The sequence below is a fragment of the Crotalus tigris genome, unplaced genomic scaffold, assembly GCF_016545835.1.
Source record: "Crotalus tigris isolate CLP2741 ecotype Arizona unplaced genomic scaffold, ASM1654583v1 scf7180000024337.5909745, whole genome shotgun sequence".
NCBI lineage: Eukaryota > Metazoa > Chordata > Lepidosauria > Squamata > Viperidae > Crotalus > Crotalus tigris.
In genome coordinates, this window is record NW_024100507.1 from 5,409,828 (window position 1) to 5,530,995 (window position 121,168).

Sequence of the window (121,168 nt, forward strand, 5' to 3'; positions counted from 1 at the left end):
CCCCTCCCCCATTGTTGTTACCATCATGATCATCTCATCTTTGTGGCCAGAGGGCAAATCAAGTAAGAATGCAAGGTTCTTAATGTAATAGTAAGAATGCAGTAAGAAGCATGGGGTGATCCAGATAGCTAAGATGGCAGATAAAGAGTTGTGATCCAGGCCTGCCCCTTTTGTTTTCAATTTGTTGCATGAATCTACCAAGAGTCCGATTGTCACATTGTGCATTTTTTTCTTCCCTTTGAAAATTCGTATTCCAAACTCTTTGTCTATATATCTGTTTACTATGATCTAACGCAGAAAAAAAATCTCAAGATGACTGTGTGTGAACTTGCAAGACAATTGAGACATTGGATGATTCAAAATTGGCACCAGTGTCTTCTGTCATAATCTTGGGAACCCAGATGTGGAAAGACCAAGGTCACAACTAGATCAAGGGCAATATTGCACTCAAAGGTACAGTACATGTAGGTGAAAACCAGTGTTGTAAACTTATCATGACACCCTCTGCCAAAAAAAAAAAAACATGTTGCAAAATCTTACAGTACTGTATTAGTTATGCTGAACAAGCAAAAGGTTTTCTCCAAAACTTTTTGTCTTCTTCCTGTGCCAGTGCAGTGTCAGAATAACAACTGTCTCTCTGAAACAGTTATGTACAGTTGTTGTTGTTATTGTTGTTAATTGCGAAGTCGTGTCCGACCCATCGCGACCCCATGGACAATGTTACTCCAGGTCTTCCTGTCCTCTACCATCTTCTGGAGTCCATTTAAGTTCACACCTACTGCTTCAGTGACTCCATCCAGCCATCTCATTCTCTGTCATCCCTTCTTCTATTGCCCTCAATCTTTCCCAGCATTAGGCCCTTCACCAGTGAGTCCTTCCTTCTCATTAGGTGGCCAAAGTATTTGAGTTTCAACTTCAGGATCTGGCCTTCTAAAGAGCAGTCGGGGTTGATCTCTTCTAGGACTGACCGGTTTGAACGCCTTGCAGTCCCAGGGACTCGCAGGAGTCTTCTCCAGCACCATAGTTCAAAGGCCTCAATTCTTTTGCGCTCAGCCTTTCTTATGGTCCAACTTTCACAGCCATACATTGCAACTGGGAAAACCATGGCCTGGACTATACGCACTTTTGTTGGCAGGGTGATGTCTCTGCTTTTTAGTATGCTGTCTAGATTATGTACAGTATCTTCATTTAAAGAGAAATCCCCATCAGCACCAGACTTTCTTTAAAATGTCATGGTAATTCTGGAGGCATATCTGTATGTGTTAAAACAGTGGCAGAAAAAGAAAAATCAAATGCTCCCTTCCCTAGCCTCATACTCTCAGCACTGCTCAGGGGTCCCCAGAGTTATTGTTTATACAGGTAGTCCTCAACCTACAACAGTTCATTTAGCGACAGTTTGAAGTTACAACAGCACTGACGATAGCAACATCCCCGTGGTCACGTGATCAAATTTTAGAAGCTTGGCAGCTGACTCATTTTTAGGACAGTTGCAGTGTCCTGGAGTCATGTGATCATCTTTTGCGACCTGACAAAGTCAATGGGGAAGCTGGATACCCTTAACAACTGTTTTACTAATTTAACAATTGCAGGGATTCACTTAACAACTGAGGCGAGAAAAGTTGTAAAGTGGGGCAAAACTCACTTAACAAATGTCTCAGTAACAGAAATTTTGGGTTCAGTTGTGGTCATAAGTGAAGGACTATCTGTATAATAACAAGAATTTGAATTTTGTGAAATTCAAATCCATACAAATCTGCCTTCTCAGTAATATTAGAATCAAGCTTGCATTAATTTGAAAATAGGATACTTTGCAATGTGTGACTTACTCCTTTATTTGTATCATCTGGAGCTATTTTCCCTAATGGATGTAAATATGTGCATTGTATTCTAAATTTTGCTTCAGTCTTTGATGACTGAATTCGCCATCCATACTTTTAAATAAATAATGCTAGAAATAGCATGTAATATTATGCTTCATCTGCATATAGTAATCTAAGCATCCATATGGAAATTCTCCCCCTCTCACACATTGCAGTTTTGTTTTGTTCTTTTAAGGTTTTTAGCAAAATGGAGAAAATCAGGATTTCCTCAGACAGCTAGGAGCTAGAGAATTGGATTGGCCCAAATGCATCTCTAGAAAACACACACCCACACTCTAAAAGGTTTGAAATAAAAGTTGCAATATGTGGATACTTTTCACCTTCTTAACACAGACAAAACCTTAGCCAAACAACAACGGATCTGTGGGTATGCTTTAAAACGGGATTCTCCAAATTTGGTAACTTTAAGGCTTGTGGACTTCAACTCCCAGAATTCCCCAGCCAGCATATACTGGGCTGGGAAATTCTGTGAGTTAAACTCCACAAGTCTTAAAGTTGTCAAGTTTCGAGATCCTTGCTTTTAAAAAAAAAAAGTCTCTTCGCAGCAATTAATATACTCAGGCCTTTTAAAGACCTCTTTATGATACAGCCCATTATAAGCCGCTAAGCAGCCAATTAGGTTGTTAGCTGACAAATTATGTCATTAACCGCAAAGCACGGCACGCGCCCTCTGGTGGCCTGGGGAGGGACTTGCTCCTGCATTTGAAACGGGCAAAGCTTAAAGGGGGGAGGTTAGTGGGGAGGCGGGGCTCGCTACGTCCTGAGGCCGCCTTCCTATTGAGTCAGAGGCGCGTTGCGAGCTGCCTGAAAGCGATTGTAACAACCAGAAGCCCGGAGAGCCGAGCTAGGCGGGCGTTGAGATTAACGCGCCGGGGGAAAGTAAAAGAATCTTGGGAGGCTGAACGTTCCAAAGAAGTTACATTCCAGGGTCGAGGCAGCCCTTTACAAACGGCTGCCCGAGTGGCAGTTTCTCACGGAGGCGGTGGATCTTGCAGCCCTTCTTGAGGGGGGCGAAGAGGAGGAGAAAGACGGGGGGTTTTTTAGCGGGGGCAAAGAAAATGAATCGGAGTTTTAATAAATCGCAGAGTCTGCGGTATTTCGGTTATAGTGCGGTGGAAGTAAAAAGCAAGGTAAGAACCACACACTTGCTTCTCGTCTGAATAAAACTCTCCTGTTTCTTCTCTCCGGCACCTTTTCCCCACCTTCCTTCCTCCCTCCTCCCCCCCCCCTTTTTTTTTAAATGAATGAAGAGTCTCCTGCCTTCTCTTGTTTTGACTTTTCCCCCTTAACTCTCCGCTTGAAAGAAGAAAAACTTATTCGGGCAGCAAATTTTTTTTTTTTAAGTCTCTGCTTTCGATTTAAGAAAGGGATATCAAATTTCGCCCCCCTCGCCCCCGCCTACTTAGGATGATATCGATTTCTCCCTTTTTTTTCCATCCATAACGATAAAAAAAAAATGCCCCTGGCAACTTCTTCCGTGATCTTCGGGCCATTTGTGGGGTTTTTTTGGGGGGGGGGTTCTGTTTTGAATATTGAGTCTCGATTCTGGAGGCCGGTGTACCCAGGCTCTGGCTTGGGGTTGCCTGTTTGAGCAGAGCCTGGCGGTGACCGTGGCACGTTTCTGGCTGGTGGGCTGTTCATAACAAAAGGGAGCGCGCGAGCTGGACTCCGAGAGGAGAAGGCGAGGCGATCGGCCAGGCACGTTAGGCTCGCTCGCTCGCTCGTCTTTGGCATTATTTAACCGAAAGGGGCCATCAGAAGGCCGGACTAGACGGGATGCTGTGGCGATCCCCCCCCCGCCCCTCCGCGTCGCTACCCCCAGCCCCTTCCAAAAAAATCACCCCTCACGTAGAAGTGGGAGAAATGTTCCTCCTTTGGCCACGATCTCTCATTGTTTCTCCCAACTTCAAAAAGCGCTTTGTTTTCTTTTTTTAAGATAAGTGTTTGTAGACGCAGGGAGCGATGGCTGGAAGACAGAAAGGAAAAATAGTATTCTTTTCTTCAGTTCCCACCCCCCCCCCGTCCCGACCGCCCACTTTTCTCTCCCTTCGCCCCTTCGCGTCTTCTTTTCGCCAGTGGCGGCGGTTAAATTCAATTCTTTTTACCAACGTCGGTTCAGCCTGCAATTAAATCCCGTTTTTGGCCCTCCCGATGTTTCAAGGAAACCTTCGCCTGGCATTTTTACTGCCGCCTTGCCTGTCTTCAGCGCCGCGGACTCGTTCACTAATCGTGTTTAAACTTGTTTGGGAAAGTTGCATCCTCGTCTTTGTTGCATCCTCGTCTTTCTCTCCCCCCACCCCCCGGAGCTGCCTGATTATCTAGTGAAACTTTCTCCCTTCTCCTTTATTGGAAGGTGGGGGGGGGGAGAGAGAGAAAAGGGAATCGTTTCTCCGAACTTGCGGTGGTCTGGAAAGATGAGAAGAGGCTGGCTTAGATGGCATCCCGATCTTTTTACAGTTGTGTGTGTGTGTGTCGTGTCTCTGTGTACTTTCCCCCAAAAGCTTTATAAGTTGAGCACTTTGGGGAATCCTGAAATGAAGCCGAGCCTGCTTTTGCTGCCTCTTGATCCAGGCCTGCCCAGTGGCAATGGGTGTATAACCAACCATAAATCACCTATATCTGAAACATGTGTTTGGTGAAAGGCAGCCCTTCTTTCTTGGAGCTAATGGATTTTCTCCCAAGAGCAAAAAGGAGGCCTGTAATCTAACAGCTGTGTTTCAAAGTTTAATTTAGTTTAGTGGAGACCCACCCCACAGACACCCCCCCCATCCCAACATAATCATGTTTTTGATTCTGGCAGGATTGGAAGCTCGCCACTCAAAATGGCTCATCCATGTTTGGGAACAACACATTTCTCAATGACTAGGTATCAGGCTACTGTGACTCTTATAGGTAATTCTCTGTTGTGGTGGTGGTGATGGTCCCCACAACCCGTGTTCCCTGTGTTGTGTAAAAGACTGTATCCTGTCGGCTTTTCGGAAGGCGTTTGCCAAATAATATTCCGTGTCATGTTTTCAAAAAGAGGGAAAATTGGTCTTGTATCTTTCTCGTTTACAGGTAGTTCTCGACTTACCAGCCCAAAGGGTCTGTTGCCATGCAAGACACTTGTTAAGAGAAACATTTTGACCCATTTTACAACCTCGCTTGCCGCGCCAGTTGTTAAGTTAATAGTATGTTTGCTAAGTGAACCTGGCTTCCCCGTTGATTTTGCTTGTCAGATGTTCCCAAAAGGTGGTGATCACATGACCCCGGGACACTGCAGCCGGTTGCCAATTTTTGATCACGTGATCATGGGGGCGGCCGCAAAGGGTGGTGAGGGTGAAAAATGGTCACAGGTCGCTTTTTTTTCAACGTTGTGACTTTAAACAGTCACCAAACGAACGGTTTGTAAGTCGAGGACTACCTGTATGTATTACACGGGGCTTCTTTTGTCTTCTCTGGCCTCTCCGCCTTTTCCGAGATGAAAAAACGTGCTGAACTGTGCAGCATTTCGTTCCCAGGAAGAGCTTTAAAGCCCTCTGTCATCCTTTCCCGACTCGATGCCTTCTGGATGTAGAAACCTACAGTCTCCCGAAATCCAGGCAAACTGGTTTGAAATTATGGGCGTTGAAGCGGGAGGGAAGGCAGGGCTTGAAAAAGGTCTCTGTCGTCTAGGCTCTTTGGGGATGAAAACCCTTTTTTCTGTCCACACTCGGCCTACGTGGTAGAGTTTCATTTGACACCCTAGAGCAGGGGTAGGCAACCGCGGCTCTGTTATAGCTGACTCAGGAATTCTGGGAGTTGAAGTCCACGAGTCATAACAGAGCCGCGGTTGCCTACCCCTGCCCTGGAGAACTTGAGGGGACATACTCTTTTCGAGACAGAACCAGCTATCGTGGCATGAGGAGACCTGCTTGGCGCCCGGCTGTTGCCATAGTGAGAATGTCTTCCATTGTGTCACTCCAAATAATTTGCCTCCGAAGCCTGTGTGATCTAGCAAGTTTTACTCATACAGCACCTTAAACTCGGCAGGAGCTATTTAGGCTAAGGAGGCTAATTCCCTGGTTCCTTGCAGGACTCTTAAATTGCACACGACTAAGAAAGGTGATCCTACCGGTTCTTCGGGTGACTGGTGCCGGTACCAAACATTTTTTCTTAGTACAGGTAGTCCTCGACTTATGACGGCAATCGAGCTGAGGGTTTCTGTCGATAAGTGAGAGAGTTGTTAAGTGAACCGTCGCAGTGAAATTAATATGGTGGTTAAGTGAATTGTTGACTTTGTTTGCCAAGAGGTTGCAAAAGGTGACCGCCTGACCCCGGGACGTTGCAGCTGTCATGAATACATTCCAGTTGCCAAGCATCCAAATTTTGATCACGTGACCGTAGGGATGCTGCAATGGTGGTAAGTGTGAAAAACGTTCGTTCGTAAGTCATTTTTTTCCAAGTGCTTTTGTAACTTCAAAGAGTTATTAAAGGAGTAGTTGTAAGTCAACAACTATCTGTAATAGAAAGTTTTCTTTCCTCCACTGCCCAGATTTGGTCAGACTGTGCCTTCTTGTAACTTAAAACATATTACAGGTAGTCCTCGACTTACAACAGTTCATTTAATGACCGTGTTCAAAGTTACAACGACACTGAAAAAAGTGACTCAGGACCGTTTGTCACCTTTACGACCATTCCAGCATCCCCATAGTCCTGCGATCAAAATTCAGATGCTGGGCAACTGGCTCATGACAATTGCAATCTGCCGGGGTCATGTGATCCCATTTAGTGACTTTCTGACAAGCAAAGTCAATGGGGAAGCCAGATTCACTTAACAACCGTTAGTAACTTAACAGCCGCGGTGATTCACTTAGCTACTGTGGCAAGAAAGGTTACTTTCTTGCTGAGCAACATAAATTTAGGGCTCAGTTGTGGTCGTAAGCCGAGTGTATTGTAGAATCTAGATCAGTGATGGTGAACTTTTTAGAGATCGAGTGCCCCAAACCCGGACCTGCCCCAGCCTGCTCCGCCCGCCCGCAGGGCCACCCACCGCCTCCACGGCCTGCTGCAGATCGCCCAAGTGGCGCAGCAGGCCATGGCAGCCACGCCCTCTGCCCGCGCCCCGCAGCATCCCGCTGCCGGGCTACCATGTCCTTGGCTGCGCTGCTCTGCACGGGCCACACTCGGTGGCGACTCTCCAGGGGGTCTGCTGGTGAGGAGGAGGCCGTGGGGGGAGGCGGGGCTGGCGCACGTGCCCACAGAGAGGGCTCTGAGTGCCACCTCTGGCATGCGTGCCATAGGTTCACCACCACTGTTCTAGGTACTACATTTTGTAAAGAGAGGGAACAGGCCTGTACGATACCCCCTCAGGGAATTAAAAGAGTGTTATCATATGTTCTCAAGGCTAAACATAGCTGGTTAATTTCTCTTTATTGGACTTATTTTGTAGTCCCCTCTGCCCTCTTCCTTGCCCTTCTCTGAATCTGGTCTGGTTTCTCTGAGTCCTTAAGAAGAGGTGCCCAGAATTAGCTACAGTCCTCAAGGCAATCCTCAACGTGGGAACTGATCAAAGCAGAATAAAGTGGAATAATGTCTTTCTTGAGATGTGGATATTTCAATGAACCATTTATTTAGTGCGCTGATTGGGAGAGGGGAACGTCCTTTACTCCTGATAGCCACAGTATGCCCTTCATAACAATTTGGGTCATTTGTTATGGTGGGAGTCATTTGTGTAATGATGTCATTGGCGTCCACGCACGTATTTCACATAGTTGTCATTTGGTTGTCATTTGCGTCCAAAGTTGATTGAATTATGGGAGTGGTTAAATGAAATGTTTAGTTCAGTGGTTCTCAACCTGTGGGTCGGGACCCCATTTGGGGTCGAACGACCATTTCACGGGGTCGCCAAACAACACAGTCCGCCATTTCCCCCCCCCCCTTTTCCTTAGCTGTGCTACTCCCTTTTATTTTATTGGCTTTTGAAAGCCAATAGAATAGACTCTCTTGAATAGAGTCTAATTCTATTGGCTTTCAAAAGCCAATAGGAATTGTCCAGGCTGTCTCTGCCCTGCTGAGCCCGCCAAAAGTCCCTTTCTGCAAACGGTGCTGCACCAGTTGAGTAGTCCTCGACTTACGACCGGTTGAGTAGTCCTCGACTTACGACCGGTTGGGGGTCGCAGCATTAAAAAGGTTGAGAACCACTGGTTTAGTTGATTCAGCCTAACATTGCATTTGTCTAACCCAGGCTGGCTCAGGAATTCTGGGAGTTGAAGTCCACGAGTCATAAAAGAGCCAAGGTTGCCTACCCCTGGTCTAACCTAAAGGTGTCCGACGTTGGCAACTTTAAGACTGGTGGACTTCAACTGAGGTGGCGCAGCAGTTAGAGTGCAGTACTGCAGGCCACTTTAGCTGACTGTGTTCAGCAGGTCAGCGGTTCAAATCTCACCGGCTCAAGGTTGACTCAGCCTTCCATCCTTCCGAGGTAGGTAAAATGAGGACCCAGATTGTTGGGGGCAATGTAAATATATATATATACATTGTTTACTGGTGTACACCGCTTAGAGAGTGCTTGCATTTAAAGCGGTATATAAGTGTCATAAATAAATAAATAAACTCCCAGAATTCCTCAGTCAGCCAGGCAAACTGATATGATTGCCATTGATGACCTCTTGCCAGTTTTTCCATTCACTTCCATTGCCAGAAGCAGGTGATGAAGATCATAAATGGCAATCACATGACTGTGGGGGTGCTATGACCCTTATAATTGAAAGCTGGTTGCCAAGCGCCCAAATTCCAATTGTGTGCAGGCTGTGATGGCCCCAACTTTGAGATCCCATTGTAAGTTTCCTTGTTCAATGCCATCCTAACTTCAAATGGTTGCTTAATGAAGGATCATTGCCAAGGACTATAGGTAGTCCTTGATTTATGACCACAGTTGAGCTCAAAATTTCTTTTGCTAAGCAACACAGTGGTTAAGTGAGTTTTGCCCCGTTTTACGACTTTGCTTGCCACAGTTGTCAGAAAGTGGCAAATGATCACGTGATCCCAGGACACTGCAATCCTCATAAATATGAATCAGTTGCCATGGAGATGTTGCAACCTTCTCATGAAAAAGAGTCGTAAGACACCGTGCTGTTGTACCTTCGAATGGTCACTAAATGAATGCTTGTTAAGTCGAGGACTACCTGGTCCTGGTGACTACCTACCTACCCAAACTGGCTCGCTACATTTAGTTTTAGTGTTTGTAAAATAAGAATTTCTGCCTTACGGGGACACTTTTCCCTAATATTCTTGATTTTCACAACAGTGCATTTCCTGTCCGTCAAGAGCAGGCAAAGTATGGGTGATGCTGTTAATGCCTTTGTCTGCCCTCTCAAGGATATAGCGGTCAACAAGAACCTCAAGAAAGGTCATTTCAGTTTGTCTTCCAAACTCTGGGAGATGTTATCATGCTCAGGTGTTTGGGTCGTTTTAAATTATATTGTCCTTGGCCTGTCTGCATTCCCTTGACTAACTTACCTTCTACTTACTCTCTGCAGCCATCTGATCATCTCTGGTGTGTTTTCAACTTTTTTTGTCCTTGTAAAGTCCACATCAAGTCCTTGGACTACAACAACTTTGTGTACCGGATTAAAACGTTAGGATTAAAATTCTTCTATGGACGAGATAAATTTAGATGGCAAAGTTCTGAAGTTTAGTATTTGTTTTGCTACTAACAGAGCAAAGTCTTGCCTTCCCTCCCTTCGAAGTTTGTGGATTAGAATAAATAAATATACATAGGCCATTAACATACTAGCCTGTCATACTCTACAGTGCAACGCCCATTACCCCTGACTGAAGACAGTACTGACCAAGGGCTGAAAGAAGTTATCATGTGAAACATTTTGAAAGAATTTTATTGAGAAGAGCTGAAAACAGACATAGATCCCTGAATCTATGTCTTATATCAGTGGTGGAGAACCTATGGCACGCGTACCAGAGGCGGCACTCATAGCCCTCTCTGTGGACATGCGTGCCGGAGATGGCAACCGTCCCTCTTCAACCAACTGCCCGCTAACTCGCCGAGATCCCACATGGCTGGATGCATCCCAGCACCCATGCGCACTCTGGCCTCTGTGTGCAGGGGCCAATGGTGTCAGGCAGCAGCTGCCTCAGCCCCTACCTCACCTTGCCCTGTGACAATGGCACCCCCGCCCTGCCTTGCCTTGCCTCGCCTCACCCCACAGGATGAGCCTCCTGCCCACCGCCCCACCTGCTAGAGACCCCCTGGATCTCCCCCATCCCTGCCCGGCCCCCACAAGCATCCCACCCCACGAGCAACATTGAGGTGATCATGCCCACCTTGGCCACACCCACCCAATCTGCCATGACCACCACAGCCATGTCCATCCAGTGGGCCACGCCCACCTGGCGCCCAGCAATAAATAAGTGGGTTTTGGGTTGCAGTTTGGGCACTTGGTCTCTAAAAGGTTCGCCATCACTGTCTTATATGCTGTACTAAATCTTTCCTCTGTGGTTAAAAATCCTTTGTTATGTTAAAAAGATGGGACTACTAGCTGACTTTTCCTTCTCACTGGAAAAAACTTTGACTTCTTACTTCAGTTGTTGGTTGCTAAGTGATGCAGTTAAACAAATTTTCATGTGACTGGACCCAATTTTAGTCATGTAAGCGAATTACTGCAGTCATTAAGCGAATCACATGGTCATTAAGTGAACTACCTGATAATTAAGCAAATCTGAGTTCCCCGATTGACTTGGCTGGTCAGGAGCCTGATGGGGAGTTTGCAAATCTCAATCATGTGACTGCAAGATGTTGCAAAAGTCGTCAAAGCGAGCTGGTTGCCACCTGTCCAAAGTGCAATCTCTTGACTGCGGGGATGGTGTGACACTCACAGCTTTGAGGACGGGTCATAAGTCACTTTTTCCAAGGCTGTGTTTTTTGTTTGTTGTTAAACAGCCTTAAGTTAAAAACTATCTGCAGGATCCAATCTGGGGTCGTCACTAGGACCAAAGTTTTCCAAGCTTTAAAGAACTTGTGCTGGAGCATATCCCCAGAGTACTTTTCTCTAGCAGTGTGTGTGTTTTGGGGCTATTCTGTATGTGGTATTTATACGGTGCCTGTTGTGTGATTGGGCTCTTGATGGCTGGCTTTTAAGTCATTAGCTGTTGTTTGCTGGTGCTGCCCAGTCTTTGTCTTCTAAGTACTTGATAGGCTGGTAGTAAATCAGCACTCCTGTTGACTAACGAGGGGCCTGTCTCCCAGTTTTTAGTCACTTCCCTGGCTGTTTTTGTGGCGACTCATCCAACAATCTTAATAGCTGCAAAATTGAATGTATGTCCTTGCTCATTACAGTGTGAGGCTACAAATGAGTTCAGGTCTCCTCACCTGACCGCTTGCTTGTGTTCTTGCGATCTGGTGGTTAGCTTCCTCCCTGTCTGTCCTACATAGTCACCTGGGCAATCCATGCAGGGGATCCGGTAGATTACATTGGAAGTATGTGCCATCTCTAAGCAATCTTTACAATCCATAATTTGTCCCTTCATATGGTAGCCTCTGGGTGGTGTGTGCGATGCCCACTTGCAGATCTCAAAAACTACTTGTACAATATTTTAATTCCATAATCTTAATACATTTAGAATGCTGATCAGTGGCTTTTGAAAATGGCCCATGAGCTCAGAAATGTGAGCTTTGCATCATATCATTCAAATAACTGAACTCTTCAGGAAAATACTGGATGTTTATCAATGCTAATGCTGAATGTATCCTTCATACTAGTTGCTTTAATTAAAATATTCTTTATTAAAAAAAAAACCTCTTTTTTTGCTTGTTTGTGGCAACCTTCATCTGAAGTTCAACTTAAGTGTATTAGCCTGGACTTACTTCTTTTACTCTTCCTGATGAATTGACATTAGCTGTTGATGTGCTTTTAGATAGTTTAGCTACTATGATATGAGAAGTACAGGTAGTCCTCAACTTAACAATCATTTGTTTAGTGACCGTTTGAATTTACAGAGACACTGAAAAAAAAGTGACCTCTGACTGTTTTTCACATTTACGAATGCTGCATCCCCTGGTCACGTGATCAAAATTCAGACTCTTGGCAACTGGCATGTACTTATGACGGTTGCAGTGTCCTGGGGTCATGTGATCACCTTTTGTGACCTCCTGACAAACAAAGTCAAAGGGAAACTAGATTTACTTAACAAGCTTGTTTCTAATTTAACAGTTAGGTGAATAGTGATTCACTTAACTTGGCTAGAAAGGTTGCAAAATGGAGCAAAACTTGCTTAACAACTGTTTCACTTTACAACAGAAATTTTGGGCACCATTGTGGCCATAAGTCAAGGACTACCTGTTTCTAGATTTTACCAGGGGGCATGGGAAGAGCAAATACTCTATTTCTGCGAAAGTTCTGTCACCCAAAATGACAACGTTTTCTAAGGATTGTTTCTGGCTGTTTCAGTGAACCCAACGCAGTATATCAAAGGCAACACTTTATTAATTGTGGCTCTCGATGGAATCTTTACTTTCCTATTAAAAATGACTACAAAAAGGAATGGAAAAAATGTGCTTTAAAAATAAATCAATGGTGTGAGATTGTGGTACTAGCTTGGTGTGACTTGCCTAGAAGCCAGGACAGAGGTTGTTTAGGAAAAAAAAATATTGTTTTGACTAAAAGCTAACATAGTTCTGTCTGATTAAGTTCACTCAACTGCATTCCTAGTAAACCAGTTCTGATGATAGAGATTAGTTTGTCATGTTTTTAGCCTTCTCTCCAGGCAGTGATGGTATTCCTTGCTTTTGTCTTGGAAAAAAAAAAAGAACATCCAGGGAAAACATATGTATGAGAATGGATTTTTATCTCTGTTTTAATTGGAGAATCTGCTTCTTAAACCATTTATTGTCATCCTTTTGGAAAGGGCTCTTCTTTGTTCTCAATGAGCATTCCGTCAACTTCTGTTAGTAGTTCAAGTATATCATTTGACTTCTCTTGAATTAAATCTCTTCGGGTTAAAAAGAAATGTAGTTACATTAGGTCTCATACAGACAAAAAGGTAGTTTCTTACTTTCGTGGTGCTTTAACCTGAGGAAATTTGCTGATGCTCAGTCCTGCAGTGAGAGATTCATGAGAGAAAATGGACACAGAGCAGGCTTAAGTTTGGAAATCACCTCCACAATATCATAATTAGTCCAGTTTTATACGGTGATTAAATAAATATGTAGATTTTAAGTGCAGCTGCTGGTGATGACTGCCGTATCATATCTTCAGGATTAAAATTGGTAAGCTTATTGTTGGGGAAACATACGTAGGAAGTTGTGATTGCCTTCCTGTGCTGCTTATCAGGCATCTGATTAGCCATGGGTAGAACAACATAGTGTTGGGTCAAGTAGCCTTAGTCTTATCCTACCAGGCTTTTTTTCATTTTTGAAGAGCATCAATATTGTTTTAATTAGCACAGACTTCTATAAAACAGGATAGTTTGAGGATATCTGAGCTTGCTTACCATAGCAGGTAATAATGCTTCCCCTTCATAACGTTCTGCTTGTTCACCAGCCACGTTTGCGTTGACCTACAGCATATTAATCTTTCAGAAAGATTTGAGTCATTGATATATGGAGGTAATTTTTATTAGTGCCTAATGTTCAGCAGCAAATAAATTTGTAAATGGGCCTCCTAAAATGTATAGTAGTACCAGCCAAAACACAGATATAGTAAGTCAGGCAGTAAATGCACCTGATTGATTGAGACCTGTGTCTTCTCTAGTCTATTGGTGATTGGAATGAATGAATAGGCCTTGTCTTGGGAAAATATGCCTTTTAAGTTGAACGTTATTATAATATACAAAGCTTAAATTTGTGTAAGAAAGTATATCACTATAAGCCTTCAGCAGTGTTCCCTCCTGAGTTTTAAATTGGTAGAACTGGTTACCTAATATGTTGTCTAGACAACAACAGCCTTAGCAGGAGCAGTGCAAAGGATGCGAAAGCATTAAAACCTCAAAATGGTATCATTGGTTAAACTATTTTAGATCAGATATGGGTCAAAATGCCACCTAGCAGGTGATTCTTCTTCCTGGCAGATGTTCATGATGTCATTCTTTAAAAATTAAATGGAGGTTAGATCAACTCTAAACTGTAAGCACTAAAGCTTGTTAAAACCTGTCCTGGGAACTAGAAAGTTCAGAATGAGAACTTAACCTTTCTTCCTTGCCCTCTAATGCTTTAGGTGTTTTTTTTTTTTTTAAGGTGTGAGTGGGTGCCTTTTACAGCCTTCTTGGGCTTTCAAATGTAATAGGATTGCAAATCCTTATGTTCCTCTTATGTTTTCAAAGCAAAAGAATTATAGAGCTATAGTAAGTCAGTTCAATAATATACAAAGTAACTGAATCTGGACCTTTCTGTAAGGAACTGAAAAAATGATGTCTTTGAGACAACAAGAAATTTTTTTTTTAAAAGGAAACACAGAAGGGCTATTGGGGGCGTCATTTGACTGCCAGGTGAATGGGCATCAGTGGCTCAGTAAAAAGATGGTGTGGAGACAGTCTAAAAACCTGTTTATTAGTTTTCAATATAAATTGTATAAGAAACTTTTTCAGCATGAGGAACAATCCTGAGAATGGGATTGAAACAATTGCAATTATATTGTAACCCAGGGCTTTTCAACCTTTTCACCCATTGTACCACTTTTAGGATATGGCAACATCCAAGTATCACCAGTCGCCTAGCAAGGTGTCAAAAACTTGATGACCAAAAAAAAAAAAAAAAGGAAAAAAGTGATAAAGTACAGGTAGTCCTCGACTTACAACAGTTCACTTAGTGACTGTTCGAAGTTATAGTGGCACTGAAAAAAGTGCCCCCCAAGCCACAGCCGAGCAAGACACCTGCCTGCCCACCTGGCAGCACTCTTCTTCCTGTCCAAGGTTTTCATTGTTCTAAGCAATTCTGTTGAGGATTGGCAGTGGGGGTGGGGTGGGGAGTGTTTGGTTTTTATTCCCCCCCCCCCCCGTCTGCTGGGTGGTTGCAGCAGGTTTTGATCACTTCACATGACCCTGGGACACTATGACCGTCATAAATATGAATCAGTTGCCAAGCATCTGAATGTAAATCACAAGATCCTGGAGATGCAGCAACATTCCAGCTGATTGGCACATCTTCTGGGCTCAGAAGCACTAGGATCAGTGCTGCTTTCCAGCTGATTGGTGCTTCTTCAGGGCTTAGCACAGTGATGGCGAAGCTTTTAGAGACCGAGTGCCCAAACTGTAACCCAAAACCCACTTATGCATTGTCGTGTGCCGGGTGGGTGTGGCCCATTGGGTGGGCATGGCTGCGGTGGTAACAGCAGACTGGGTGGGACTAAAAAGTTCAATCAATCAATTCCAACTTTGCAAGATCTTTTTTTTCCCGCAAGAAGTTGAAATTGACTGATTGATTGAACCTTTTTTTTTGTCCACAGTGATGGAGGCCTAAAGTGAAAATGTTTTATAAAACCCAGCTGAAGGCCTAGGATTGGGGCGACGGTGCACGTGCCCACAGAGAGGGCTCTGAGTGCCGCCTCTGGCACCTGTGCCATAGGTTCTCCACCACTGGCTTAGCAGAAGCACTAGGATCAGCGCCAAGCTCCAGCTGGAGCCTGGTACTGATCTTGGGCTTTCACTGAGTCCTGACAGCCCTGCAGCTCCAGCCATCTCTCGCTCAGGCTTGTGCGGTGCTGCTACCAGTTCAGCTCATTCCCCTCCCCCGCTACCACTTTTCTAGGATGGTTGCGTACCACCTGCCAGGTGCCAATGTACCACAAGTGGTACCCATACCACTGGTTAAGAAGTCCTGTTGTAACCAGTTGTTGTGGTCCTACCATTTTGAATGAAAAAATCACGTTCCTTTTCAAAACAGAAGAATTCTTTGGAAGACCCCCTTCCCTATGTAGACCTGGAATCCACTTGTCCCAATTTCTTCTTCCTCTCTCCAATGGCTACATTTCCCACAAAATGTGAATTTGGATCTAAATTGATTGAGACACTGGTTTTCCTAATAAGAAAACTGAGAAATTTGCTAGATTGAAAAATGTTTGTATTGTAGGCTCTAAATTGAGACCTCTCTTGGAAGGGACCTTAGAGGTCTTCTAGTCCAACCCTCTGCTCAGGCAGGAAGGCCTGTATCCATTTGCTTGCTGAATCTTTTTGCTTAGCCTCTTTGGAAAGATCTTAAAAATAGACAAAATCACTGGTTATTGTTTTTTTTAAAAAGCCACATGTAACTTCTTCTCCTTTAATTGCAACTTATCTTTCAACTTTAATCATCTTTAGGTGTAGCAGTCTATTGACACATCCTTGCATATTTTGCTATTGTGGTTTTATTTGCAACAAAATATTTGAAGCTAATCCTGTCTTTAAAGATACCATATTTTAATTCTTGGGGCTTTTTCAATTAAAAACTGTCTTGAGTTGATGTCATTTTTTATGTGTCCATTCAAAAGCCTGTTTCATCCACTTTATGAATCCCTGTAGATCCTCTAAAAGAAAAAGATTAAACTGATGAATTTAATTTTAGGAGGGTTTTTTTTTTTAATTGAGCTGGGAGCTGTGCTAGAGCACCAAGACTACTAAAGCAGCAAGGCTTGGATGACACATCAGTTGTTATCTGCATGTTAATTTGTGAGGGAAAGGTAACGCATACCAGAATTTTTGAAATATCATTTTTTTTCAACCATCCTTAATTGTTTGTTCCTGGAGTATCATTGTTGTATATCCTAAGAGTTGGAATGCCAGAGTTGTAAAGGTGACCCATAATGAATCTTGTCAATGTGATCAAAGGGTGTCCATTTTCGTGATGTTTACATTGTTTTGGATTAAGTGAAATGTTGCTGGTTCTCTCTCAGTTTTAGTTTTTGATGCATTCTGGAGTCAAACTAGTTGACCAGCAATCCTGCCCTAATGAGATAGAGCAGCATCAAAGCCATGTCTGGTGTGCCTTGCTTGATAACACATTTTTTTCTAACGCTACTAATACTAATACGCTACTAATATAGTCTGCTAATTTAAGTCTTAATTCTGCTACATGCAGTGCTTTTTTTGTAAGAAAAAAGGTGCTGGAACTCACATCTTGTTAATCTTTTATTTTAAAAATTATATATTCAGTTCTTAGCAGGACCAGTGATTGAGAAGTCATTAGTAATTTTTTTTTTCATTTTTAAAATTGGGGTCACCCTTTTGCACTAAAAATTTAGAAAAGATTTTCAATTCACCAACGATTTTTAAAATAAATAAATTATTTAGCTTTCACACATAGTCAATCACTGTACACACACCCACACATGTCAGTTGTGTAATGAAACATAATGGTTTCTGCCTGCAGTAAGTACTCAACACGCAACCACATGACCAATCACAAGCCAAGCAGTGCCATAAACCAAGCAGACAAAGTACGCATGCATCAGACTCGACACACAAGCAGCCCGCATGCACTGTTTAATGATTTTGCCGTTGACTTGCTACTCTTGACAGGGCGATTCAAATCCATGTGGACCAAACATCAAATTTTCAAAAGTTACTTTTAAAAGTTGGAAAATCTATTGAAAAAAGGTGGCGGAACTCCATTCCAGTGCATTCTATGATAAAAAAAGCGCAGGCTACATGTAACCGTGTCACGTCGGTTCTAATTTTTGTAAGTACATGGTTTCTTGAACCATATAAATTATTAGAAAGCTCTTGCTGGTTTTTAAATAAAATAAAGCATATTTTTAACCATTTAGCAAGTCTTCGATCTCTGCTCAGAAATCAAGGAGCTAACCATTTTGTTGGACATCCTCTTTATTAAGAATATGCTATGTGAAAAACATTCTATTTAAAAATTGAGAGGCTTCTCTTGTTCTTTTGAGTAGTCAGTACTATATGATAATGTATGGGGTCTGAAATATGAAACCTCTACCTTTTAGTGCAGGTTAAAACAGAACTGTCTTACCTTAGAATTCTTCTCGATCAGGGGTGTCAAACTTGCAATGTCACGTGACATGTTGCGACCTATTGCTCTGCAGGTTCTGAGGTTTTGCTTGATAAAAAATAGAGGAAACCAGAAGTTGCCTTCACACTTTACGTTTTTATTCAGCTGAACAAAGATGGGCTTCTCTAAAAGAGAGAAAAAACCCCAAATATCAGAAAAGCCTTATTTTTATACCTTCTTTGATTACATAAGCAATTCACCCAGCAAAGCTGACACACATAAGATAAAGACTTTGCCCTTTGAGGCTGGCACACTGTAGATAAGAAGGAAGAAAGCAGAAGTAGCTAAAAAATGTTCCGTTTTGTGTGTTCCCCCAAGACACCATATGTTACCTTTTGGGTGGCTTAGGTATTCTCGGGTGGGTTAGGATATTGGGTGTTTCCTTTGCTGTCCTTTTATGACCTTGCATTCATGGTTCTGCAAGTGGCCACAGATAGCGGGACCATCTGCCCGTATTCACAATTGATACTGTCCCCTAAGTCCGGGTCAACAGTATTGTGACTTTTTTCTATTGCTGGCAATGGGCTGGGTGCGGTTTCGGCATGACGCATCCAGCCCATGGGCCGACAGTTTGACACTCCTGTTCTAGATCATGATAACTGTTATTTTAGGGAACTGGTGAAAGTCCTAGAAGACAAAATTGATCCCTGAACCTGATGCCCTCTGGAAGCAAGTTCTCATCGGTTCCAGTGGATTTGCTGGAAGGGGTTTGATTGGAAGGCATGAGGTTGCAGGAACAAGCTTGTTATTAACTTAACAACTGCAGTGATTCACTTAACAATTGCCGCAAGAAAGGTTGTAAAATGGGGCACTTAACAGCTGCTTTATTTAGCAACTGAAATTTGGGGCTCAGTTGTGTTTGTTACACCAGGGGTGGGTGACTAGGGCAACTTTACAACCTGTGGAGTTCAACTCCCAGAATTCCTGAGCTTTGCCCTAGTTGCCACCCTGGTCTACACAGTTGTATCGATACTTGGATTATTATTATTATTTTTTTGGAGCTTTGTTTCTGAATGATCATATTCCTGTGTCTCCCTCTGGGAATTTTGAATTCATTTTACTGTTTAAACCAGGGCTTTTCAACCAGTGGTACGGGTACCATCTATGGTATATTGGCACCTGGCAGGTGGTACGGGACCATCCTAGAAAAGTGGTAGCGGGGGAGGGGAATGAGCTGAACCGGTGGCAGCACCGCACAAGCCTGAGCGAGAGATGGCTGGAGCTGCAGGGCTGTCAGGGCTCAGTGGAAGCGCCAGGATCAGTGACGCTTTCCAGCTGATTGGTGCTTTTTTGGGACTGTCAGGGCTCAGTGGAAGCGCCAGGATCAGCGCCAGGCTCCAGCTGGAGCTCAGCGCTGATCCTGGTGCTTCTGCTGAGCCCTGAAGAAGCACCAATCAGCTGGAAAGCAACATTGATCCTGGTGCTTCTGCTGAGCCCAGAAGTGCCGATCAGGGTCTTGTGATTACATTCAGATGTTTGGCAACCGATTCATATTTATGACGGTCACAGTGTCCCAGGGTCATGTAAAGTGACCAAAACCTGCTGTAACCACCCAGCAGACGGGGGAATAAAAACCAAACACCCTCCCACCCCATCCCCACTGCCAATCCCCAAGAGAAATGCTCACAACAATGAAAACCTTGGACAGGAGGAAGAGCGCCACTGGGTGGGCAGGCAGGTGTCTTGCTCGGCTGTGGCTGGGGAGGGGCACTTTTTTCAGTGCCATTTTTTTTTGTCATCAAGTTTTTGACACCTTGCTAGGCGACTGATGGTACTCGGATATTGCCATATCCTAAAAGTGGTACAATGGGTGAAAAGGTTGAAAAGCCCTGGTTTAAACCATAGCAAGAAGTTGGAGAAGACTTAATTTCACTGAACTTTGGTAGAAGCAAGCATTGCTTGGTAATACCTAGAGGGGCAACTTCCTTTATTGCGGCTTCTTTCAGATCTCAGATCTTTTCAGAACTCAGCAGACTGGAGAAGGTCTTTTATTATTTCACCCTTTAAAAAATGGCAGAGGAGAGGGATCCGTTGTGTCACAGCACAGTAATCCCGCTGAGCACCATCAGTGGTCCATCAGGCATTTCCATGGAAAATTAGTTGAGTGGGGTTGTGCAAAGTATTCTTTTGATGGAGGAGTAAGCCAGATTTAGAGAAGGGTGATGAACACTCAATCAATGATTATCTTCTAGAGAAATGCATCTTTTCAGGGTAAAATTTATGTTGCTTTTATTTTATTTTTTTATTATACAATTTATTGATTTCAAAAGATAAGATACAATACAAAATACAAATAAAAAGACATGAACAAAGAACAACGACTACAAAGAAGTGAGGAAAAAAATTAACAACATAGGGTAAAAAAGAAAAAAAGTATATAGAACAGATATACAATCAACACTAAATATAGCTAGTCCTTGACTTACAATAATTCATTTAGTGACCGTTCAAAGTTACAATGGTACTGAAAAAAGTGATTTATGACCAATGTCTACGGAGATTCTCAGTCATCCTGGTCATAAGTCATTCCAAGGGTGCTTTTTCAGGAGGGTGTTTTACATCCATAAATGGCTTCCAATCTCTTACAAATTTGTCAAATTTATGTTGCTTCTATTGATAAAAGACAGGCTGTGGCTTGAACCACAGAAACAAGCTCTAGGTGTAAAATTGACTGCCTCCTCCGTTAACCAGTCTTGTCTTCCGATATTCTTTAATCTGTTCTTTTACTAGATAAAAATGATTGAGTGTGAATCTGCTGGAACCCATCAGGACACTTCTGTCTTCTTCAATGCCTCTCCAAAAAATGGAATAAAACAAAGTTGCATGTTGATGCCCATCCCTTTTTTAGTTCCATATTACCGCCTTGTTGCACACAGCACACACTGTCGAAATCTGATTTTCACCCCGTCCCTATGCTGCCCAATAGACCTGTCTCATTCTATTGTATGTGGATAATGCAGCTATCCTCTCTAAGCCCAAGTGGGCTTTCCTGTAAAGAGTAAAGTCTAGTCATCAATCACAACAGAACAAAAGTAGCTGTATTTTCAAAAAAAAGACCTGCTGGTTGCATCGTGCTTGGCAAATTCAGCCCCAGGTGTTAAAATATCTAAGTGTCTCTTTTCAAACCTCAGCTATGTGGAACAAACAATTAAGGGCTGCTTCCATATGGGCCCATTAGTCTCATGAATGCCGTTCTGTGCCAGGCAAACTGTATAATGCAGTGGGTTAAAGACTTATACAGCCCAGATAATGAATTCCTTGGCTTATGTTACTTAGACCTGTAATTATAACTTGGGATTTTAAAGAGCTGTTTAGTCTAAATGTTTAAGAGTTTTGCTGCAAGTTCCTCGCTGCATTTGCAATTCTTTGTTGAGGCTGGAATCTGACTTAATTTCTCTTAGAGGCTCACATGTAAGCTTTGTTCATTAAGATCTTGTCTTAATCCTCTTTGAATCCTCTGACCTCCTTTCCCCCTCACTTTCAAGACAATTTCTTCTGATTATGGATATCAGGGTATATTTGGATCTAGGAACATTGACAACATTCTGCAGAAAGATATAAGCTCTGTTTAGGTCAGGCTTGTTTGAAATATCTGTTTCCACATGCAAATTATTTTGCTAATACTTTATGGGTAAGATCATAGGAGAGCCTTTATTCTTGCAAGATCTGATGTTGTGCTATTATCACTGCTGGAAAAGAGATTCAACAGCACACCAGTGCAAGCATATTTTTGCCTCTTGACAATGGGGAAGTTGATCAGTCTCTTGTGTGTTGTTTCACAGTTCTTCCTATGCAATTTGTCAAGAAAGCTTAAGAAGCTAAAGAAGAGAAGCTACTCTCTTTTTCTTAATGGGCAGGCCATTTCCAGAACAATAGCAAAATCTGGATCAATTTCTATTGCTACAAGTATATTTTATATCGCTTAGTTAGTATATGTTGTGTGCAGAAGCCGTGTTGATGATTATATCGTGGTCATTATCAGTAAGTAATGATAATAAAATAAATAGTATTTCACCACTGCTTCACCTTATCTTTATGTTGATCAGGGAGACTGGAACAACTGTATAACTGGGTTATGCAGTTTGGGTTAACTTGGTTCAAAATGTCCATTTTCCCCTCACATTAAATATTGAAATGTGAATGAAACAGGGAAGGTTATTGAGCAGGTGGCTGGGCTGCAGTTGCAAAGAACTTGGAAGAAGTGGATTATCTAGACCTGTTTCAGTCAGGTTTCAGTATAGAGAGAGCCATGATTATTGCTGGTGATCTGTAGCAATTGCAAGATGGAGGTGATGCATCCATCCTTGTACTTGTTCATCTGTTAGCAGCTTTGGATACTACTAACTACATCAAACTTGGCCCTTTTATGATTTGTGGACTTCAACTCCCAGAATTCCTTAGCCAGCATGCCTGGCTGAGGAATTCTGGGAGGTGAAATCCACAAGTCATAAAAGGACCAAGTTTGAAGACCCCTAGACTACACTATCATTGTGGATCAGTGCTAGGGATCACGAATGTGGGGGGGGAGGGCACAGTGTTACGGTAGTTATCTTCTTTAAGGCCAGTTCTAGTGGAATTTGGTGAAGGAGAATCACTCTGTAAGCCTTTCCTTGTGGGATACATCTGGGCTTGATGTTCTTTCCCCTCTTGTTCAACATCTATACAAAAGATATTAAGATCATGTGCCAGTTGGAGAGCTGGTATTATCAGTAGAGGAGGAGACATAAATTTAGGAGGTAGCTTTCAGAAGGAAGAACATAGGGGAAAATTGAAATCTCTCCTTGCCATGCATGCTGGTTGGGACTTCCACATGCTTGCTTGGGAATAAAGTTCTCAGAGCCGGAGTATTCTGTAGTGAGTTTCCCATCCACACTAGGGGAAAGTCTGGAAAAAAGTTGCCATGTTCCTTCAGAAAAGATGCCATGTACCCTCTCTCATGTTCCTCGAGAGAAGACAGTTTCTTTTCCACCACTGGCTCTGCTTTGTTCTGAAGAACACATGAGTCCACTGGCTCTGCCAGGTATTCAGGCAACCCGACTTACCTTTTGATGGGAACGTGTTGCCAAAAGAAGTTCCTAGCAAGAAATATGGACCTTCCAAATGTAAGGTCCATATGGATACAGCTCTAGTATATCTTAACATGCTGTAGGAATTACTGTCAACATTCAACCAGAGAGATATCTCCTTTATGTCTAAGTTTTCTCAAGTGTCTCTTCTTCATGCCACTATCTTTTTGCTCGGAACTGAAAATCCTGCATGGCTTTTGCCAGGAAGAATTTTCAGCTCCTGAATGGAGAGGCAGTTCAATAAGGAATGGAGCATGGGGTGCTTTTGCGGATTGGGGGAGGCCTTGGGAGGTTGCCAGTGAGTGTCTTTCATCTCAGGGGCTGAAAGTCCTGCCTGGATTTCAGCAGGGAGGATTTTCAGCTCTGAGTGGAGCCTCCCAGTGTCCCCCTCTCTCCAAGGCACCCCAATGCTCCTTACCTGGGACTCCACCCACTTAATGACCCACAAAATCGCTTAATGACTACAACCGAGAGGGGTTGAAATGTAGTTGTAGCAGTCACGTGGGTGTCTTTGCTCTGGTTCCAATTGAGTTCAGGACTATCTGTATTTGATTAAAACCAGTCTTGATTCAGTTAAGGTTTGTGCATTGCATTAACTTTTATAGTGAATTTATTTTTGTATAAGCTGTTTGACTCTCTTTATTATTGCTTGCAGTCAAGTAGTATAGAAATAGACAAGGATTCCTTTTGGGCTATGATGGGTTGGTGAGTTCTTTTGCTTCTAACTGCAAAATCAACCAGACAGTGACAAATGCTTAGGAGATTCCGATGAGGACAGCCCATTGTTTGGGAAGTAAGTATATATGAATCTACTTTCTTAGTCACCATTTGTAGCACTGTTAACCTAAATTACTTTCATCTTACTTTTGTCTTTCCTCTTCTTTCTCTCTTTAGCTTTGTAGTTGTAGCTGAGTTGTTTGCACTAGGTAAGCAGGTCAAAGTAGATTACTGTACTCCATTGTTTAAAAATTGCCCTAATAAGCAGATTAAGTTCCTGTAATGAAGGATTGTCCTGGCTGGTGTCTTAGTGTTGTCTGTGTGGTAGGCAAACATTAGAACTTTCTAAATCTACTTAGCATTTGAGTGATAGGAAAGTTCAAATCAACAGAGAATATAGTTCAGGAAGTAGAGACAAACACCAGCTATGAGATATTCTGTTTGGCACTACAGTGAGTAGAGATATATCATTGCTGCTCACTAGCCTCTAATTATGGAGAAAAGGATGGAAATAACTTTTTTTTCATAGAATAAACAGCGGGGAGCAGTTAAATCAAAAGTATTTGGCCTTAGTCTAAGAATGGTTAACTTATAATTCACAAAGTATTTTGGCATGTAGGGTCTGTGGATATGTTTCAAGTTGAATATATGCTTTCTACAAAGTCTTTTAATTTATAGATGCTTAAGAGTTGTTTTTCTCCCACATATTTGAGACTTGCATTATCTTTTAATTGTTACACTCACTTTTCATTACATGTCTTAGCTTACAAGCTTTGGACTTCACAGAATTTTTTTTTTATTGCTTTCCGGTCTGAGAAATACTCAAAGAAAGCTTGCAAACAATTAAACTTCCATGTTTTGTATGATTGCAGTTTAAAGTATGTAATAAAACTTATATTCACTCTTTGTGAATTTTTTTTGAGGGTACTTAGGTATATTTAATCTCTGATCGCAAATAGGCCTGCTCTGTTTCTGTTATTTTAACGTTATGTTTTGGTTTTGTTTATGCAGATCACTCATGTGTTGATATATAGAATTATGGCTCATATAGTAATATAGTATACCAGTTACTTTTTCAATAGTAATTCTGTTTGAATTTTAAGTATTTTCCTCTTTATTTAAGAAATAGCTTATTCCCAGTGTGTAAGATTGCAATATGCCCACCACATTCCTGTTTTTGCTATTGTGTCAGTCAGTGTCAGCCTCTGTGTGTGTGAGAGAGACAGAGGGGGGGAGGGAGGGAGGAGAGGGGGGGGAGGGAGAGAGAGAGATGACAATGTATCTCTGTGGATGGATGATTTTATTGGACAGAGCATACTTCTTTCGTAGTAAGTGCTTATTATTTTCTTATCTCTAGGGTTGGTTCATCCTTATCCTATATTCTCCTAGAGCATTCAGTATATTTCATGCAACCATTCTGTTGATGTTGAAACTCCTTAAAGTACCACTTAACAAGTGAAATTACTTATGTACATCTCCAGTTTAGCCTCAATGCTTGTATAGTAACTTGCTTTCTCATACTTGCTACCTTTTAACATCTCTGAACAAACTCAAGAGTGCTGTAAGTTGAGGATCCTTATTGGCTTCTATTAAGTCTTTCAAGTATTGTGATCAAAGCAAAGACTATAGTAACTTTCTTGTGGACGTTCTTCTTGGTTGTCCTTAAGTTACTCTGATCTTTAAAGCTAGAACGAGCTTTTTCTTAACCATACAGTCATTCTTTTTTATATTTTTCTTAATTAATTTTCACTAATATCCTCCATTAAGAGCCTGTAACACTAGTTGAGGAAACCTATATTCAGTGGGAATGTTGTAAACGTTGCCCATGCATTGTAGTAGAAAAGTAATGCGTGCTTTGTTATTAGATTGATTCTCTTTAAGGCAAACTAAGAAATAACCTCATCTTTGGGCAGAAGCATCTGGGGATAATAAAAGGTGATTAATGATACTGGCATTTATAGCATAGGACTGTGCATGCTTTGAAACGATATGGAACAAAAGCTTTGAATTTGAGTAAACACAGCATTTCTCTGCCTACTCATGAAAGCACCGTCTTTTTGCAGGTTTCCGCGTGAACATAAAAAAGGATGTGATTGCTTTAGTAAGATGAGTCACTAAAGTTGAGCTTTTTACAATTTGGGGAAAGATGGCAATGAAATGGAATTTATAAAATCAAACCAGGCTGGCATTGCAAGAACAGATATTTGACATAGGAAGCAGAATACCTGGGGGAAAGTAAAAGTATTGCAATAAGAGGAAGAAAGTGTGTTGGATATGTTCACCTGTCTTATTATTTCAAAAAATAACAAAGATGGCATACAAAGAAATGCTTTATAAAAGACATAAAATCATTCCAACAACATTGATCCTGCTTCTGGGATTAGAGGAGTAAAGTCAGAAATTTAAAAAAAAAAAGATTAAAAAAGAGAAACTTTTAGGTCAGCGGCCTCTAATCTTTTGGACATCAGGGACCAGTTCCACGGAGGAAGGTTTTTCCGTGTACTGGAGGGGGCGTGGTTTTGTGTGCTGCCTGCATCCCGCGAATGGGGATTCGCTTGTTTGTGTGGCCCGGTTGCTGGCATGCGGCAGGGACTGGGGGTTGGGGACCCTTGTTCTAAATTATAGTTCATTGTTGGATCTTTGAGGATTCAGTTACAGTTATGCAAAACAATTTAACACTGAATTAATTTCCACATGTTTAGCTGTTCTTTTAAAATCATAAATGTTAATGTAATTGTTGTTGTTAGTTGCAAAGTTGTGTCCGACCCATCACAACCCCATGGACAATGTTCCTCCAGGCCTTCCTGTCCTCTACCATCTTTTGGAGTCCATTTAAGCTCACGACTACTGCTTCAGTGACTCCATCTAGCCACCTCATTCTCTGTCGTCCCCTTCTTCTTAATATAGGTAGTCCTCAGTTAACAACTGTCTTGTTTAGCAACCATTCAAATTACAGTGGTGCTGAAAAAGTAACTTTATGACCACTGCTAAAACTTATGACCATCACAGTGTCATACGTCATATGATCGCTATTGCAGCTGTCCCACATTTACAAATTTACAGCATTCCCGTTGTCATGTAATTACTATAGGTGAGCTTCACAGCTGGCTTCCAGCAATCAACATGAGTAGAGAAGCTGGCAATAAAGTCAGGTTATGTTCACAAGTCTCACTTAATGACCATGGGCAACTTGCCTAATGACTGCAGCAGAACTGACACTGTAAGTCTGGTATGGTCATGTGATGCTTTACCTAATTGCATCGTTTAACAACTTCATTTGTGGTCATTGAAGACTTCTTCTAATTCAAAAATCTGCAAAAATGTGTATCCTACTTAAAGATTAAAAAAGGTAAACTGAGAACTAAATTTGCAGTCCTAAAAATCCTGATATATGGCCATTTATCCTTTTTTTCCCTTGATCGTAGTTTGGAGCAGAATTTCGAAGATTTTCTCTGGATCGTTACAAGCCAGGAAAATTCGAAGATTTCTACAAACTTCTCCTTCACATCCACCATATTTCCAACATGGCGGTAATGATAGGCTACGCTGACATCCATGGGGATCTTCTTCCCATTAATAATGATGACAATTTCTACAAAGCAGTTTCAAGTGCAAACCCATTGCTTAGGATTTTTATCCAAAAACAAGGTAAGTTAAAATGTTGAAAACTTAAATGACTTGATTTTTTTTCTTCAGCTGAAAATAGAATCAGAGGCAGCTACTGTGTGTGTGTGTGTGTGTGTGTGTGTGTGTGTGGAAGATGTCAAGATGGTAGCTGTAACTATGATCATCATCTATACATTTTTACCCTCTCTGCCGCCCTCAGGGTGGTACCCCTGAATAGAGTGCTGTGTTTGATGACTTCCCAGCTAAGAAACTTTAAATAGGGCAAATAAACTGTAGTTTAGGCAAATGTCAAAAATACATCCGACAAAAGACAGTAGCACATTAACATTTGTTCATAGCATGCCCTTGGAATAATTAGCATATTTTCTTCATTAATATGGCAAGTGCCATCCTCTTGCTGGTAACTAGCAAGAACTGAGTATCCTTCAGAAATTGTTCTTTTGTACAGTATATTTAGAAAGGTGCTTAACACTGAAACAGCCACTAAAGTTTGCAGACTGCTACTTGCATAAATAAATAACACTGGAAATTACAAAGCTTTGCATTGTATGAAAAACAGGGATACATTTCCCTAACATTGTATAATAATCTGAAAGAATTTTTATTAAATGATAATACCTCTGTTATATGACAACAGAAAATTATCTAGAATTGTGTAAAGGTACTTCATGTTAATGTTGGAAATGTGAAGGGTCATTTTATTATGTTTGGTGGACATGTAAAAAAGCTAAAAATTGTTGGGCTCAAATGTGAGTCAGAGGATTTTAAAGACTGATATTCAGTTGAAACCAGAATCTTTAGTCCTGGGATTGAACCATGAAACACTGTTTTTATGTCTAAAAACTGCAGTGAGATTACTGTACGCGGAAAGAAAGAAAGATTTGGCAATCAAAAAAATGGAGGAATGGTTGGTGAAGATGACAGAACTTGCCAAAATTGCTAAAGTGACTTGTTTGATTAGAGAAAAGACAAAATGACATTTATGGATGGCTGGAAACCCTTATGGACATTTTGCATAAAAATGAACTTATGATTTATGGTTTTGATTATTAAACTAGATCACGGGTGTCAAACTTGCGATGTGTCATGATGTATCATAACTTTTTTCCCATTGCCAGCAATGGGGTGACGTGTTTTTGGCGTGACGCATCCGGCCCATGGGCCAGCAGTTTAACACCCCTGGACTAGATCAGAAGTAGGCAACCTTGGCTCTTTTCTGACTCATGGACTTCAACTCCCAGAATTCCTGAGCCAGCCATGCTGACTCAGGAATTCTGGGAGCTAAAGTCCACGAGTCATAAAAGAGCCAAGGTTGCCTACCCCTGGACTAGATTACAGAAAGGAGAGAAACATTAGGTAATTTTAGAGAGTGGTTAAATTATAATTTTAATTATAACTGCTGTGAACAAAATCAGAAGCAACTTCTTTATACAGATAGTCCTCGACTTACAACAGTTCATTTAGTGACTGTTCAAAGTTATAACAGCACTTAAAAATGACTTATGACCATTTTTCACACTTATGACTGTTGCAGCATCCTCAGGGTCACGTGATCAAAATTCAGAGGCTTGGCACCTGACTCATATATATGACCATTGCAGTGTCCCGGGGCCATGGGATCCTCTTTTGCGACCTTCTAACAAGCAAAGTTAGTGGGGAAGCCAGATTCACTTAACAACCGGGTTGCTAACTTATCAAACTTTGGGAAGAAAGATCGTAAAAAGGGAGAAAACTCACTTAACAAATGTCTCACTTAGCAACAGAAATTTTGGGCTCAATTGTGGTCGTAAGTCAAGGGACTACCTGTATCTTTTTCTCCCTTCTATTTTTTTTTTTTTGCACTTTTAGCTTTTTCTTTTCTCACTTTCTCTTTTTTCTTCTATTTTAGCTTGTAGTAGTTCTTACTATTGTTGTTAAAACTTTCAGTAACCACCATATATAAAAAAGAAATAGGGATAGGATTCTGTCTGCTGTGATTGATTTGTCTCTCTATAGCAGATATGTCAAACACAAAGCCCGGGGGCCGGATGCGGCCTGCGAAGTGGTTTCATGTGGCCCGCGAAGCCATCCTGGAAACAGTGAGGGAACGGCCCCCACTGCCTTGGCCCTGGCCCAGGCCGGCCGGGAGCCAATGTACAATTTTGTGATGGCCATCTATGCTGAAACACATTCAGTCTTAGCTCCACAAGGCTGTCTAGAAACAGCAAGGAACCAACCCCTGCCGCATCGGTCCCGCCCCCCTGGGTGCATGCTGGGGAAGTGTCACCCTTTGTGAGGAATGAAGAAATGGACCATGCCTTGGTACTTGCCCCAGTCCCACCCCCTTCTGCCAGAGACCCTCAGATCTGTCCCACTCCTGCCCAGGCCCCCACAGGCACCCTTGACGTGAACGATGTAGAGCTGGCCATGCCCACCCAGTAGGCCACACCCATTCCATCCACACCCACCCAGTAGGCTGCACCCACCCTGGCCACACCCACCCGGTCCCCGAGGGCAACTGCAATGCTGATGCGGCCCTCAATGAAATTGAGCTTGACACCTCTGCTCTATAGCAATGAAATAGAGATTTTATTTATTGTTTTGTTTTTATAATACATGCTACCATTCTGAGAAATTTTGTTTCACATATTCTTTGCATTAGAGATCCATGGCGTTCCTGATTTGCTTGTCTAATAATAGATTTGTTTTTATATTCCTGGGTTAATGTTAAACATATCAATAACACAAAACCGAATCATGCACCCATTCTCAAACTGCCATATTCCACAAACATTTACGGAACATTGATTTTCTTCCCCTTTGTCTCTGTTTGGTTCCACCTTCAAGGTCACAAATTTACCATAACACAAAGTAGATATTGGTGGTGGGAGGGGAAGGCTTTACAAAAAAAAGGGGGGGGGACACCAGGTATTGTGGTGATGCCACTGGAAAGGGAGAGGCAGAATTTTGAGACATGTCGCATTTGTAGGGAACGAATCAATGGAGACGGGGTCTCTAAACCAAGCAACTTTAAGACTTGTGTAATTCCCAGAATTCTCCAGCCAGACATAGCTGCCTGAGGAATTCTCAGAGTTGAGGTCAACAAGTCTTAAAGTTGCCAAGTTTGAAGACCTTTGGACTGGGAGATCCAGGTTCTAATCCTTCCATAGAAAAAGAAGCTGGCTGGCTGGCTGACTCAAGTTTAGTTACTCTCGACTCCAAAAGAGCATCAAACTTCGCAACAAGCCAGCGGAAGTGCAAGTCCTCCATGGCATCATGCGCTGATCAATGGTTTTGCCCTGTGTCCCAAGTGAACATAGTGCAGACAATCGCACTCTGCAACCAAATGGCACAAAACACTACAGTTTAAAAAAATAATCGTACCTTCCCAAATTAATCTAAAAATGTATTCTACTAGAGATCTATTTTAGGGCTCTCCCCCCCCTGAAATAATTTATTTTGATTCATAGAGATAAAACCTTCATTTTATTTTATTTTTTTGCTAAACCACTACGTTGTTTATTTCGGCTTGCCTACGATGCCGGAAACTGTAGGGCCTGATGGTTTTGTGTGAAGTTGTTGAAATATTTTTTTATAATGTGTCAAGAATAAGGAGGCTTGGGTAGGTGATAGGTTGACTAGCCAATGTGAACACACTCACCTTTGATCATCATAGTTTGAAAGAAGTAGAATATATACAGGTAGTCCTCAACTTACAGTTCATTTAGTGACCGTTCGAAGTTACGGCACTGAAAAAAAGCGATTTACAACCATTTTTCACACTTATGACCATTGCAGCATCTCCATGGTCACGTGATTTACATTCAGATGCTTGATAAATGGTTCGTATTTATGACGGCTGCAGTGTCCCGGGGTCATGTGATCATGTTTTGTGACGTTCTGACAAGCAAAGAGAACGGGGAAGCCAGAGTCAACCAGGTTACTGATTTAACATCTGCAATGATTCACTTGATAAGCCGCCTGGGAAAGCCACGGGAAATCATCAAAACAATTAAAAAACGAAAGTTAGAATTTTTCGGACATGTGATGCGACACCCAGAAAAATACGGCATACTCCATTTAATCTTCCAGGGAAACGGGTAGGCAACCTTGGCTCTTTTATGACTCGTGGACTTCAACTCCCAGAATTCCTGAGCCAGCATGGCTGGCTCAGGAATTCTGGAAGTTGAAGTCCACGAGTCATAAAAGAGCCAAGGTTGCCTATCCTTGTTCCAGGGAAAGATTGAGGGCAAATGAGGTCCAGGCAGAAGAAGAACATCATGGCTTCAAAACCTAAGGGATTGGTTTGGACAAAACTCAGCAGCACTTTTTCGTGCAGCTGCTGATAAAAACGGGATCGCCAACATGATCGCCAACGGATATGACACAAGAAGGAGAAGAAGAATTATTCACTTAACGAAAAGTGAATGGCAAGAAAAGTTGTAAAATGGGACCAAAAAATCCATTTAACAAATTTCTCCCTTAGCAACGTAAATTCTGGGCTCAGTTGTAGTCTTTAGTCAAGAACTAAGGCAGTGATGGCAAACCTTTTAGAGACCGAGTGCCCGAACTGCAACCCAAAACCCACTTATGCATCGTCGTGTGCCGGGCGGGTGTGGCCAGTTGGGTGGGTGTAGCCCATTAGGTGGGCATGGCTACGGTGGTAACTGCAGACTGGGTGGGGCTAAAAAGTTCAATCAATTCCAACTTTGCAAGGTCTTTTTTTTTCCTGCAAGAAGTTGAAATTGACTGATTGAATCTTTTTTTTTTTTGCACATGGCGGCAGAGGCCTAAAGCAAAAAGGTTTTATAAAACCCAGCTGAAGGCCTAGGACTGGGGCAACGGCGCGCGTGCCCACAGAGAGGGCTCTGAGTGCCGCCTCTGGCACCCGTGCCATAGGTTTGCCACCATTGCTATAAGGCCTGTATAAAATTGGAAGATCTGGAAAATGTAATTATGTTTCTCTTTCACATTCCCTTACCAGCCATTCTAATAGTACAGCTGTCATCTTCAGTTTTACTTACTTTCAGTGTAAAACCGGTGATGTATGTTAGAGTAGTAGTTATTTGCAAAAGGCTTGCCAAGGCTTAACTTTGGACTCAAATGTGTTCCCAAGAAAATAAAAAGGCTTTGCTTTCCTCTTGATACCAAATCAAAACATCCCTCTTTCCTCCAAGAATCTGAACATTTATTTTTCTTTTAAGTGATTTGTTGGCTTGAATTTTTTTTTATTATCTTGGTATTGTACTGTAAGATAAATAACACAAGAAGCCAATGCCCTATCCTGCGATCTTTGATGGAGAAATAGTTCTTATTACACTTAAAGCTGGCTGCACTTAAGTGATTAGTTACTTTTTTTGTGAATTTTAAGATCAAAGGCTTTAAAGAACTCCAAAGCTCTCAATGGGTGTTTCTTTGCCAATACACTTATTCTGTCTGTTGTTGCTTGGTACACCAGCAAAGCAGATTGTGGGCGGATTACTATATTGGAGCAATATTCTTCTCTTATTTCAGAGTCTAGGGAATACACAGATGTCCTGCTTTAGGGCCTCTCTTTCCTTCCCCCCAGCCCCCACCTGCTCTGCAAGCTGAGGCCACTGATGCTCTTAATTGCAATTGAAATAGATACCTTTCCGCAGGTGGAGAAGTTGATAGACGCAACATGCAACATGAGTTTAGATCCTGGCAACATGCAACATGAGTTTAGATCCTGGCTGAGTTTCATTGGACAACCTTGGGGCCCATTCTTTACATTTAGCCTTTGTCCTCTGTCTGTATAAAAGGGACAATGTCTTGTTTCATTATGATGATAAGGAAGGAAAATGCTATTTTGCATGAGTCTGAAAGATTTGAGGAGGAGGAGGAGAAGGAGATGTATCTAAATACAACTTCCTTACCGGTAATTAGTGAAGTAACACTGGCTGGATCTTTAAAGAAAGGATTCATTGTTTTTCACAGGCCTTTCCCCCCCCCAGGAACAATTCAGCAGAATGGGATGCAGTGTCTTCCTCTCTAATTAAATTAGTAGGCAGATTTTTCTGCTTATTGTCCATAGTGTGAAAGGCCCAGATAGCCTAAATTCTCATCTAGATGTCCATTCAATTGATTTTTTTGAAGCCATGTGTTTTGCAGATGAGGAAATGATCATGTACCATAAGAAGCAGGTGCTTAAAACACTCAAAGCAACCCTTCATGTTCAAAATTGTTTGAAGCATTTTGCGTATATCTACCACTTAGGAATACAAGTTGTACTTAGTGTCATTTAAATGGCGGCTGATACATCACTTGAGGCATTGAGTATCTGTTAAATCTTTCAATGGCATCCTTGCTTTAATGTGCCAATGTTCACTGGAGATATATGAAATGAAGGCTATTTGGCAGACTTTTGATAAGCTATGTGAAATGAGGCAGCAAGATCCTGGTTTTGCATGCATGAGCTGATACGAAACTAGCACATGAGTGAAATTCTTTGCATTTTTCTTATATGGTACCGTCCATATGGATTGGTTATTAGCTCCCATGAACATTAGTCGACTACAATATTAAGGATATTTTCTTTTGTTTGTTTGCTTGTTTTTGTGAGTATGCTTAGTCCTGCGTGACAAAATGCTGTTAGAAGGGTTAGTTTATAAGAAGGAGCAAGAGTGCTGGCCTTCCAACAGATAACTACCAATCTTGGACCTTCTCATCCATTTGAAGCTGACCTAACCTCTCTTTGTTCTCAGAGGTGGCAGTCCTGATGGTCAGCAAGATTATTTTGCATCAGAATGAGATTTGCCAGAAGTGATCTGGCAGTTTTAGGACAGTCTCCCCGCTTGTTTTGGGCAACTGACTAAAGATAGATAGTAATTAAGACACTGGAGATAATTTAATGGACTACTTCTTTGGGGCTGGTTGATTTATTGGCAAGAAGAAAAAACGTTTGCTTCTCTCACCAGCTTAAGGGAGTATATTTCTGAATAAAGAGTGGTTTATCCCGTGCCTGTTAAAAAAGACCCACAGTTTACATTTATTTTAATGTGGCTTGCTTCTGTGTGTAAATTAGAAAAAGAATTTACTGGCAGCCAATCAACATAATGACTTTTAAAGAGGAAAGTGTTCATTATTGAACTTTAAATTACATGACTGGCTTTCCAATTAGAGGTAAGGAGTTATTGGTCCTCCTGGTACTGCTCAACTATAACTCCTAGCTTCTCCAGCCAGGATGGCAGTGATAATTCCTGGGATTCTAATTTACTGGTATCTGTTGAACCACCATCCATGCTCAGAACTTCTAGACCAGGGGTATCCAACTCGCAACGTCATATGATGTGTTGTGACATATCGCAACTTCTTTTCCATTGCCAGCAATGGGGTGGGCGCGGTTTCAGCATGGGCCGGCAGTTTGACACCCCTGTTCTAGACAATTTAGGAATTCACTTAATATTTCAGCAGACAATTTGTTTATCAATCTAGAAAAGCATGAAGATAGGCATTTGTCATATGGGATACTAGCAAATCTGCCTTGCATAACTGCAGAAGGTAAGACATTAAGCAGAAGACCACGGAAAGGCATGTTGGAGCCTTGATGAAAGGTCATGAAAAAGGTAACAGATGTGTCAAAATATAGTTAGATTTCTGATTACAGGATGCTTCTGTAATGCTTCATCCAAGCAAGATGCAATATGGAAGTGATTAATGCTCCTTCATGTAGATACCAAATATTTTTGGAGGAAATCTAAAGAAATTATTTTTGACCCCTTTGGGGGATGGCTGATGATTGTTAAATCTGTGGAGCTGTATTTTGGAAAAATGTCTATGGAGATTCTTAATAGACATTAAGAAATTTGGAATTGTTGCTTTAATAAAGTACTGGAAAAGAAGTTGACCATTCAATTATCCAGACTTTTTAGTACCAATAAAGGAGAATTTTAGGATTTTATTTACTTCAGTTTGCTCTGAATACTGAAGAGCTGGGAAGCAGTTACATCTATTGCTTGATCAAGTAGGTTTGGACTTGTTAGTTTTATTTTTCTTGGTAGATGTGAATCATCTGGAGCTGAGGTCAACTTGAAGACAACTTTATTTTGCTTGATAAAGGCTGTTCCAAGTATATCAAGCCCAGCTGAATAAAGCTGCTCAAAAGAGGGTGACATTAGTTGATTCAGTTATTTCTAGTTAAACTAATGTCCACATTTTAAATAAGAGGAGACACATCCCAACAGGTACAATTCAAGTATTTACTTTAGGCTGGTCATCAAAGTACTGAAGTATACTAACCTGTCTGAGAACTGTGATATAAAGGAGAGTTTTGTCTTAGGAAATTTTAATATAAGACTTTATCTGGATTATTTAAATAACACTACTCTTCTACAGTGTCCTAGCAGTTGGAGCATTTCTACTTTGGAGTTCATTTAATTGGGTCTCATTCTTTTACAGCTAAAACTATAGGAGTCCCTTAATTGTTCTAATAAAGACATGAATGGGCCTGTTAAAATGTTCCTCTTTCCACAGCCTCTCTCAAAGCTGATTCAAAAGTATAAACAATGGTGGAATGCAGGAGATCTCTTGAGTTTCAACTGCACAAATTGTAGACCATCAATTTTTTTTCTGCCTCTGAATAGCTAAGATGATTATTCAGGAATTCTGTTTTTTTTCCAGGCTTCAGAAACACAGCCCACTCCTTGACTGAGAATCAAACAAAAAGTATTTACTTGGGGATTTTCTGTGTGCCTCCATTTTATTTTTGGCTTCCTTTAGAAAGTTAAGTTACAAAAATGCATTTGCCATTCAATCCGGTAACAGGTTTTTGTTGGGGGGACGGAGGGGGAGGTCTCTTTGTGTCAGCCTACAAAGCTGTCTTAGAGAATCAAGACATTTCTAGTCAGTAACAAAAATAATTTAGCAACACTAAAGGTATGTGTAGAGAAGGGGGAAGAAGTAATGATTGCAGACATTGGGACATAAAGGTTTGAATTGTCACAGATTTGGTATGCGGTAAGAAAAGTGAAGGTTATCTAGATTCTTTCCCAAATTACATTTTCTTCTACCTCCCCCCTCCCAATCCTTCTCCCAATTGGTTCTTGGTCTCCAACCTTATCCTAGAGGTAACTTCTGCTGAGAAAAGTAGCGGGAGAGGTGAGCAAAAAGAAAGGGCTCTTGTGTTTGAAATCTACCTTATTAGGGCTGTGCCACATTCTGTTTTAATCATTGGCTCTGCCTGAGATTTAATTAGCCTTTAGGGTTGTTTTCTCAACTTGGATAAGGTTGGCAACAGAAGTGACAGTTGATCTGTAGTGTAACTGTAGGCTAGAAGAGTGGGAGGTGATCTGTTTTTCTCAATTGTGCTTGAGCTCAATGGAACATTAGGAGATTGATCAGAAACATCTTTGTTTATTTGCAGATTTTTTGATTCAGCTGAGAAGATATTTTTTAAAAAAAAATTCTGACTGCTAGTTTGTAATTTAGTTCCTAAACAATAAGCAGTTCTTGATCAGACATTTAGACAAGTCTTAGAAAAGGGGTTTTCAGTAACTGGCTAAATAAAGGACAACTTTGCCTTTTTAGGATGGTGGATAAAATAGTCCAGACTTAGATGTGCTTATGATCGCTACTGATTTGTGAAGGTGTTGTAAAGTTCCTCCTGATAGCTTTTAATAAGAGAACCTTCTAAAAAACAAGGAGGGATACTAAGTGCAACAAATGAACACTGGAAAATCATCATAGTTTATGGGCTGATAACCTTGATCGACAAGTTTAGTTATGCAGCACAGAATACTCACCAGAAGCTTTTATGATGGCAGTAGTTTTTCAACTATTGTCAGGGGGATGTTGTGTAGAGCTCACTCCTTTTTTTTGATTAACAGCTTCTGTGGGATATCTTTCACATGAGAAGAAATGAGTCACTGAATAGATAAAATGTGTTATCATTTATTATTTAGAATGGTTGATACAAATTCAGCTCCACTTAATAGTCAATCTAAGCAGCTAGATTTTTATCTATAGACTGTTGCCAAACACAGCCTGAGTCTGTGGGATGCTGGCATTAAAGAAATGGTTTTCCCCGATTCTGCTATTTGCCTATCTTAAGATTGCAAGCAGATAAAACTTCATAGCAATTCCTCCATTCTCAGGCAATAGTCTCTTTGATCCCTCTCTGTGTGTGTGTGTGTCTGTGTGTCTGTGTCTGTGTCTGCACACAAGCACTATTCATCTTGACACATTAGGATACACAAACGCACCAGACAATTTTCTCCCCAATTTAGTTTATGAAAATGTTTTAGCTGAAGCCTCCTGTGTTCGCAGCCTCCTGTGTCTCCCAAAGAAGAAAAAGAATAATTACTGCCTGGCTTAAGCCAGCATTTCATAACTGGGCAGGCTGTTATTCCTGTCAGGCTGCTGAGTCAGGCTCACTGAATTATTTATTTATTTGTTTTGTTTTGTTTTGTTTGGGGTGAGGAGAAGAGGGTGGGGTGTTTGTAAAGGGCTTGAGAAATACATTCTGTTACCCACTGGGTTAGGTTGAATTGGCTATAACCCCTTCGCTTCAGATCTTGTAATCTGCTTTTCTGGGATGTCTGGCAATGCCTCTTTTGTGATGGGGGGGGGGGGGAGAAAAGCAACCGTTTCTTTGGTGTGTTGGCAAAAACATCTCTGGAATTATGGCCATGAGAACTGTTGAAAGAAGCCTAAGCTGAATAACTAGTGTCATTTTGCCAATGGGTTATTTTCAGTGGCTTCAATTACATTCTTGCTTCTCCCTCCCCCTCAACCGCATGGGTGCTGTGTAAATGTAGGCTGAGTTGCAGTTGCAAAGCCGCTAAATGAATAAACCCTCTTTGGAGTGAAAGAACGCTGTCCTTCTCCCCTCCCCTCTTTTCTCCCTCTCGTTTCCCCCCCCCCCAGCCCCATCCATTTTCTTTTAAAGATCCTGCTTGCTTTCCTCATAATATAAATATCCTTGGTCTGGGATATTTTGCCTTGAGAATAGCCACAGGAAGTTTCCCTTGGAAAACGCTGCCTAAGGAGTTGGGAGAGAGGTTGGCTTTTTCAGTGTGGCTTCAGAGGAAAATATGAATTTGTTTAATGGTGGATTTGCACTGTACTTTTCACAGGCTCAAAGGGATGCTTCTAGCAGTGTTTAACTCTAGCATTTATGTGCACCAGGGAAGTGGGAAGGAAGAAAGATGGTGCATCCTTAAAATAGTTCGCAATTCAAAAAACAAACAAACAAACCAAAACCTCTACTCCCCTCCCCCTCTGACCCAGACATATTTTAAACCAGTCAGACTAAAGGTTTATATATACACTTTTTGTGAATGGCAAAGATTTTCAGTGTCTGACTTTTGTTTGAGAAGTAGCCAGCAATGACTAACATCCCTTAATCCAATTTATAAAGGATTTCCTCTCTTAAAAAAGCAGCACATTGTTTCTGTATTCTATGTTTATCTCTTCTCAGCAAATAGAGAAGGGGAGAGAGCTACAAAAACAAATAATTCCATCCATCCATCCATCCATGTATATTGTACTAGTACTAGGTTTCTTGTTTGCCATCATCACTATCTTGTTGTAAATGAGATATAGCCCAAATGGGAAATTTCAGCAAATTCTCTGCTCCTTCTATCTTCTGTTTCTTTCAACTATTTTCAAAATGATCTCCATAGGATTAGGTATAGACACAAAAGCATGCAACCTTTCCTTCCCTTATTATGTTTCTGCGGTCCGATTTTAAAAAATAAGATTGCTGTCTATATAAATAAAAAACATCTTTCTGGCAGACGCTCAAAACAAAAGTTCCTCGTCTATGATACCTTCAGACTTCTGGACACCCAAAGACCTCCCAACTCCCCAGTAATTGTGGGCTAATTGAATTATTTGTCCATTCATGGCTGGGTACTTATACAGTTCTCCACAACCATTTCTGTGCAGCCAGCATGATGTTTTTTTAAAGGCAATTCCCACATCATCCCAAAACTTTACCAGTGAAGGAGACAGACAGACAGAGACAGACAGGGCATGTCAGAAGTTGATCTCTGTTTCTCATAAACATACCCATTGCCTGAGAATCATGGGATTTGCAGTTTGACACACATGGAGGGCACCAAGTTGAAGAAGCTGGAATAAGATCCCTGCCTAAACCAGTGTTTCTCAACCTTATGAATTTTAAAGTTGTTCATAATTCAATTCCCAGAATTCCCCAGCCCACGCATCTTAAAGTTCATTAGGTTGAGAAACATGCCTTAGAAAGACCTACTCCAATAAATATGAATCTGCTTTAGTCACTGAGATATTTAGATGAAGTATGAAAGTGATCGTGCTCAGTCAGGTAATATTTTGGATGAGGATCAATAAGAGGTCATTTTAGACAGTAAGACAGTATTGGGGGTATATGATGGTTCTTCTGTTATAGATCAGAATATGTTTTCTCTAAAAGAACAAATATGTAAACATTCCTAGTGGTTCTGGAAGAATAAATGGCTTTTGAGGAATAACCTGAGGTACTGCGTTTCCCCCAGAATAAGACTGGGTCTTATACAGTGGTGGGATTCAGCCAGTTCGCACCACTTTGGCAGAAGCGGTAGCTAATTTTTTGTTACCCAGGCCCAGAATGGACTTCCAGAAGTGGAATCCACACAGAGAACTGGTTGTTCACATATTTGAATCCCACCACTGATTTCATTAGGGCTTATTTGGGGGGGATGTCTGACTTTGCAGTCATCTGCCTTCTCCCTCCCACCATCTGCTTGCCCGTGCCACATCAGCTTACAGGGCAAGACCAACGCAGACAAGAAGGGAAAGCTGAAGGACTGGGCGGCACAAGCCTCCCCTGCTGCCTCCCTCTGCCTGCCACACTTTTTCCTTTTCCAAGCAGACTAAGCTTCCAGTCTCGGTCAGTTCTCTGTCCGGGCAAAAAGTGTTTGGGTGCCTATGGGGTCCTTGGAAATGGAGCGAATTGAATCAATGTGGTGTGTGGCCATCAGCTTGTGGGGGCACCGGCAGCAGGCAGAGGCACAGGGGGAGGTCAATCCACCACCCACTCCGTCCCATTGTCTCTTGGCTTGCCTGTAGCCATGCTGGGGCAGGTGGCTATGCAGCACCTCAGGAGTGCCTGCCCCATGCCTCTGCCTCTCCCTGCTGCCAGTGCCGACACACAAGCCTCCCATGATCCAGGCGGCCACACAGCACATCTGGATCGCCTGCCTCCCCCTGCCTTTGCCTCCATGCTCGGACTTATCTGTGCTGTGCCAAGGGGCTTGTGGGCTGCTGCTACTGCCAGACACTGTCGGTTCCTGCGCGTTTGCCACCCCTGGGCTTATTTTTGGGGTAGGGCTTACATTAGGGCCACCCCCAAAAACAGGCTAGGGCTTATTTTCTAGATGGGTCTTATTTTTAGGGAAACACGGTAGCTAGAGATAACCTGCCTTTTGCTGTTCTGTCCATATTGATTCGTGCAAAATGCAAGGCTCCCTTTGAAAAATTGGTGTAAAATATTCAAATTAGAAAAAGTGTTTTTTCCCTTTAGGGTTAAAAAAAATTGAAATAATATAGAGGATTCCCTTAATATGAATTATGATAAAGATTAAGGAGTCAACAGAAGTATATATTATTCCCCATGACTAAGAGAAGCAGAGATGGTCAACTTGATTCTTTTATCCGAAGAAGAGAATATATCTAACGTTGTTTCTATTTTGAAATTGCTTCTGGATTTTGTGCTTGCAGTGGAGAAAAAAAATAAAACTTTGAGTTTGTTTTTGCTATTTAGATATATTTATTGTTATAGAAATGGCTTGTACATACTGTTGTGTAAAAGTCAAAAGTTGCGGTTGTAATGTTGCTATCTTCTTCTGTGCTAAAGAGAGTCGGAAGTTGGTGCCTTTTTCTTTTCTTTTCCCCTTCTCCTAGTTTTTATTACTTTTTAAAATTTCTCTATTTTATATTTTGATAAACCAATAAAACCATTATTTTAAAAAAAAGAAAAAAAGAAAAATTGGTGTGAAATCAATATTATTTAAAACAAATTACGCAGGCTGTTTTTGCAGTTAAATCTCAGGATGATTCACAATAAACCTAACATAGATGATGAGTAATAAATAATGAAACAAACAAAACCTGTACAATAATTTATTGCACCTTAGCAGATTTGCATAATTATTTTATTATCAGATTTTTGCATATAATCAGTGGTTCTCAACCTTTTTAATGCCGCGACCCCCAACCGGTCGTAAGTCGAGGACTACTCATCCGGTCGTAAGCCGAGGACTACTCAACTGGTGCAGTACCGTTTGCAGAATGGGACTTTTGGTGGGCTCAGCAGGGCAGAGACAGCCCGGACAATTCCTATTGGCTTTTGAAAGCCAATAGAATTAGACTCTATTCAAGAGAGTCTATTCTATTGGCTTTCAAAAGCCAATAGAATAAAAGGGAGTAGCACAGCTAAGGAAAAGGGGAAAAAAATGGCGGATTGCGTTGTTTGGCAACCTCCGTGAAATGGTCGTTCGACCCCAAATGGGGTCCTGACCCACAGGTTGAGAACCACTGATATAAATGATGAAGATAGTTTCACCAAAAGTTTTTCTCATTAGCTATTAAGTTGTCCCAAGAAGATTTGTAGATAGTATACTGTGCTAAATTTTATTTATTTGTTTAAAAGACTTATTTATCCACCCATCTTTTGTACCATAATTATGGGCGGCTCTCAAAACAACAATAAACACATATAAACTATAAAAAAATATAACAAAAACTTGTGACACTCTGGAGGAAACAGACACACCCTCCACATCCACATGCAACTGTGCTGACCTCTATCCTCGCTCTACCCCAAAGCTTGTGGGAATAATGTACATATTAATACATTATTTGGGCATACACAAAGGATTTGACCAAGTCTCTTAGCAAGGGCTCCTTAGCTAAGATAATAAAATTCTGCAGGATTAAAAATTGGAAGCAGATGGTAGACTAGTACGCTTGTCAATGTGAAGCAGGGGTGTCACAGTTGCAACGTCACATGACGTATCTCGACATAATCGGGACTTTTTTTGCCATTGCCGGCAATGGGGTGGGTGCAGTTTTGCTATAATGCATCCGGGTTGCAGACCGGCAGTTTGACACCCTTGATAAAGGAACACAGGCATACTTACATGTGTGAGTTTATAAATAGAATATATAGAAACCATGGGTGATCTCAAGTCTAACACTTGAGTGATTACTTTTGCAAATTGGATAAAGCCACAGCACCAAAAATGAACTTAAATAGCTAAAATATTACTTACTTTTAAAGATGATAACCTCCATTCTCATTGATAAAATAATCCCAAGTAGTACATGACAACATCTTCCTATTGAGGACCATACCTTATTAATGATGCTCTGTTTAGAGACAGAAGCTGGCACTGAATGAACAGGAATCAAAACTTGTCAGGGCCACTGATTTTTCATCTCTCTGTCCCCTAAATACACAGAAACTACATTGTGTTAGATTGGAGATTATAAATTGCCTGTTCAAGTGCTAAAACGATGCTCAGTAAAATAATAATCTGAAGTAAATGTATTTTGGTTGGGAATATGTATATTTAATTATTCTTCGCCTTCCTCTATATCTTACTTATTATTTTGTCCCTTTTGTTATTTTTTACTAGATCTTTTAATCCTATTGTGCAAGCTGCCTAGAGTCACTTCATGAATGAGGTGACATTAAAGTTGATAAATAAGTATGCAGACCATACATATTTGGGTAGGATTTGAACAGTGATTATACCAGAAAATACCTAGGAATTGTGACCCCAGTAACTTCTCAGTTTAGGCACTATGCCAAGCATGGATATGTATGGCTTTCAGATGTTTGTGAACGCTATATCTTATCAGACTTAGACCACTTCACAAGGTGAAGGATGATAGGAATTGCATTTCAAAAATCCCTGAAAAGTTACGTGCATTCTTCTATATTCTGCCTATGAACAACAGATGATTTGGTGTGGCGAAAATGGAATGTATTGGTATTGTGGTCTGCTTATATGCTTTATGCAAGCATCTGTCCAGTTAGGATTAGAACATAGAATTGTTCAGTCCCATCTGAGTTTATAATGGATCTGTAATAAGACCTTAAATATTTTTTCCTGGTTTGGTCTGCAAACTTTCCTACCATTTCTTCCATCCTAAATATAGGAAATTTCAACATCTTATATCTCAGCCTTTCCCAAACTTAAAGGCTGCTAGGAATTACATGCATTGACTCAACAAACAGTTCTCCCCTTAGGAGCAGTCCTTTAACCACCATTCATAGTTACAGTGGCCTCAGAAAGGATCTTTTGCGGCCCATAAAACGCTTCTGGTTGTCAAAAAATGTAGTTGTACCGCTGCCCCAAGTTCAAATGAACACATTTCAGATGCTTGGCAACCTGTTTGCATTTACAGGTTTCATTATCTAGCAACTACTTACACTATCTTTCCTTTCCTTTCCTTCCTGCCTACTGTATGTACCAGCTCTTAATTGTAAAATCAATTACTTTCCATGGATTGGAATATACCCATCTCTCTCATAGGTGTATATTAAAAGAATGGTCAATCCAGTTTTACCAGTATGAAGGCATCATGCCATCAGTATGCCTACTTTCCTAGTTATCTTACCCATATAAGAGCAAATCTAGCTGGTTTGGAGAATTCTTGAGAGGCAAAGCTCCACGAAGCTAATTCATTAGTTAGCTATGATGAAACAGCTTCCTATTTAGGCATATTCCTTTTATAAAGACATTGTTGGTCCTAAGGCCATTGCCAATATTCAGAAATAGAGTTGTTTTAATAATATTATATTGGTTTATAAACAGAGTTCATCACGTACTTTTTGTGTTTTTTATGAAATGACAATTATAGCCATCAATTAAGTATGAATTCACTTATGCTCAGCCTGCAAGTTTAATAATAACTATTCCAAACACTGGCTTGTTGTCTTGATGGGATATAGACTGTCATGGCTATGAATGACAATGATGATTATAGAGGTAGGTTGCAGTAAATAATCAGAAGGGGCTTGCATTTTCTTGTAGTTTTTGCAAGCAGCAACAGATAATGGATCAGCAACTAAATAGTTCTCACTTTGCTTGCAGAAGAGCTTATACCAGGGTTCTCTGTCAAAATAATTTTATATCCTTTGTGCTTATCATTCTGCTTTCTAGCAACTTAATGCCTGCATTTTAATATTCTCTGTTAAGAGCATCTGCTTTCACGATTTGGTGTATATATATATATATATATATATATATATATATATATATATATATATATATATATATATATATATATATTGAATGTGTTGCCTTTTCTTTAGCCTGGTCGCTTTACGCTTTGGTGAATTTAACCAATGCTATTAAATCCAGTTCTCATTTAGGGGCTTTTGTAATTGACAGATAGGAAAGTTGAATTTTAGAAATGTGCTGATGATCACTGTTCTGGGAAGAAACACAAAAGTTTGCATTGCTCCACAGCAAAAAGAGAGTTGCACTTAGTATGATCCAGGTGTTGATTTGAATGTGGAAGCAAGGTTCCAATTTTAATCTGGCAAGGGGATCACAATCATGCCACTACCTTCCCTCTTGGCTGCTTTGTATGTTGCTTATAGAGATAAAGAGAACAAAGCACTCTGCATTCTAATTTGTCTCAGCAAATGGCAGCGCCTGTCTCATCAAGTCTTACCTGCAAATAAAATATGGCAGTGGAGCCCTTTCTAATCCCACCCCCATCACGGGGGGGGGAGTTAAACAAGACCATATCCTGTATTCTATCCCACTGCTATTTTAATTGCATTGCTCAGACTGTAAAATACTGCAATCCATTTCACACACATATACACACACACACACAAAGACACAGACTGGCAGAGCTACACAGTATTGCCCTGTGCTGCTGCCTACTTGCCTACCTGTCTGTCTCAGATAGATTTGAAGGAGCCTGCAAACACTGGCTGGTTTTTACACTGGGTAAAGTAGTTGAAAAGAAAGATAGTTTTGTTCTCTAGAAGACATTCTAGATGCTGGCAGAAATTAATTACTCACAAATAAAAACAAAACCAAGTATTTTAAGTACTTAAGTATCACCTTTCATTTATCTTTCACATGTAAGCAACAAATTGGTGGATTTTCATCTTCCGCACAGTGGGCCTCAAATGTGATAATTAGAATCTTACTCATAAATGCAACAAATCTGTCTCTGTGGCAGTGAAGCTAAGATGATCTCACTTTTACTCAGTGCTGTACAAATCTGACCTTTATAAAGATCTAACATCCCCCAAAAGCTTACAGTTTACAGATAGTCCTTACTTATGACCACTTGTTCAGTGACCATTTGAAGTTACGATGGCACTGCATGACGAGAACTAAAATGTGGTCCACAAAATTGCAGCCATCACAGCATCCCCACAATCATGGGGCTATGATTTGGACCCTTGGCAACCAGATTGCAGTTATGATGGTTTTTGCATCACACAGTCATGTGATCACCATTTGCAACTTTTCCTGCCAGCTGTTCACAAACAAAGTGAAGGAGGAAGCAGGCAGGAGATCTCAAATCACTCCTGGAGGTTGTTCCTGCTTCTGTTGCTTTTCTCCTGAGGAGCCTCCAGATGGTATGGGGATCTTGTACTCTGTAGCATCTACCCCAGACTTGCCCATAGTCCATAGGATCTACCCACAGGACCTCCTCATAACTCTCAGACTGCTTGCCTGGCACATGGTTTCAATGGCATAAGCAAGCTCTTCTGGATTCCTGTCTCATCTCATGTCGCCATCATATGGGGTCCTTGCTTAGTAACTCGCTTAGTCCTTACTTAATTATGGCAACTGGGACTGCTGGGACTGTATCACTAAGCAGTGCAGTCACTAAGCAAAGTCACTAAGCAAGTGTGTCACTTTATGATACATTGCTTATCAATGGAAATGCCACTTCCAGTTGCTGCCATAACTCAAGAACTACCTGCAATTTAAGATAACAGTTCTTTATCTGGCCACCTAAATTATCCCCAGTGGTTTATTGAGATTTAAGTAAGGATCTCCTTCAGTGTGACTCACATGCAAATTTGCTATCTGAGATATTGGTTGAAAATTAAACTTTGGAAACAATTGTTTATTCCAACTTGTCAACAAATCTTAACTCTTCCAGGGAGAAAACTGCAACTTAATGATGTTTCTTGTTGTGTCCTCTCAGCTTAAGTATTAATAGCAGTGGATCTGGAGAAAACTATTTTAATTTACTAATTTCCAGATCCAAAATCCCAAATTATATTTAGGGAATTTTTATCTTAACCCTTTTGCTACTCATAAAGGTGCTTTCCCTCTTTTACAGAGAAGCAAGGTTTAATGCTCTGCCATCAAGGCTCCAGCTTGCTATTACCGTAGATATTTTCAGAAATAGCCACTGAATCAATTCTAAGTTAATTTTCTAGCACTTCCCATTTGATCACATTTGTAATCTGCACTGATATACTCTTTTCTTGCTGAGCATATGGGCTGGGGTTGGGTCCAAAATTATATATTTCTTTGCAGATGTTTCCACTGAAATCTCTAAGGTAGTTGCTAAATTTTGCAGCAGTGCATTTGCCATCAGAAGCCACTGGCTTGAAGCTTGTTAAGGCTTGAATTGCTTCCTTGTTTTGAGGATTATAAAGGTAGCTGTCTAGTGCTATTTGCTGTCTCAAAGCTCTTCTGCTAATACGTAGATCAGTTTCTCCTGTCCTAAATCTTAGTAGTTACAGTATATATCTTATAATAGCCAAGAGGCCCCAAGAATGTATAGCAGATTATCCATTAAATAGCTTAAGCTCTAGGTTGTTTAAATAAGTTTAGGAACAAAACTGTTGGATCTCTTGAGTCCTGGGTCCAGTCAGATTTTGTGTTGGAGTTGAATTCTTGCAAATCTCTGCCTCATTCTCCTTTATTTGCTTTTGTCTCTTTTCAAAGAAACCCATCGTAGTTGTGATAAACTGTAGCTTCTTTTCAAGTGCAGCATGCCACCCAATTTGAAATAAATATTTCAATTGATATCCCACCTGCTACACTAATTTTAAAGCAGATAAATGTTTTGGCCAGCTATGTAAAAGAGTTAGTAAAACTGGCTGTTAGCCACAGGCTCTCCCACTGTTTTAATCATCTTGGGACTATGACAGTGATGGCGAACCTTTTAGAGACCAAGTGCTCAAAAACTGGCCCCGCCTGCTCCATCCACTGCCCTGTTCCCACTCTGCCCCCCCATTCCCCACCTCACCTGCCCGCAGGGCCACTCACTGCCTCCAGGGCCCGCCGCAGATCGCCCAGGCAGCCCAGCAGCGCTATGGTGGTCACGCCCTTTGCCCACGCCCTGCAGCATCAACTGTGCACAATGGGGTGTGAGGGTAGAGTCTTGTCCTTGCTGCCTGGCTGCCATGTCCTGGGCTGTGCTGCTCTGCGTGGGTCATGTTCAGAGGCGACTCTCCTTCAGGGGGGCTGCTGGAAAGGAGGGGGTCACAGGGGGAGGGGAGGCTGAGGCAACAGCACATGTGCCCACAGAGAGGGCTCCGAGTGCCGCCTCTGGCACCCGTGCCATAGGTTCGCACCACTGGACTATGATATAAAAGGGAGAGTGTGTATTGGAAAACAGTGCACTTTTTCAACCCAATCACAAGGATATTTACTTAACATTGCATTTCATGTTCAAAAATTATAATGTGTGATAATCCTAATCTTTTGGTGCTGAGATGAAAAATGGAAATATGTAGAAAATGGATCAATGCAGCTATTATCAAAGTTAATCCAAATGTATTATGATATTTTTTTATTAAAACCAATTGAACACTTGTATACCACAATCAGCCATTTGGTTAGTCCTGAGACAGGCATTATCCAACAATTTTCTATTGAAATTGAAATAAGAGTGCATTTTATAATTTGGGGATCCATAACATTTTTAGGTGGTAGTGTAGTACTGCATAAAATAATGAGCATCTTGCACTCTCAAATACATATACACAATACACTTAGGACTCCAGACACAAGTGTTTTTACCTAGAATGTTGCAAATTCTCATAAAAACACAGAATTGTGAATCTGACAAACTTGTGAGATTTAAGCCATTTTTAATCTTTTACAATGATTTGTTGCAATAGAAGGGAATATATAGCTCAAGGTTTAACTATGAAGCACTTGGTGGTCTTTGAGCTTGGTTGTTTGCTTTAAGACATACTTCCTGTTTGCTCACTGCTCTAGCAGCTAAAATCCAGATAACCAGGAATTAACATCAGACAAACAAGCAAGAAGAAAACAATATCTTAAGTAAGAAACTACCAAAGAGAAAATCATATCTCCAGCAATACTGGCAAGGTTAGCTATTGTATATAAACAGAAAGCAAACCCTACACTCACTAGTACTGATGATGTTTCCTAGTCAAGTAATGAAATGTCTGCAAGCAAACAATCAAGCTCAGAGACCACTAAGAGATTTGTTACATTTAATAGGTATCACCTGGAGCAGACATGTCAAACACAAGGCCTGGGGGCTGGATGCGGCCCGCGAAGTGGTTTCATGTGGCCCGCGAAGCCATCCTGGAAACAGTGAGGGAACGGCCCCCGCTGCCTTGGCCCTGGCCCAGGCAGCCGGGAGCCAATGTACAATTTTGTGGTGGCCATCTTGGCACTTGCCCCGGTGGACCATGCCTTGGCACTTTCCCTGGTCCCACCCTCTTCTGCCAGAGACCCTCAGATCTGTCCCACTCCTGCCCAGGCCCCCATAGGCACCCTTGATGAGAAATGATGTAGAACTGGCCACACCCACCCAATAGGCCACACCCACTCCATCCATGCCCACCCATTAGGCTGCACCCACTCTGGCCACACTGACCTGGCCCCCCCAGGGCAACCACAATGCTGATGCGACCCTCAGTGAAATTGAGTTTGATACCCCTGACCTAGAGCAGGGGTCATCAACCTCCAATCCGTGGACCGGTACCAAGACGTGGCATGCCAGCAACCAGTCCGCAGAAACAAGCAAAGCCCCATCTGTGGGATGCAGGCAGCACACAAAACCACGCACCCTCCAGTTTCTCCATGGAACTGGTTGGGGACCTCTGACCTAGAGGCACGATATTGAAGGCCATTCTTTATATTAATATTTACAGTGGTTATTTTCATTCTTTCAGTGTACTGAAATGTATAAAGGAACCGCGTATCCTTCGGAAAACTTACTTGTTTTTTTGCAAGACTTCAATAAACATTTTGACTAAAATGTAGAACCCTATTAACTTTCAGTTTGGTCAGTTTTGGCTTACTTTTGAATTTGGCTGGGGGGGAAAAGTTTTCGTGAAAGCGTGAGTTTTTATGTGTGTTTTTATACAGCATTTTTATAGTTATTATATTATAGGGCAAAGAAGGACTGTATTTAGATTTGGGGAGCAGAAAGAATGTGTGTGGTTATTTCTATACAGGTCTTAAGACAAACCAAATGAGAGAAGTAGGGTGTGGCTTTGCTCAGATTGCCTGTAATTGTGAACATGATCTGAGTAGAGTGCAGACTTCATGAATCTTTAATTGTGACCAAATCTCACCCAATTGACTTTATTTTCTACCCTGGGGCAGAGAGCATTGCTCGAAATGTTGAACTGAAATGGGAGATATCTATTTCAACTTCATTTGAAGTCATTCATACATATGCTACAGTAAAATCCAGGACTCTTGGCATAAGCCACTAGACTGCTAATTTTGCTCTGATCTCTATCATTTGGGATAAAGGAGGAAAAAATATTTTTAAAACTAAATGCTGGCTATTTTTCAGCATATCATTAGCAATGCCTCCCCCCCCCTTTTTTTTTTTTTTAGCTCTGTAGAATGTAGAACCAGAATCATACTTTCCAGCAATGCGAACTCCTCACCCTAGATATGAGTGGGGAAAAAAAGTTATTAGCTTTGCAGGAACCATTGTGGAGCTCATTAGGCCCTTCCGAGACACAAAGGAGCACCATCATTTTGGGATCGTTTTGCTGAATTTAGTCTGAAATGTAGGGCAGTTTTCTGTCAGTACTTGACCCCAAAGCAAAGACTACGGTTGAAAAACACCTCATATTCGTGTACACTTAGCTGAAATCTGTTGGGAGGATGTCCTGATGAAGTTTATAAAAGGTCTCTGTGAATTAATGAAAATGTTTTCTGAAACCTCCCTGTATAGGGCTATAATTTAAAAATGGAATATCTAAACTCAAACAAGCAGGGGAGGAACACGTAGCAAACTTTATTAAACCAAACTAAACTTTGCCTCCTCCAATTCATGGGATTAGTTTCCAACCCACAAGGCCAAAGGCTGCTCCAGCTTAATGGGAATTAACAGTGAGAGGATCCTACTTTTAATTTGAAAGGATATTTTGGGCTCTAAAAGTACTCTCACTCCCTTGGTTTCTTCCCACATATTTAAGAAATACTTATCTGTAGATGGTTCATTTCTGCTTGATTTACTGTGCCTTTCCGTGACTGGGTCTAGTTGGCCAGAACCATCTGTAGCAAGATATGCTATAAACCCACATCTCCCTGTGCAGTTTATCTGGCTGTTACCAGGAGTTGCTTTTTGGGGATGGTGCTGAAATTTCCTTTTAAAGTTTGTCATCAAGCTATGTGGGGAAACAGGTTTGCTGGAGCTGGATGTAACATCAAACAGGCAAAACAGATGAATGTTCAGAGATACAGTATATGCACAAATGGTTTTCCATGGTGTCCCAAATATTACTTTGGTCTGGGTAATTTGTAGAAATAAGCAGTCTGGCCATTTTAAATTTCATTAGTTGTGATGATTTAGGACTAGGTAGCCAGGGATTTCCAGACATCATCCGATGGGATTTCGGAGAGCTATTTTTCTGACTTCTCACTTCTGTAGCGGTTAGACAAAGGTCCCCATTCTCTGAAGACACCCACTTCTGATACACTTTTTTTATGTTTGCTTATTGCCTTTTCTGCACAGTTTTAGGAACTAGGTTAAAAGGGGCATGATTTATTTTGATAAATCTATATCCATGAAGAGATGGCAATCTGTGTTGGTGGTTTTTTTCATACAATGTGTATGTCCCTCAAATTCACATCTGTCTACCATCTTATTGATTTCAAATCTGACTCCACATAGCCCCTTAAGAGAGCTGATTATCCCAGGGTTTCACGTACAGCATTTTTCTAACAAAGGCAGGGAATGTTGTCTCAACGTGTTCAGTAAAGATATTACACAGCATATTATTTTGGATGTTGGTTTAGCCAGAATATATTCACCTATTTAATAGGATCTTTTATTTGCCTACAGTCTTAATGAGCAATCAATCAACCTCATTTTTGTTGCTTTTGTCTCTCTGCTGTGTATTGTGCTAGCAATTTTATTTTGTCTAATATACATGCACAGTAATCTACAATGGTGAAAAACAAGGTTTGTAAATCCTTTGAAACTATCTGTAATCCTGCAGTACTGTGACTTATTGTGCTCTTTAGCAGGTCACTGTGAAATATACATGTGTGATAAAAGAAATGTATATCTGTTGACTTAGAGTAGTGTATGTTTGTAGTATGGAATTTACAATCACGGGATGGGAGCAAAGTATGTGTGCTAGTGAACAGAATACCTACTCAGTGGTTCAACATTGAGCAGGGAGGAAGACAGGGATGTGTGTGGTGTCCTTTACTTACACAAATATATATAAAGAATTCTTAAAGTGTTATTAGAAGCTTGTTAGTTGAAGATGTGAACTTACATACATATTTATATGCAAAAGGTGTTTTTTATTAGCTGAGAACTTGAATGCTTTGCAGTTATTGCATGATGTAATAAGGAGTATGGATCTGAAAAGTAATATAATGAAGACAAAGTAGTTGTGTTTGGAAGTGGAAATGGATGATAGAACAAAACTAGAGCAAGAAGATGAATGTATACAACTTGGAAAATGTTTACAAAAGTTGGGAAAAAGAATGGAGGAATCGTAACATGCGCGAAGGGTAGTCACTAGTATGTTGTTGGTTAGGAAGAATGAAGTCTTCTTTTTTGCTTTCTCTTCTACACTTCGGTGTTGAGAAATGAAGTAAATGAAGCAAAATGGCCCTGAATAAGAATATGCTTCTGGCCAACTTGTTATATAAAAGTGAGACTTAGTAGCCAGGAGAAATATAAAGGTAAATTGAATTACCTTTGAGATACTTATGAAGTGTGTGGTAAACAAGAAGAAACAATCATTAATGAATGATTGTTGAATGAACATGAATTGAATACATAAATGAGCAACAAGTCCTAAAGAGGTCATGTAGAGACAATGAATGAAGACTGAATCATAAAACAAAAATATGGAGGAAGAATGACTGGGCTATGACAAATGAAAAGACTGAGAAAGTCGTGATTAAATGAAGCTGATGAAATCCTTCAGAAGAAAGACGTGAGACATTTAGAGACAAAAGGCAATGTAGGAATCAATCAATCAATCAATCAGAAATAAGGATAGTTTGTATTTGCAAGAATAGAAATCCATGGAGAGCTAGAGTGAATAGCATTGGTATGAACTAGATTTACCTGTATTTTTTTTTCTTATCATGCTTCTTTAATTGGGGGAGGGGGAGGTTTACTATTTCTCATTCTATTTCTGTATGTTGCAAATGTTGCTCACCCTGAAAGGGAATAGTGAATTGGCTATGTGTGTCTCTAGCAACCTTGGGATAATGTAGATTATTTGGTACAACTAGGACTAGTTGAGAACCGGGATTGAGGGAGATATTTTTTTTAAAAAGGAAAAGCTAAGTTGGAATCAAAGGGATTATGAAACTACATATCTAGAAGATATATAGTTTAATCTATTAACTGTTTGTGGATTTTAGCTGATATGTTAAATTTTGCAGTTCCCATGATTCAGAGAATTCCAGACGCAGGCTTAATATACTATATTGGCTTAATATATATTTAAAAAAAAAAGGGTGGGGAGAATTTCATGTTAGTAGAATACACATTTTCAATACAATGTTAGATATCCCATTCATTAGTCTATATATTCTGGGTATTTGCAATTATAAATATAAATATTCTTTCTATAATCTGCATGTCTTCTGGTGGAAGAGAAGAATCCTAAATAGCTTGCTCCAGAACATTCAGAATAGCCTAATGAATGCATCTTTTGCTGGTGGGAGATGAATGTTATCTAGTAATAAAGCAGACACAGGCAACCTTTTATAGATGGACCTGCCTTTGTTTTGTTTTTTGTTTTTTTTAAAAAAACTATATTCTTGGCATTGGAGTACTGTGGCGGACTTGACAGTAATGTGACAGGGGTACCAGAAAGTTTGAGAAAGAAAAACTTCAATGTTGAATCCTTTTTCTTTTTGCACTTGAGGTTTGTGGATTTTAAATAATATCAAAGCATGAAACCGATTAAGGGGCTTATTTCACTATTTGCTTTGATTCTTTTTCATGCAGTAATTTTATTAAAGATTTTAACTACAACTGTAAAACCAATACAAACTGAAAAAATAGAATAAAAAAAATAAAATATGCAGATGAGAAGGAAAAAGGGGGAAATCAGAAATAGAAAAGAAAAAAGAATAAAAAAGGAAAAGAAATATATAAAGAAATGACTTCCCAACTTCACCACAAGTATAAACAATTTAAGTAACTTATCTCTTTATCTTAAAGTACAACAATTATCTCTTCTTCTCATATTCCATTTCTGAAGTATAAATAAATTGTTAAAGCTTTGTCATTTCAGTGGTGGTCAATATAAATCCACTAAGGGTTACCAGAGATCACAACCTGCCTTAATCAGATAAATCAATTCACGTTCTTTCCTTTCACTTCTAACAAACTTTAGTTCTTTCCTTGATTCCTTTTCACTTTTTTTTTGTTATCCTTTTTCACAAAATTCTTCAAAACTGTAACAAACCTGTTTTACATACTGGGGCACAACGGCTCAGCCGTTAAAGACTGACAGCCCAGGTCCTAGACCTGGGTGCCATGCAATGGGGTGAGCTCTTGTTACTTGCCTCAGCTCTTGTAAATCTAGTAGTTCGAAAGCATGCAGATATGAGTAGATAAATTGGTACCACTTCAGTGGGAAGGTAACAGCATTCTGTGCCCCTCGGCATTTGGTCATACTGGCCACATAGCCATGAAAATGTCTTTGGACAATGCTGGCTCCCTCGGCCAAAAAATGGAGATGATCACTGCCCCCTAGAACAGGGGTGTCAAACTCAATTTCACTGAGGGCCGCATCAGCATTGCAGTTGCCCTGGGGGGGGGGCAGGTGGGTGTGGCCAGAGTGGGTGCAACCTACTGGGTGGGCATGGATGGAGTAGTGTGGCCTATTGGGTGGGCATGGCCAGTTCTACATCATTTCTCGTCAAGGGTGCCTATGGGGGCCTGGGCAGGAGTGGGACAGATCTGAGGGTCTCTGGCAGAAGGGGGTAGGACCGGGGAAGGTGCCAAGGCATGGTCCACCAGGGCAAGTGCCAAGATAGCCACCACAAAATTGTACATTGGCTCCTGGCTGGCCTGGGCCAGGGCCAAGGCAGCGGGGGCCGTTCCCTCACTGTTTCCAGGATGGCTTCACGGGCCACATGAAACCACTTTGTGGGCCGTATCCAGCCCCCGGGCCTTGTGTTTGACATGTCTGCCCTAGAGTCAAACATGACTGGACAGAGAAAATTTTCACCTTTACCTTTACTTTCCTGAAAGTTAGAAAATTAATCAGTAGACCAACCTGCATCCAGAAGTTGTGAATATGAAGAGAGTGGACAACCATTTGTCTGAAAAGGTATAGGGGTTTCCTGCCTGAGCAGGGGGTTGGATTAGAAGACTCCAAGGTCCCTTCCAACTCGTATTATTATTGTTATTGTTGTTGTTGTTGTTGCTGTTGTTGTTATTATCTTCCTCATAAAATTCTTCAGAACTTTAAAAAACCTGTTTTACAAATCAAATATATCAAAATTATCCAGATCACTGTCTTGATTTTGTTATTTGTATACCCTTTTTAATTATTAAGATATTAAGGATTGACAGAAGCTCATCCTTTGTTGTAAAACATGTCAGTCCAAAGGTTTCTAATAGCTGAAAATCACTTAACAAGCAATTTCTAAAAGTGATTAGAAAAGGAAGTGTGCAAACTTAGTGTATTTTCAAATGTGTCAACATGTTTTGAGAAAGATGGTTATTTCCTCATCTCCCAGAGATCTAAACACACCAAAGTCTGCTAACTTGTGATCTCCTTGCAAGGAGCAGCTGCCTGGAACACTTGTGGGTAATCTCAAGTCCTTTCTTTATCCAGAGAGAAATTAACAAATAGTGGGTCTACTCATCAGCTCCTCATTCCGCTGTCATCAACCTGGCTTTTCATGGAGCCATCTTCAGTCTGTCATTTGTTCCTTGGAAGTGATTCCTCTGTTTTAAAATGTTGTTTTAAAATGAAAGAATGTGCCTCCTAATTTAACTTTAGGATCTGCCAAGCTGGATGGGTGACCATAGATTGCCCACTATTGCATCAAAGTACGTATGTATTTCTTTAGATACATCCCCACTCAGCTTACCAAGAGTCATGCCAAAACCATGCTGTTTAGTGGTCCATTCCTTCACTGATGGGATTCAATGAGTCCAGCAAATGGTGGTCACAGACTTCTGAACTGGTATATCTGCCCACTTTTAATCTCCCACAATGAACAGGATCCTAGGAAGAAGAAGAAGGCAAATTGATTGATTGGTCTCAACTGCTTAATGTCTTGGGCTGGGAAGAGGATGAAAAGTAATGGAGATTGGCCTTCTGGAGTCCCAAAGATGATGATGTGCTGCCTGAATCTTGCAGGAAATGTCTTTTTAATTCCTTATTCTTGTGTTCAAAACACAACTGTAGCAACACGTTTGGTATTCTCTGCTCACTATTCTCTTAGATTATATCTATTCTTTGAAAGATGTGGATTCAGATCCCAATAGTTTTGATGCATAATAGGTGGGTCTGCTAATTTTAAAGGCATTGGAGAAATTCGCCTAAAAAGAGAAACTTTGGTTGATTCATCATCCACATATTTTTTGGTGGTCTCTGAGACCAAGGACGCAATCTGCCATTTCAGGATTGGTCAGTTCACAAATGAAAGACAACAAGATCAGGCAACAAGAAAAATGGAGACTTGGCTTTAGGCTACTGTGTGATCCAGGTGGTCCTCACCAACTATCCGTTCAGTGACTGTTCAGATTTGCAGTGGTGCTGAACAAGTATTCATGACTGATCCTCAAAGTTCTGGTCATCACAGCATCCCTGCAGTCACGTGATTACCATTTGCTACCTTCTTCACCAGTTTCTTACACACAAAGTCAATGGGGAAGCCAACAGGAGGTTGCAAATGGCAATCACATGAGGTCCTTGCTTAATGATCCGTGATGATTCACTTAACATTGTCAAGCAGAAGTGCTGGAATTTTCCATTGCTAAGTGGTGTGGTCACATGACATCATGTTTTACAATCATAATGGAAATTCCAGTTGTAATTGCTTTCATTAACCAAGTTCTATCTGTAGTGGATTGCTACTTTCCAACAACTTATTTCAACCTCAGTGTCTGGGGGAGCAAGGAGGAAATAGATCAATTTTATGTATACATCTATTCGTAATGGCTCTTTCAATTCTTAAGTCATTGTTTTTTGAGGGGGGATTGTTGTGAAGAATAGCTGTGATATTTTGTAATATGAAATTTTGCAATTCCAATTTATAGAAAGATCATCTACTCCACAATTTCCACTTAGGTAATCAGAAATTGAATAGTTCGACTTTGATTAATTCTCCTGGTCCAAAATTATCCAAAATTATTTTTCTTCTTCCTAGCCTTTTTCACAGGGAGATTTCAATTAAAAGCTGAAAAAGGAATATTCCTTTCAGCTTCTTAAAAAAACTCAGATGCAAAGAGATTTATTCAGATTTTACTTGTCTTGCAGTAGAGGGATATAGTAATTTTTTGATCAGAAAATTAAACTTTTATCCTGCTTTGCATGTCAAGAATAAATGCAAATGCACGGGCTATGAAACGAGTTATTGCCTTTTATTTTCCTTAAAAAATGAAAGACATCGTGTTGCTTCACATGTGTGTTGATAAAATTAGCACCTTTGAAGTAGCCTTGATACATTTCTGCAAACACCTGTCAATGATACTGAATGGCCAATAAAGCAAAATTATTAAGTTATTTAGAATTGATCTAAATCAAGCAGATAACTCCCATCCACCCAAGAAAGCCTGGTTAAAGAATAGGAATTATAGAAATTAAATTAGATTTTTATAGAGAGTGTGGAGATTTATAGAGATTAAATTTTATAAAAATATATCAATTTATGTGCCTAGATTATAGGTTTAATATATTTTCCCATTTCAAAAGGGTAAGGAATCACGGTGCATGGGACGAGGGGGGATACAGTTTTGATTGGAAAAGGATTAAAGACTTGCCAAAAAAAAAAAAAATTCAGATTGCTCTCCTCTTTACCATAGGATAGCTTGACAGAGGAGTTGGGTTGTGGTTTAGCTGCTATATATAGTCATGCTTACTTTTTCTTGAGTAATCATTAACCTTTTGTAACTAAACATGAAGTCTTTAATCATTTGCAGAATAATGACTCTTCAGCCTCTGGCTACAAGACTGGTGGATTGGGGTAAATCAGCCAGCTGGCACCCATCTGTCTATTAATGAAATAAACTCAAGTTTTTAAAAGTAGGCTATGTCTAAGTGTCTTGACTTGAAGAGACATGTTTTTATTGAGGGAGTGTAGATACATTTTTGCTGTTCTAAAGAGTGCCATAAGAGCTCTGTTGCTTTAGCTATCTTTTAAACAGGTTGGAAGATGTTTAAAACTGCAGCCCAGTCTGAAAATGAAAGTGTTATGCCGTCAATACCCGGCAAGTGATATGATTTATAGGACAAGGCATTGTTGCAGATTGCAACTCTGGTTGATCTTAATGTGCAGAATAAACTTGGCAGATGTTGCTTGGTCTCAGAAAAATTATTTTGTTCGGCTCCCTAAAAGCTATATGGCTTTGATACAGAAAGGCCATTGAAGAATTGAAGTGAAAAAGAGGCCAAATTGTTGGAGTCTCTTGGGTGTGGCTTCAAAACATTCTTTTTATTCCTTCAATTCTAGAAATATTTCTATCTCAGTAGGTACTTCCATGTGTTTCTACTTATATAGGGAACAGCCAGGTTAATAGATCAAAGATAAATATAATGCAATACAGACAATTATGGAAGAATTGAGCATGCTGAGACTGGAAAAATAGGCTTTTAATATTCTAAAGTTTAACATCTGGAATAAATGTTGGCTGGAACAGGTGAAATACTGAAGATATCAGAAAGAATTGTGTTACAATAGTATGTTGTGATCACCAAGAACCATCTCAGATATTAAAGGTAAAGGTTTCTTCTGCCCAGTTGTGTCCAACTTTAGGGGTGGTGCTCATCTCGGTTTCTTAACTGAGGGAGCCAGTATTGTCCAAAGACATTTTCCCAGCATGACTATATGCTGAGGCACATGGACATGGAACACTGTCACCTTCCCACCAAAGTGGAACCTATTTATCTACTTGCATTTGCATGCTTTCGAACAACTAGGTGGAAAGGAGCTGGGACAAGAAGGAAAGCTCACCCCATTGCATGGTGCTTGAGTCTCAAAACCGAGCTCTCAGCTTTCTATCCATATCACATCACATTAATTAATCACATCAGCCATTAGGAAACTGCATTTCCACGTGTGCCAATAATACTTCTATTTGCGCTTCCGGTTTTGTGCAGTAGTGCAGCAGCTGAGGGATTGCGGGGCTCCGCACCCTATGGCTGATTTTTTTCTATTTGGGGACCCTAAATGGGTCTAAACTTGCCCTGGAGAGGCGAAAAAGGAGGAGGAGTGCCCCACCGACCTTGGAGAGATGGCGGTCAGTCCAGTCGTCTGGGGAAAGCCCTCCAGAAACCAACAGAAGAAAGGCTAGCTTCACTCCAGAGTCTAGTCCAAGCTACATGCAGCCAAAGCCAAAAAGCACTAATCTAAGCTTCATCGTAAACAACGTGTTTGGAACTGGGTAAGAATACCGATTCTCTCTCTTCTACTTGATAATTGATTTCCTGGGGGAAAAAAATCCAAGAAGCAAAAATCCTCCAAAAGTGAGAAGGAGGGGGACTCTTGCTCCATCCTCCCACAGATGAAAGCGGTGAATTAATGGGGGACAGAAATACATTGAAATGAAATGAATATAAGACTTAAATCTGGATAAATTTGAAATTGGTGGAATTAGATTTTCTTTTTCAAAAGATTATTGATGAAAACAGAAGAAAGTAATTGCCTGTTTTGAAAACTGAAAAATGAACTGGTGCTGACATCTAGTAGTGGATGAAAATATACAATTGTAGTTGCTCTGATACAGGAATTGGCAGAAAGCCCAGAAAAAGATAACCTATTTTTTGTGACCTTCAATGTTTTAACTAAACAGAGAACAGCTGCAACAAAGAAAAAAAAACATTTTGGGCTATCTACAAAGCGAGAACCATAAACCTTAGAAAAAAATTAATCCTCCTGGATTATAAATACTTATTGAACTGTGACTCTAAAGCTGTTTGCAGAGAAAAGATAACTTTGATTTTTGGGTATCATGGGACCTCAGAAAGAACATATCAAGAAAAAACAAATACTTTCCAGGAGGAAATGTGTGCTATGTTGCAACTAATAAAATTGCAATGAATTCAAACCACGAGGAAAATAAAAACAATTTTGAAAATATAAATGAACACATCTTCAATTTAACCTCACAACAAAATACTTTCAGAAAACAAAAAAAGAGAGCGATCAAATAAAGCAGACAACTGAACATAAACTAGAAGAAAGAAATTTAAAGATGGAACCGAACAATGGAAGGAATTATGACTTAACCCAGGCGGAGAAAAACTTGCAAGAAATATCGGACATGGAAAAGATAACCTACACTTCAAGATTGCAAAATAAGTCTGAGGACAAGAAAAAAGATTTGTCAAAAAGGATTATAAAGCTGTCAGGAGAACTATGAGAACTTGAGAGACAAAAAAATGATAAGATAAATTAAGAGAGAGAGAAAGAAAAAGATTTTCAATGAATACGAAGGGGCGAAACATTCCTACAAAAACATATTACTTGACTTGTCTCTTGTACCTACAATAACATCTACAAGACTATGGGAAGACCTTCTGATCCAGTGGACCATACTGATTAGGAAAGAGGTTTGGTCAAAAAAAAAAAAGGCTAAAGTTAGAATTAGCTTTAGATGATGGGATCTATCAGATGGAATATTTAAAATTTAAACACCTGTTTGAATATGGTTAAAGATAAAGATATAAATGATATAGTATTTTTTATGGTATGAGAAATATAAAAAAATGTTGGGGTGGTTTATATAAGGGAAATTTTTAGATACTTAAGTGTAATTTATTTTGAGAAAATTTCAATTGATAAGAATGTTTTGAATAGATTTAAAAGATTGATGATTGGACTTATTAGATGGAATATTTAAAGATGAAACAATTGTTTGAACATGGTTAAAAAGAATAGAAAAATTCTGGATATAAATGTATTTTAGCTTAAGAGGAAATGTTTCTCAAGTAGTATACTATTTTCTTCTTTTTTTCTTTTCTCTTTTTTGTTTTTGTTTTAAGATATGAGAAATGTAAAATTGCTGGGATGGTTTGTACGAGGAAAAAGATTTAAATACTTAAGTGTAATTAACTCTGAAAAAATCTTAACTGGTAAGAATGTTTTGAACATTGTGGGAAAAACAAATCTAAATAAGAACTTTGAAAACAGGATTTATGACAAGGTAATTAAGATGATTAATTAGAAAAGAAGCTTTATATTGATGTGGTTGTTATTTGTAGAAATACTAGAAAAATGTTTATATTCAATTGTTATCTATCAAAATACTAAGAAATGTACTAATTCAAGGTTGATAAAAGAGAATATTATTGGAAGAAGAGAAAATCAAGGGAAGCTATTATATGGATTATGAAATTATAGAAATTAATTGTTGATTGTTTTTAAATATAAACCCAGACAACATGCTGTTTACCAAATATTAAGGTGATTATGTTAAAAAAATTAATAAAATATATCAAAAAATACTTCCATTTGCTTTCTCTTGTCCCATTCTGTTCTAAAAGAATTCCTAGTCATTTGGTACAGTGTTCAAGAGATCCCATAGGGTGTGAAAACACCTTTCTGCCAAAATAGCGATATGATGAGGTGTAATCCCCAATAGAAAAACAGTGTGTTTCTTTCTTTCTTGATAGAATTGTCCTAATCTAAAAGAACAATAGAAAAATAAGACCAGTGCTAGCAGAAAAATCTACAACCCTCTGATTCCCGTCACAACTATTTTTAGCATTCCTGCTTGTTAATCTGAATGTGATTGTTTTTTTCTGAACTGAAATCAATGGTAAACACAATCTGTGCTGTTAGCAGCAACATTTAAAAATAAAATACAGTCTTTGGGGTAATTTTGTAAATTACTGCAGTCAATTTGGGCATGTCTACGGTTAGCAATAATCGTGTTGTAAACAAACAAACTGGGAATGAATATTTAAACTGAGACAGCGTCTTTACACTGATGAAAATAAACGATAGAAGCCAAACTGCTCCCCATCTAGGTCTAGGTACGTGGAAGAGATATAAAAAAACAGCCTTTTTTTGTGGTTGTTGCCCCTGCCACCTGTCTCTAGAAGGGAGTGGAAGGTTAGTGCAGAGGTCCACAACCTTTTGGGTACCAGGGACTGGTTCCATGGAGAGAGATTTTTCCATGGACCGGAGGGGGCATTGTTTTGTGTGCTGCCTGCATCTCATGGATGGGGCTTTGCTTGTTTGTGCAGACCAGTTGCTAGCATGCTGCAGCCCGGTATTGGTCATGGACCAGGGGTTGGGGACCCCTGGGTTAGTAGACTAATGCAGGTGTCTCCAAACATGGCAACTTTAAGACTTGTGGCTGCGCAATTCTGGGAATTGAAGTCCATAAGTCTTAAAAGTTGCCACGTTTGGAGATCCCTGGACTAGTGGAACTGCTGAGTGTCTCAAATGTTTGGGAACTTCTGCAAGTTGTCAATCCCTGACCTTAGACCTTCCAGAAGCCATTCCAAGAGGGAAGTTTCTTGTAATCTTGTGAGGCCTGGGGAAGTAAAAATTGTTGAGGAACGACCACTGGCATTTATATGTCTGTTACTGCTTTGCTTATTAACCCAACTTACCCTTTATCCTTATTCAAGGACTGAACCAATTTTTTGATAATTAATACATGCCTTTCATATGCTTTTTGAAAGGTCCACTGATTCTTCCATTTTAATTTTTGCCTATCTACGGAAGAGATCTAAACCTACTTCAAGTATTATGAAGATTAGTAAAACCAAACATGAGCCGAAGTGGCGCAGCAGTTAGAGTGCAGTACTGTAGGCCACTTTAGCTGACTGTGTTCAGCAGGTCAGCGGTTCAAATCTCACCGGCTCAAGGTTGACTCAGCCTTCCATCCTTCCGAGGTAGGTAAAATGAGGACCCAGATTGTTGGGGGCAATGTAAAATATATATATACATTGCTTGCTGGTGTACACCGCTTAGAGAGTGCTTGCACTTAAAGCGGTATATAAGTCTCATAAATAAATAAATGTGGGCAAGAGTGAGCAGCCTACCTACCGCCTTACATGTCAATGAAAAGCAGGTTTCCACCTATGCAGCATGGATGTCTGTACTTTGGCAGTTTTCACAGGCACATTGTTGACTTTCATGCAATCCCACATTCTGTATTATTGGTGTGCTCATGCTGAAACCAATTTAAATGCAATATGACTGATGGTTTCCATAGTCCAGACATAGGTGATCCATATGTGAACCTTGCCCTAAGCAGTGGTTCTCAACCTTTTTAATGCCGTGACGCCCAACCGGTCGTAAGTCGAGGACTACTCAACTGGTGCAGCACCATTTGCAGAATGGGACTTTTAGCGGGCTCAGCAGGGCAGAGACAGCCTGGACAATTCCTATTGGCTTTTGAAAGCCAATAGAATTAGACTCTATTCAAGAGAGTCTATTCTATTGGCTTTCAAAAGCCAATAGAATAAAAGGGAGTAGCACAGCTAAGGAAAAGGGGAAAAAAATGGCGGACTGCGTTGTTTGGCGACCTCCGTGAAATGGTCGTTTGACCCCAAATAGGGTCCCGACCCACAGGTTGAGAACCACTGCCCTAAGCTATGTTAGAGGTATGATCTGTAAAAATTGTTTTCACTAGTTTTTAATTAACACCTGAATAGGAATCTAGTCTCGTTGATAATTTGGAGAGCAAGGAGGCATATTTTAATTTTTTGAACAGTACTATGGTTTCACTGAACATAAAAGTTTACATTTTTCAAAATAACTAGTATAAATGTGTCTTGGAAATTTTCTTAGTATCTTAGGGAAACAGTCCACATGCATATGCCACAAAGCATGTATATCTAAAGAGATCGTGTTTTGGCAAATGTATAGCATATATTCCGACTTTTTTGTAAAGTCTTATTTTAACTTCTCAAAGATGAATACTGATTTCCAGAGCAAGATATGGAGCTGAATTCCTTGGCATTTACTTTCAGGGACTTCACTTTCAAGGACAGTTAATGGAAGGGAAGTTCTTACAATTCATTCCTTTATTTGTCATTTTAATTAATGTTTCAGTTCTGTAAGCTAAATTTTAAATTTTTTAATAGGAAGTTGGAAAACAATCACTTTTTCTTATTTCTACTTAGGGTTGTTTGGGACATTCTCCTAGTATCTAGGATGCCTTTAAAAGTGAGAGAAAGCCATAATGTTATAACTGAAATTTATATTACAGCTGGACCGAATGGCAGTTCAGGGTGATTTTTGGACTGTGAAAGATGAAATTGCTTAAGTTATCAGTCAGCAATTCCTGTGTGTTTGGTAAAGATGTGGCACTGAGGATGATCCTCAGCTGGACTCACTGGAACTAGATAATCCCCAGACTTTTGCAACTTGAGTTTTTTACCAAAATACTAAGACTGCCTTTCCACCCCAGCTTTTGGCACCGAAAAGTTCAATTTCCTTAACTTGAACCTTTCATCTTTCCTAAGCCTGTAACTTTAGCTTGCAAACCACAATGACAGTCTTGCATGCTTTGGTATTCACTTTACATAAGGTTGAGCTGAAAGCTGATCCACGGGAGAGGCGAATGGATTTTAATTGTACTAACATATGTTCTATTTTTCTCTTATGGTTTATGTGGCCTAGCAGGATGCAGCTTCGTTCAGGGATTCAATCTGTGCCTTGCCTGCAGCTGTTTGGGGGAACTATATAAGCCATTGAATGAGTTTGCTCCAGTGAGATGCCATGGCTACAGTAGTCGTGTTATGCTGAATTCAGCTGCAAAATAGATGAAAATAAGACACCTGCAACTCTATCCTCATAAAACCTGCCAAGGCATTAAAATTAATTACAGAGATTTTATTTAGATACAGGCAGTCCTCAACTTACAACCACAAACCGGGTCCAAAATTTGTGCTGCTAAGTGAGATAGTTAAGTGAGTTTTGCCCCATTTTACAATCTTTCTTGACACAGTTGTTAAATGAATCACTGGGGTTGTTAAATTAGTAACATGGTAGTTAAATGAATCCAGCTTCCCCATTGACTTTGCTTGTCAGAAGGTGACAAATGGTCACATGATCCCAGGACACTGCAACCATCATAAATATGAGGCAGTTGCAAGTGTCTAAATTTTGATCACATGACCATGGGGATGCTGCAGTGGTCAAAAGTGTGAAAAACAGTCATACACTCCTATTTTCAGTGCCGTTGTATCTTCAAACAGCCACTAAACAAATGGTTGTAAGACAAGGACTACCTGTAGAGTAAGGCACTCGTGGCCCCATATTTATGGAACTTTCTTCTTGGGTGTGTTTTGTATCTTTCCTTTTCTTGGGGGGAGGAGGTAATCATTAGATAAGTTTTCTATTTTAAAAAAGCTATTTAAATAAAGACGGTAGATAGGATTTTAAACTTGAATAGTTTTCAAGCCAGCAGTCTTAACAAATTTTTAAGCATTTTCTACGCTGCTCTTTTTTGCAGTCATAATTCTCAATGCTGATGCAGTATGACTGTGTTATTATAGCAACTATACATTGCCTCTGAGAAGCTTTTGTTTTGAAAGGCGGCATTGAATTCTTGAAATTAATTAATAATGATTGGAGAGGGAACAGCCATCCAGTGCAGAATGCAGCTTTTGTACTTGCTCTATTGTTCCGCTTTTTTCCCAGAGAAAGAATGGTTGCATGGGAATTTCGACTTAGCAATACGTACTCCAAATTTCTTCTTTTTTACCTCTAGTTTTGTGGTGCATTTTCATGCTGCTTTTGCATTCTGGGCAGTGATCTTGTTCCAGAATAGCAGGGTCTGCTTTGGGGAACCTAGTAATTGAGCCCAAAATTTCAGTTGCTAAGCAAGGCAATTGTTAAGTGAATTTTGCCCCATTTTGCATCCTTCCCCCCCCCCCACAGTTGTTAAGCAAATTCTTTTATTGTTAATTGAAACAATAAAATAAAAATAAAATAAAAGTCAATGGCTTCCCCCATTGACTTTGCTTATTGGAAGCCAGCTGGAAAGGTTACAAAGGGTGATCACATTATCCCAGGGACAGTGCAACTATCATAAATACATGCCACTTGCCAAGTGCCCAAATTTTGATCACGTGACCATTATTATTTAGCATATGATGAGAACATGATAGAAGAAAAGTAAACATATACACACAATCCACGTAATTATATACAAAACGTCTATGACAGTGGCTCCATAACTGTAACCATGAGGATGCTGCAATGGTCGTTAAGAGTGAAAAGTCACTTTTTATAGTGTTGTTGTAACTTTGAACGGTCACTAAACAAGTGGTTGTAAGTCAAGGACTACCTGTAATCAAAGTCCTGATGTTGGAACCATCATTCACAGCACAGCCAGGGTTTATTCCTTTGGAGAATGTTAGTTGTTGTGTTCCCAATATCTCTGGTAGGAACAGATATGTTGATGTCCCACGATTATATGTTTATGTTGCTAGTAGGCTTTGCTAAGTTAATTTTGTTGCATGTTCTCCTAGACAACTACTAATCTGATTCTCTCTCTCTCTAATAAAATAGGCCTTGGTAAACTATTTTATGAAAAGTTACCTTTTGAGCCTCAACAACTCCCATGGTGCTTCATTGCATAATTATGTACTTGTCTGTAGTATCTTGTGTGCTGCAAGAATTAGTAATTTATTTATTTAATTTTATTTATATGCCGCCCAATCCCAAAGGACTCAGGGCGGCGTACAAAATTAAAACAATCATCTAACAATAATACAATAAAATAATACAATCATGCCACATGTAGTAATATCCGGGTTTAGCCCTAGTTTGATTTATTCAGATTATCCCACTGGAAAAAAATCATTATAGGTAGGTTCATACCTGCTTTCTTTCAGAATATTGATTGCTTGTAAAAAAAGACAACTATTTTGGTGTCTTTACACCTGCTAAATAAATGTCTAATATTTTTTGGGCTCAACTGGAGCTTTTTGCATCCTTGAATGGTTTTGTGGCAACAGTGACTTTTTCTTCTTTGCATATGTCATATTTTTCTCTGAGATCCACTGCCATAGGACAGGATTGTTAGTGGGAAACATTAAAAAAAATGTTTTTGGCACAATGTGAGGGTTATAAAAAGTTTAAAACAAAAGACCCATTTGTGAATTTGGAGTTTTTCCTCATAGAAGGAAGCAGAAAATCCCTACATTAAGCAAATGAAAACAAATCACACTCAAGCAAGATCATTGTTCCCAAAGCTTTTTTTTCTGGAAACTAGAAAAGCATCTTAAAAATGTTTTATGTGAAAAGGACATAAATTATTTAAAAGCTGTTTTTAGGCAAATAGTTTTATTGAATAGTTCTGTTTACATGTGAGCCATGTTAGGATCCAAGATGTCCTTTGAAACTATTCTGCCAATCTTCCCTGTACCTTTTTAGAACAAAACTTCTTAAATGTTGTAGCTGCAAAACACTTTATTCTGAAATTTATGTATGGTACATGCAGATACTCTCACCCAATTTTGGCTGAGGATTAATTGTAATGGTATGGGTAACTTTGAAGGTTTTATTTTGCTCTAATTTGAAAAAGAATATGGGGCATAGATTGGAGAATTTTTAAAATATTGAAGATCTATGCAGCTCTTAATCATCGTGCACGTTATTTGTATTAAGCCATATTTTTTGCTGCAAAGGTTTTTTTTTAAAATGTCTTTTTAATATAAAGCCAATAAATTATCTCAGTCATTATTATTTAAAACAATGTTTCTTCAAACATGGCAACTTTACGGATGTGTGGACTCCCAGAATTCCCCAGTCAGACACTCCTACATTTTAAAGTTGCCAAGTTTGAAAAACTGTGATTTAAAGCAAGGTTAAATCACTCTTCTCTATAGACCTTGCCAATTTTTTTTTATCAATTCAGCATGCTTAATATTCTCAGCTCTTACTCAGAGCTTTTTTTTTTTTTTTTTGTATTGATATTTCTGCTTGCATTTAGCCTCTCCAACAACTTTATTCAGACAAACCTTTTAGGTATTCTGCTTCCTGAAGCCTGCCCAGATACTCATATGGCATCTTTGGCAGAAGAGTCCTGTTCTTGTGCTCACCTGGAGTGGCAAATGTATGGGCATGCTCAATGTTCAGTATTTCGATTGCCAGTGGCTCTTCTTTTCTCGATAGAGAACACACTATACATTTTTTTCTCTCTGGGGGGGAAAAATTCTTCTACTTTGCTTGATAAAGAGGGGGAGATAGAGTTATATCTGAGAGTGCGTGTATGTGTGTGTGTGTGTGTGTATCTGTCTGTATCTCTCTGTGCCTGTGTATGTATGTGATTTTCCTCCATTCTTTGAATAGCCAGGGCAGTGTAGTAGATGATTAAATGGTTATAAAAGTACTATCATCTAGAAAACTAGAAGCTGGAATAATTTTTACATATTACTTTACTTTGCCTACCAGGGTTGGCTAAAGAAAGGGTGGCTAGGGCATGCCAGGGCATGGCTGATTGCATTGTCTCAGCTTGGAGTGTCTGTTGCTCACATAAAGAGCTAGATGAAATATTCAGTGTTAGCAAAATGAGCTATAGATTGGCTTGCATCCTCCATTCCTACCATGGAGCAATAGTGCCTCCCAAAGTATGTAACTAAGATGTTTCATGGGCATTTTCTTTCATCTGTTTAGACCTCTTTGAGTGAGGGAGGGAAGGTAGCCCAGGCATCACTGCAGCAATCAAAGAGATGCGAAAATTCATTCCAATTTCTTCTTCATTTTTGAAGAAGAAATAGCTTGAGTCTTTTGTTGTTGTTCTTTGACGGTTTGTCTTCATTTTCTATGTTTCCTACTGCATTTGGCATCCTTTCTCCCAGTTACTTGACCAGTCCAGAACAGCTATTAAATTTTTTGTTTTTCTCCCACCTATTCATCTAGCGCATGGGGGTCAAACTCACCACGTCACGTGACATGTCGAGATATATCGCAACTTTTTTTCCCCTTGCCAGAGCTGGGGTGGACGCAGCTTCCGCGTGATGCATCTGGCCTGCGGGCTGGCAGTTTGACACCCCTGACCTAGAGAATCAGCCAAACACCCAGGTGAAAAGATAGTGGTTCAAATTTCTATTTGGCTATGAAATTCATTTGACTGTCCTGAGTTTGGTCATAATTTTTCTAATGTAATCAACCTCACAGGATTGTTGGGAGATAGTAATGTCAGAAATATATATGCTTCTGTGAATTATTTCAAAGAAGGACGAGGCATTCCGCTTGAGAAATCATTTTTCAGGCTAATATCTTGTTATGCTAAATGGTTACCAAACAGGATTTAGGCAAAACATCATCAGCCTTGTGAAATACAGGTTCAAGGAGACATGTACAAAGTCAGCACAACATATATCATTTGTTTAGAAGTTTTGAAAACCATTTACAGATGTTCTTTTTAAGAGTTTTGCTTGGATGGAATCTGATACTTTCTATTCATAGAAAGTGCTTTGATCTAGCAGATTTTCATGGATGGAAGGGGGCCCTCCAGCAAATACGCTTTCTCCTGAGGCCTAAGCCATCAACTGTTCCACAGCATGCTTTGGAGGCTAGGTTTTTTTTTTAAAAACATATAGAGGTTTTCAAATGGAAGGTGAAATTGGGAAACTTTAAAAATAAACTTTCAGTGAATACTGTAGAACAGGGGTGTCAAACTGCCGGCCCATGGGCCGGATGCATCATAGCAAAACCGCGCCCGCCCTATTGCCGGCAATGGCAAAAAAAGTCACGATACGGTGCAAAACGTCACATGACATTGCGAGTTTGACACCCCTGCTGTAGAAGATAATCTCTGCTTTACGATAAGCTTGAGCGCTGGTGTCTTCATGGACAAATTTATATAGTTTTGCTGGCAAGAAAAAGAAAATTGTTTGCCATTACCGTCTTTCAAGGTCCAATCCTATTTATCCAAGTAGAAGGTAGTCTTCGATTTACAACAATTTGTTTACTGACCATTCAAAGTTAGAATGGCACTGCCAAAAATGGCTTATAACTGTTTTTCACACGCCTGTTGTAGCATCCCCATGCTCACATGATCAAAATTCAGACTCTTGACAATTGGTTCCTATTTATGACGGTTGCAGTGTCCCAGGATCATATGATTACCTTTTGCCACCTTCTGACAGGCAAAATCAATGGCCAAGCCAGATTCACTTAACAACCATGTTGCCAACTTCACAACCGTGGGGTATCATTTAACTAGGGTAGCATAAAATGGGGCAGAACTCACTTAACAGCTGTCTCACTTAGCAGCAGAAACTTGGGGCTCAGTTGTGGTGGTACGTGGAGGACTATCTGAAGTCTGTTCACTCAAATGCATCACAGATATTATATAAATTGCAGTAGAATCATTTAAGCTTAGCAGAATGAAACAGGCTTGAAAATAGGGCAGTTTGGCAGGCAATGCAGTTGCTATAGGAGCCTCAGCAGCAGTTCTGGGCCTGGAACATGATTATAGGCGGTGCTTGTAAATTTGTAGAAAGTTGCCAGGCGATCTCAGAAACGCATTTATGATAAACTGGCAAGCGGGATGCGTTGGGACCAGTTATCTGGGATGAAACTTGAGCTAGGCTGTTCTTCACTGGATTTTTGGCTTTTCCGTGCTTTGAGGGGCGTGATTGGCCAAGAGAGTCTTGAGTTGTTTCCATGGTTATTCTCTTCTCCATTTCTTTTCATTGAAATGACTTGGATAAATATGCTATTGCCCAAGTATCTGATTTAGATTTCAGTTGAGCTCCCTCCGCAATACATTTTGCCCTTGTTTAACCTGGTTGAGAATCCCTGCCTGGAAAGACTCTGCATTTCAGTTTTAAAAAATCATTTAAAAGCTATGATTTTCCAGGTATTAGCCACTAACGATTGGAATGCCTTCATTTGCGAGACCAGAAGGGTAGTTTCCACTGTAAAAATTCCTACTGACAAAATTACATTCCTTTTCTAAAACCAGTTCCAGCTGACTCATATTTCCTCCTATGCTAAACTTCTGTCTACCTTGGGTAATAATCTCTAACAGTTGGCCATTGCATTTTCATTAGTTGTTAGCAGCATTCCATAATTACACTTAATGTTATGAGACAGATATCTTCAATGTTGTTTATCCAGTTATTTAATTCGTTCAATTCTCTGATGACCTGCTAGTTATATTAGGAAATCTCTAACCAGGTGCATTTTCAACAGTAATAACAAATATAAATGTTTTCTTTCTCTCCATTATCAGCATAACAATTTAATCAGGGAGTTTCTCCAGCATGGCTGTGACTAGACCAGATGTGACTATGTAATAAGACTGCAGCACTTCAGATTTGATCTTTAAAAGGTGCTTCAGAGCACCCAGAAGTGTGAAGGTAATCTCTTGGCAGTATTGTCAAACACCAACGCCTTTTCTTAGGATCTGAGAAAAAAACTTTCAAATTGCAAGCAGTTGCAAACAGATGCCAGCTCCCTGCTCCAAAGAATCTCTGGGAAATTCAAACTGAAGCTTTGCTCAGCTGTGCTATATTCATTTTATCATTTTTAGCGGCATTATTATTCAAGGCTTTAATTTCTGTATCTAAGTAGGTGGTAATGTTGGCAGTAATGAAAATCACTAGGGCGCCTGGTATATAGGAGGTGTGAAAAAGAGAGTTCGCTTTTACCTGATAAATATCTTGCAGAACCCCCTTTGTACTCATTTAATAAAAGTCAGACAGCCAAATGCTATAATCACATGGCTATGTTTATCTTGTCCAAAGTTGTTATTAGTAGCGATGTGTCAGTGCAGCTTCCTGTTTAGAAATAGAATATGCCTCTCTATTCCATACGTTGAAAAGGAATCTGACTTTCCAGAGACTGACCTATGAAATAGTACTGTTGGTTCTTGGATCTCATTCACATTTTAATTACGTGGGGGGAAGGCTTGATCTGTATTGCAAGAGACCTCCACAATTGTGAAGCCACCAGTTGATAGGAACTTCTGTGTAACGTCTTATAAGTGCCAGATTGGATTGTCTATATTATTAAGCAGCAATATAGGAGGAACCTTGTTTTAGTCCTTGGACCTCTGTTATTTTTCTTACCTTATTTAGACAATGTACAGATGAGCATGCACATACAGGTTGTCTCCACTTATGACCACAATTGAGTCCTAAATTTCTGTTGCTAAGTGAGACATTTGTTAAATGAGTTTTTGCCCCATTTTATGATTTTTCTTGCCACAGTTTTTAAGAGAATCCCTGCAATTGTTAAGTTAGTAACACAGTTATTAACTAAGTCAGTGTTTCCCAAACTTGACAATTTTAAGGCATGAGGACTTCAACTCCCAGAATTCCACAGCCAGCAACGCTGGCTGTGGAATTCTGGGAGTTGAAGTCCACATGCCTTAAAATAGTCAAGTTTGGGAAACACTGAACTAAGTGAATCTGGCTTCCCCATTGACTTTGCTTGTCAGAAGATCTAAAAAAAAAAATGATCACACGACCCTGAGACACGGCAAGCTTCATCAGTTCATGAGTTTCAGTTGCCAAAGTCTGAATTTTGATCTGACTGTGGGATGCTGCAATGGTTGTAAGTTTGAAAAACAGACATAAGTCACTTTTTTAAGTGCCATTGTAACTTCAGTCATTAAAGGAACTGTTGTAAGTCAAGGACTACCTGTACTGCCGCAACAGGAGTGTGGGATCCTCTGATAGCACAAGTAAAAGGAAATAGAGTAATCATGGGGCCAGCTGTCTTTATTTAGATTCCAAAAGGTTTGCCTTCAGCTGATCTACTATGCTTTGCCTTTAAATGAAACTTTCTGAACCTCTCCGTCTCCTCAAAGCCATGGGACCTCTTTGGGATATAGGCAGTGGTGGGATTCAAATATATGAACAACCGGTTCTCAGGATGCCACGTCGGAAGTCCATTCTGGGCCTGGGCAACAAAAAATTAGCTACCGTTTCTGCTGAACTGGTGTGAACTGGCTGAATCCTTCCACTGGATATAGGTGTGTAACCTATGCCCCAAGACTCCATTGGAGCTACTAATGTTGAGTAATGTCATGAAACTCATCCAAAGTTGTCACTTCCATATAATTTTATATATATCAGAAGGGGCAATCAGATTTATATTTGATTATTGAAAAACTTAATTGTGATTGAATTGCTATTAAGCTTATCCGCCTATCCAGTTTAGGGAGTGCAGTCCCACCCAGCTACATGTAAGTTTGATATAACCTTTACCCCATTCCTCCCAAAAACATAGTTGCCCACAGTCTTGTCATGAAAGTGGAAGGCTTCACTTGAGCCAAAGTTGCAGAAAAGACTGCAGGATCTGCTCTGTTTACAGACCATTGCTTCTGGCAAAGTAATGGCTGTCTTTGCACAATGCAATGAATCTGCACTCTTTTCCACTTTCTCAGTTTGAAAATACGTTGGTTTTTTTTTTTTTTTTTTTTGCATTTGGACAGCACTGAATAAAAATGTTAGAACCTACTGATTAAAAGAGTTGTCAAGGAGTCTCCCTACCTCTTCTTAGCATGTTTTTACAGTAATAAGCATAATCAGAGGGAACAATAGTAAAAAATAGTTGTATGCCATCATTTGGGGAATATAGTTAAATAGGAAATCTGGCATATTTGTACTTTATTGGCTATAGAAGCATAAAAGTAAACATAATTTAAAACTGCATTCCTGTACACCCAATATTCCTTTGGAAAAAATCCATTTTGGGATTGGTGCAACCCAAAAAATACTGTACTGATATGCATCAATTTTCCAGGTTACTATTTTACATTATATCAAAGCAGTTCCATTACTGTTAAGTTTATTTTAAATAACTCTTATATTCATATAGAACCGGGAGAAGTTAACTAAAGAGTTCAAGTTGATGTCACCTAGATCAAGTTTAGGTTGTAAAGAAATAGTTACAAGCTTCAAAACCTAAACATTTCATTACAGTTATATTCCATTTAGGAACAGACATAAAATGTAATGACAGTCTTAATTATTTTCTCTATTAAACTTCAGGATTGGAAAAGTGCAGGGAACAAGTTGTACAGTTGTTGTTTTTTTTAATTCACTCTTTTGAGAGCCCAAAAAGACTTTTTGGAAAAGCTATACCTGTACTATATATATATCCTCCTGCAGCACCTTAGTCTTTGTGTCACTTATTTTGAGCTTCTAATCAACGGTTATAGCAACTAACTGGCCCCAGCCCTCTGGTAAATGTTTGATTGAGGAATAGGAGCAACTAACATGTATCATGGTTTCTTTGGAAACTTTTATCAACATTTAGAAAGTCCTTGGTTTGGGGCGGGGAGATGTAGCATCTTCTCTTTCTTCCCAAATAGTCCTCATGAAAATATGTTTATTTTCCTTCTTGTTGTATTTTCCAAAGAAAGGTCTTTCTCATAGTGTTTAAGTTCAATCTGTTTTTCTACTACCAAAGCTTTTATTTGGGAGCAAGCTGAGGATCATTATTAACAATAGCTTGGTCCAAAGATGTGGAATGTAGAAGAATGAATGTTGACTGTTCAGTCCATCTAAAATGGTAAGCTACAATGTTATTGAGGATTTTTTGGGGGTAATATTCATGTTAATATTACGGAGAACCAGCAGAGACTGTAATTATCTCCCTTGATAGCCACCAGGCTTACTATTCCATCTAGATCAGGGGTGTCAAACTGCCGGCCTACGGGCAGGATGCTTCATTCAGAAACCGCACCCACCCCATTGCTGGTGATGCAAAACAGTCCCAATACGTCGCGTGACGTCACACAAACAAGCAAAGCCCCATCTGTGGGATGCAGGCAGCACACAAAACCATGCCCCCCTCCGGTCTACAGAAAAACTTCTCACCATGTAACCGGTCCCTGGTGCTCAAAAGGTTGGGGACCTCTGATGTAGACATCAGGCCAGTGATGCTGGTGCAATCAAGCTGATGTTTAGCTTGCTAAGACTTGCTAAGGGTGTTTCCGTTAGATATGAATAAAAGCATATGACTAAAAAAAATCCCGAAAGGCTGCTATAAATCTAAGCAATCAAGCTACAGAGGGAGATTTTTTTTCTGTAGAGAAGGTACCACGGGAAGCAATGTGTGCCCAAAAAGAACCTAGAATACATTCTTTGGAAGATATGGCACTTGATACTTTCTCTTTCTTTCATTCAACTGCCAATATTGATATCCCTCTTTGGATTCTCACCCGGGGCACCCACCGCCCTTCATTTCCTTGTTCTTGATTTCTTGCATTCTCAGGCCTCAACTTGGCCTGGCTGAAAGGTGCTCAAGAGTGCCAGTTTTTATCCTCACATGGGATGATGAACTGCCTGCCTCCCAAGTGGAGCTCCTGTTACCGTCCTTGGAGTCTGGCTGCAGGACTGCCCTAGAGTCATGCCTTGCTGTATGCTTTCTCCAAAGCAGCTCTTTTGGGCGGAGTGCCTGGGAACTAAGTCGGATGCAGCGGCGATGCTGATGAACTGCAGTGCCTGATTCCATCAGGACGCAGATGACGAACCAAGGGACCCAGCCCTCTTGGGGGTGAAATGGCTGTTTTTCTTCCCAACATGCAGGTGGATGCGTTGGCTTGCCAGTCTGGAAAAAAATGCTTGGCATCCTGGAGAGCAACTGTGTAAAACTGATTAAAACGAAGGCACAGCTGCGTCCTGATGCATTTGATCTCCTGACTTGCTAAGTTTGATACTGAGCATTGCTCAGGCACCTCCCTAAAGTCATAAAAATGCTAGATTTTTTAGGTTGTTTTGTTTTTTTTAAGTACTGTATTCTTTCATTGGATAAAGCAACAGTTTCCCCAGCAAGCCATGAACTTGCTGGCTATGTTCCCAAGAGCTAGGAATGGTTCCTGCATAGCACTCAAAAGTAAACCCATAATTTCATAACAGCTGAGCTCCATGGTATTCCTATATCGTGACACCCTCTCCATGTATTACTACAATAATCATCTTCCCCAGCCAGCATGTACAGTGACTTCCTGGATGTCTTATATGGAAATGGATCCACACACTTGGAGGATATTAGCTAGAAGGAGGCTGGCTAGACATAACAGCACACTTCTGAAGGATAACACTAAATTATTTTTCCCACACACACATTTCAATTCAAGGTCAAACCGAGATGTTTGACAAGCCACATGTTACAGTTGTTGGTAATTGCTTGTATCAAGGCAAGAGATATTTGATTATTATTTATTTAGGCTAGGTAAAATGTAACTGTTACACAATAAAATAAAAACTATTTTGAGGATAATGTTGTGGTATTTTATATCTTTTTCTCCAGAAGCTAAAATCTGTTTGCATGATGGACTCTTCATTTTATTCCTGCAACTATCCTGTGAGATAGATTGGATTGAAAGTGGTTTGTTCAGAGACCCAGTGACTTTCAATAGTGAAAGTGAATCTGAACCCAGGGTATTTATTTATTTGATTTTTACTCCACCTTGTTATTTTGTTTAAATAACTAAAGATGGCCAATATACATAATAGTCCTTCCACCTCATGCTTTTATCCACAAAAATAGCCCTGTGAGGTAGGTTGGGCTCAGAGAGAGTGACTGGCCCAAGGTCATCCAGCTGGCGTCCATTCCAAGGGCAGGACTAGAACTCACAGTCTCCTGATCCAATTTCTTACCTGCTATACCCACAGGATGTGCTCCATTAATTGTTTTAAGGGATGATATGGTGGTAGCCCTTTTAATCACAGTGCAAACATATGTTCAAAAAGTTCCTAATATATGAATTTTTAGCTCCATTTAAGAATGTGTAGGATTGTTTTGTTTCTTAGCTAATTCATTTTGTTATTGGAAACATTTGTTTATTATCCCCTTAACAGAGGTTAACAGAGGAGTACAAGGATGCATTGCGAAAGATTTCAATCATCTTTAGATAATGAAGTAAAGGGGATGTTTGGAAGTTTTCTGATGTCAGTTCAGTTCCGTAAACTTTAGTTTGCTTTCCTCACCCTTTGAACAGAGTTGTGGATTTCCCTTGCTGTATCATGCTTATTTTGGCTGTACTTCCACTATAAAGATAATGAGAAATCTGTCAGAAAAGGAAGTATGATGGTTACTTTCAAACTTTGTGTTCAGCTGATAGGAAAAGGAAATAGTCATGAATGTAATTTTTCCCTGGGAGACTCACTAGCTTTGCCATTGGCTGACCTGATTAAAAATGTCTGTGGCTGTTTTGCAGTGGTCAAGATAATGAAGAGAAAAAGTGATGTTGAACACCTTCCCTTGAACAAAGGAAAGACTACCTTCTTTAATTGCTTTGTAGCATTTTAGATAGTTTTCTTTTGATGGGTTGTGGAGGTAGGAAATATCAAAGCAGAGGCAGAGCTAGGGGGCACACAGTAAAAAATATACACAGCTTGTGCAGGTACAGATAGTCCTCGACTTACAACAGTAGGTTTAGTGACCATTCAAAATTATAATGGCACTGAAACAGGTGACTTATGACCATTTTTCACACTTACAATCTTGTTTAGAGCGTTTGTACTGATTTGGTAATATAATAATTCTGCATTTGTATGAGTTATAAAATGCAGATGTTGCTTTAAAAGGTAGACTCAACAGTTAAAACCAGTGCTCCTTGGGATAGAAATTCATGTGTTAATCTTTTTGGAAAATCTCTTTGAAAGATGAATCTTTGCCATTTCAGCTTCAAAATGCCCTTCTTGACAAGTTACCTTTAAATAATTCTTTAAGAGGCAGCAAGCAATGAACAAAGGTTAAAGTACAGGAGGTCTTGGAGTCTGTAAGGATAGATTCAAGGGTAGGGATAAAATAAAACACAGAGAAGGCCAAGGAAGGGCAAATTTGAGTTAGTGCAAGGAGTAACCCCAAAGACAACATAAAAGCTTAATAATTAGTCCAAGGTGAACGACCTGAGTTTATGGAGCCATGTTTGCTCCCAAAATCTTAATTGCCATTTGCAAAGCCCCTTGATAATTAGTTGATAATATAGTAAAATGTTTAATGTGAGAAATGGAGAAAATTAAAGACATGTGGAATTATCATCTTAACATTTTTAATTTTAGTTTTAATTAAAATAAACTAACATACAGCTTTTGCCCTGCCTTTGGGGGAAAGCCGTTCATGGCATTGCACTCAAAGGACTAATCTGGCTTTCAGCTCCAAATAATAAGATGTTATTGATTGACATTAGTCTTGTAATAACCAAGTGTGGAATGATAATTGCTAGAATCCCATAGCTAACATGGACAATAAACTTGAGCATAGATTAAATCATTTGAGAGTGACATGCTAGGAAATAGTGAGAGGATAAAGAAACGATAAGAGAACAAAAGAGAAGAGTCTAGAAAGAGATGGCTAGACAATTTGGATCAGAAGGGAGGTGTGATTGGCCAACGGGGTGGAGCAGAAGGATTTTATATTTATAATATTGTTATAGAAGAGGTAATAAAACTTGAGAGCAGGTTGGCTATTGAAGATCCAGGGTTATATGAGCATGGGAGATCTAGGAAGAGGAGTTGGATGTCATCGTATATACATCACTCAACATTTAATACGTGGGAAGGAATACAGGGCCCACAAACAGATCCCATGGAGACTCCAAGGACAAGTAGTGACCAGTAGAGAAAGCTTCCTCTTATGGAAAGTATCAGAAGTGATTACAGAAATATACAGAATCAATCTGGACAGAGATAGAAGGCAGCAGACAGTCAAGGAAATTGAAGTCACAGCTGAAACCTTAGGCTTTAGCAGAGAAAGATTTCTGATGAGATTTAAGTGAAGGTGTTGTCAGTGAGATACCAAAGAGAAGAAAATAATCAAGACTGTACAAATAGGGAGGAAGCACACTCCAGCTTGGGGAGGGGGAAGGGGGGTGAGGATAAATGGGAAACCATAAGCAATGAAGATGTGCCCAGAGAAGAAAATGCTTATGATTAAGTGTAATAGTGAGTGAACCAGCAATTGCAAAGTTGGATGTTTGCTGCTGCTGATTGTCAAATCAGTTTTTTAATTTGTTTAGGATTTGTTGATGATTTCAGTGGGACCTAGGTATAAGATTGAACTCTGAGAGATTTGATCATGTGTTTTCTCCCTCTCCCCCCCCCCCAAACTTTTTTTGTCATCTTTCCTTTTCTAGGTTGGGATTTCTGAAGAATTCAAAGACTACATTTTTCGTTTGTTTCCAGTATGGGCCAAGATGGTTCTCTTTTTTCTTTTGCTAAAACTGTTCATTTAGAAGTTCTTGGTAAACTTGGTCAGCATAAATAGGCTTGGATGGATGCTACTTTGTGTTCCTTTCTTGCTTACATCTCTGCTGGCCAAAGGAAGCTGCCTAAAGTCAAAGTTCACTATATATCTGTTTCCTTTAAACATTTCTGTATCTCTGACTTTCCCATCATTTTATGACAAATGATGGAACAGCTCCCCAGCCAAATGTTATCATTGTATAAAAACATTGTGTTGATCTCTATGGAACCATGAGACTGATCAAAATGAGAGGTGTTGCTATTTATTTTGATCTTTGCATTCAGGAAATGACAATATGGTGTGGAGGGCACCCTATAGTCCTTAAAGACTTGTTTCATTCTTAAAGCTGTATGAAATAAGCTAGTCCCCTTGTGGTAGTACTTTTGCTTCTGATATAGTTTCCAATCTATCAACTGACATTGCAGCATTATCAGAGGAAATAATCTACCAGGAGTGTGCCTGGACTGCAAACACCAGGTCCAAAACAAATTCTTCCTATATGAGCCTAGCAGTCTGATTTCTCTGTGGAATCTTGCTTGTTTACCTATTCTTATCTGGCCAAGCTTTGGTATTTTGTCTGGCAGGCAATTCCTGTGAAAAGCAGCTGTCCAAGCAAGAGGAGCAGTGCTTCTGGTATTAAAGATCTTTCTGTCTCTGTGTGGGTGTGCATGTATGTCATGTTTTTTTTAAAAGTCAGCTCTTCTGGAAATATTTTCTTTTCTCCTCCCCTCCTCTTTTAAGATCAGGCCTTAAATGTTTACGTTCATCTCGCAGATTTCAGTATTTACATGTAGGCCACACGTAAAATGAAAATGGTACTTAAAGCCATTTTCCTCACATTGGGTTGGAGACGTGGTATATCAACAGCCTCAGACTAGGGAAAGTGAAACATATGGAACATTCAGGAACCACAACAAACCTTTAAGTTTTTAAAGATAAACTTGCACAACTGTTTTCCAGACCTTATTAGAGTAAGAAGAAGAACAAAACATATTTTGTGGGATAATCAGCATGTAAGATAAAAAATGGGAATCAAAAGAAATCCTAGTGATGAAAATGTTCCGTATTACTTTTACTTATTACTCATAACTTTCTGGGGACATAAAGTCAGAAACATACAGTGAATCCCCAGTCTCTGATCAGCAGTAAACCCCTCTGGTCCTGGAATGAGCTTAGAAACCTTGTTCAATGCAAAGAGTTTCGGGGAAGTAAAGATCGTATTTATGTTACACCTATCCCTCCACCTTTGAAAAATCTTGGGATATAAACAGTTCACCTAGGTCAGGGGTAGGCAACCCAAAACACTCAAAGAGCCACTTGGACCCATTTCTCACCAAAAACAAAATACCGGGAGCCGCAAAACCCTTTTGATATCTAAAATGAAGATAACACTGCATATATCCTTTTTTACCTTTATTATAGGTGTGTGTGTGTGTGTGTGTGTGTGTATGTATGTATATATGTGTGTGTGTGTGTATGTACACACACACACACACACACACACAGGTAAAAAAAGGATATATGCAGTGTTATCTTCATTTTAGATGTCAAAAGGGTCTCTCTCTCTCTCTCTCCCTGTCTCTCTCTCTCCCTCCTTCTCTATGTGCCCTTGGTCTGCCACTCCTCTTCCCCCACTCTCTTTCTCTCTCTCTCTTTCCTCTCTCTCTCTCCCTCCCTCCCTCCCTCTCTCTCTTTCTCTCCCCCCCTCTCCTATCTGCTGCTCACCTGGCAAGCTTCAAGCTGTTGTCCAACAAGCTCAGGGGTAGGTAACCTCGTCTCTTTTGTGACTCATGGACTTCAATTCCCAGAATTCCTGAGTCAGCCTAGCTGGGCTAGCTAGCTCTCTCCTGCCCTTCCTGCTTCCTGCTTCCTGCTTCCTGCAGAGACGCAGCAAAGGGAGGAGCTCTGCCCAGTAAGCTTTTCAGCTCCTCGGAGAACACTGTGAGTGCACTCTTGTACCCATTCATATACACACACACAAAAAAAAAAAAAAAAACACAAACACAGACAGAGAGAGAGAGAGAGAGAAGCAGGGAAGCGCAATTGCCTCTCTCTGTCTCTCTCTGCAAAGGCAGAGGAGGTTGGGAGCCACAGGGGAAGACTCAAAGAGCCGCATGCTGCTCCGGAGCCACAGGTTGCCGACCTGTGACCTAGGTCAGTGTTTCTCAACCTTGACACTTTTAAGGCATGTGGACTTCAACTCCCAGAATTCCACAGCCAGCAATGCTGGCTGTGGAATTCTGGGAGTTGAAGTCCACATGCCTTAAAAGTGTCAAGGTTGAGAAACACTGACCTAGGTCTTAGTCCATATCTTTAACTTATACAAATACTCAAGATTATTTTAATTTGAAAGTTTCTTGTCCTCTTCATGTTTAAAAGAATATCTCAGAGATCGGCAAAATCTAATTCAGGATGCTCAGATGATAAAATAAGTAGTATTTCTGTTCCAAAAAAGAAGCATCCTTCACTGGACATTATGAGCAATGCAGGAGGCAAATGGATGCGCCCTAACCTCACAGTTGCTTAACTGGATCTCAGACTCTCAGCAGTTTAGCAAGTAGCAATTCATCGGCCCCACCTTCAGAGCAAGTTGCTTTAACTTGTCCTGGTATTCATCTTGGCTTTGGCCTCAAGGAAGCGAAGGCGCAGCAACAGGAAGCCTCTGCCATACTTGCCAGGCATCTGCATAATTCTGATGTCAGATTCCTGGGAGGCTGGGAGGGGACCCACTTTCTCAGCTTTGTTCTTGTCAGGAGAGAGGGATGTGTTGGGCTATTTTCTGCATATGTATTTTCAGCCTCTTGCACCTTACAGTTGAATATGCAGGTTACTATCTCATAGCGTAGATCAGAAAACCAGAATGGCTGGCTGAAGAATTCTGGGAGTTGAAGTCCAGAAGTCTTAAAGTTGCCTAGTTTGGAAACCCCTGGCCTAGACCAGTTGTTGGCTAATTTCCTTCATTTTTCATGTGTGTATGCGTGTGTGTGTGTATGTGTGTGTGTGTGTTTGAAAGAGACTGCAACTGATAATGAGCACCTCTTTCCTTTTTAATGTGCAAAACTTGAAGTTGAGAGCCAAATTTAATCTTTGAGTGAACTATTTAGGGCTGCATTTAAAAAAATGGCGCTGCCACCAACACAAATTTTAATTAAACATTGTTAAATATTAAATACTGTACAGTTGATACGGTTATATGTCATGCAATTAATACATTTTCCCAGTCTGACATACTAAAAATTACAACTATATAGGACTTTTTGCACATGCTAAGGAAAACAATCTCAATAATAGGGGGCTGCCTATAAGTTTTGCACCTTTAATTTGGTTAAAGGTGGCTTACTTGACATCTTCTCATTTGCACAAATCCTCTCTGTCTCTTGGTGGTCTTTTCAAACAATTTATGTAAAGCTGCATTAACTGTAGTTAGTGTTTCTGGCCCTGGCAGCTTGCTTGTGGCGTGCAAGAGCATGAGTTATATATTTGGGTCTCTCAAGTAATCGTGCATATTGATTTTCTGTCTGAGATTAATAAAGTGGCTACAAAAAATCCCACCTGTGTCTCCTGACACTGGTTCTTCATTCCATTGTCTCCCACAATCTTGCTTCTAAACATGAGGAAATTTAAATATTTTCTTCCAGGAGGCCAAAATTGCCTCTCGTTATCGTTGGAGAAAATGTTTGCAAAAGGAAGCCCTCCCCCATTGAGGTTCAGTTTTGTATCATAAAGTTTGCAAGGGATGGAATTAACATTGTTTTGTTGAGATTGTGGTATTAGGGTGAAATGTCAGGCCCAACCATTGCTTTATCCATCTTCAGTTTGAAGCGTTGATCTGTTTGAGGCCTTTTTTGAAAGTTCTTGGTGACTTACTCATCTGCAACTGCAGGGTGAGCTGGTGTGGAAAATAAATGGGATATTTTTGTCTTGAATAAAGGTTTACTTAGACAATAGAATAAGGGATGCTTCCCACATTCGACAGGAGCAGTTACACATCTTTCCCATATTTACAAGCATCAGGTTGCCGGGACTCCTTTAAAATATGCTTTTGTCTGTCTACACATTGCATATTTTATATCTTAGAAGACCACAACAATTTTAACATAGGCCCTTACAAAAATGCTTATATATTTTAAGTTACACAGTGTTCATTAGAATAATCTATAACTAACAAAGCCATTAGGAACTACATATGGCTTTGAAATATGGCTTTGTGCTCTTAAGAGATGAACTACTAGTACCTTAAAAGCAATAGTGCTCTGGTGAAATTTGCAAATTCATATATTATTGATTAATCAATGATGACAGGCAGCCAATCAGTCTAGTCCTGCTAATCGGTTACTTGCCTACAGTCTTTTAAAAGATAATCTTGTTGTCTTAGCCAGTTGCTTCATATATGACTTTGAAGGAGTGGTAAACTGCCAGACATACATGTGTTGCTGTTATTCCTAGCTTTCTCTTCATAGTGGCCACAAATTGCATTTCATTTTGGGGGTTTTCCTTTAGCAAGCAAACATTATGTTTGTCACCAAATAGTTTGGGTCTGTTGCTTCATGTTCATCCTAACAACAGCCTGCCATTTTTTTCTTTGTCCAATCTAGAGTCTAGACATTTCTTCCAATATTTCAAAATATATGTTTATTAGTAACACAGTCTTTAATTTACAGTCTCCCTCACAGCAATGTTTCAACCATATTTAAATGTTGGCATATTATGAAAGCTGGAGATAAGGCTCTTTTTGTTGCATAAGATGGTCTACAGAGGATCTAGTCTGAGGTCTTAATTTTTTCCCTCTCTTTTTACAGATGAAGCAGATTATGGAAATTTTGGTTCAAACACCTTAACGAGGAAAAAGAAAGCTCTGGTGACTCTCCGGAATGACAACCTTCGCCGGCGTCCTCATGTTAATATTAGCATGCCTCAGGACTTCAGACCAGTGTCTTCCATCATTGATGTGGATATTCTGCCTGAAACTCATAGAAGAGTACGACTGTATCGTCACGGGTGTGAGAAACCACTTGGATTTTACATTCGCGATGGGACCAGTGTAAGAGTGACTCCCCATGGGTTGGAAAAAGTTCCTGGCATTTTCATCTCACGGATGGTTCCTGGGGGGTTAGCCGAGAGTACAGGCTTGCTTGCTGTCAATGATGAGGTACTGGAAGTAAATGGGATAGAAGTGGCAGGAAAAACCCTTGATCAGGTGACGGACATGATGATTGCCAATAGCCATAATCTTATCATCACAGTCAAGCCAGCAAACCAAAGGAACAATATTATCAGAAGCAGTCGGATGTCTGGGAGCTCTGGCCAGTCTACGGACAGCACTGCCAGCCATCACAGTTTGCCTTCTTCTCACGTCCTGCAGAACTTCCACCCTGATGAAATGGAGAGTGACGAGGATACTGACATAGTAATTGAAGGCTGCCTGGAACCACAGCCCATTCCAAAATCTCACAGTCTTCCTTCCGGTAGCCTTTCCCGAATCAATGGCAACAGTCTTAGCCACAGACTACAGAGAGACCTAGTATTCAACAGCTTTGGACGAGAAAGCAATGGCAATATTCACAAAATCCTTAGTTCCTTAAAAACTGATCCTCGACATAGTTTAGTTATTCCCAAAGGAGGCATTGAAGAGGATGGAACTGTGATAACACTTTAGTGGATGCTTTGAATTGTATTTCTTTCTGGAAGTGCCTCCTGGAATAATTCAATCTTACATGCAGAAGAGCGAGAACAATCATTCTCATAAATGTTCTGACGTGTGAGATATATTACTTTCCAGGAAGGACAATTTTTGTGATTAGACATAAAAGTATTGTTTGGTATAACTCATGAAAATTGTAAATATGATTTCTGCTTCATCAATTAATCTCAGAGGATAACAATTATGTTATCTTCCAAAAACCTATTTTCTACCACTAGGTAATTGTTTCCTAGCTTTTTTCACACAGAGAATTGACTGTATTGCACCTAAATCTGGAAAGGTAGCCTTTAAAGAATGGCTTTCTATATTGACCATAGTTGAGGACATGCTGTATTTACTCCCTTCCCCTGCCCCTTTTGGGAATGAAATGTTGACCAAATGATTTTGTGTTTGTATGTGTCTGTACTGTATGTATAAAACCTTACATGGGTGAAGAACTGCTATTGCTGGAATAATTTCATTTTAAATCAGCACCCCCTGCTGGTCATTGATAGATCTGTCTGTATAAACTTAAGTTTTCTGTTTATTTGAAAAAGTTGCAGCATGAATGCTAGTTTAGTAATGCACCACAATAACATGGGATGTGCATTATATTTTTTATTATTAAAATATTTATTAGACAAATGCTCCCATTTTTGTGACCATTGATTTCACTTTCTAATTTGCTGACAGTATTGAATAACTAGAACTTAGAATCCTATGTTCTAAGCTAACATAAACAATTCCACTAAGTTTCTCTAATGATTTAGAATTTAAATGAATTCACTGAGTCTTTAATAATTAAAATATTAATTTGGGGGGGAGGCAACCTATATTATTTGTTTTCTAAACCTTGTGGAGCTACCCATCCTCAGAAATCTAAAATACCAGCAGCGTTGTAAGACAGTAACAGACAAGCCTAAACGAGTCCTGCTCTCAGCTCTGCTTTTCTATTCTGAAATGCCACAAGTTGTTAAAACAGTTTATAGAGAAAATATGAATATATTCCTGAGATGCCTAGAAAGAAAATATAATTGTTTTATGGTGTATTTTTCTACTTTTAGCTTTTTTTGTTATTTACTGTATACAATTGTATATTAAAGTGTTTCCAAAGGAATGAGCTTGTTTTATTTAATTTAGAGTCTAGCTTTTGTTTACCTTACAGGTAACTTTTAGACCTGAAGTTTTAATAGGAAATAATTTATTATCATACTTTGAATAAAATTCACTAGTTCTCATTGCTGAACTGAATACAATTGCCATCTGTTGCATTTCAGAATTCCAGTCTCATAGCTGCAGTTAAGAAATTCCAGAAATATGGAGCTGAACTTTGAAATTCTTAATGACTCACCTGAACTGGAGTGGGGGCTTCAGTGATAATAGTTCTAGCAGCAATGCCTGACTAATTGTGCAACTAAGATCACTTACTATAAATTGCTGTGTTTATGTCCATGGAACATTCATGATTATTTGAGATGAAGGCTGTATTGTTTTGACATAGTTGTCAGGAATTAAATATAACTTGAGTACTTATTTATTTTTTGTTGGGGGGAATCTTTGCTTTTTAAAATTGTTATTTGGGAGGGGGTTACAATATAGGTGGATTTTTTGCAAAAAAAGATTTCAACATGTATTAAAAGAAAAATGAAAAATATTTGTTTGTATCCAATAGGCCAGCATGTATCCTTTCTCCTCTTTTTCCTTGATCCTCATGTAAATCTGTTCAGAAGTTAGCAACCTGAGAAAATCAGGGCATTCACAGAGGAACAGGAGAATGAACAGGGAATTCATCTTCTGTTTCACACACCCTGTTAATTCGAACCAGACGGGCTGGTCTGTAAGAGAAATAGAATTGTCAGATATTGCAAAGCCAATCAGTGAGATGGTTTAAGCTTGATGATGCTCTCCAATTGTATCTGATTTTCAGCAATACTATGGGCCGGCATTTGCCCTGTTTTTATTCTAATTTATTTTTGTTGCTTTTAAAATAATCACAAAAAAAAGGAAAAAAGGGAACAAAATGCAAACATTCATACATTATCAAAAAATACATAACAAGTGCTTAAAAATAAGTGAAAAAAATACAACTAAAAAAATTAAAATATAGAATATAATGTTATTACAACAGTAACTAGTTGTAATTCTCATGTCTCAGAAGCTGAAAATGCTGCTGTCCAAACAGTGTTGTTAACAGGTGTTATAGCTGAAAATATTGCACTGTTGTGTCTCTTATCATACCGTATATTAGAAGTTCATTCTCATCATCTATCAGTTGGTCCAAAGTCAATATCCCTGCTTTCATCCAATTTTTCCAAATTACCATCTTTTTCCCAATATTTAATTTTGGGGTTTCTCCATAAAGTCATGGGAAAAAGGATTGCATTTTTATTAGATATTCCATTCTGTAGCTTTCTAACATATTTATTTAGCATATGGCATATGGACTAGCAATATAAATTAACGTTTCAACTTGATTAGTAGAACCCAATAAAATATAAATGTTAAAAAGATCTATGTTCAAATAACAATATCTAGGCCATCTAACCACTGAAGTGCAGCATTGTTTGTATTAAAAAAAAAATCAGATACTGGACTGATATGTGCCCTCGGTTTACAGCTGGTCATGAAGTGATCTATAGTTCGACATCAGACCCTGCAGTCACATTGAGAGGAGGATACTATGCCCCCTTTACACAGAGAATCCCGGCAGATGCCGTGTGAGGCGTCTGAGATAACTGATATAATTGTTCTATTGAAAAGTTCTATTTAGAGCCTAATGATCCTCATCTAACCAAACATGCTATAAATAGGTACAGGTAATCCCCGAGTTACAAGCGTTCACTTAACATTTGTTTGAAATTACAAGATAAGTGCCCCATAGTGATTTTGGTGTAATTGCATATAAACCTAATGCCTCCGATAATGTTCCCTTATCAGGTATCTTCATCATACAATTGACAAAAGTTTTGACATCAGAAGATCTATACATGTTTTATGCCACTCAATAGAGCCCAAATTACTCCTGGTGTTTTACCACCTGCCATTTTTAAAATTCTTTGTTTAATCTCAGATAGTGGGACAAGGTTGTTTTTGTGTATCATCTAAGTCTGATAGGTTTATATTATTAAGAAAAGCCTCTATATCCTCAACCAATATATCTTATCTGGTTTGCTATATTGTACATCCTGAATAGAATTTTAAAAATTGACAATGTATATCCTTTGAAGTTTTACATATTTCATCTTTTATCTCTAATAATTGGAATAATTGCCCTATCTTTCTTTCACTTTAAAAGATTAACCAAAATCTTAAGCCTTTCACCATCTTCCCAATATTTCTGTCATAATCATGTTACCCTGACTCTTCTCTGATATTGTAAACTTTAGTTCCTATTTCTTCTGTATTTCTCTGTACAAAGTAGTAAATGGGCATCTAACCATCTGTGCCCATAGATATTTCATCTTTCATTTTCCCATTTATTTTTAATCTTATTTTTGTATGATGTATAAGCAGTCATTTGACCTCAGATGCAAGATTTATATGCTTCCTACCCATTCAAAAACTCGGGTACTTGAAGTTTCTGATTCAAATGAAAGTATTGCAAAGTCTCTATCCACATTGGTTTTTATTCTGATTAAATTGTAAACAGCATGAGCTGTAACAGAGGATCCAAGTATATTTTCACAGCTACAGTTTAGAATGAGCTATAAAAATCACAGGTATCTACTTTATTACATTTTCACCCAGAGGGATTAAAGAAGCTGCACTTCCTCCAAGCTCACATAGTTGTTTTGGAATTTGCTGCCAATTGTTTTCACATCCATCAGTGCATACATAGCCATTTCATTAGCAAAAGTAAAGCAATTGTGCATGCCTGGGAAAAATAACTGCTTATATGATTGAAAACAGATACTTCATAGCATTCTTGCGCATGTCAAAACATCACTTTTAAAGGATTTGCAGTCCTATAAGTCACTTATATTAAGGTGACCAACCGTCCTCCTTTAGGGAGGACAGTCCTCCTTTTGTGAGTTCTGTCCTCCCTTGAAAAGTGTCCTCCTACATGTCCTCCTTTTCGATACTGAAGACTAATCTGCAGCGCTTTTTTTCTCATAGAATGCTCAGAACAGCATTCCGGCACCTTTTTTTGATGTTTTTTTTTTCAACTTTTGCATGAACTGTGCTACTCCCCCCTATTGGCTTTTGAAAGCCAATAGGAATTGCTGCTGAGCGCGCCAAAACACCCGGCCAGCAAACTTTGCACATATAAGTTGTCTGCAGCGAAGACGAATTGGCAGGAACTTTGCACCCCTCCCTGCTACCCAACTACACCATCTCCTACCTGGTGGAGACTGGAGCGGCGATGCCACAGTAACTTTCTCTTGATCTTCAGCCCTGCAAGGGCAATAATGGCTGCAGGCACAAGAGGCAGGGGCGGCGGGGCTGCTGCGGGTGGGGTGTTAGGGATGGCGGTGGCCAGCTGCCCCCGTGCTGTGGGAGCCACGGGGCCTGCTCTACACGGGGCTATGCAGGGTGGACGGTGGTGCTGGCGGGGTGACTGCAGGCGGGGTGTGTTGATGGCGGGCTGTCCCCTGGGGCCAGAGCCAGTGCAGCTGGTGCTTTGGGAGCCGCGGGGCCCGCTCTACATGGGGGGGCAGCAGTGCTGGCGGGGCGGCTATGGGCAGGGGTGTGGCATGTAAGCATAATTACAATATAAAATGTTATTGTTATAAATGTTTTTTATTATGCATTTATCATATTATAGTGTATTCTGTATTATTGTTGCAATGAATAAAATGTTTCTTTTATTTATGATATTTTTTTCTTCAATTCATTTGTGTCCTCCTTTTCATTGTAAAAAAGTTGGTCACCTTATTTATATATGCACAAACATTACTTTGAAAGCATTTTTTTCAGTTACGTGTCTTCAAAATATAGTTCAGAGAATTCAAAGCAATGAATATTTTAAAAGTCAGTTAACACAGAACTTTTTTATAATAGATCATTTGTTTATTCTATTTATTTATGTGTCATCAAGTTTGTGTCAACTCTTAGTAATCATATAGATTTTCTTCATGACAATCTGTCCCCTACCTAGGCTTTCAGGCCTTCCATGGGTACATTCATTGCCACTGTACCTGAATCCATCTCTTCTGTTGGTCATTCTTTTCTTTCAATCTTTCCCAGCATTAGAGCCTTTGTGTGTATGTGTGTGTGCTTTCACAAAGAGAATGTCTTTGTGTTTCTCATGAAATCAGTATCTTTCTAGAATTGGTTTTTGGATATTGGAATATAAATTGACTTCTTCCAATCAGTTGGCAATTATGCTGGCATATCTTATTTACGGTAGGACTTTTACTAATTCTTACTCTGTTCTTTTGTCATATTTCATTGGGTCTTCCATCAGTTCTTTAGCCTTCTGACTTTGTAATGATCAGAGTGTTGATCTAACTCCATGTTTTAATACTAGAGATTTTGGTAAGTAGGGAATATCTTCTGAAGTGTTTTCGATATGGCATCTCTATGACACAGTATTTTGGTATACTATTGTTGAAAGAAAAATCTTCATCAGGGTCCAGTTCAAGGTTGGAATAAACAAAACGGACTGCTTTAAGAAGGTTGTAATTTATTGAAGAGCAGAGCCAGACAGAAATGAGGCTTTGGGAAAGCTGACCACATGTTGCTGGGAGTGGTGGGTTTTTATACCTTCTTGAGTTTTTGTGTTTGGAGTTGTTCCTATGGCATGAACTTTGACCTGAGGTTCAGTGTGCCTTTCTGGTATTCTAATGGTGTTGGGTTAATCCTATTTTGTCCCAAAGGTCATATCCTGCTTCCCTGGGGCTGTGACTGATGACTATGCCCTGTGTTGGATTTTTTGGTATGAGGATCAACCTTAAGTTTCCTGGCTCCAATCTTTCTGACAGGATTATCAAATCTGCATTTCTACAGACCTGGTCTCTACTTGGGGCAGAGAGACTTGGGGGGTCCTGCCTAAGATTTTCCATTATTCCTTTGGGGAAATATAATATTCTGCCTTTTTAATATTCCCCAAAATATTTTTCTCTGAGGGGACTGACTTCCCACACTATATTTGAACAATTCATTTTTATTGCCTTAAATTCATCACGTTTCCATAAGTTTTGATTGATTTTATTATACTGTCAAGCTATTTTGGATAATTTCTGATAGTTTTGATTTCGTTGAAAGTGTTAGCTATCCAACCTAGTTTTGTACCTAATAAGCATTCTATCTTCCCAAGTAATTAATAAAAAACGAGAGATTTTAAAAACCGGTAACTGCAATCTACTGACTTCTCTTGAGACTTTAAAAATTTCCCCATGTAGCCTATAGTTTGGGGGGAGTTTTTTCCAAATTCTGAGCAAGCCATCTCTACATCAGCCTAGTCCTGCTGCCTTCTGCAGAAACAAAACAACAGGTTATAAAATACTGGGGTGGAGCAAGCTTAAATAACTGTGGTCATCTCTCAACAGATTCGTACAACGCTGGGAAGTCAAGACAGGAAAAAAAGATGAAAAATATCCTTTATTTTCCTGTACAACAGTGTTTACTCAAATAGCAATCATTACCCTTACAGCCAACAGAGAAATCTGGGACTTGAATTCCACACATCTTCAAGTTGCCGAGATTGTAGAACACGGCCCTGTAGTATAAACTGAATAGGGAATCCCAGGTTTGGAGTAGAGCAGGCCGGGATATTCCTCCCCCCCCCCCCAATCCCACTCCCAGGAGCACCGCCTGAGGCAGGATCTCTCCCACGTGACCTAAGCACGCGCTTCACCTCAAAACACTCGCTTTCGCTCCACCCTCTAAAGTAGAACGTAAACGCAGCGAGAGCGAGTAACCCCAGTGGCTCGCATTGTCCTTGCTGGGCTTCCGTATGGGAGGGGAGGGGGGGCAACAATTAAGCTGTCATTTCGAGGGCCTCCAATTTAAAACGCTCCGAGTCAGGTGACAGACGGGCGATTCTGGGCTGGGCGCGGTCCGGAAGACGGACGGGAGATGGCGCAAGCGGCCGGAGCCCCTTCTCCCAGCGTCCCGGAGGAGCCACCGCCGCCGCTGCCTCATCCCCCCTCCTCCTCCTCTTCGTCTTCCTCGTCCTCGAGCGGTGATAGCGGCCACGTCTCGCAGAGTCACAGCAGCGCCTCCGGCATCGGCGACGAGCACTCGGCGCAAAGCGATGCCTTGGGCGGGGAGTTTCTACTGGCCGCGGCGGCGGCGGCTGACTACGCCTCCTACCTGCTCCCCTCGCCGCTTGAGAACGTCGCCTCAGCCGGGCAGGCGAGTGAATGGTCGGGAGGCGCCTTCTTTGCTGGGCGGGCCCGCTTTGAACGCCAGCCCGCTTTGAAGCCTCTCGCGCGTCGTCCCGCGGCCTCTTCGTCCCCCTCCCCGCAATAGCCTCGCCCTTCAGACGACAGTCGTGAGTGAACTCCCCGGGTCATTCTATGAGGCATTCTAATGCTGCGGTCTGTAGTGGCCGTAACAGTTTCACCGGAGGTGGTTCGACTTCGTAGCAAATGGGCTTTAAATCCCAAGCGAGCCAAGGTAAGGCCAGCGGGAAGTGGCGGCCGCCGGCGGAGCTTTACGCAGCCGGTGGCTTTCCGCGGCTTGCTACTGCCTGTTTTCCTTCCCCCCGGTTGATTGCACTGAGTTTATCCGGAGGTATGGACTCTCCCCCCACCCGCGCTTGCGCTTGCCATTTTGCTTCGTCTTTGAATGCTTTATTTCGTCTTGTTTTTGCAGATCGGAACTTTGGACAAGAGTCTCGAAGATTTATTGATCAGGGTAGATGAGTTTGTGGGAATGCTGGACATGGTAGGTAATGCTACTTAAAAACGCGTGAGTTGTGTTGAAAGTCTCTGTTACGGTATGTAGGCTGTCACAAGCTGTTGGTGTTGAAAGCAACCTGTGATTGAAATTAAAGGACTGCAGAAATTATACAGATAAAGTTATACAGATAACTTTAAAATTTTAAACATTGTTTGACGCTATCTTTTTAGTGTCATAACAACAAAAGATACTGGTGTTCAGTTCTGATTTGTATGCAGTCTTGTAACCTGTTTTCCATATCTGCAGCGTATAATAAACTGTTGAAATCTATATTTAGCAAATCTAGCAGCATTTATAGATCTTTTCTGAACAAAGCCTGGCATTAATAACAGAGTTGGAAAGGACTTTGGAGGTCTTCTAGTCCAGTGGTTCTTAACTTTTTTGAACGAATCACCCCCTTGAGCTAGTGAGGAAGTTGTCATCACCCCCCTCCCCCAACATAACCTCTCAATCACAACATAGGAAATAATTCTTCAATTTATGCAAACACTTTTTTTGTTTTCTTTAAAACTGTCATCAGGACATATCAATGCAAATAATTTATTTCCAGTCTTTTTCCCATATCGCAACTGTTTGAAAAATTTTGGTGCCACCCGTCACTTTATTCCCAAACTTCATGATACATGTATTTCATTATTATATTATTTATTCAAGACACTTAAACATAATGACTACTGAAAACAAAATTCAATTGCAAGAAAGTGAAATGCCCGAAAAGAAAAACAGTAACATTTAATGATTGAATTACAAGTGAAATTTAAGACGCAAAAAGAAATATAAAAAGGGTAGAGGCTGCTGCGCAACACGCATGAAGATAAGCAATGCGTATTCACATATGTACGGCTTTCTGTACTGAAGCTAGCTGGAGGAACATTTGAAAACAATTCAATCCACTAATAGCGAGTGATCTGATGTTTTTCTACGACAGAGATGCAGCGATTCACTGTACGAAATAGTCTCAAAAGTGTCCCCAAAAGTCTCACTCCATTGCCCCCATATTGTCCCCTTTTCGTTCCTTCGCCCCCACATCGCCCCTTTTTTTTCCATCGCCCCCCCTGAAAAATGAAATCGCCCCCTGGGGGACAATATCGCCCAGGTTAAGAACCACTGGTCTAGTCCAATCTCCTGCTAAAGCAGAAGACCCTATGCCATTCTGGAGAAATGGCTGTCCAATCTCTTCTCACAAACCTCCAGTGATGGAGCACCAACAACTGTTAAATCAACTTGTATGGGTTGTATACATTCATTTGGAAGATGTACCATTTTAAATGCATTGGTTAGATTTTATCAAAGCTTAGTCTCCCAGGTTGGTTACAGTAAAATGTGTTTTTTTTTTCTTAGATTAGAAATGATTCTTCTCAAGTAATTAATGAAAGTGTGCCACATATTCACGCAAAGGCAATGGAAATGAAGAAGCTCTATAGAAAGATTGACAAACTAGAGGTATTGTATTTCAAATGTCAATATTTTATTTTTCTTTACAAGGCTAATAGAAATTACTTTCAATTTTACTTTTATTTTGGAGGTTAGATCTTATAATATTGTCAGCATAGCAAGAGATAATTCAGTGTATTGATTCTTTGCAGATCCTTAATCATAATCTATATTTTAAAAAAATCTTTCCAGCAAGAAATTGTGAAGGACAAGTATGTTTCTATTCATATTGCTTTCCCAATATGTTTTAATAAACACATGTATCTTTGATACTTGTTAAAGATAAGTGAGATGCCATTTCACTTAGTTATTGAGATTCAGATCACATACAAGTCTCAATGAAGGAGAATATTTGTAGCTCAGGATTGAAATGAGGGATCCTTGGGGCTCTGAGTTTGCTTGTTTTCTTGCAGATGTTTCATTACCCTAACTGGGTAACATCATCAGTACTAGTCCCTAACACTGATGATGTTACCTAGTTAGGCTAATGAGACATTAGGCAAGCTCAGAGAGCACCAAGGACCCTTCACATACAAGTCTAATCATATTACTATTGCCCAGTAAGTTCCTGTCATAGAAATGCATTTTTGAATTTCAAATCTAGTTAATCTCTACATGTAGTCCTTGATTTACAATCACAGTTTGCTAAGTGAATTTTGTCCCATTTTATGACCCATTTTGTCCCATTTTATGCCAGAGTTGTTAAGCAAATCACTGCAATTAATTTAATATGGTTGTTAAGTAAGTCTAGCTTCCCCATTGACTTTGCTTGTGAAAAGGTCACAAAAAGGGTTCACATGACCCCAGGACACTGCAACTGTCATAAATAGGAGTCATGCATTTGAATTTTGATCATATGACCATGGAGATGCTGTAACAGTCGTAAGTGTGAAAAACCATCATACGTCCCTTTTTTAATGCCATTGTAACTTTGAACAGTCACTAAATAAAGTGTCGTATGTCGAGAACTATCTGTACTTGATTCTACCTGTACTCTTTACTGAATCTTCTGATTTTAGATTAGTTCAAAATACAATGAATCTTGTGGTTCTCAGGTTCCCTTTTGTTTTATGTTGTATTATGCTTTCATATTTCTAAACTAAATTGAACTTCCAAAGATCCAGTTCTTGACTAAACCATGTTTGCTGCTTTCTCATCCAGTTACTTAACAACCCATTTAATTTTGCAAAGTAAATTGTAGGTCTTGAAATTTATTACTCAAGATTATCTGTTTTTCTCTTCCTTTTTTATTCTTACAGTTCTGTAAAGTAGACTAGGATGAGTAAATTTGACCTACTCAATTGATTTTTTTTGCCGAGTAAGAAAGTTTGATTCTTTCCAGATTTATTCAGTATTCTAATTCAAAACTAGGAAATTGAACCACTCTTTGTTAATATTCTGTTAGAATGGTGTTGCTATTTTTTTTCTCCTTTTCTCCTTTTCTTTTAAACCAGGCTTTTGTAAAAATGATTGGTAGTAATGTGGCTGGAATGGAGGAACAGATCATAAAGGCAGAATCTGACCTTGGAAATTTTCCGAATACATTAAAAAAATTATTGTACACAATCAACGTGCCATCTTTTTTAAATGTAAGTTTTCTTTATTAAGGCTGAAAAGATGTGAGATACAAATTGAAATTAGTTTATGGAGTAGATTATAGAAACCTTAAATTTAGACTTCTTGAATCTCTATAGCAGGAACAAATTGATGCAAATCTAGATGTGTAACTCCCATAAGCTCAAAGTGGATGATCAATTATTAGGAATTCATAAGTTTATGATACATTTACCCCAAATAATTTCCAAAATAACTTTCAGTGAGATAATTTTAGATTTTCAAAGAATGTGAGAATGGGGGACAAATGATTATTGTAATATTTATTTAAAGGATATTTTTTCAAGGTCTTCCTTTGATAAATACAAAGGAATTTGGAGGACAACAGATTATCTGCTTCTGTTGTCCTCCAGAGGAGGGGCTTGGATGAGCATGCTCATTTCATCCATCATGCTCCTTATTCAGTGTATATAAGATAATTTAGATAGTCCTTAACTTAGAATGTTCCTTGAGAGACTGTTCTAAATTACTATGGTACTGAACAAAGGGAATAACAACCTGTACCCAAAGTTACAGCCGCTGCAATGCCCCTATGGCCACATGAACAAAATTTGGGCACTTGGCAAGTCGCCAACCCTTATGATTGATTGCAAGGATGCTGCAGCCCCCACCTGCTTTTCTTCCTTCCCATTTCACCCTACTGGGTCCCTTGGGCCTACTTCCTAGCTGAGTTACCACAGGGCTTGGGCCTGCTTCCTGCCCCATGGGTCCCACATCCTTGATCCTCTTCCCCACATCACACCTCCACTTTTTCCAATGATTACCTTTGTGAAGGAGAAGTCTACTGCATGGCCTTCCCTCAGTTATATAAAGCTGTATGGTACTGCCCTGAAAGTAAGTGCCATTTGGAAACAGCCACAATTATAACAGATAGTCCTTGACAGACTGCCTTTGTCTTTCTAACTTTCTATAAGTTGGACCTCAAACATCAAAAATTATACATCTCAGGTCCTCTATAGAGATCTTTGGCTTAGTCAGTAACCTCATCACGTGGAAGAGGATGCAGTGGAATGAGCCATCTTGCTCAACTTCTCTGTTTCCTTTCTGTGGCTTACATGTGTTTAGAAAAGCTGTGTAAAGATACTTGTCTGAAATAAATACTTTGAAGGACAAAAATCCATTCACTGATTTGGGAGTTAACCAAATAAAGGGAATAAAGATAGAAAGGTTCCCCATCTTGAAGTATTAGAACCTCTTGCAGATAGTGGCTTACCTATACCTGTTTGTTCAGTATGTTTTCCTTTGACCTTAACTTAAAATATTTTTATTAGACAACTGCAGCATTGAAATCATCTGTATATATTGAGCATGTTTGCATGGCAGACTGACCTGATTATCTATCAAAAGATTAGGGTAGCTCCAATTAAATCAGGAATAATGAGACTTATAACCAATAATGAAGTGGGAGGGGGGAGTGTAACATTCTCCTATGGCAGGAGTGTCAAACTGCCGGCCCATGGGCCGGTTGCATCATGTGGAGACAACCCCAGCTCCGGCAATGCAAAAAAAGTCGTGATACATCACGTGATGCAGCAAGTTTGACGCTCATGCCCTACTGTTTCAAAGCAATTACTGCTATCATTTACTATGAAGGCAGCAGCCAACATGGACCTCAGAAGACAGACTTGGCTTTTGCACCCATTTTGTCCTCATTTGTCATGCATCGCCTGGGTTTCTGTTTGGGACGAGGGAGTGGGGTAATATGAAAGAAATGGCTGGACTCTTTTTCAAAGTGAAGTCAGTTGGCATATCAGTGCATTAAAAAAGCTGTAAAATATGTCTGAGGTATCAATGCAAGCCTTGCAAATGGCATAGCTTATTTAATGATTCAGAGAGGTTTTTCATTTGTGCTCTGTATATTGTAAAACTCCACAATCCTAGCAGACTTTTCATGAAAAATAGTGAATGAATTTCTGATTTCCGTTTTAGATCCTATCATTTGTTCCAGAAATCCCTTATGCGCACTGAAATGTAAATGTAGTAGTTCTAATCTTTTCAAAATCTGCTTGGTATATTTCATGGAAGACACACATACTTATGAGGGACATTTTGTTCAAAACTATTAAATTTGTGAGTTCTAAAAAAATCAGGTATACAAGTATTCTGACATGTAGATTTTCATTACAGAAATCACCAAGGCAGAATCAAGCCCTGTATGAGCCTCTTGATCTCTTCAAGACTGAAGACTACTTTCCTTGTCTTGATCAAGGACAATGTATGTGATTTAATTGAAAGCGATAACACGTAATGAAGAGTATTATCAGTAAGATCCATTAGATTGTTGCTGCACTTTTTTCTAGAAAACTACGTGCCTTCCTTGTGTGTCCCAGTTTGTCTTCAAGTGTATTTACTTATGCTGGATTTTCTGTATAAATAATATACTAGTATCTTAAAGCACAATCTAATATAAAGCCTTAAGTGGCAGCTAATTTTATCAAGAAAAGATAGTATATATATAAACTGTAAGCAAGTCAAATACTATCCTCTTAATTGAGAGATTAGACAAAGGGAATAAATGGGAGGGATTGGATACACAGGAAGATCTTCCAGCCATTATTTTCAGTCAGAATAGTTCAGAAAACCAACCTATATAATTTACCTCTGTATTTCCCTCTCTCCTAGGATAAGAAAGATTTTACAGCCAGGTATCAAAACTGTATTCCATGGTTTTCTGGCTAAATTCTTTTGAAGATTAACAAAGACTAACAAAATAAGTGGGGAAAACAAAATATACCATATTTCCTGCTGTTAATCTCTGTACCACAGGCATATTTTTTAAATAACAGTACTTAGAAGTGCAATAAGGACCAAAATATGCATCGACGCTAATGATCTGGATTCTGTTCAACACAGCAAGAAGAAATCCACTGGCTGACTAGAGCATAGTAAAAGCAACTTTGTTCTTTGAAATGCTATATACATATTTAAGAAAACAGCAATATGTACAGATTGCTAAGTTGCAGAGGCAACTGTTTCATAAAGTTTTTCATGAATATCCTTTTATATAAGATGTGAAATGTTTGATCACCAAAGCACTTATATGTTAACTTGTAATTAAACATTTAAATTAAGTTTTAAATTAAAATGCCATTTTAAAGCGTGTTGTTCATATCTTAATTACAAAGCCATCTTCAGATTCTAAATGCATTTGAGAAACTGTGATAAGATGGTTTTCTTTTTTTACAATGTAAGATGGCAGAAAAAGGAAGTATTGATAGCCAAGTCCCACAATCCCTGCCACAACTATACACTATGAATTTGCAGGACAAGGGGGGCAAAGGAGTCTTTTATTGGCAGTTCTTTTTTTTTTTTTGTCAGAAGGCAACAGCGAACAGGGCCTTGATTTCCATATTTTTCTTTTTAACAGAGAATATGACTTCTTCCAAGAACTATTCTAACTCTTATTCTGAAGTTTGCTTAACCATGATGCACAAAATGTTGATATAAAAATGAAATGGGGCTTAGTTATATATACCATCTATGTAAGCCAGTAAGATGATTTATGATAGGGACAGCTTTATCACAGGAGCATGTGAAAGTTTTATAGAATCCAATTTGAGGAATCACCTTTCTGTTTGTACCTCCATCATATTATCAGCCAAGTATTTCTAGTCTTAAATTGTGGGAAACAAAGTTGTGTTCTTCAAACATTTTGGATTTTGGCTCCCATTAATACTAGGCTGCATACCTCATTGAAAAGTGGAGTTATTGGCGCTCTCTGAGCTTGGTTATTTGCTTGCAGATGTTTCATTACCTGTATGTATTTCTTGGAATCACTGATAAGTGTGAAAATAGTAATTCAACAAAGGGAAAGTGGGACTAAATTGATTAGGAAGGTGTGTATTTTTTCATTTGTCCTTTTTCATTACCAAATCAACATGATTATGAACAACTTAATCAGAATTCTAGTTTTTAGGAATTTACACCTACTAAGGGTAACAATATACCCATTTAAGGCTTTTTAAATTTTACTTCAAGGGGAATACATCCATCATATTTGGTATAAGTCAGGGATAGGCAACCTCGGCTCTTTTATGACTCGTGGATTTCAACTCCCAGAATTCTTGAGCAGGCCATGCTGAGGGGAAAGGGAGAGGTTTTCAAGCTGAGCCATGCTGGCTCAGGAATTCTGGGAGTTGAAGTCCACGAGTCATAAAAGAGCCAAAGTTGCCTACTCCTGGTATAAGTTCAAGTTGAAGCATTTCATTTTCAGATCTGACCATATAGCCTTTTACAGAGAAGCAACTGTTCATTGCACCTAATGATATGGTATATGGTAAAGTAATAATGTCAGCACATAAATCAGAAACTATTCAATCTCTCCTAAATTGGTACACTAAATGTAGGGAAGAAAAGTGGGTCGTGATTTTACTGATGACCACTAAAAAAACCATTATAGATGATTTTTCAGTGTGGCCTCTGGATTCCTCTATGTGAATTACTAGCAAGATATATAACTGGAGGTGGATGCAACCAACAAGATAGAACCAAAGGGAGCACCAATAATTAGAAAGGTGCTAGTATTCCTGACCAAGGTCTGGAGTGTGAATTGAACAAGGATATTGTGTACCTGGTTCAGGGATATGATGCCAGATGGAGTGAAAATATCCATGAATGAACGGAATATCACTTGTCACAAGCAGGAAATGAAAAAATGCTGCAACCAGGTAAGTTCCCCTACTTTTCTGTTTTGATAATTCATGATTATTCAGAAATGAAGCAGCCAATTGGAGGACTACTCTGTCACTATGAAAATTTGATAAAGTTAAAAGGAAACATGCTGAGCTCACATGGAAAGAAATATAAAACTTCAAAACTTCCACCAGATAGGTTTTTTTTTTTAAAGTAAATGCTATCAAACTGCGGAACATTGAAATTTCAGTAAGTTTAAAATACAAGATACAGGATAAGAATGGGAACAAGCCCAATATTTCACCAGAAAACACATAAGCAGTACTATTACAGAATAATTTCATATTCTAGATGTGCAATGTAAAAGTTGTGTTGGCAGACAAGCATGGAAAATCTTGACAGTTGTCCATTCTTTGTATGTTAAGTTGATGAATGAAGTTCCAGAAGAATAAAATATTTGACTCTCACATGGCTGCTCCAAACTGAACTCATGACCTCCCAAAGGCTAATACCCACTAGTGGATCAAAACCACTGACAATTCACTTTGTTGCTCTGGAAAAACTAGCTGCTGCAGTTTGAACCTGTGATCAGAAAATAGAGGGCAAGTGAGAAGAATTACGATGACCCTGTTTTGTGACAGCCTAGCAATGTGAATAGGTCTACACCAAGTGTCCCTTGCCATTGCAAAGCATGATTCAAGCCTACTCAAGGTTTACTGCCACAAAACACCGTCTGTCCCTTGCCGTTGCAAAGCAGGATTCATGCCTACCCGAGTTTACTGCCACAAACATTTTGGGGGGACAAAATGTTTCTACTTTTAAATGGTATGTTCTAACCATTCCAAAAGTGTTCTGACCTTGAAACAGCCATGTTATGAAATAGCTATTCAAACTCAGAAAAGGGCCCTTTTTGTACCAATATTCAGCGCTTCCAAGGGAATGCTTTAAAGCCGTTAATGCAGAGATGTTTCATTAAAACACTGAAAAGGAACAAGATGCTATCACTATAATGATGAAAAACATGTATAGTGCAAAACTATCAGTCTGTATAACCTGCTGCTGGCTGGGTTGGGCTCCCAATTAGCTAAGCATTGAAGCAGTATACTAAATTACTACAGTATAGCATAGATGCAAAAGCTGTGTTTTGCTTCACAGATACATTATATTATTTTTGCTCCTCCATAATCTTGAGCCAGTACTTGCAAAGAAATGAACACCAGTTTGGTAGGGATTAAGTCATCGTGCTAGAAAGCAGGAAACCATGAGTTCTAATCCCGCCTTTGCCATAAAAGCTAGCTGGGGACCTTGGGCCAGTCACTCACAGGGTTGTTGATTTGGGGAAAATAGGAGAAAGAAGGAGTGTTAGATATATTTGGCACCTTATTTGTAAAAATAATAAAATGTGTGATAAAAATAATTAAAATGAAATGTAGCATACTCTTAAGCTAGAGGTCCCCAACCTTTTGAGTACCAGGGACTGGTCCATAGAGAGGTTTTTCCACAGACCGGAGGGTGTGTGGTTTTGTGTGCTGCCTGCATCTCACGGATTGGGCTTTGCTTGTTTGTGTGGCCCGGTTGCTGGCATGTTGTGGACCGGTGCTGGTCCACGGGCCGTGGGTTGGGGACCCCTGTCTTAAGCAAAAGCACTACTATTGTAACAACTCCACTTCCAATGTTGGTAAGAAATCAAATAATTATAGAGTAGTATTAAAATAGCAATAGCAATGACACCCAATAAGTATATTTATCCTCCTTTTATAAAAATAAGACTATATACTGCATGAATTTGGACCAAATAGCAGTTTAATCTCCCCTGTTTAATCTTGGAATCTACCATCTTCCAGAGCAGGTAACTCTCTTATCTTTAATTGGCTGCAGTCCTTTTATTTTGTGCATAGTGTATAAGGTTAGACAATGTTATTCTTCACTTCAGAATCTAATATTTCTCCCAGTAACCCTGAAAGATGAAATAAGAGCCAGGAAGCTAGGTGGCCAGGTCTTCCAAGTCCTTCATTTCTGCTACATAATTATCAGTGCTAGCACAGGTGTGACCTTTCAGTTTCTATGTCTCCCACGGTAATAAATTCTATTTAAATATCTCTATCTTGATATAAGGCTTCATGAAAGAACAGAAACCAAACCAGTAAACCCTCTTACAATTCTCTGACATTTATAGAAATCTAATAGCCTGCAATGCAAGTGCTTAAATTGCAATTATTTACATGCAGTTTCATCAAAACAAGTCTTGCCATAAGAAACATTTTTAATAACTAAAATGCACTATAAAGTCTGCACACTAAATGTTTTTTGATAGGGCAGTAATAAGTTATGCTGTTCACGTCATAGCTAGATATCAACTAGCAACTAAAGACTAACCTGGATCTGGAAATTGTTCAATCATCCAATGCCCAAACATAATATTTTAAAAGTAATAATAAAACTGCCACAGGCTTAGTCTTACCATTGTTTAAAAATGTCTACCAGGCTTATCTTTTCAATAATTTTAGACAAAATTATTATCTATAGGTAGTATCAAACCATCAGCTACTATACAGAATAGTTTTCACTCTGCATTTGAAGAAAAATAACCCTAAGCTTATAAATGCAAACATTCTCTCACATACTGCCATTATCATAATCCAAGAGATTGTGTATCAGTCACAGTGCAACATATCCCTACACTAGATTGCTGAATAAATTGCCGTTAGTCCTATATTCCAAGACAATTTTTACAGCAATATAGCAAAGTGTCAAGAACTTATTTCCAATTTTGCTCTTGAATATTTGTCAGCACAAGGATTAACAGACATGAATGCAATACCTATAACTTTCTGGAATAAAATGCAAACTAGAACGCTGACAGCAAGCTACAGCATTAAGTAAAATTGGCTCTAGACAGCCATTTTAGTCTACATCAATTTTTCCAACCTGGACATCTTCCAAATACATGAGCTTCACCTCACAGAGTTCTCTAGCGATAATGGCATAATTAAGAATTATAGTAGCATATTTGGGGGATATATGTTGAAGACAAATACATCTTAACTGAACAGGCATCTCCTAACTTTATTTAATCCAAGATGCATAATCAACACTTGGAAACGAAGGCTACAGAAAAACAATGGCATATCTATAAAGATCTAGTATTTCTTACTAAAGAGAAGTTCAGAAACAGCGTTTGAAATTTTCTCATGTGTACCATTGTATCTACAGGAGCAAATAAGTTGTTTTAATATTATTGTATTTTTGCAGTGTACTGCTATACACTGACAATTTGAATATTTTTGAAGGTGATAAGGTCATATTAAGAGCCAAGCATCTTAATTTTGAACGGAGGGGATAATTCTTTTACACTGTTACAATCGTCTAACCAATTTTGATATTTTACCAAAACTATACACTTTATTATTTTTAGAAACAATTGGTATTTTCTTTAAAAAAAAAACCTAGAAATTTGTTACACAGTTGTATAAAATCCCATGGACAAAACTACATCATAAGCAAGGGAACAAAACAGAACAAAAAGAACTAGAACTTCAGGTATTCTGAAATAACACGCCCACTGCACTGATTGTGTTCACACAAAATAGTGAGCTATGATGCTAAAAAATCTAGTTTATCATTCAGGAGCAGCACATTACCCTATGACTCAGCCTTGGTACCATCCACCAGTCAGAGAACTACAATAACCTGTGCTTACCTAAAGCAAAAACCTTTCACATTATGTCAAAACTAAGGTTCATGAATGTTCTACATCTAATGAACCAGAATTCAAAATAGGCATCCAAGTCAGCTCATTTGGGAGCCAAAAGCCAGGTCTAAATTTGAATCTAAATTTGACATTAAGCCTTTTCTTCCTGCTGATTTCTTATTGTAGTCTGTGTTAGTGATGGAAAGAAGTAAGGACTGATCAGGCAAAGTAAAAACTGCTTGTGAATGATAAATCTTTTTTTATAATTCTAACTTACTATTGTATGCAAATGTAGCCAAAGAACAGTAATATTTTAATATTACAAAAAACTAAGCAAGTGGAATAGTTTTTGATGTAATATGCAATCTTGCTTGCCTGATATCAGGACTATTTTTTAAAAAAAAAATTATACATCCTCCAATTCACAATTTAAATTCAAACTGTGCTTTACATTTTTAAGTTCTGACATATTAAAGCCCAAAAGCACAGATGGCTTAAAGTTTTTTATTGCCTTTAGGCAGAAGTATCTCTTTCTCCCAAAAAATGATGCAACATCCACTTTCCATGCACATAGAGTGGATGATAGCAATTCTAGTTCTTTTTTACTGGGATACGGCTTCTTGTGAAAATAATCTGCAAGAAATCTTTTTTGGACTTCATTTGAGCTTTGTTGGAATGGCTTTGGATTTAACACCAACACATGAAGATCTTCAACTGAAGACTCTCCCTTGATCTCAGTTTTAGGATCAGACTTTTGTCGTTTGGAAGGCACACAATTCACCTCATTTACTGGAATTTGGGCTGAACCATTATTTATAATAAAGAACGGTGGATCCTCATCACTTTGGTCTTCTGAAACAGAAACAGCATAAAGATGATCAGACTGTTTCCTCTTGGCTGAAGGAGAAGCATCATCATGGTTCTCCCCGTTCACAAGTGGTAGATCCTGCTTCTCATCAAGGTCAACCTGCATCTTCATAGCTGGCGTGTTATCTTTAGGAGCGCTCCGGCATCGAAGCAAATGCACAGCTATAGCTGTTAGAGACATGTTGCCAGTGTACACCCCACAGCAGTGAATACATTTAAAAGCAGGAGACTTCAAAATGGTATGCACAGTTGGCATGATGTGGTGCCGCTCTTTCAAGTGGATTTCATAAGCATCTGTGGTAGTGAAAATACCGTAACAAAAAGGGCAAGTAGAAACTTTGTTTTCTCTGCTCATTTCAGCATCCTCTTGTTGCAGTTTGATATACAAAGGTATAAGTGTCCTTGAATTTACTCCAGCAAGTACTACAAGGTGCACTTCTCTTTCACAAAATTCTTTTGAAGTTATACTGTAGTCAAAATGAGGGAATACTAGATGATCTTCAGAATCACTCAGAAGCTGAAACCCTTTATCCTCATAATCTGAGTGCAATTTCTTCTTTCCATTATGTACAGTTCGTGTGTGAGCCACAAGGCATTTTAAATCATGGAAAACACTGGTGCAGAAGAGGCAAGTTAACCCATGGATAAAAATATGTTTTACAAGCTCTGCCTGAGTTAGAAAGCATTTACAAGAAAAACATCGCACTGTCTTATCTTTTAACCACCTCAGAAAAGGTGCACAGGCTGCAACTTTGTCTACTTCACGAGTAATCTCCATCTTAGATGTACTACATTTGTGGGCCACTTGCATGTGCACTTGATAGACATTTGATGGGAAAAGCTCACTACAAACAGGGCAAGTCTTCCACTGCTTAGCTTGTTTAAGAACTAAATTCATTGCAGAACTGGTTGGAGAAGTCTTGGTCAGAGGGTTTGTAGAAGAACTTACTGCAACAGGAGAGGGCACAGTAGCAGGACCCTGAGACAGCTGGGCAACTGGGCCAGATGGCATCAACTGAACAGGCACCTGAGGTGGTGGAACAGTTGCCACCCCACCCCCTGGTGTCCCAGGCAAAGTCACAGAAACTGGTGCAAGAGTGTATGTAGGTATTCCATTAACTTGTTTGCCAGTTGGAATTAACTGTCTAAGCATAGGTCCAGTGGTAAGTAAAGTAGCATTCTGAGACATTCCAGGTCTAACAGACTGATTTACTGGAGGAACTTCTGGTGTAACCGGCTGATTAAACTGTACAATCCCAGGTCCAGTAGCTGATGGGTTTACAGGAAGAACCCCTGGTGTGACTGGCTGGTTAAACTGAAGAACTCTCGATGTAATTGTTTCGGAAACTGGAAGAATTCCAGATCCACTCCCCATAGGCCGATTTACAGCAAGGATCCCTGGCGATGAAGGCCTGTTAACTGGAATGGGACCAGGCTTTGGCATAATTGGATTGCCGATAGTTCTGATTGATTGATTACCTACAGGAAGGAGATTAGGTCTGATTGGTCGAGTGAATGAAATGACTCCCGGAGGAACAGCTCTCCTTATGTTTGGTATGGGCTTCTTTAGGCAAAAAACGCTGGGTCTTACTGGCTCTTTTACGGGGAAACGATGAGAAACAAAGACTGGTTGGGAAACTGCAGGCTGAAGACCAACACTATTCTGACTTGCTGGGCGAGGACCAGAAAGAAGGGCAATGTGTAATTGGTCAACAGAAGTCGAAGCTGTCATACTATTGGCGCTACCTGAAACACTCAAAGGTGCAGCCACGTTGTGAACTGCTTTCGTTGGTACTGTATTTTGATTCTGATTAACTGATGGAAGTGAAAGTTGAAAACGTGATGTAGAATTTGATCCTACAGAGGTAGGAACCAGTTGTGAAACCGTACTAATTGCTGATGGCTTGGGAGCAATATTGATAATCTGCAGTGACTTTGTTTGTCCTGTTTTTTTAGGCTGAACTGAAATTACACGTCCCAATATGTTCTCCAGATCTTTATGTACTTCAGATGTTAAGACATGATATATTAAAGAATCCCGGCTATTTGCAAAAGCATTACACTTTTTACAGTAGTGATCAGTAAAGTTCTCCTCAGTCTCATCAGGCCTCTCCTCAAAATATGTGCTTATTAGATTTTGAAAATGGCTTACCAACACATGTTTCTTTGTATTGTAGTACAACATGTCAGTAAATTGACATTTCTGGCATACAAAGTTTACTGCATCATTCCGGAATTGTCTCATACCACCACTCACATTATAGTTTTGTATTTTCTTCTTGGAGTGAAACATTCGGAGGTGTTTTCCTACTGTCTTAGAATGTGAAGCAAATGAACATTCTGGACAAGAAACAACTAACTCTTGATCCATTTCATCTTCATGGTAGCGGGTCAGGTGATTTTTGAAACCATTAAGAAATTTTGAGGAAAATTTGCACAAGCTGCAGCAATATGGATTTGTTCTATATCTCTGAAAAACAAGAAAAAGGGACATCATTTGTAGAATTCCCAAATAATATATGTATCAACTAGTCAATGCAGTAGTGCCAAAAAAACATCACAGTCTTGTTAACTGGACATGAACTCTTCTTCAGGAGATTATAATTATCTAGCTTTCTTCTCTGTTTTAAACAACATTAATACAAATAGTATGAGGACCAAGCTAGATGAAATCTAAACTTTTTGCTGCTGTTGTTAAGAATCAGTAAAATTACTACAATACCAGCAGTGTGGACTCCAGCTTAATCCAAGAAGAGAAATAAATGAGGGGATAAAAGGAAAGAAACAATGCTCTTCTATGTCATACAGTTTACACAAGTATTACCAAAACAAATGTCAAATTTCTATTACCATTTATGGTTAAAAGAAAATTAAAGGAATGTATCAATGGAAATCTTTGGTCCATCAAATTAAGACAAAAATGTAAAGCAGAATAACAGCTGTAATAACTTGTTTTCAAAATGCTGAAAAAGCAACTAATTATTCTGCATGCAATTCTGACAATTTAAGAAAAGTATAAAAAAGAAATAAGGTAACTGAAAAAATGCAGAACAATCAACATTTCTTATTCTATTTTCAGAACATCTTCCCCTGTTATCGAACATCTGAATCCATTTAAATCTGAAAATGATAATAACTATGTTACATACCTTTCTTTTAGCAAAATTGTCCCAATGAGATACATCATTCCATGAAGTACTAGAGAAATATTTTTCTCCTGGATCAAAACTTTTCAGAGTCTAAGAAAAAAGCAAGGTGGTAAGAAAATAGCCCATTAACTAAAGTAAAATGTTACTTAATACTTTTAATTTAAAGTTAATTATTGGTGTAATACCCCAAACTTTTTTTTTCCAAATCCTACAGCCCAAGCAAACCACAATTACCAAAAAGCATAATGTATGACCGTTATTATTTTAATTAAAAAAACAATTCCACTTAATTGGCATTACCACCTCAACCATAACTGCTTTCATCTTTCTAAATGATTTTCAGAATGACTTTTGGCTAAAGTAGGTCCACTCATTTGAAATCAGGAATTTTATATGGTTTATGCCAATCTAAGCTCACAATGCTGAAGGTCTTCAGTAGCGAAATTTCCGGCTCAGCTATGAAGCAGGAAGAAAGTCTGGAAGTCACCGGGTGAGCAAATCCCTACTGAGGAAAATTCTCACCTTGCCCTGTTTTACTCTCTCCTTTTGAAATCAAGATGGCAGGGCACTCTATCTTGCTTTTTAAATTAAGCAAACAAATGGCTTTGCATCTTTCTTTAGTGCTTTTGTCCTCAGTCAGAAATTAATAAAAGAAAGAACAAGAAAGGGAAGGAAGGGATTAAGTGGGGTGTTGGTTGGATGCTGTTTTTTGCATTGCCCAACTGGATGGACAGCTGGTTGGCTCATTAATAGTACTAAATGCTTGTGAAGATAGTATTCTGATCTGTCACCGTAATAAAATATTGAATCTTCTAAAGATGGCAAGGGTGAAAACTCTTTGTGCTGATGCAGAACCCCCTCTGATAGTTTGGGGAATAGCACAGTGCAAGTACAAGTAAATCTTATAGCCATGTTCTTAAGTATGTTTAGCAGTGCTAATCAATCCAACAGCAGCAAAATTTTCTCCCATCCACTGCTTAATTCAATCAAATTTCTTGGGTTTTGGGGCCACCTAACTTCAAAAGGATTCAGAGCAGCTTACAATATTTAAAATTTAAGGGAGATGGGCTGATTAGAAATACAAAATATAAATAAATAAAAAGAAACAAAATATATGACTTATAAAATATGAATGTCCAGACAAAAACCACACCAACAACATACACAAGAGATTTGACAAGTGCTCCAAAATACCCCCCCCCCCAAGTACTGGGAACAAAACTAGGCCTGTAGGGAATTCAAAAACACTTGAAGAGAGGGAATCATACTATATATCTCTGGGGGAATGTTGCTCCAAGAGGCACATGCTTCCATGAATTCAATGTTTTGTTTCCTGTTATCAATTCTAAGTGTACAGTAAAACTAAATTTAATAAAGTATTAATTGAACCATGCATTCAAGTTTATAATAATAATAATAATAATAATAATAATAATAATAATAATAATAATAATAATAATAATTGGAAGGGACTTGGAGGTCATCTAGTCCAACCCCCTGCTCAGGCATGAAACCCTGTACCATTTCGGACAAATGGCTGTCAAGTTTGATTTTTTTTTTTTTTTTTGGAATGGTCATCTATACATTAAAGTAAGCAGAGAGCATTGCAGAGATCATTCTAGATTTGAATGATCTGGCTAAAGCTAGCCTGCCTGTACCTCTCCCTTGCCCTTTCCGAGCCTCAGTGTACACTACCAAAGTGCTGTTCTGCTACAAATGCAGAATACCGGCAAGGAAAATCATAAAATATAGGCCTAAGGAGAAAAAAGGCATCTGAAGCAGGAAAATGATTACATTTGATAATTGTGCAAATGATCTCAAATGGTATTCACGAAAAAGAAATCTATCCTTCATGGTCGCACATGCATCAGAAAATGTAATTAGTTAACAAACAGGGATATGCCTATGATATTATGGGAAACATAACCACTCAAAAATAGCATCTGCTCAAGCCCAAATATCCAGTGTACAAAAATCAAGGGATTGGTTAAATATTTTGGATGCAGAGTCTATTGAGAAAAACAGAGACAGCAAAACCTAGAGTACAGATTGGCAATTAATTTTCCCATGGAGCCTCATGAGAAACTGGGACTCGCCTTCTCTCTCTCTCTCTCTCTCTCTCTCTCTCACACACACACACACACACACACACACACACACACACACACTGTGGGCTACCAGGCACAGTCAAAGAGTTGGATGTGGCCTGTAAAAATGCCCAGGTCTGACCTAGCGCCTACCCAAAAAAGCCCCATGTAATAATATAGCAATCCAAAGCTGAGACAAAGCTGGTTGAACTAAGCAGGTTGAACCAGTCCTTTTAAGAAATGGAGCTAAGCAGCATAAATAGAAGAAACTGCTTTATAAATATAAAGTAAATAAAATAAGCTTTATTGGTCCTGATGAATTGAAAAGTAAGACAAAGTCGATGCTCTGGTTTAAGTGAACTTACTGTAAAAGCCTTCTTCAATAAGATGTCTGATTGAAGAATGACTTGTCCCACATTGTCAGATAAAAATGATAAGTCTGAGATCACTTGATCTAAAGATCATGAATGAAAAACACTACCTTAAAGAAGGAAGCAAACATAGGAGACGATGCTAATAGAACTCCACCAACTTCTCAAAGTTAAGAAACAATAAGAAAAAAACCATATACACCCAAGAACAAAACTACAGTAAAAAACTGTAAACTTGATTTATTCTATTAAATATCTGTGTTCTTCATCAAAGTCCCAAGCCTACAGTACTAGAACAAGCCCAGCAAGTTTTCAAAATTAACACACTTCATACTCACGCTCAGCCATGTCTCCAACCTGTCTCCTGCTCCCTTCAATACTAAATTTCGAATCAGAAGCTATGTGGGAGATAGATTTATTTTGTCATGTGATCCTCTAAAACAGTGGTTCTCAACCTGTGGGTCGCGACCCTTTTGGGGGTCGAACGATGCTATCACAGGGGTCGCCTAAGACCATCGGAAAACACATATTTCCAATGGTCTTAGGAACCGAGACACTAGTGAGAATTTCTGCTCAAGGCTATTTCTGCCAACCAGCTTGGGCAGACAGGAAAGCAGCCGCCTCAGCAGCATGGCGGGGCTGCGCTACCCATCACAGAGCAGCTACTGCCGCGTCGCCACGGCTATGAACCTCCTGCTCGGCGTCTTTCAGGTCCTCTTGCCTGGCTTCCGTCTGGGAAAAGCGCAGGGCCAAGGTTAAAAAAAAAAAAAAAAAGCCTGGCGAAATACTCCCAAGGGGGTAGCGTCGATCTGTAGCGGGAGGTGAAGGGGGTGGGTGGGTGGGGGTCGACCAGAAGGGAACCGGATCTGATAAGGGCGAAAGTTGAGTGAGGTTTTCCCCTTCGCCCCTCTCTCCGCCTCCCTTTGTGCAACGGCGTCTCTTGCTGCTGCCTTCCCAGTCGCCGAGAAAGGGAAAAAAAGAGCCGTGAGCGAGTTCCCCTTTCTGCCTCGTTACTTAAAGCTTTTTTTTTTTAAACGACCGCTCATTCAGAACTCCTCGGGGCTTGTTTGCACGAGCTTGTGGCAGATCAGTAAATAAAGGGGTGGGGGAGCCAAACCATCCAAGGCGTTTGCACCCTGAACGTCTGGATGCTGCTTTCATGACTTGCCACCACCGCCCCCTCTCTTCCCACCCTGCTTTAGCAACCCACTGCTGCTGCTGCTGTTGCTGCTGGCTGAGCTAAGCTGCGGTGCCGAGCCAGTTCCCATGCCTCCTGGTTGCCAGGCCTCCGCACCGCGCCGGAGCCTCCCCCGTACCACCCGGCCCGCCTCCCTCGCTGCTGGAGGGCATCTGTGTGCGTCTCCAGACCTTACTGGACTACTATCCCCAGCAGCCCTAAAAAGCACTGTGGAAGAGTGGGGAATGCTGGGAGTTGCAGTTCATCACCATCTGGAAAAACATGACTCTCCAAAGATCAATCCTTCCTTCCTTCCTTCCTTCCTTCCTTCCTTCCTTCCTTCCTTCCTTCCTTCCTTCCTTCCTTCCTTCCTTTCCCCCTCAATCTCCTTCCTTCTCCATCTCCTTCTTTCCCCTTCAATCTTCCTTCCTTCCTTCCATCTCCATCCCTTCCCCTTCAATCTCTCTCCTCCTTCCTTCCTTCCCCCTTCAATCTCCTTCCTTCTCCATCTCCTTCCTTTCCTCTTCAATCTTCCTTCCATCTCCATCTCCATCCCTTCCCCTTCAATCCTTCCTTCCTTCCTTCCTTCCTTCCTTCCTTCCTTCCTTCCTTCCTTCCTTCCTTCCTTCCTTCCTTCCCCTTCAATCTCCTTCCTTCTCCATCTCCTTCCTTTCCCCTTCAATCTTCCTTCCTTCCTTCCTTCCATCTCCATCTCCATCCCTTCCACTTCAATCTCTTCTCCTTCCTTCCTTCCTTCCTTCCTTCCTTCCTTCCTTCCTTCCTTCCTTCCTTCCTTCCTTTCCCCTTCAATCTCCTTCCTTCTCCTTCCTTCCTTCCCCTTCCCTCCCTCCCAACATTTTTGAGCAAGGAAGAGTAAGCTTCTCCAGCGAGCATTGCTATATTGTTTTTGTGATTAATCACTATGCTTTAATTATGTTCAATTCGTAACAATGAAAATACACCCTGCATATCAGATATTTACATTACTATTCATAACAGTAGCAAAATTACAGTTATGAAGTAGCAATGAAAATAATTTTATGGTTGGGGGTCACCACAACATGAGGAACTGTATTAAAGGGTCGCGGCATTAGGAAGGTTGAGAACCACTGCTCTAAAAGAAGCAGTTCCTCATGCTTTGAATCCATGGCCTCCCCCCTCCTAACTTCCTTTTTACCATCCCTGTTGCATCTCAATTAGGGACCGGCAAACCCCCTCCTTGTTTCCATCTTGGAAAGTGAGAAAGACGTTCTCCTCCAAAGAGAAAACAACTCCTAAGAAAGAGAAGTCCTACCACGCAAATAGAGGATGATAACCACAGACCATTTTAAAAAATGGTCTGCCCAAGACCACAACTTTTTAAAAGAATACGATGAGAAGACAAAGTTGAGGATCCAGAACTTCTCCAGGAGAAGCGGTCTTTGAAAAATGAATTCTTCACTACACACCTCAAGATTCCCTTCCACGTACCTAAATTGTCCACAAAAAAGTTCTGATGCCAACATAAAAGTAAAAAAACTCCTCTCATGCCAGGTTACCTATATCTAGCCTTAGAAGGGTATCTTCATGAAGGTATGGATGAAACCTAAAAATTAAGGAAAGTATCTTTAATCACAAATTTTGTGGCTTTTCTTTATTATGAATTCCACTGGTAGGGTGTCATCATCAGGATCAGAATCCTGATGATTCTGATCCTGTATGTAATTTTGTTGTTTTCTGTTATATTAATTTTTACTCTTTCTCCAATTTTGGGGGGTTTTTAATGGTTTCTTGTAGAATTTCTATCTCATTCACTATTTTTTTCATTGAAATTAAATTATGCAGTCAATGCTTCCTCATAATGATACAGTACTCATTTTGTGGCATATATCCACGTTAGTCCTCTCCCTCTCTCATTTTCCTCTTAACAATTCACCACAAATCATTGCCATTAATATCTGCCAGTACTGTCTTTATCATCATTTCATAGAAAGTATTTTATTCCTCCAATGTAATAAAAATATGGAACGAAAGCAAACTCAGTAGCATAGCTTCTCCTCATGCTTAGACAAGAGACTGACAACATTTCAAGCCTCCACCAAATAAATGAACCAGTAAAGAAAGGAAAACATTAAATCTGCTGTTTAACGTCTGAAGCTTTGGAATGGGCAGGCATATATAAAAAATATATTATCAAAATACTGCTGCTAAAATGTAGCAAGAGAGTAAGAGTGGAAACAGTATAGAGACAGAACCAAGAAAATGGTTGTGACTACTGCAACCCATAAAGCAAGCATATCCTAAATATCAGATACATAAATATTCACTGTTGCCTACTGAATAAAATTTACCAGACTAAACCAGATTTGTAGATCACCAGACTGAGCCCAGAGGAGGAGTCAAACGAATCATCAGTCTCGAGTCCCTTCGTGCTCACAAGAAATCTAAGTCCAGCCCACCTCGAATTCCATTGACTCTTAACAACTACAACCACCAATTTGCTTTGACTGTTGGTAGTTCATATTTTTGCAGAGAGCATAAACTTGCAATAAAGTTTTATGTTTGTTTGAATTGCCTGGACTGCTGATTTTCCTGCATTTGACAGACTTGTCTAAAGGATATGACAAGTCTAGCCAAAGCTTTAATTAGAGCCCAGTGCATCTCATGATATACCTATTGCTTTACAACTCGAAACGGTAACATAGACAAATCTTTGCCATGCAACAGAATGGCAATTTTCTTCCAGGGATAGAAACAATACCATACAAGCCCAGTTTGTAAGAGAGGATTCTGTCTTGGAATACTTTACTAGGACTTCACTACTGAATTTGGACTTTCTCAATATTTATTTATTTGATTTTTACGCTGCCTTTATTACTTTATAAGTAACTTAAGGAAACAACCTTCCTTCCTCCTCCTATTTTCCCAACAACAATCCTGTGAGGTGGATTGGGCTGAGGAAGCGATTGCCCCAAAGTCATTCAACTGGCTTTCATGGCAAAGGCAATATTAGAACTCACAGTCTTGTTTCTAGACTGGTGCCTTAACTACTACATCAAACTGGCTCTGTATATACAATTACATTATCCAATAATATTATTTGTTTGAAACTGCCACCTCCAAGGGGAAAAAAGGTACATAATGACTTATAGATGATTCAATTTGGTACACAAATGACTTTTTGAGATCATTTTAATATGCATTAATATTTTAATTTGCAATATGCATACATAATATGTTAGACTCTCTTCTCTGCTTTTTCCCATGCATAATTCCATATGACAACCTTTTTCTAAGTGGAGTCAATGGACAGAGAGTCAATAAAGATTCCTCTTCTCTACTCCTTTCCAAGCAGTCTTGTAAGTTTGAGGAAAAAAACTAATGCAAAGCTAACAGTTCCAGAGCTCTATATAAAATCTAAGCATTCTTTGTGTTTCAAAAGGAAGCATAGTCATGACCAGAGGGAACAATGCTTCTATGCCAAACTCTGACCACCTGACCAGGAAGAATAACAGAGGAAGGGAAAGAGGCTGTCTCAATGTGGATTAATTCATTCATTAGAAAGACACCAAAAACAATTTAGACTAGAGCATCCCAGTGCAAACTGTAGCATTTAAAGAGCAGTTTAAGAACCTATTACAGCCAAGGAAATACCCTTTTCCCCCCTGATTTTGGTGAATAAAAGTGTCTGTCCATATTTTCAGAACTATATAAAAGTAACCCTCTTATATAAAAGTAAAAGTAACTATATAAATGTTACTTTTCCCATTAAAGCATGGCTAACCCTTGATGAAAGAGTTTTGATATATAGATTAAAATTTAATCATTATAAGTTAATAATATATTTTTGACCTATCCTAATTTCAATGAAATTACTAATTTCATTCATGGGCAGCTTGTACAACTCATTTATTATTTTACAGTGTCACAGTATTACAAGATTTGACAATCCTATCATTTGAAGTATAGGATCCTACTTTTAGTTTTTCCAGGACAAGAACTTACTTTAAAACATTTTGGGTCTCATGAAATCATTTCAGAAATTTTATGTATGCAATCATAAAAGGCCTTCCATTTTTCAAAAGTTTTCTTCTTTACCTGAAGCAACTCTTGACAGCTGTCAAGTCCAATATCCACAAGAATACCCTTCACTTTCTTCCGAGATCTTCTTATATTATCAAGGTTTTGCACAGGAATTTGAAACATGTCAAACTGCCTGAAAGACAAAGACACAAAACAGAGATACATTTCTCAATATAATTTCACATGTATTATAACTGTAACAATAAACTTTGGTAGGAAGCTATATAACATCCACAAGAACTGTAAGATTTGAGAATTGAAGAATACACAATTTTGTCTGAAATGACTGAAATTAGAAAAGACTAATTTCTTTCTTGGAAAAAAGGTACTGCGGTAATTTAAACATAAACAAGGGGATTAAAAAATGAACACTGTTTAGAAATGGAGCCTATCACGAAAACCAATCTGGAAAAGCAGTGAGTTGGTATATCTGAGGATTCAATATGGACTCAGTAGCTGACAATCATGTCCAAGATTGTTCTGTATATCATAGGTATGATATACCTATGGACATGACTGTCCACTGATGAGAATATCAGACAATATTTCATCTGATATCTAACTCAGATATAGTGGTACGTCTATTTAATTCAATGTTATGAAAATCACCAAAAAATTGCTAGTAACTATGGTTAGTAAAAATTGGTACATCCTTAAAGGTATCAAAGATGAGTCTATCCATGCTTTTAATTACTCGGGATGCTTATAGATATTAAGAACTTAAACATATATGGAACAATAGTGAACCACGTTATAAATTTGCAGTGAACTATGTTTCCCTAGAGGCACCTAACAAAAATAAGCAGGAAGAATTGAGGACAGCTTGCAGACAGTATCTAGAATTGGTATCTCCTTCCTTCCATTTTCTTATATGCATTATGCATTATGATGTAAACATGCTTTATGAATATCTGTTGAAGTTTTCTGTTGCCCCACGCAAAGACATATTTATTGTACCTGATCAACTTGAGGATACTTGTGATATTTTGTCATCTTTGCAGTACAGGTAGTCCTCGACTTATAACAGTTCATTTAGTGACAGTTCAAAGTTACAACAGCACTGAAAAAAGTGACTTATGACTGTTTTTCAGTCACAGTCTTTGCAGCATCCCCATGATTATGTGATCAAAATTCAGATGCTTGGCAACTGGTTCATACTTATGACCGTTTAGCACTTTTTTGTGCGGCTGCTGATAAAAACAGGATCGTCAACATGATCGCCAACGTCCGATAACGGATAAGAAGCATCCTGGAGTCATGTGATCATCTTTTGCAACCTTCTGACAAGCAAAGTCAATAGGGAAGCCAGATTCACTTAACAACCAGGTTATTAATTTATCAATGGTAATGAGTCACTTAAGAACTGTGGCAAGAAATGTCATAAAATGGGTCAAAATTTACTTAACAAATGTCTCATTTGCAATAGGAACTTTGGGCTCAATTGTGGTTGTATGTTGAGGACTACCTGTATACTTTAACCATCTCAGTAATTTAAAAATTACAGACATATGGAAAAAGGAGGTATAACCGTATTGAATTTTTTGACTTTTTTAACGGATTTGATCTTCATTTCAACAATGAAGATAAAAGATATACAATGTATTGTACATTGTACTACAAGATGCTTCATGATAATGAGAAACCATCTGTCAGAAGACTAAAGCTCAACCAAAACTGGACCTTGCAACATAGCAATGACTCTAAATATTCCAATAAATCCACAAAGTAATGACCAAATTAAAGCTCTGATCTATAAATCCTATTGAAATGCTGTTGGATGAGTTGAAATACGCTGGGCATGCAAGAAACTCCTCAAACATTACATAGCTGAAAAACTGCATAAACAAATGGTAAAAAAAAAACAACCTTCCCATTTGATGTCAGAGACTGGTAAACAGTGATAAGAATGCCTTACTGGGATAAAGAGTGGTGGTGTATTTGTCAAAATTCAATTCTGCCATTTATCATTAAAATGTTGTGCAAGGCCTAAAATGCATGTTTAAAAAAAGGGCAGGCAGGGCCCATCCCTAGACAATTCTTTGAGCATGAATTGACTCCATGTTTTCTATGTCATTCTTAACTTGCCAAGACTTCCTCCACTAGGGCTATAGCAGTGTTTCTCAACCTTGACAATGCCTTAAAATTGTCAAGGTTGAGAAACACTGGGCTATAGGCTGCCTCTAGCCACAGTGCCTAATTTATGGCATTGGTAAAGATCTATGTGAAATATTAAAAGAATAAATAATTTCAATTATTGTAACTACACAAGGAAAACAGGTTCAGAGAGAACCTCATATCTTGTTTTAGCTACAGTTCCAAAAACCGAGGATATAAGCCATTTTGAGTTGCTTAGTCCTTCAGCTGAAAGAGCTAAAGAGGTCAATTTCAAACCCCTCTTACAATACCATCTTGCACAATTCTTTTCCTGAAAATTGAAGATCATTAATTAAAAGAACAACTCTGGACAGAAACACAAACACATCTATAACTCTGTAAACTGTAAACCAAAGATTTACAGCTTAGGATAGCTTATAAATTTATCACTTATCCTAAGTCATTGTCTTTGGTGTTTCATTCCTAATAACTCTTTGCCGTGATGGCTCGGTGGTTAGAATGCAGTACTGCAGGCTACTTCTGCTAACTGCCAGCTTCAGCAGTTCAATTCTCACCCACTCAAGGTTGACTCAGCCTTCCATCCTTCCAAGGTCAGTAAAATGAGGACCCAGATTGTTGGAGCAATATGCTGACTCTGTAAACTGCTCAGACAGGGCCGTAAAGCACTGTGAAGCGATATATAAGTCTAAGTGCTATTGCTATTGCCATTCTATAGGAGGTTCTTAAGCTTCTTCAACTCCTAAGGCCTTCCTGCCCTAATCATTGTCATATATCCCTGCTCAAAATTTCCTCATTTTGGAACTACTAAGAGATAGGAATAAGGATCCAATTTTCCCATTTCTGAACTTAAGATCTTATGATATTTGAATTAAATCCAAGCGAGCTAAAACCCTAATTTTATGTATAAGGACAACATTACAATATTTTTAACAGTCACCTACCCCTAGATTAAGCCTTTCTTGCAGAACCACTTTGCATATATGGTAACCTGGGAACAGCTCCCACCTTTTTTCCTCCTTTGCCCTTCTGTTTGTCTGGCTTTTCTTGAACATCTTGAAATCTTTATGATCAACGTTCTTGATCTACTCTGACATCACACTTTATTAACCTGATGTGTTGAAATAGTCCGAATGGCTTAAATGTCACTTAGAATTTTCCCCAGTGAGCTGCTCTCCAAGAATGTGAGACTACAACACTTATCTCCCCAGTCATCACAATCATGTTTTTTTCTCCCATACCAGAGGCCATGCAACTTGGGAGACTTATTTGTTTAGGAAGTCAGCTAGATTTTGCAAGTTTACAAAATAGGAGAATGCATTATGTTTTGACTGCTACAAATTCAGTTGTGAAGAATGCCGGTTCTGAACCACAAAACTTGGATAATTTTGCATAAATATACCCTGAAACAGAGCTACGTGATTGTCTATTCATGCATGGAAATGTAAAGATGAGAGCTGTCATATGCAACGCAGGTCCCCATTTATCACGTTTACATAGTTTTACACACACACACACATACACATGTGCATGGACACATCAACAAACATAAACTAATTTTGGTAGACAATAAAATATTACGAAGAAGTAACCAGCACTTGAACAGCATAGGTAGGTTATTTTATTCTATCCCTAGAACCGAAAACACTAAAGCTCCTTCCTAGTTTCCTCTTACAGGTAGAAATAGAGTAAGAAGTTTTCTTTTCCCAAACCGGGAGCTCCATTTCAAATGTCAGGAGAGTTGACGGGCGTCCCGAGATCCCTTAAGTTACACAGAAACGATACTGGCAGCGGGCTTCCCACGCCTGAGGGGAAAAAAGAAAAAAAAAAGCAATCCAAAAGCTTCAGGCCGATTCTGGCGCCCCGTGAGCGAAACGAGTTCGGGTCGAACTCCGACTTGCAGCAGAGGCTCGAGCAGCACCGGGGCGCAGATCCCTTGCGGAGCGGGCCTCCTTTCCCTGCATCACCGCCTTTCTGTGCATCCAGGAAGACAGCAAGCAAGCCTGGGCATGGCCTCTGGCTGCCGGCCGAGCCACGAGAAGGTGCGCGAAGAGAGACCGCGAGGAGGTTCTTCTTGGCGCCAAGCGGGACAAGGCTTCGCGCCTCGGATGGAGAAGAGGACGCGGAGTCAGCTTCTGCCTACATCGGCGCAGGTTGCACTTACCTGTCCCGGCTGCAGGGGGCGCCTACTGCCTGCCCGCTCCTTCCTCGATGGTGACTCCCTGAGGCGGGCGGACGCGTTGCAACCTTGCCCGGTGCCGCCGCCGCTCCTCTTCTTCCTCCTCCTCCTCCTGCCTAGCTGCTACTGCCTGGGCGGACCGGTGACTCGGACCCTCAGTCAGCAGCAGCCGCCCCGCCTGGCTCCGCCTCCTCGTCTCGACCTGCAGCGCGCGCTCAGCACCTCAACAATACCGGCACCGACGGCGGAGCAGCATCATTGAGTTGCCAGCGCCCAGCCGGCCGTGCAATATCGGACTCAGCTTCCCGCACCACCACTAAACCCCCCGCTCCCGTCCACCCACCTCCGGCTGCTCCTCCCTCCTTCCAGAGCCAGAAAGGGAAAATGGCGCTCGATTTGTCCCAGGAAGTGACGTTTCTCTCATTTGCATATCAGTCAGTGGACCAATAAGGAGACGCTTGTTCCACACCTCCCATTGGTTAATTCCATCAGCATCAACCCTGGAGGAAAGATAGTGTTAAAAGTGTAGCCTTGGGGGATCGTTGTGAAGTCTTTTAGAGTGTCTCCCACTTGCCTACCTATAACCTCAACTTTCCCTCTCTTACTTTGGCACTTTTTCAACAAAAAAAGTGAAAAAGAACAACGTGATTTTGTGTTGTGACGTCATCACTGAGGGTGTGACACGTGACGTCATCCCATGTGGTTCTGTCACGTGGTTATGCAGCAGTGATCTTGTTCATGTTAATAGAATGTTGTGGAAGGTTTATTTGCATCAGTGTATTCTTGAAAGCCCCCTTCATATCCAACAACCAATGAAATCCATCCTTGTCAATAGGCTGTGTTTTCCTTATGACAAAAAAAAAAAAAAAAAACACCACTGGACCCTTCTTCCCAATTCAGAGTATGCAATCCTTTGAATTTCCCTCAAAGAGAAAGAAAGCTAAAACCATTGTAACGCCATGTTAAATTTACTTAAGATTATTTCAAATCATGTTGAAAAATTGATGGCAAGTTTTACTTTCTGCCATATGGCGGATGATGAAAGCAGAGAATACCATCACAAATAACTTTCACGGAGAATCTCAGTTGTAAATAAATCACCTGCTCAATAAATTGCAATTGTATGATTTTGCTCTTGGACTTTTAAGGTCTATCCAAAGAACAATCAATAATTAATTAAAATAAATCCAAATTGCCTAATATGAAATTCCATTTTCCATCTAAACTCAAACCATTGTTTTTACTTGTTGAATGTAATATAA

At 39.7% G+C, this 121,168-nt stretch overlaps 3 protein-coding genes across 8 annotated transcripts; 2 read left to right on the top strand and 1 right to left on the bottom strand.

The window, feature by feature from the left end:
• Positions 1-2,657: 2,657 nt before the first annotated feature.
• PARD6G (par-6 family cell polarity regulator gamma) lies at positions 2,658-85,796 on the top strand. Its single transcript, XM_039325429.1, has 3 exons — positions 2,658-3,010; positions 27,047-27,269; positions 83,803-85,796. The coding sequence occupies exons 1-3, from the start codon at positions 2,939-2,941 to the stop codon at positions 84,657-84,659; spliced, it is 1,152 nt and encodes a 383-aa protein (XP_039181363.1). The 5' UTR covers positions 2,658-2,938; the 3' UTR covers positions 84,660-85,796.
• Positions 85,797-91,544: 5,748 nt separating this feature from the next.
• Positions 91,545-98,680, top strand: LOC120300012 (biogenesis of lysosome-related organelles complex 1 subunit 4-like). Of its 5 annotated transcripts, XM_039325466.1 has the most exons (6): positions 91,557-91,982; positions 92,445-92,516; positions 93,873-93,974; positions 95,420-95,554; positions 97,707-97,794; positions 98,202-98,680. In XM_039325466.1, coding segments are annotated over exons 1-6 (678 nt in total). In that variant the 5' UTR covers positions 91,557-91,703; the 3' UTR covers positions 98,204-98,680. The 5 variants fall into 5 exon arrangements, with proteins under 5 accessions (XP_039181402.1, XP_039181401.1, XP_039181399.1 ...); XM_039325468.1 differs by lacking the exon at positions 95,420-95,554 and having other exon boundaries at positions 91,545-91,982; XM_039325465.1 differs by having other exon boundaries at positions 91,556-91,982; positions 97,707-98,680.
• Positions 98,681-102,359: 3,679 nt separating this feature from the next.
• Positions 102,360-120,289, bottom strand: ADNP2 (ADNP homeobox 2). 2 transcript variants are annotated; one of them, XM_039325428.1, is made up of 5 exons: positions 119,892-120,289; positions 119,403-119,532; positions 115,631-115,748; positions 107,919-108,008; positions 102,360-107,239 (listed from the first exon to the last, which is right to left on the bottom strand). In XM_039325428.1, the coding sequence occupies exons 3-5, from the start codon at positions 115,736-115,738 to the stop codon at positions 104,309-104,311; spliced, it is 3,129 nt and encodes a 1,042-aa protein (XP_039181362.1). In that variant the 5' UTR covers positions 115,739-115,748; positions 119,403-119,532; positions 119,892-120,289; the 3' UTR covers positions 102,360-104,308. The 2 variants fall into 2 exon arrangements, with proteins under 2 accessions (XP_039181362.1, XP_039181360.1); XM_039325426.1 differs by lacking the exon at positions 119,403-119,532.
• Positions 120,290-121,168: the final 879 nt, after the last annotated feature.

Coding starts and splice junctions, on each gene's coding strand:
- PARD6G (XM_039325429.1), top strand. CDS start 2,939: ATGAATCGGAGTTTTAATAAATCGCAGAGTCTGCGGTATTTCGGTTAT. Junction 3,011..27,046: donor CGGTGGAAGTAAAAAGCAAG/GTAAGAACCACA, acceptor CCTTGATCGTAG/TTTGGAGCAGAATTTCGAAG. Junction 27,270..83,802: donor GATTTTTATCCAAAAACAAG/GTAAGTTAAAAT, acceptor CTCTTTTTACAG/ATGAAGCAGATTATGGAAAT.
- LOC120300012 (XM_039325465.1), top strand. CDS start 91,704: ATGGCGCAAGCGGCCGGAGCCCCTTCTCCCAGCGTCCCGGAGGAGCCA. Junction 92,517..93,872: donor TTGTGGGAATGCTGGACATG/GTAGGTAATGCT, acceptor TTTTTTTCTTAG/ATTAGAAATGATTCTTCTCA. Junction 95,555..97,706: donor ACGTGCCATCTTTTTTAAAT/GTAAGTTTTCTT, acceptor TTTTCATTACAG/AAATCACCAAGGCAGAATCA.
- ADNP2 (XM_039325426.1), bottom strand. CDS start 115,738: ATGTTTCAAATTCCTGTGCAAAACCTTGATAATATAAGAAGATCTCGG. Junction 108,009..115,630: donor GCTGTCAAGAGTTGCTTCAG/GTAAAGAAGAAA, acceptor CTTTTTTCTTAG/ACTCTGAAAAGTTTTGATCC. Junction 107,240..107,918: donor ACAATTTTGCTAAAAGAAAG/GTATGTAACATA, acceptor CTTGTTTTTCAG/AGATATAGAACAAATCCATA.